Genomic DNA, 122,084 nt, shown 5'->3' with positions numbered 1-122,084 from the left:
TCAGTATATTCTCAAGGTGATCTCAAGCTTGCAGCAATCCTGCTTCAACCTCCTGAGTGATAAGGTTATGGGGAAGTATCATCATTATTTTTTTTAAAAGAACTTCAATTTCTGTCATCAGCATTTTCCATTCTAAGCATATAAGTCAGACTTATTTCTAATTTTTTCAGTGATTATAAATATTATTTTAAAACATTTCTGTTTTCTGTTACGGTACAGTTTTTTCCACAATTCTGGGGAATGTGGCCACATTTGTGTTCGTGGGGGGAAGATGGTTGTGGTTGTGTTGGTCTATTGATGTGGAATTTACAAAAGGAAGTAAAACTTTGCCAAATACTTTCGTTTGTGAACCCAATTGTTTGTGAATAGAAGTGTTGGTGACCCAAGGTATTAATATATTAAAACAATTGATTTATAAATGTTGCTTTTATATACTGTGACTTGTTCAAGTCATTTATTTGTCCTAGGAATTGTTTTACAGATTTCAAAATATAGATTTTGTTTTAAATTTAAATTGTGCATTATTTCTCTTTCCTTTTTATTTTTATCAAGATGGTCAAATCTACGGAAATCACTAAATAGGAACTAGGTCCCGGAGTAAATGTAAGTTATAGACAGACACAGGGTTCTAAGATCTTATCATTGAACATAAATAATGATCTTCATTGCACATAAATAATAATGTGAACTGTATGGTCAGATATTTCCCATACCTTAAGCATAATCCTCAAAAATGTGTAGACCTAATCAAATTCTCCCTCACCTTTTAAAATTGCTTTTGTTCTTTTATATGTAATAAATAGAGCATGAAAATCTGCTTTTATGTTTATATCTAAATAAAGATAAGTGATTCCATAGCAAATGGGATTATTGACAGTAAGCTGTGTTTTGCTCACTAAAATGGCCAACACTATACACCATATGATTTGTGGAACAGTCAGTGGGTATAAAAGACAAGGACATGAAATGGAATTCATATTTACAGTTAAAAAAATCAATGCACTGGAAAAAGTCTGAAATAAAGGAGAGCAGAGAAGCAGAGAGCTACAGAAGAGCAAAGAGAGATGATTGTAAGTAATATAGAGACTATGTTGAAAAATGTAATTATGTTATTTAGAGATAAGGAGAATTATGTAAGTCAGAGGTAGAGAGAAAGAGAAAATAGAGTGGGAGCAATATTTGAAAAGATAATGGCAATAATTATGCAAAAGGTTTGAAACAGATTAATCCACTCAGGAATCCAAGTTAGTCCCAAACAGAGAAAATATATACATGGAGAGACATACAACAAAAACAAAAAGCAAAAAACAGAAAAATCCAAACTTAGGTACAGAGAAAATCTCAGTTAATTACTGAATATTCTCTTAATTCAAATGAAGTCAAGAAAAAGAATGATATGAAAAAGGAGAACACAAATAATAGCAGTAACAATCAGCTACCTCTGTCAGTTACAAAAACTATGATACAATAAATATTTGAGTTGAAAAATTTTGGTAAATAGCTTTTTAAAAAAAGCTAGTGCCTGCTTTCCAGGTGGCATATAAATATAGCTTGGAAGCATTCCATCTTAACAACTAAGAGACTGAACAAACTTAAAAAATCAGTAGTTCTTTTTAGATCTGTCAGATAAATGAGATCATAGGACAGAACTCTGTCATCAAAATTGGAGAGACAGACAGATGAAAACAGAATATTGTTACTTACTGGAATGAAACTCACTAGCAGAAGCTTCCATGAAAATCAGTGCCAGGTCTTTTTATCCAGAACACCATGTCTGACTATCAAGGAAAAATTACAAGACACACTGGAAGTTAAACACACACACACACACACACACACACACGCACACGCACACGCACACGCACACGCACACGCACATGCACACGCACACGCTCACGCACACGCACATAGAGTTTAAAAAAGACAGAACAAACATCAAGTGTAGTTTCAATATGGCAGACACATTGCAATTCAAAAGTGAAGGATAAGGTAAATTAAAATTAAGGTAATTTGTTGCCACTGAAAAAATGCTAAAAGAAGTTATTCAGGAAGAGAAAAGTAGTATTGGTCAAATCTCATGCCTAATAAAGTAGAAATCAAAGAAGAAAAAAAAAATGAAGGTAAAATAAAAACTTTTATTTTTCTTTTTTTTTCAATTTTGTTTTTTTGTCATCAATTAGCTGATACTCATTAATTCAAATTTAGTAAAATGCATTTGATTAATGTATGCTTACATACAAGTGAAATGAATGACAGTGGACATAGAAGGGACAGCATGGGGAAGTTAGGAATATTTTGCTACTCTAAGGTACTTGTACTATCTGTCTATTAGGATAGTGTTGTAGTGTTATTTGCAAATTATGTGTTAGAAGAGGCAGTAAAATACAGTGAATTTTAAAATATTTTAAAGAATTTAGTATTTAAAATATTTTAAAGAATATAGTAAAAGGCATTGCTAGTTATAAATATAGAAAATTACAAATGTAGAAGGAATGCTTGTTATAAATGTAGAGAATGATAAAAATACAATGAATTTTCAAATAGTTTTAAAAAAATTTTTATTATAATAAGATCCATTGCCAAGAACAAAGGGATAAGTGTGTTCCAAGTAAGGTGAACCATTCTGAGTGGGATTAATAGCAATGCGTCATTTACTGTAACAAATTTTTTGTTTAAACATTCATCATATTTTTGAGCACCCCTCACATATTGCAAACTCTAGGGCAGTGAGTAAAACAGGAATAAGAAAGAAAAACAATAATAAAACTGATAGGAAAATAGAAAATGAAATCATGTTAAATATTTAATTAAAATCAGAGAAAGAATGGAATACAAAAACAAGAACAAAGGCAACAGATAGCAATAGCAAATATGATAGTTACTAACAAAAATACATCCATAATTACTTTTATTATCAATAGTTGTAAGTGCATCAATTCCAAGGCAGAGATTGTCAGAATCCAAATAATTCACCATATATTTTGTGTAAGAAGCCCACTTTAAATGCAAAAGCAGGAATATTAGAAGTAAATGAATGGAAAAATATATACCATGTTAACACTAATCAAAAGAAAGCAGGAGTGGCTATATTAATTTTAACCAAAGCAAACATCAGAGAAAGAAAAATTATCAAGGGATAGATAGAGAAGGGCGCTGCATAATGAGAAAGAGGTCAACTATCTAAGAAGACATAATAAATAATGGTAAATATTTAAGACAAAAGTTATTAGAACTGTAAGGGGAACTATATGAACCACTAATAACTGGAGACTTACAACTATATATCTATCAGAAATAGATTCAACAGCCAGAAAATAGTAAAGACATTGTGTAACTCAATGTCACCATCAGTCAATTGGATAAAACTGTCATTGGTAGGTTACTTAACTCAACAACATCATATTACACATGCTTCTTAAACTCACAGAAAACACAAAGACTATAGAAGGAGAGATGAAAGCACCTTGACAAAGTCTAAAGAAGAGAAATCGTATGATGTCTACACTTACTCTAGCACAGGGTTAAACAAAGTCAATAACAAATTGATAGATGGGATCCAGAATACTTGGAAATTAAACTATGCATAACTAAATAACAGATGGTCAAAGAAGAAATCTCAAGGCAAATTTAAAGATATTTGAACCATGTGTAAATGGAAGCATAACTTATCAAACTTATAGGATACAGAAAAAGTAATGCTTATAGGAAACATAACATTGGACACATATATTAGAAAAGAAGAAATATATAAAATAAATAACCTACCTTTGGAAACTAGATAAAGAAGACTAAATTAAGCCCATAACAAGCAAGAGGAAACAAATAATAAAATATAGATTAAAAATCAAATCAAAGATAGGAAATCCATAGATGAAATCAATGAAAACCAAAAGTAGGTCAATGAAAAGATCAATAAATGATAAAATACTAGCAAATTTAACTAGAAAGTAAAGTTAGTAAAATTAATAGTATTAGAAATTAAAGATGAGATAACCCTGCAGATCTCACATATGTCAAAAGGATAGTAAAGTGATTTTATAAACAACTCTCTGCCCACAAATTTGATAACCTATGATACAAACCAATTCAATGAAAGACACAATCTACCAAAACACACAATAAAGAATAAGTGTTCAGAATAGATTTATATGTATTAAGTAGGTCAGATAAAATAATTAACATCTTTCAAAACAGAGAACACAGGGTTCAGGTGGTTCACTGGTGAATTCTACCAAAAATGTAAGGATGATGGTCATGGTAGCACATGCATATAATCCCTGCATTCAGGATGACCAGGAAAAGAGGTCTGAAAATTCATGCCCAGTCTCAGCAGCTCAGTGACTTACAAGATTCTGTACCAAAATTAATTAAAAGGCTTGGGGATCTAGCTCTGTGCAAGGGCTTTGGTTTCAGTTCCCAATAATGCCAAAAAGAGAAGATGTTATGCCAATTATGTGTAATCTCTTCTAGAAGTAGAACTACTTCTTAACTAATTCTATGAGGTCATCAACAGTCTAGTACCAAAACAAGGACATTATAAGAAAAGAAACTATAAACCAGTATTTCTCATGAACACAGATACAAAATCTCCAACTATTAACAAATTCAATTCAATAATTTATAAAAAGAATTATACACCTACAGAAATATGTAGGATTTATTCCAGGTATACAAAGTTGGGTTACTATTTGAAAATCAATTAATATAATTAATTACATAAGCAAGCTAAAGAAGGAAAATTACATTGCATATTAATTGATACAGAAAAAGCATTTGACAAAATCCAATATATATTTATGACAAACATTCTCTGTAAACTAGAACTAGAGGGAAATTTCCCCACTTCGAAAAATTGTATCTCTAAAAATACTTACAGCTGACATTATATTTAGTGGTAAGAAACTAGAAATTTTCCTGTTGAGATCAGGAACAACTCCACGATGTCTCTTCTCACCATTGCCTATCAGTATAATAATAGAAGAGCTGGCTAATACAATAAGACAAGAAGAGAAAATTAAAGGTAAACAAATGGAGTGGAGAGAAAGGAAACTGAAATCGTTTACAGATCACATGATTGTCTATATAGAAAATCTGAATCGACAGAGTACTTACAAAAATAATTATTGTAAGGGGACAGATGCAAGGTAAAATACACACAAAACAATCACTTCCCTATATATTAGCAATGAAAAAGCAGAATTTAAAATTAAAAATACATCTGGGCATGGTGACGCACACCTGTAATCCCAGGGTTCAGGAGGCTGAAGCAGGGGGATTGCTGCAAGTGTGAGGCAAGCCTGAGCTACAAAGTGAGATCAGGGTAGCCTGAAATGCGTAGTGAAATCCTGTCTCAAAAAGACAAAAAAATAAATAAAATTAAGAACATGATACTATTTATAGTAACACTTTATAAAAGAAAAATTGATAAAAATCTTAACAAAATATGTACAGGAACTACTCAGAAAAATCACAAAAGTTTGATTAAAAAAGTACATAAATAGAAAGATGTTCCATATTTATTGGAAGGAAATGTCAATATTGTTAAGATACCTGTTCTCCCAACTTCATCCAAGAATTTGACACAATACAAATCAAAATCCCCATGGGTTATTTTCTGGTTATCAAGAAATTTATTTTATGAGTTTTTAAGAGGCAAAAGACCCAGAACAGCCAATATAACATGGAAGCAGAACAAAATGGAAGCACTGATGCTGCCAAACCTCAGGATTTATTACACAGCTACAATAATCAAGAGAGTGCAATATCAGCAAGAGTACACAAGGAGATCAATGAAGCAGGATGGAAAGACCAGAGATACATCCACATATACATACCGATCTGACAAAGGAGCAAAGTCAAGGCAATGGAGGAAAGATAGTCTTTAATAAATGATGCTGGAGCAATTGGACAGCCACATGTAATGAAGAATGAGGAAGAAGAGGAGGAGAAGGGGAAAGAGAAGGAGAATAAGGAGTAGGAGCAGGAGCAGAGTGGTGGGGTGGAGAGGAGGAGGAAAAAGAGGAAGGGAAGGGAAAGAATCTAAATGCAGACCTTACCTTCTTCAGAAAAATTAACTTATAATGGATCATAGAACTAAATGTAAACTGAAAAACTATAAAACTACTAAGATATACCACAGAAAACTATCTTGATGACTTTGAATATGTTGATGACTTTTTAGATACAATCCAAGATGTGATTCATGAAGAAATAACTGATAAACTAGATTTTACTACAATTAAAAAAGTCTGCTGTACAAGACAGTCAAGAGAATGGCGATGCAAGCCAAAGACTTGGGAAAAGATACTTACTAATGTCACATCTGAGGCCAGACATGATGGTGTACATCTGTAGGATCAGAACTCTAGTAGGTTGAGGCAGGAGAATTGCAAGTTCAAGCCCAGCCTGGGCAATTTAGTGACTTAGTGAAGTAGTGTTTGAAAATTTTTAAAAATAATAAAGAGGACTGAGAATGTGGCTTAGTGGGAGAGCCTTGAGTCAATCCTTAGTACAAAGAAAAGAAAAGAAAAGAAAAGGAAAAAATAATCTAATAAAGGAATAAAAAATGGATGAAAGACTTACATGCCTCAATAAAGACGATATACAGATGGCAAATAAGCATATGGAAAGATACTCAACATCGTATGTCATAGGGAGCACCACATTCAAAAACCAATGAGATTTCACTGTGTACCTACTAGAATGGACAAAACACGGAATCGTGGCAACACTGAGTCCTAACAGAGATGTGGAGCGACAAGCGCTCTCATTCATTGGTGCTGGGACTGCAAAATGGTGTAGCCATTTGGAAGGCAGTTTGGTAGAATTTTCTAAAACTACACATACTTTAACCTATGACCTAAAGCTTCTGTTTCTTGGTATTCACACAAATGCTAGAGCACAGATAGTTCATGGGTAGCCAGGCAAAAATGAGGCAACCATACTGTCCTTCAGTAGGTGAATGGGTGAACTGTGTTCTATCCAGATGATGGAACAGTATTCAGCATGGAAAAGAAATGAGCTACCATGCCACGAAAATACATGACAAATCTGCAAATATATATTACTAAGTGAAAGAAACCTGGATTCCAACTAGCGGGTGTTCTGGAGAGGGCAAAACTATGGAGACAGTAGAAGGATGAGTGACGGTCAGTTGCTAGAAGGGCCTTCCTTCTAGCACACACAGCACGGAGCATTTCTAGGGCAGTGAAAATGCTCTGTGTATTATCGTTCTGGATATGTGTCAGCACATTTGTTAAAACTTATAGCATTTATACAACATGAGTGAATTCCAGTGTAAACTACAGACTAGGTTACAATGATGTGTTAGCATAACTTCATCAGTTATCACAACTCTCTCACTCTGGTGAGACATACCAATAGTGGAAGAGGTCTCGTGTGTGCATGCGTGCGTGTGTGTGTGTGTGTGTGTGTGTGTGTGTGTAATGTATATGGAAAACCTCTGGCTTTCCTCTAGTTCTATTTTTTTAAAAACAGAATATTTACAGAAGTATAAAATATCAAATACCTAGAAATAAAGCTAAGAAAGATGTCCAAAATTAAAGACCCTAAGAGAAGACATGCCATATTCATTGATTATATACTTAATATTATGAAAATGATAATCATCCCCCCACGTCCTACAGATTTAATACAAACTTATGACTCCAAATTTCATATGAAATACAGGGGCTTCTGAATGGCCTGGACTCTGTTGAAGAACAAAAAGAGATGATTTGCTTTCCATGATACGATGACATATTTGTTCCAGTACTAAGGGCAACTTAATACTGAGTGAGGTAAGCTAGAATAGAAAATAGAAGAACAGATCATTCCAAAGCAAGTTCACACACAAATGAGTACATGATTTATGATAGGAATGATACTGTAGAAAAGGGGGAAGAAGATCTTCAATCTGATAAAAAAGTATGAAAGAACTAGAACTATGTTGAAAAACATAAAATTTGACTGCTGTTTTCTGTCCTATAAATGTCAGTTCTAGGAAATTCAGGACTAAATGCAAAAGGCAAACCAACAAAGCTTTTGAAAGATAATAGAGTTTAATATCTTCTTGCTCCCATGATAGAGAAATATTTCAAAAATATGACACAAAAGCTCAAATCATAAAAGAAAAGTATTTGATTCCAGTTAAGAGCCTCCATTCATCTAGAGACATAAAAAAATCAAACCACAACAAATCATATACTGTAACATGTGTAACTAGCAAAGTTTCTTAACCAGACTACACAAAGAACCATCAGGAATAATTAAGCAGATGCACCTTCGAAAATGGTCAATATTCTTAAACAAGTTATTCACAAAGGAGACTATCCAATAGCCAAGGAACTCAGGATAGATTGACTTCATTGCTAACTAGGAAAATGTACATTCAAACACCACAGAACATCGTTACTACAACTACCAGAAAATGACAAAATGAAAATGACAATGACAATATCCCATTTTGCAGACGATAAGGAGCAAAGAGAACTCACTCAGAGAGTGAAGGTTTCCTTGGGAAAACACTTGGGCATGATTTACCGAAGTTGAAGGTATGTGATGCCTACACATGCATCAATCACAAAGACGTGCACAACGGTTCAAAAGTCATACACGAGCAGGGCCGAGTTTACGTGCCTCCCTAATTGCTCAGGAGGTTGGGGAGTCCCGGAGCCTGCAAGGACTCGGGCTCCCCTGCACGTCGTGGGGAAGTCAGGCCTTAAAACAGCTTATTCTTCTCTCGTTCCAGGCTCGGTTCCCGGTCAAAGATGAGGTCATTTGCACTTCGAGCTATTTTCCCACAACCTAGCAGCTCTGGCTTTTTCAGTAATGTTTTTTCTTGACGGAGGACAGAGAGTCGCCCTCCAAAAGGGGGTTCACCAACCCTAACCGTCCCGATGCCCTTGGTCGTGCCTGCTAAGGACACTAGATGGAGCTGCTTCGTTTCCTTCCCTCCGTCTCTGGCGGCGCGGCCGCGGGGCTCAGCACCTCCTGGCACCCGGAGCGGCGCCCTGGCACTGCCCGCAGGACCAGGAATCATCGCCCGCCAACCAGGAGCCACCTCCAGGAGACGCGGTCCCCTGCCAGGGTGGAGCGCATCTTTCCCCGGACAGCTAGGGGGCTTCGGAGCCTTCTGGCCCATTCTGTTCTTCTTCTGTCCCTGGGAAGCCAGAGATCAAGTAATTCACTGCCTTTCCCTTAGGGACTCAACAGAAGCAGAATCCATACCTTGATTTTCTCCTTCTCAGCAGCAAATATATCCTGGTAGCATACAAAGAAGGGCTCAGTGCATGGGTATTGTCTGCTGAGAAACATTACATCATCACAGGGAGATGGGCTTAGCAGGATTCCTCTGCAAAGCCCCTACCTGTGTCCTGGGTCACTCTCCTCTCAGGCCTGGCTAGCTAGCCCCCAACAGGGGGATGGAGACTCAGACACCCTGGAGGGCTTCGCTGTGATCTCTGCCTGGCGACCAGCCGTTCCAATAGACCACAGCCACCATCACATCCTCCGCTGTTTTCTCTTCCGTTTATTTGTTCCCTTCTTTATTGCTTGTCACTGCACTAGACTGTGACTTCCCAGGGAACCTTGTCTATTCTAAGCATTGCCCTCGTGCCCTGGAATAGTGCCGGACACAGAGCGGGTACTCAGTGAACACTCTGTGGATTGGATATCCATCTGTGATTCTGAGCTCCACCTGGATCGATTCTGTTTATGGGTCCCCTCCTACCTGTACATGCTGTCCTTGTTCCACAGTTTTAGTCAACTCATTTGTGTAACTGTAGCCCTTCCTTGAACATCCCTGAAAAATTCCTGCAGAAGATGCCTCTGCTGTGAAAGCCTCCTCTCTGTGAACTACATGTAAACGGTTGGAGGGTTGGAGTTTCATGCATTAGTATTTCATGGATGTCACGGTTGCTTGCTGCCCTCTCACCTGACCAACACAAATATCCTCATCACACAAATCTCTGATATTTTAGGCCAGGATCTCACTGTCACTTCTTTTTTTACATCTACGTGTTTTGTTGATTTGTTTTGCTGGTATTGGGGATCAAACCCAGGACTTCATGAATGCTAGACCAGTGCCTTACCATCAGAAAACAATGTAACTTTCTTAGTGATATTTTTATGCAGGATAACTCAACTCTTCCTAGTTCCTAGTCCCAAACTGAACGCTATGTCCAGGACTGCCTACTTAGACCCCATCAACAAATTATCCAAACTGAAGAAACAAACCCAAAGGTCAGAGACAAAACAATGCTCTCTTACAGTACTGCCTCAACTCTTTCCCTTCTTTGCAACCAAGATTTTCTCCTGCTTATCTGAGTCTGTTGTTTGGCCTTTCTGTTTTCCCAAACACTAAAGACCCAGTCTCCTTCCTATCTCCCTATATTTTTTATCTAGAATAGAAATCATTTAAGAGATGATAGGTGGTAACCTTGAATAACATAAATAAGTCCTCTAAAAGTCTTGAGCCAGAAGCCTAGGCAGAGACTGGGGGTGGGATTCCTCACCTTGGCATTTGCCTAAAGAGATATTTGTGGTGTCTGTATTATCAGACACCTACACCTATCTGTAGGTTTCTTATTTGTAAGATGCAGAAGTTAAAATGAGTCATCACCTTCGTTTTTGAATTTCCTCAGCTCCCTGTGGGCCTCTTCTGACCTTTTAATGTGTTAAATAAAGTTAGCAGTGAAAAGCAACAAATGCTATAATCCCAGAGTCTTAACTACATCTATTAGGCTTCTTTTCCATTTGCTCAAGTCCAAGGCAGATTCTACACTTTCCCTATAATTATTCAAAGGTCCAGGCCCCTTTTGCCTGGTGAATCCTTCTTCATCTTAGTCCATTTGCAGCTGGCAGGTAGAGAAACAGACGGTAGAGGAAATATATCTGTTTTTGTACCACTTGCCCCTTGACAAGATTCTTCCGCTCATATTCCATGGGTGAGAGGCAATCCCATGGTCACCTAGGGGTAAGGCCCCCTGGCTGGCAATGCGGGGGGAGGGTGTAAGTCTTTTGTGGTCAACCATCTTTGTGATATCTCTGAAAACTCAAATCTGTATCTGAGAGTCACTTATAGTTGACCTCTCTACCTTCTTCTGGAATCATTTCTCAATTTTTAGGCCCAAGACTTCTACTGTTAATTTCTTATAATTCTTCCACTGTTTTCCCTTTTCTTAAACTTGTCCTCCAGCTTAACATTTTTCTATCTCTTGGGAACAAATAATTTGTTTGGGAGAATCTATATGTTGGTTTTTTTTCCCCAAGCCGTGTCTTCCTACTACTGAGTCCTCTCCATGAATGGGCTGTCATATTGTCTGGAGTCTTCTCTACCTGGAGAATCCTGATTTCCCCTGCATAGCCAGGGGCTACATTTCCCAGCATCTTCCACCTTCTACATATGCCTGGATGGCCCAAGTGTGTGGATTTCACCGATGGAACATGAGCAGAGGTTCCAAACAAAACATGGGTTCTGTAAAGACCAAGAATTTGCGAAGCAGAGGTATCTTCTCCATAGTCTTTTTTCTCACTTACCTGCTGTCAAGAGGTAAGACGATCCTCTGAGTGGAGGTGACCTGGGCTTGGAAAGGTCGTAAGATCATTCAAGGCTCATGGGCTGCTGGTCCACTTTCAAGATAGTAGGTTCTAGAAAATGGTGCCAGTATATGAAAGTTAGCCCCGATGGAACGCTCTTTTTTCTAATTTCTGCCCTTTCATCTAGCCACTGTCCCCTGTTTATATTTTTCTTTTTCCTAGGTTAACTATTAAAGGCTTAAGCCTTTTTAAATGATTTCTTTAATAAAAGAGACTTTAAACTGGGAAATAATTCAAAATCCAAAAAAGGAATTTGTCATGTAGAATTAAAACACTGTGGTAGGAAGGGAGAGAGAAATATTTTTGGAAAAAAAGTTACATTTCGCTAGTTAAACATTCTATATTTACTATTATGTATCATACACTGTGGTAAGTGCTACATGCATACTTTCATTGAACTTGTTTTTCTTTTACAAACTTACGAGTTAATTTAATTTTTGTCATGCTCAACCTTGTTTCCTTAGGGCCCCCAGCCTGTTGGATGGTGCTGCCTACATTCAGAGCTAGTCTTCCCTGTTTAGCTCAATAACACATGTGCCAGCTGTCTCTGGAACATCTCGCAGACTTGCCCAGAAGTATACTTTACCAACTGTCTCTTAATCTAGTCAAATTGACGAGATTAACCATCATAATATGTGCTCTATGTACTCATAAATCCTACATAACTGAGCTGAGCAAATTCTCAGAAGACGATGCTTAATAACCATAAATCTGAATAATGTATGCATTCTAATCTTTTAAATCTTACACATTAACTACCCCTTTAGTTCCTAAACCTAGTAGTATCAGTGTCAAGCAAGAGAATTTGATACTGTATCCAAATTTCTGGGAATAAGTTTTATAAATGTCTGTTTTTAACAAGCTTCCCCAGGGATTCTAAAGCAGTCAGCTTGTTCTCACCCTGCAGACTGGCATTTAAAAACCAATGGACCACTCTATCTTTATTCTTCTCGAGAGTCTCGTAATATCTTCCTTTCTTCATATCCACGCCTCCTTAACTGTTTTCCCTTAGTAGCCAAGTAACCAAGTTGGGCCATCCTGAGATTCTCACCACGAGACAAAGATATGCTCACAAAGATATGCTCACAGTCTTAGCAATGGGAAGCTCTACTAGACATCAGAACTTTTCCTGCCCACCACCCCTACTTGCAAATTGGTGACTATTTCTACAACTTAAACAAATATAGAGACATACTTGCTAGATTTGTTTCACCATGTCACATATTTTAGCTGGTGATAGACCTGGAGTTTGGCTTTTATGTCTACTTGGTGTTTGGCACTCTCTTGTTCTCAGATGATCTGAATTTGCTGTTTGATCATGCTGACCCCACCTGCAACATCCTCTTCTAGGAAGCATTTTTAAAGAGGCTGTTAAAGTAGAACAAGCAGACTCAAGAGAACTGCCATCTGCTTTCCACGCTGCAGATGCCCACATGAGCCTTGAAAAATCTAGCAGGAGAGGAGGTGGAAGATCCTGTGGGCTGGCTGATAAAGGAAGAAAGGAAAGAGGGCTTTTTCCCCTTAATGTTCCTACATTTGGACCTCATCATCATATTTTGAGAGAGAAAAAGCCAACTCTCACTGCTAGATGAAAAGTCTGAAACATCTAGAGTCTTAAGTAAGCAGCCTGAGTTTTACATTTCATATTCCAGGGACACACATTGTATGGCCACCTTCACAGCTCCTGAAGCTGCACAAGAAGCAGTTCTTATCTAATCACTCTGGGTTTTTCCTCTTGCTTTTGCTTTCAGTATGACAAACTCCTAGTATGACAAAAGGAACAAGAAGACTTTCAGGTAGAGTATGCATGTGTAATTTTAATCTTGACTATGTTACATGTCATATTTTTATATAAAACATGATTATTTCCTACTTTTGACAAAGTACAAGCTAGACTGTGAACATGGAATTTGATTTATGAAATTCAAGATTTTAGAGCTAAAAGAAATTTTGGAGATCTAAATAGTCCATTTGGGAGGGTTAAAACCCAGAGGCAAAAGTGATTTGAGCACGTAAGTAAGTTAAGATCAGATCTATAGTGATCTAAGTGGTGGGACCACAGATCTCTCTTAAAAGAAGAATTTTTTGCTAGCACATATGCAGCAGAAAGCCTTCAGGCATTGATCTGTTTAGGGTTTGCCTCAGATACCCGGAAACAAACTTGTCCTTAGTATCCCATACTCAATAACTGATTGAGATGGAAGTATAGGTTTCATGTGGACACGCTGGTGGGTTGTTTCATCGTCAAGACTCCTGGGACTGGCTGAGACTATCAGATCAACTTTGGACCTGCTTTGTATCTTGATTTTTTTCCCTTCTGAAAATGTTGACCCCAAGGGCACTGCAGAACAAACTTCCTGTACACTGCCCTTCATCTTGGAGAGTGCTTCCAAGAAAACTCAGTCTGGAATAAGAAATAAAACAAAATTTCTGTAGTTTGGTTCTTGCTAAAATTGCCATGCTGTGAGTACTTGTGTATGTGTGTGTGCACATGTAATATATATGGATATATGTCTGTGTGTACTCCTTTTCTCCTTGCTTCCTAAGAGCGTTCCCTTTGGGAGATGGAAAAATAGCTCCTAATTTTTTTCCAGCATGAGCTGCCAGCTTTTGCTTCTCTAGCAAGATAGTGGTCATTCAGACTCAATGAATAATGTATCTTGCACTGCCATGGGTTAGCCCAGTTTGTGAAAGATTAATACTGACTTCATATCCTCGTAGTGAATGTGTACCTCATCAAAAAGCAAAGAATGTTAAGAAAAAACTGTTAAGGAGCCTGCCGTCTTCTACCCTGTCTACTGCAGTGACCCCAGACACCCAATCTGAAGTGGCCCTCATAAAAGCCAGAGAAGTCTATCATACATCAGAAGCATTCTCTGTCTGTCGGTCTGTCTCTGTTTCTGTCTCTCTCTACATCTTCCTCACCTCGACTCTCTTCGTGGTTTTGACACTGCCTGTACTCTGTAGAACAAGACAGCAGTAGGAAAGTAGTCAGCCCTGGTACCATCTTAGCTGCCGGTCTCTCTCCTGGTTTCTTAGCTGTCCTCTGCCTCACTCCTAACAAGCCTGACCATGCATCAAAGACAATTACCCCCAACAAGCCTGGAGCAATAGTTCTTTGTTTTTTTCATTTCATTGGATATCATTTATGAGTGGAATCATATCAGATTATTTGCTTAAGTTCTCTGACATTCAGTATCCTTGTTAGAAAATGGAAATCATAGTGGCCAGCTTGAAGAGTTGTTAAGAGGACTGAATGAGATCCTGTTGTGAGAGAGGGCCAAGCCCAGGGTTTGACCATGGTGTACGTTCAGCTCCAATAGATCTTTCTTATTGGCAATGACCTTTTACCTCACACTGTTCTCCCCTCCCCATAGACTAGCTCAGCAAAGAGACTGCCTCAAACTTTTTTTTTTAATTTCAAAAGAAATGACTACGTTATATAACTATAGGATCTTCTCCATTCTCAGTCCAGATATGTATTAAATCACATATCTTTCCTAACATTCCTGTGAGCCTGGTATTTTACTCTGCAGTTATGTTACACCTTGTACTTTAGAATTGAAGAGACTGAGGTAGAGGAGACTGTGGAGGTGGCTCTAACTGCCTCTGGATTTGACTCTGCCGTACTGGTAACATGACTTGTGCATCCCATCTGCACTGTTGGCTTCTTATCTATAAAATTGAGACATTGCATCCTCTCAAAGGTCTTTTCTCCCTCTAAAATATGCTAATTCCATGTTTGTATGTTTTTCCATAAAATTGAATTTTGAATTTCTTAAAATATTTCTTTAACAAAAATCAAAAAGGACTATTACAATGAAGACCTCAGCATTTGTCTAAAGACACAGAGTTTGTCTTTGGAGTGATGAACTTATATTTCAAGCAAAAAAAAAGAGTAAGATATTTATGGTTACGCAAGTCACTATATTTCAAAAATAAAAATAAATGTAAAGGCTCAGAAGAAGGTAGAATGTGAAAAAGATTTCAAGGATAGGTAAGTGAAGGATCAGGCAAGGGAGTTGAATACCACAACACATTTTTCCCTTTTAGAGGACCATCTGCTGAGATTCTGAACATGAGAACACAGTGGGATTTGAAGGATCTGGAATAAATGAAGTGAAAGAAATGCTGAGAAATCTTTAGACAGAGCAATTTCCAGACAAAGTGAAAGGAAGTCATGTGATCTGGCCTTCTGGTCCAAGGAAAGAATATGGGTAGACTGTTGAAGGTTCTCTGGCTGGAAGGCATGATTCAAGGACCAGAGTGAGAGTGCCTCATGGCAGCGGGGAGAGGGAGAGGTCAGGGACACAGGAATGGGAGCGGTGGGGCTCCATCGTGGGAGCACAGAGTGTGTGCTGCATCACACAGAACGAAGCAGCAGCATTTTAAGTGAAAGAACTATGCAACACGAAACTTTGTGATCTCCAGATCATTTACTTCTCAGGAGCCTATTTATACATGAAGATGTTGAGGCTCCTGGAACTGGGGGACTTCACAAAGATCAGTGCTGTGGGAATCGCTGTGTTGAGGCTGAAACACAGTGTGATTTTTAAAACACAATTGCTCAGAAAATATTCTCTCTCTTTTTTAAATGTGAGATTAATAACAAGAAAAATTCTCCAAAACAATGACTAAATGGTAATTCTTGGACTTTCCAGCAATGCTTTGAAAGTTGTAGGATTAATTTGCCATTTCTTCTAACACTGACTTGATTTTTATGTGTATGAAATTAGAAATAAGCTAAATTAATAACTAAACCTATTTTGTTTTTATAAGTCTTATTTAGGCTGTAAGACTAATAACAAAAAGTATCTAAAATACAAGCGTTAAAATGATAAAAAGTATATATTTAAGAAACTTGTGAAATACAATCCCTCGCCTTAGAAAGAAGCAACAGTGGCACAAGAGCTTGAAAAATTGGAAGAAAAAAAAAGAAGGGAGAATAGAAAAACAACCAGTGGTTATTTCTGGTAGTTGTAATTTTTAAAATCTTATGTGTTATAACTGAAAAGGAATGAATCAGAATTGAAATTGATTCATCAGTGAGAAATAAAAAAGGGTATGAGTTTTCAGTGAATTAGTTTTATTTGTGTGCTACAAATTAATTATTATTTAACTGTACAAAGATATGGGGAACAGATGATAATTAGAAATAAAAAGTGTGTAAAGATTCAACAAGGTAGATAACATTGAAAAGGAAGATTTAATTTGGCTTCTAGGTCTACTGCAGTTCTTCACATCTCATTTTCAAAAATGCCAAAAATATGCAAAGAGAAAAGTAGCAAAATGCTTGGAAAACTATTTTTATAATTTGAAACAGGTTTATAGCCAGGCCTTGGTCTCTCTTTGTAGCCAGTAAGAATTCACTGAATGTGTCTAAGAGAAGGGGCTGTGTTATCATTTGTTTCCTTTTCTGTCTTAAATCAGATTGTCACTAACAGTCTCTGCTTTTCTGAGAGACCCGTCGTCTGTGAGACCTCCCGAAATGATGAACTCTGTGTACTTGAAGGAGGTCAGAAAGGGAGAAAGAGAAAGGGCCTTTGCTTTTGCCTTAATCTATTCCTGCTATTATAAGAATATAGACTAGATAGCCTATAAACAGAAAAGCAGAAAAAGTATTCCTCACACTTCTGGAGGCTTGAAATCCAAGATCAAGGTAATGGCAGTTCAGTGTCTAGTGAGGTTTCTAAGATGTTTCTAAGATGGGATCTTGTCACGTCCTCAGATGGCAGATGAGGCAGAAATGGATGAACACTGTATAAAGTGTCTTTCATAAAGGCCTCAATCCTGTTCACGAGGAAGGAGGCAGCATGACCTGATCGCCTTTTAAAGGTCCCACCTTTTATAGTATTGCATTGGGGATTAAGTTTTGACATAAATTTGGGAAGGAGCACAAACATTCAGATCATGACACCTTTCTTCCCCTGTGAATGAAGACATTAACCTGCCATTGGCCTCTGACATGTCAGGCCTTGTGAGTAGCTTTGTACTTACAGAGAACAGAAAAAGGTAAGTGGCTGAAGTTGACCTGCCTTCACTGTTTGGAATTTCTCCCAGCCAGGCCCAAAATACCCAAAAACTGACCATAGCCAGGTCAGTGAGCTATCTGCAGAAGGCAGAACTCTGGTGGCCCTGAGACCCTACTGAAATGAAAATCATGGTCAAAACAGTGAGGATTTGAGTCAACTCCAAAAGTCAGATATTCTTGCAAATAACCTTTCTGAGAGGGGCATTATGGTGATGGTACCCTTACACTATCTTGGCTCCTATGCACTCCTTTTTTCGTGGGTACCAGGAACTGAACTCATGACTTTGTGCTTGCCAGGGAGATGTTATGCCATGGAGCTATAGCTCCCGCCCTGCCATGCAGTTCTTGAACCCACCGAGGCACCAGCTGCTCCTACATTTGAACCATGTATCTATAGAGAAGTTCCAGATATACTGAAGAGTAGTTTTGAGTTACTCCTTTGTAGCACTTAGAGTTAAAGGTTGAATCATTTGGAAACTGGACTGATTTAAAGATAATACTTTTAGTAAAGACTACTCCCTCAAACTTATCTCTTCATCTCCACCATCACTTTGTTTAGACATCATTATTGCTCTTTTGGATTCCTATGACTGCTCTTAATTAGTTTTGTTGCTTCAAATCCCTCCTCTTACCTACCACCTCAAGAATCTTTATGCAGTAACAAGCTGCCTAAGGGCCTCTCACACTGTCAGCCCTGCACTAACTAACTGCCTTTTGTTCCTGTTGGGCATGAAGACCTGCTGTAGTTCTATTTCTGAGTTTTTTTTTTTTTTTGATTTTTCCTTTTTATTGGTACCAGGGATCGAACTCATGACTGCCTGCTTGCAAGGCAGGCGCTTATGCCGCTGAGCTAAATCCCCAGCCCTCAAAGATTTTGCTGAGTTTTTTTTTTTTTTTTTTTTTTTCCTTGTAGTTCTATTTCTTCTGACTAGTTCTCTTCTGATCACCCTCTCTTCCTACTTCTAGCCCTCAACTCCTAGTCAGCCATTTCCTGTATGACTTACTGACAGCCAGTGTGGACTTGTTTTAAAATGTCAGGCCCAACGTCACCCCTTACAGGATGACCTACCTCTCTGACCCCTCTCTCTAGGTGAAGCATCATTTCACCCTTGACTTTGCTGTGCACAACTCTACCTCCCTCTCTAGAAGATGAGCTCCTGGAAGCTGGGGACTGCCTGTCATTCTTGCATCCTAGGAGTCTGGTCCACAGGTTGACACTTGCAAGAGGTCAACCCATGTTTGGGGAGTGAAGGATCATCGATCTTCACACACAGATGGAACTGCCTGTCACAAGTAGCCAGATCTTGCTGCTTCTTCCATTTCCGTTACCTTACTGAGGCCAAGAGGGTGCCAGGACTCCCTAGGCTCCCCTTGGCACCCAGGAGGAGGGTGAGAGGGTAGTCTTTGTTCTTCCTCCAGATGGCTAGACCTGGGATGAAGCCCAACAGCTGTGTTTGGGTGGAAGGCTAGAGGGCAGATGGCCTGCTGTCTGTTTACAGACAGCCTGGGCAGTCACAGCCCTGGCACAAGGCATTCTCCGAGGTAACTCAACAGGACAGTGGTGGAGTGGGGAAAACGCCAGGACAGGCTACTATATTAGCATTCACTGCCACAACACTGGCCAGTGTTATGATTTTGAGGCTGTGAAGAGCAAATAATTTATGTATAAAGCTCTCATATTCCTGGTGTGGCTTTTAACACTGCAATCCAAACAAAGCCTTTCTTATATAAAAACTCCCTTAATTACTATCATTTAAAAATTGGTTTAACACGAGCAGGCCTCATTAGATTTCAATTTCGTTTTCTGGAAATGTTGGCAGTCACTGAATTATTCACCCAACCAATGCTGGCGGCAGGGGTGGTGATCAGGAGAGTGGGGGGCTTTCACATTGCCCAGAATATTTCGAATCAGAACATGACACAAAGCCCAGTGATTTGTGCCAGGGCAGAAGTCACATGCTTAGACTTAAATGTATTCACTGATATTTTCATATCAGAAAACTCTTTCATTTAAAGGTGTTTGTATATGTGTGTGTGTGTGGTGATCAGAATTCTTGGAGAACCAAGGGGAGAGCTAAGGGCAACATTAGCACCATCTTACTGACTGCTTTTCCTCTCTTGAGCCATGAGCAGTCAGTCCAAAAAGCAAAGTACTTGTGGATACCAATTTATGCACACACTTAGGAGACCGTCCCCTCCAGATCTATGATTCTCTGATCATCTTCTTGGATCTTCTTTTTCCTAATTCAACATTCAAACTCTGACTTGAAATCACCTTTCAATTTCTACAGGTAGTAAAACCAAGAATTTGAATAATAGACTATCACTGTGCTATGATACTATATCAATGTCCCTGCCCAGAATAATTTTCACACAATAACAAGGAATCAAAGTCTACTGAGAATCAATTGGCAGCATCCCAATGAGGAAGGTAGAATGGTCTTCTTTTCTCCCACCAACACTAAAATGCACATTTCTACTTACCAGGTAGAGGAGAACATCCAATGTCTGAGCACCCTGCTGTCCACATTCTTCAAGACACCTGCAAAGGAACACAGCTGTACCCAGAGGGACTCTCCAATTTCCTTCTTGTGGCTGATACCATGATGCCTGCTCAATAAGGTTTCCCAGCTGCCAGATAAGCTTTAGCCTCAGCTGTCCAACATGGTAGCCTCTAGCCACATGTGGCTACTACAAAAAAATTTTTTATATCAAGTAAAATTAAATATATGAAGTATTCAGTCCCTCAGCTACACTAGCTGCATTGTGTAGGCGCACAGCATTTCTACCAAGGCAGAAAATTCTATTTGAGAGCGAGAGTTGCTTAAGACTAACCAGGCAATTCCCTCCAGCGTCGGCTCATGCCTGCTTGATTTTATGACTGAATTGACCCATTGTTTGGATTTATTAATCGGTTCAGTTAGACTAACTGTGCACTTAGACAGCTGTGAGGACAAGACAGAAGACACTTGTTCCATAAAATGGTACTAGTAAAAGTGTGAACAATAGCAATAGCTGACATTTATTGATCACTTGCTCTAGGCACTGTGCTGATCACTTAACCTGTGTTATCTCATAATCTCCACAACAGTTCTGTTATTATCCCATTTAACAGAGAGAAAATTAATAGCGGAGTTAGAAAGGGTCACCCACACCCGCCTGTTACAGTCCTCTTAGTTCACAGAGCTTGGGGTCTGCAACTGGCCTGCCTGGATTCAGTTGTATGGCCTTGCGCAAGTAACTTACCCTCTTTGTGCCTCAGTTTCTTCACCTGTAAAATGGAGAAAATAGTAGACTCTATCTTATAATGATTATCAAGTTTCAACATGAGTAATTTGTGTAAATAATTAAGAAACTAGTAAATGTTTATTGCTTTGATTATTTATTGTAGGTGAGAAAATTTCAGAGAGATTAATGACTTGTCCAGGTTTGCAGGTAACATCAGCCTCCTAGTCTTTCCATCACATTAAACGAACGCCTCCTGCATATAACTCACACTGTGCCCTCTGTTTTGTTCCACAAGCTTTCATCACCTTGACTCTTTTTATCTTAATGACTCAGTAGCCAACAGCTTGTGTTACAAATGACATCTGCATTTTTGCTTTGGCAAGGTCTACAGTAACCGTCCCATGGAAACAACCAGTTTGTGGGGTTTTCTGGCTTGGTGACAATGCAGAATCACCTAGATGATCTCCAAGGTCTTGTTGCTTCCAGTTGTATAAGAGGATTAGAGCTAATCATCTGTAAGATAAGAGAGAATGGATCCTTTAACTCACTTGTTTGAATCTTAAGATTGGGATATAAAAATATTGATCCTACAGAAGCTGAGAGCACAATGATGGAGACCATAGAGAGGACAGAGAAGGGCGGAATGAAGAGACGTTGATCAATGGGCGCTAAGTTATAGTTACCTAAGCATAAGACGCTCTAGCGTGCTATCATAGAGAAGCATGGCTATGGCTAAAAATGTACTGGATATTTTAAAAAGTTAGAAAAAAGCATTTATTTTTGCCTTAAAGAAATGATAAATGAGGTGGTATATGTATCTTTAACATGATTTAAACATTACAATATATTCATGTCTGGAAACCATGTGGTGCCCTGTAAATATTTGTGAGTTTTACTATTTGCCAAAAATAAATTTAATTTTAGAAGATTGCAGATAGATAATAGCTGAGGAAGAAAAATAACACCACAAAGATGAGCTCATTAGACAACCCCATCCAAGCGGTTACCTAAGCAGAGCAGTTTGTCTACATGGTGTAAACCTTTGAGTACTATTTGTCTCTCTGAGTCAAGTGGGTATGATAGTGTGGTTTCCTGGTGTCAGGTCTTCCCTCAAAGGCTAGCACCCCTGTGCTAACCAGAGTGCTCATGCTGGAGTTCTTTGGTTTCTTAAGAGGTTGTCACCTCAGTGAGGTATGTGAATTTGACTCTGCTTTGGGACTGAAAAGGAAATTCCTTTTTAATCTCAACACTAAAAATGGCTGGGCAACTCCTGAGCAACCAGTTGGTCTCTATTTTATGGGCACTGAGTACATAACTCATAGTATTTTCTTCTTGTTGACTCTTAGGACGCTCAGCACCAGATTTGCAGCCCACTTCTAGAGAAGCCTGCATTTTAATATTGAAACAGCTATCACTGCACAAACCAGGTAAACCCTAGTTCACTGTCTCACAAAGTTGAAGAATGAATAGCAGACAAAAAGACTTATTGGAAATAATGGGGAACCCAGACAATGGGGTACCAGAATGGTTTTTTATCCTGGTCTTATAGGATAAGTAGAGCACAGGAAGCTTTGCAATGTAGATTTACTTTTTAAATTAAATACTCAGTTGCCTGAGTTTAAAGGAAACTGGTTATTTTGTATTTATAACATTCCTTAAAGTCCAGCCCAGAGGTAGAAAGTGGTTGTTAACTTGGTGTATTCTACATAAAAAGTATTTTCCTGAGAGTTGGAGCTCTTACCTTAACTCTTTACCTTTTATCTTGTGTTTTCCTTTAGATGTCTAAGCTTACCTAACTACACAGTTTAAATTAGCTCTCAACTCAGTGTGTTGTATTTTTTGCATCCACCTGGCTCTATCTTAAGCCTCAGCTGACTCTGTCTTAGGTCTGTCTGTTGCTGACAGACTACTTACCAGCTAACTTACTAAACTGCCATCATTTGGTATATAAACTTTACTCCTAGGGACATTTGCACACTTTTTCTCATTCTTATTTTTTCATTGTTTAACTCTTTTCTGTACCAGGCAGCATATAGGACATAAAAAAAGATGATCTCTGGTGTCATGTCCATACCAAGAAAAAGATCTGAACTCCCCAATTGATTTGATTTTCTCCAAAATACTTACGTCTTCTCATTTCATAGCTGAGCAAAACAAACAATTGTGGACTCCATTGTTCCCTGTGGTATAATGCCAATTGGAATGTTGTACAGAAAACATTGTGTTATAGGAAAGGGAGAAGTCATTGGCTGGTGTGTGTGTGTGTGTGTGTGTGTGAAGGTTCAAAATATTAAAAATAAAGATTTAGAATTCAGATGGTTGAAGCCCCTCTCCATCAGTCAGTACCATTTGCAGACTGTGGAAGGACACAACCAGGCCTCACCAGGAGGTGATTCCTGCTTGGAAACCAGCATCATGCACTGGTTGCTGCCAGTGTGGGGACAGCCAGACCCAAGCCTCTCTCCATGAGTCAGCACCATTTGTGGACTGAGGAGGGAGAGAACAAGGCCTCAACAGGAAGCAGTTCCCACCTGGAAACCATATAATTTTCATTGTTCTGTTGGGTTGGATTTTATTCTCTTTTGTTTTGTTCGATTAGGTTAAATCTGCCAGCATGAGCAGCTACTCAAAAGATCTCAAGACATTTATTACGGCAGCCATTTTGGGTTTCCTGTTGGCTTGTTTTGAAGTCCTTTATTGCATTCATTGTTTTGTTTTTATTCTATTCTGTTCTGTTTGATTTTCACTATGGCCAAAGGTATCTGCAGCTATTTTGAAGACATCAAAAGGCATTATGGTAACTATGGCTGATTTTGTAAGATTTTGAAGTCCTGTATCACATATACTGGTTTATTTTGATTGGTTTTATTATGTTTTGTTTTCTTTGGTTTTATTCTCTTTAAATTAAAAAAAGAAGAAAGCAAAATATAGAGTTTAATCAGTTCCATTTAGTGAAGTAAAGAAAAAATGGGTCCAGATAATATGTTAAGAAAGAAAAAAGATTAAACTTTGATAACAGAAAATAAAGAATTCAGATGGTTGGTTGACTTGACGACCCTGAAGATAAATTTGCCTGCCTGACTGTTTTTTCCTGAGCCATTCTTGAGCACCTGTCAACCCCATCTGGCATAGGTATGCAGGGAAGGCCTTCTGCAATGCAATGTGAAACCTACTTTAAGTGCTGAACAGCACTGATTGCCAGACTGTTATGTGCATGCAGATCACTGAAATCATTAAAATGATTCTGATCAAGTGAGTCTAAGGTGGAGACTGAGAATTTACATATCAACAAGCTCCTAGATGATGCAAATGCTTCTGATCTAAGGTATAAGCTTTAAATATCACATATCTGTAAGATTTATGTGTCGGCATTAGCAACTGAGGATCCTAGGCTTAGTGTTCCTGAGTCCATGCCATTGGTTCCAGTCTTGGTAGTCTAGATTTCTGAGGTTAACCTCAGTTTTTTTTTCAAGTAGTGGATTTTTATGCCTTGCTAATGGTAACATAAAATGCAACAGTCTATTTCGAAGAGTCTTGGAGTCTCAGAATGCTAAACACAGAGTTATTGTATGAGTCAGAAATTCTACTCCTAGGAATATACCCAAGAGAAATGAAAGTATATGTCAGCAAATTACCTGTTCACAAATGATCATAGCCACATTAATTTATAATAGCCCAAATGTGGGACTAACCCACACAAACTGATGAATGGATTAAAAAAATATTCAGGCAAGAGAATATTATTCAGCAATAAGTAGAAGATCCTGATGCATGCCACAACATGGATCAAATTGAAAATTTATCAAGTGAAAGAAACCAATCACAAAAGGCTATATATTGTATGATCGTATTTATATGAAATTCCCAGAATAAGTGAATACATACAGACAGAAAGTAGGTTAGTGGTTTCCAGGGGGTTCAGAAAGGTAGGGTGGGTAACAGCTGCTAATATTACCAGCCACTTACCTCTAGACAGGTTCATTTGCTAGCTGTTGACCAAATCAAAGTGGTAGTTTTTCTTGGTGAAAAGGGAAAAAAAAATTATTCAAAGATCTCTATGGAGCTAGTGGGGCCTCTTTTTCCTATAATCACCATCTCACTGTGTACAGGTGTGTGGGTCTCTGGAGCTGGGAACCGAACGGGGACAGAGAGGGATGATACACATGTCCAGCTCACACTGTCACTCCCAGACGTTTTCAGCTCTCATCCCAAACTGGGTTCTGAGCTGGAGCCAGCATCTCCATATTCTGTCACTTCTTCTGGGCTGAGGGGAGCACTCAGGTTTGGTTCTGCACTTAGCCGGAGAAAACTTGAAATGCTGCTTATCTCCGAAAGAAGAAAAAGCTGTTTCTCTCTTACAAAATAATCTGACTCTTAAGGTTCTATTTTGCCATGTTGGTTACAGTACTGGTAGATGTTTTATTGGGGGGGGGGGTGGAATGGGAAGGTTTTAAATTAGTAATTTTTTTACAACTCTGTGAGTATGCTACAATACACCGAATTACATACTTTAATACGTGTCATAACATGTGAACTATATATGAAAATTGATAAAAAGTCTTCTGCGTTAGACGGGTGAAGTTCTCAGGAGACCTTCTGGCCACCTTCCACCTGGGCAGTGGTTCTTTTATGCTTCCCTTCTCCTTTAGAGAAATTTTGCACCTCATGTTATGCTTCTGCCTATCTTGGCAATATATCTATGTTGAAAGTGATCTCATCCTAGATTTTTTGAGAATGCTAAAGTAATGTTTTTTTTCATTAATTGTGGAACCTTGGAAAATTTTCAAGACCGAATCTAATTAATGGAGCCTTCCATCTGATGTTGTGACAGAGGACATCACTACGTTAGTAGTGTCAGCAGTGTTGTGGCAACACGGCTGCTAGATTTGAGTTAAAGCAGGTATAGGAACTCAGGTCAACTGACTTTCAATTCCCACTGAGTCCCTGAACATCTGCTAAAACAAATCAGCAATAAAAAGCATTGGAAATTCGGATTAGTTCTAGATAGATAGCAAATATTATTAGCTTTAAGATGAATTTTCTGTCAGAAATATAAACATTTCGATGTAATTAGAACTAATGTTATGCTTGCAATTTAGTGGACATACCATAATATAAACAATCCTTATCTGGTGGTTTGTTTCAACAATGCTGGTGTTGCGTGTGAACCAAGAAGCTAGCTGGTTGCTTACAAAGTGTGGCTGGCAGCTGGCCTACTGTGCCTCCATGAACCAACCATCTCCTCCCCACCTTTCCACAATAATCTCTGTTAGGTGAAGCTGTACAGTTAAGGGCTTAATTATTGCTCTATTTGTCTTTTTAAAAATACCAACACCTGTGGGAGAAGTGTATTGAGCACTTTTGTGTCACCCACACCTTGGCTAACTATTCCTTACATTTGTTTATCAGATCCCTTTTGTCTCCCTGATAACACAAAACAGCACCCAACACAAAGAGAGTGAAAAGGCAGAGACTAGAATACAAAGGACCGGGTGTCAGAGTCCTGACTCATCCTGGAGGGTCATCAGTTATTTGGTTGGAGATTCAGTTTCCTCTTTTACAAAAAAGAGGATGATAGTGGTGGTGACACTTGTCCTGCCATTGCCAAGGTAGGATCATGGGCGGGTGGTGGGTCAGTGCAGCTGCGAATGTGAATGGGTTTTGAAACCCTAAACAGGCCTTTGCAAATGTAGACTCCTGCAGCATTTGATGAATTACCAAGATGAGCTAGATGCTGCTTAGAGATGCAAACAGATCATTTCATCACAACTGCATCAAGATCTGAGAGGACCTGTCTCCTACATACTTCCTGTGGAAAACACTAAGTGAGACTTTTTTCCTTACCTCTTGTTATAAAACTTTTCAATCCTATGTAAAAATTGAAAGGAGTGTGAGCACGCATATGCTTCTTTCTTTCTTTCTTTCTTTCTTTCTTTCTTTCTTTCTTTCTTTCTTCTTTGTTTCTTTCCTTTCTTTTTGCCTTGTTTGATGTTTCTTAAGATAATTTGTCTGGTAACCAAAATGTGCAAAGTAGAAACTGAGTGAGTTCCCTCCTTTGTGCTCTACTTGGGCCTATTATGTCTAATAAGAACCTCAAAGGTCAACTTTCCACGCCCTCTTCAAAACATTCACCTTGAAAAAGTAGTTCAGGAGACAAGGGAAATGTTTTTATTTGTGTGTAAATCTTGTTGGAGTCGGCAGAGAGGGTGAGTGTATTTTTTCAAAAAGAGAAAGGAAAAGAAAAAGACTTTTTTATTATTGAAAACACTAAAATAAAACAAACAAACACTATAAAAATGTTCAAACAGCTTTGAATATGGGTTTATTCTGTGTGCTCTGTACCTGAAGAAAAGCCAAGGAAAAAAGATAATATCTTTTATTTTTTGGTAACAGGAATCAAACTTATGACCTCATGCTTGACAGGCAGGCACTGTGCGGCTGAACTAGGCCCAGGAAAAAAAACATCTTAAAATCAAGTACAGATTTGTCTCTCTGGGAAACCAAAGATGTCTGCATTACAGGCAGAGAAGGCTTTGGAACACTGTAGTCTAGAGGAGAAGTTTTGAATAGAAAATGCTAAACACTTGGTAATAGTATTTGTGTGCCCACACTTAGTCCTTCTCTCCACCATTCCCTGTTGCTTTGCTTGCCACAACAAACTGCCTCCTGTATTATTATTTATTTCATAATTTCTCATAAAATGACTTGCTTTTTACTTACATATGTATATTTTCAAAAAAATCTTTGTATCGTCTCATAAGGGGAAGACCAGTATTATTTTCCACGTATAGAAAGTAATTTCAAAAGTCATTGGCATGAAAACCAGTGTTACTAATTTGCAGGTCAATTCTATTTGACAAAAGCTCTTTACTTGGCCTTGTTCTCTGGGGGAGACTGGAAAGGAGTCCTGCTTTCTTGACCAAGGCTCACCATGTCAGGGGACCTATGTCTCTGGCAAAACTGATTATCAAAAAAGGGACTCCAAATCCCTTTCTGCACCTCCTATAAGAAACCGTTTCCACCGCTTCCAACCCTTAAAACCCCCTGAGTCTGTAAAAATACACCTTCTTCTGCCCCTCAGGTTTGCCTACTTGAACCTACTTGAACGGTTGGGTTCACATCCTGCCTTTCTTCTTACTCTGTTTACAAAAGACAATCAACAAAATGGGTAATACAACCGTTAAAGCTTTCAAGTGAAAACTTTCTTCTTGATTTAACCAAAGGCTGAAGTCTATTTAAAATGGAAATATTCAAAAAGAATTGCTTAGCATGTAAGTCAATGTAACATGACATTATGTCCTGGAATTACTTTTATATGATTTTTAATTTTATTTATTTGTGGATTTTTTATTTTTGAAGAGTGAAAAAGATAGACAACCAATAAAACTGAGTTTCAAAACCGTTTAGTAGAATACTTACAGAGGTTGACACATTGCATATTGTTGTCTTCATAGTAGTTATTCAGAGTACAAGATATCTCATCTAAACAATATTAGTACAATACATTCTTTTCAAGGAATAAATTGACGCTAACTGTATAATTACATTAACTATCTTGTATGTGTACATATGCATAATTTTTCTTTTTCCCTTTCTTGTTGTGTACCATCATGGTATACACCCCATTCTGAGGACACATCTTCAAAGTGTGTGAAGCCATACCTTTGTGATCCTTGAAGGCTTACTTTCCTTTGGAATGGAGCTCATATATTTATCACCAGGTCTTCTCAATTGCCACCATGCCTTTCCCTATGACTGTGCCCTATGCTGCAACCCCAGACACTCAAAGCAAAGTCATAGCTTCACTCCCATTTTCCAAGCAGCCTGACAATATTTCCCAATGCTTGTTACCCTCCAACTGCTCTCCACCATCCCCCCATTCACCAACCTTCTTCAGCCTGTTCTCTGTCCTGGGGACACCTCACTCTCTAAGGATTAGTTTTCATTCAGTGGAAGACAAGCTATAGAGAAGACAGAAAGATGGGAGCAGAGTGCCCAGAACAGTTGTCCCCCTAATCTCCCTGCACTGGCTGCACCTGCACCCCTGACAGCTGCACCTACACAGCCCCATTCCCATGTCCTAACTGACACCAGCTTCCATCACTCTGCTTCTTCCCAGTGTCCCTTAAGACCTGGAGGTCATAAAGACATCCTATGATGATGACTCGCCTCCAGGCAATTTAACATCCCTTGTTTGAAGCTTTCAGTTCTGTTAATACTTCTGTAGCCATTCCTTATTGAAGTGTCTTTCCTTGAATCATCTAAATTGGAAAGTTTTTATTTCTTGACAGATTTAAGTGGGGCAGATGGAAAACTTACTTTTCACTGTATATGTATTTGTATCACTTAGAAGTTTTCCATGTGCTTACTTTATAAGCCAAGGAAGCACAAGCCAAACAATAAAAGATCAATAGAATATCAAGAAACAAAAATGCAATACATAAAAATTTATAGAACACAGCTAAAGCAGCACTTGAGGGGGCTGGGGATTTAGTTCAGCGGCATAAGCGCCTGCCTTGCAAGCAGGCAGTTGTGAGTTGGATCCCTGGTACCGATAAAAAGGAAAAAGACAAAAACAAAACAAAACAAAAAAAAGCAGCACTTGAGGAAAAATTTTTAGCTTTTAAAAAAACAAAGGTTGAAAATCAGTCACCTAACAATATTAGTAACTGAACTCAGGGATGAGTAAGAGGTTATATATTATAATCAAATAAAGTTTTATCAAATTGCAAAATTTGTCTCTCAAAACTCAGTGTAATTCACCAAATTAACAGTATATAGGATAAAAATCATAAGATCACCTCAATGTTTGTATAAAAAGCATTTGACAATATTAGTTATTTATGATAAAAGTCACAGCAAAATAATAAATTTGATAAAAAGTATATAGTAAAATATTTAATTTATCTTTGATACCAGGAAATCAGACAAATATGCCCACCTATTACCCCTTGAACTGGACATCATGCTTGATTAACTACAACTATGACTAGAAAAAATAAAAGATGAGAACTTTGAAAATGAAAATGTGACAGTTTTTTATCTCACACGATCTTGTAGTATATATAAAGACATATCTAGTATCCTTGCTAAACTGAGTTACACTATTCAATATTGTGAAATTGTCATTTCTTCCCGAATTAACCTACAGATTTAAAAGAATCAAAATTGAAATTCCAGTAAATTTTTCATGAACACTTACTGATAAGATTATATCCAAAAGATGAGAAGTATAAAACAAAAGAGGCCTTTATTCTGAGAACATGGAGAGAGAAAACCAAAACCCTCAACTGCTGGAGTCCGGCTTTTTCTCTGGTGGACACATGTCGTGGGGGGTATGTAAGTAGCCTCGATTTGGGGTGAAGCCTAAAGGGGCATCAGGGATGCGCGGGTAGCCCACTGGTCTTTGTTTGGCACCACAGGTAAATTCCTAGGGGGTGGGAAGATGGAGTCACAGGTAAATTCCTAGGCGTGGGGGAGAGAGGAGCTCCTTGGTTCCGCCTCTAAGGCTTTACTGGCTATAGCGTCCTGTCTGGGCCAAAACCCTTTCACTTATAATGTTTATGTAGAAATGCAAATGGACTAAAACAGAAAAATTCTGAAGAAAAAACACAACTGATGGGTTTACACTACCAAATTTTAGAATTTTCTGTAAAGTACAATGATTCATACAACATGGCATTTTCCTAAAGACAGGCAAGTAAACCAATAAAATGAAAATCTTAGAAACACTGTAAGTCTATGTATGCAAGATCACAACTTCCAGCCCAACCTGGACTTTTCACGTAAGAAGACCAGTCTCAAAATAAACTTTCTGAAAAAAAAGCTGCAGATGTAGCTCAGTAATTAGGCTGTAAATTTAGTCCCTGGTATAGTAGCATGTGCACACATATCAAAAACCAAAAAAGAAGAAGAAGGAAAGAGAGAGAGAGAAGGCTACTGATACAAATTATTGGTTAGGAGTTAAAGCAAGTAAAACTCACACATTGTGTAAGTGTACACATAAATGATAGGTGACATATAAATGATGAAAATATAACTTTCCTATGACTCAGCAATTGCTTTCCTAAGTACATACCCAGAAAAAAATAAAGGAAGCTTTGCATCTACTAGAAGATGTACACAAGAATGTTCATAGCAATTTTTTCATAATAAGAAATTGGGTAAATGTCCACCAACAGAAAAATAAATTCTGGTCTAAATATACAAAGGAATACTGCACAAGGATAAAAAATGCATACAATTGACTGATTGAATCTCATAAATTTTGAGCTCAGCAAAAGAATCTAGACACAATAGAGTATACACTGTATTTCCATTTATACGAAAGTCAAAAGGAAAATGGTTTACTTCCTTATACAGCAATTAATTTTAAAGGTACATAACAGCTGCACTTATATAACACATCAAGATGAACAATTTTTACCCTTGAAGTCGACAGATAGGATCAAATGATCAGTTATGCTGACCATTCTGAACCCAGTGCCTTGTAATCTAATCACCATTTCATTGAGTAAACTGTAGAAGCTCCATGTTCTTGAAAATTTATAACAAAAAAAAACAAGAATAAACTCTTGATAAAACATTACATATCAGACCCCTATAATAGAATAATATTTTAGGATATTAATTACTGGGCCCCCACCCAGGCCGGAGTATTTTCCTCTTGTCCCTTTTCCTGGTCAGTCATCTTTGGGAAGATTTAGAGGCACTTTGCCTCAGGGTAGGAAGGATACAGAAAAGAGGAAACCTTTTAGTTTTCAATGCCTATTCTGCAGCAGGGATCAGAAACACCATAGGACAAAAGAGTCCAAAGAATACATAATGACTCAGAATTGATGTTTCCCACACTCCACCGTAGCTTTACAAAAATCCCCGGATTGATGGGAGAACAGGACTAGTGGGAAATTTTGAAAAGCTGAAAAAATGTTCTGCGCCTTGGTCTCATGGATCTGTGGGAAGGGAATGGGGACAGGAGGGGGGAACGATTGAAATCCAGACAGGTTTGAGGGATCCAAGTGTAAAGGGAGGTATTCTTGTTTTCCAAGTGAAATCCGAAGGGCAAAACCTCCTTGATTTATCCCGCCCTGAGCAGGAACAGCAAATAAAAGTGCTTCTGTGGGGAATCTTGGATGATGGGCCTGGGGCGACCACCTAGAAATGTCACTTGTTCCCAAGAAGACATGAGACGTGTACCAAAAGTGGGCCAAAAGTGAGCTGACAAGCAAAATGAACCCCATTTGAGAGGACCAGAGGTCAGAAATGGGAGTGAGACAGACAGCACCGTGGGGACCAGAGTGGGGAAGAATACTGTGTACCCTGCCAGGTGCTGGCCTCCAAAACCAGATGTCCTTTTCGAAAGCTGTGACATAACACAAGCCTCCTGGAACTTAGATGAAAACTCAGAAAGAAACAGGAGGCCTGAGTAAGTTTTGCCACAAGGTACAATTAAGGCTAAACTATGAGCACAGTTATTAAAGACAAGGAACATCTCCTGCACAATTGGAGATGTGCAATGTGCTTTTCCAGAATGCAAGTTTTGGGGTTGTGGTGTGTTCCCATTCTTTGCTCATCATACTCTGGTAAGTAGCATAACAAAGCTATTTAGAGACACTGGTTTCCCTGTGCAAGAGTCCATTACTACTTTCAGCTAAAAAGCACTAAAGCAAGGAGAATTTCCTTAATTATTAGCAGAAGGCATCGCAGAGGGCCAGAAAGACTGCACTTGTTTACCACTGACAACAATTATGATAGATAAGCAGAAAAAAATGACAATTACATACACTTTTTCAAATCAGGCAAATGGCATGAACTTGGTTTCTCTGACACCTCCAGCCCCAACTGAAACCAAAATTAGTGCCTCTGGGCTCTTTGTTTTTCCTTCACTACCTTTGGCTCTGATCTGGAGCAGGAATATATGAAAGATAGAGCCCAGGTCATTTGCCTGACACATGGGAAAGTGTGCAACTGTCATTTTTTCACTTTTTATGATAAGTAGTGGGGTCTGTCTCACATGTTGGCTCAAAAAGAGGGCAAATTTCCCTAAATACTAGATTTAGAGTGTAATAGGGTATCATGAGCAGGGCAGCCAGAGAGATGGCACTGGTCTACTGCCACTGACATTAATTATCTACCAGTGACATGCATTACAACGTAAATTTATTCTTGAGTGCTTGTTAAAAATGAAGATTCAGTGTTCCTTCCTCTAAGCTACTAAATCAGAATCTATGTGAGTGGTTTCCTAGAAGTAGCATTTTAAACAAGCACCTCAAATGATACATGCTGTCTTCCTTACTTTTTCATTGCTGAGAAACAATATCTGACACTCACAACTTAGAGGAGAGAGGTTTCTATTTTGGCTCATAGTTAGAAGAGGTTTCAGTCCACATCACATTAATTATAAACTCATCAGTGACTAATTCACAGGTGAGTATCATGTCCCCATGATCAAGGCAACCTCCCAAAAGCCCCTTCTATGGCGTATGAGGCTTTTAGGAAGGCATCTAGGTATAACATATACCCACACCACTGTGAATATACCTGATAATCATGCTAAAAATCACGTTATGTTAAAAATATGATTGTCTTCCCATCCAGACACCTGGAAAATGAAGTATAAACCTCTATATATGATTATACTCTCTATGGATTTAGAGGGGAATTGGCTTAGTTCCAATTTTGTCTTAAATAGCTTTGCAACTTCAGAAACTGCTTCATCTGTAAAATGGAACACTAATAAGATGAACTTGCATTAGTTAAGGTACAACAAGCTATACTGCCATTGTAACAGATAGACTGAAGCCTTTATGACAACATAGTAAAGCTCTTTATGTCTCTGTTTCTGTGTCTCTCAATCTCTCTCTCCCCCTCTCCCTCTCCTTCTCCCTCTCCCACTCCATCCTTCCTCACTCCTCTTATGGACTATGTTAAAGAGCAGGTTCAGTTTATAGAAAAATTCAGAGTTGTAAATTTCCAACATAAGTCCTGCCCTTCAGGTGCATAGCTGGTACATAGTCATCCCTATCAACATCTTCCAGCAAAGTGGTACATTTGTTACAATGTTTTTCAGTTTTTTTATTTGTTATAATTGATTGGCCTACACTGATACATCATCATCACCCAGAGTCTATAATTTACATTAGATTACATTTTTGAAGTTGCACTTATGTATTCCAAGAATTTTCACAAATGTATAATGGCGTGTACCCACTACTATAACATTTTACAGAGTAGCTTCGCAGATCTGGGTACCCTCAGTGCTGTACGACTTGTCTCTTATGCATCCTTAACCACCAGCAACCACTGATCTTTTCACTTCTCCATAGTTTTAGCTTTTCCAGAACGGGATATATTTGGAATCATACAGCATGTAGGCTTTCCAAACTGACTTCTTTCACTTGGCAATATGTGCTTAGGACTACTCCATGTCTTTTGATGGTATGATCAGTCATATATTTTAATACCAAAAAATATGCCATCATTTGGATGCACCACGTTTTATTCATTTACATACAGAAGGACATCATGATTGTTTCCAAGTTTTGGCAATCAGGAACAAAGCCACTATAAACATTCAAGTACAGGGTTTTTGTATAGGTATAAATTTTCAACTTCCTTGAATAAATATAAAGAAGAGTAACACCTGGGTAATATGGGTTTTTGTTTGTTTTGTTTTTTGTTTTTGTTTTGGTACTGAGAATCGCATTCATGATCTCACACTTGCCAAACAGGCATTTATGCCGTTGAGCTAAACCCCCGGCCCAACCTGGATCATATGTTAAGATATTGATTAGTTTTCTAGGAATCTGCTAAACTGTCTTCCAAAGTGGATGTATGCTTATGCATTCCCACAAGGAATGAGTGAGAGTTCTTGTTGCTCTTAATTTTTGCCAGCATTTGACTACAATATTCTAGATTTTCATCAGCCCAATAGACACAGCTATGTCTCACTTTTGCTTCAGTTTGCATTCCTTGAGGACATATGATGTGGGACATCTTTTTATATACTTACTTAGCATCTGTATATCTTCTTTTGTGAGGTATCTGTTAAGGTTTTTGTCATGGGTCTAGATTGTCTTCCCCAAGACTCATGTGTCCAGAGGTGGGGCTTGGATTGGATCATATGCATCCATAGATAAATGCTACTAGAAGTTGAGGACTAGTTGGAAGAGGCAGTTCACTGAGGACATGACTTGGAAGGGTGTATCTTCTTTTCTGACTTCTTTCCCTCTGTGATTACTGGCCATTACGACATGAGCAATTTTCCTTTCTTATGCACCTCTACCATACTAATTTTGCTTTGTAACCAGGAAACCATGGACAGTAACTATAAGCCAAAACAAACTTCTCCTTTACATTGTAGATGTCAGGTATTTTGTCCCAACAAGGAAGTGACTAAGACAGATTTTGACACCAGAGAAGTGGAGTTGTTGCTATGATTTTACTTGACTATGTGGTTTTGGAATGGTTCATGAGAAAAATTTGGAAAGGTTTAGAGATGCTGGCTAGCAAAGCCCTAGAATACCGTAATCCAAATTTGATGAGATATTCGGGTTAGAGCTCAAAAGACCAGATTGCTGATAGAAATGCAGACAGTAAAGATCAGGTTAGGAGGTTTAGTTGGGAGAAAGGACTCCATTGGCTATTGACTTAGAGCAATATGTGTTGCCCTCTGGCAGAAAATTTATCTACATTTTGTCTTTGTCCTGAGATTTTGCAAGAGATTTAGATTAAGAATGTTGGACTAGGGGCTGGAGGTTTAGCTCAGCGGCATAAGCGCCTGCCTTGCAAGCAGGCAGTCGTGAGTTTGATCCCTGGTACCGATAAAAAGGAAAAAGACAAAAACAACAACAACAACAACAACAACAACAACAAAAAAAAACGAATGTTGGACTAAAAAACAGCATCTCAGCAATCAGCAGAACCCCATCTTTCACTGGCTCAAGAAGGAAAAGGGTAAATTCTTTTGAAAGGCCTTGTTTTGAGAATAGAGCTCCACAGAGACCTCTGTTAAGACATCTGTCTAGAGTATTGACTCCCTGGGATTTAGTTCACAGTGCTCAGGCATCTGGGAATTCAGAGGCCTCTGGAGCCATGATGCAAGGGGGCCCAGTTACTGCTTAGCAAATGGCAGAACTTGGCATCATCTACATGGTGCCAGTTTTACAATCATGTAGAATGTAAGCATTGTAGACTTTTTTCATCCAGATTTTAGAAGATCTGTAAGGCCATCCAGTGTGTCCCTGCAAAGGTAATGCATGAAGCTATAAGACTAAAAGCAAAAGTGCAGTAGAGACTCCAGGAAATTGATGATATCAAGAACATGGGATGTCTGATGAGGAAAGCTGCAGGCAATGCACACATAATAGGCTGCAGCCAGGGAGGCTACAAAGTTCAGACTGCCTAAGCCCTTTGGAGCTAATATCTTGCTCCAACTTGCTACCAGTATTGGACATGGAGTTACAGGATTTAATGTTTGACCTGTGAGGTTTCAGTCTTGCTTTTGTCTGAGTTTTTTATTCCTGACTTTTAGAATGTAACTGTTTACCTTTTGCTGTTGTATGTGGAAAGTATTAAACTTTCTTTTTGATTTTTATGTAGGCTCACATCTAAGAGTTTGCCTTGAGTCTCAGAGGAGATTTTTGAATTGCTTTTTAAGATTTTGGTGGCTCTTGGAGATATATTAGATGCATTTTTCATAATGAGATGGACATGAGTCTTTAATGAGCCAGTGGTGGTTTAAATACACAATCTACCTGCAAAGGCTCAGATGTTCAGAAGAGATTTTTGGAAGGTGCTTAGATCATTGGGGTACTTTACTCACCAGTGGATTAATCCACTGATAGCCAATTGCTGTTAGAAGTTGGAGCCTGGGCTAAGAGTCAGTTCATTGGGCCCATGACCTGGAAGGTTATATCTCTCTCTCTCTCTGGATCCTCCCTTCTCTTTCTGCTTCATAATCATCATGATGTGAGCAACTTTCCTCTGCTACACCCTTCTATCATGTTATTTCTATCTTGAAGCCAGCTTGTTATTGGGTACCTCTTTCTAGAAAGGGCTTGCCAAATAAATGTTTTGGTTTTTGGGGCTCATGTACAAGTTCTTTTCTTTTTGAACAAAGAATTAAATGAAATAAGCCACAGATGGTATAAAGTTTATTTGAAAATTAACAGTGAGGGAAAGGAGAAACTGGCTGTGTAGGTCAAAGGAGGAAGCAAAGGAGAGGAAAATTAAAACCAAAAATAAAAGTACACCCCGGGGAACACAGGGCAGGCTACAATGAGGTAAATCCATGATAGCGTGTTTTCAGTGGCATCTGATCTTTATTTTTTCTATGAATTGCAGAAACTCTCGAGCCTTGTAATTATTTGGAATCTGGTCATTCTTATTCTCCCAACTAGCTTTGCAAGCCCTACCTTCTTGACCCAAGCTGAATATGTACTGTTATTGTAAGTCAAAATAAACCTCTTCTCCTTTAAATTGAGAATGTGGGTATTGTGTCAGTGAAGGAGAAAATGACTAAGATTTTGCCCCATGTTTTAATTGATTGCATTCTTAAGTGGATTTTTTAGTGTTCTTTGTACATTTTGGGTAATAATACTTTATCTGATATATTTGAAGAATCCTTTATCCTTTATTTATAAATGCTTTCTCAAAGTCTGTGGCTAGTATTCTTATTCTTTTGTTTTGAATTTTTATTTTAAAAAGAAAAAAATAAAACTGTATTTAAAAACATAATAGGAGAGTAACAACAATTAATACATTGCAAACTGGTTTTTATTAATTTATTAACAATAATTAATGCATTTCAAACTGGTATTTACAATTTAATCTAACATATTTACTCATCTTGAGAATTGAGATGTAAACACCTTTGAAAGACCATAATCTTGCCTACCACAACCTATTTTTAAAAAATTAATGAGCAGTGATGCCTTTAGAGTTAAACTTTGATTTGAGTAAAACTTACTTTTATCTGACACAAACATAAAAGTTATACATATTTATAGGACATTATGTGATTTTTAGTACATATATTTATTATTTGTTTAAATGATAGCAAACATATCTCCCCACTTAAAAGACTTTAATTTTAATGTGATACAGTTTACCAAATTATTTTTTCATAGACCCTGTTTCTGGTGTTGCAAATAAAAAATCATCACCAAATCCAGATTTCTCTAGACTTTTGCTTATGTTATATTATTGGCATTTTATAGTTTTGTATGTAGGTCTATGACACATTTTAGGCTACTTTAGTCTTATAGTTTTATGAAGGGTATAAGATCTGTGTCTAATTACATTTTTACAGAAAATTTTGCCATGTAGATGTGCAGTTGTTCCAGTATCATTTATTGAGAGACTATGTCTTTTCTATTTTATTATCTTTACTCCTTTATCAAGTATCCTTTGAGTACATTTATGTGAATCTAGCAGGCAATGATCAGGTTAAGTTTAGTTGGGAGAAAGGACTCCATTGGCTGTTGACCTAGAGCAATATGTGTTGCCCTCTGGCAGAAAATTTATCTACATTTTGTCTCTGTTCTGAGACTTTGCAAGAGATTTAGATCTCTTCATTCTATTCCATTCTATTCTGATCTCTTTTTTAATCTTTTTTGCATTACTACACTGTCTTGATTACAATAGTTTGTTAGTAAGCTTTGATAACAGGTGATACCACTCTACTAACTTTGCTCTTTTCCATAAATATCAAATTGGCTGTTTTGGGATCTTTTGCCTTTCCATGTAATTTTTTAAAAATTTATTTTGTAACAGGGTCTTGTAGCATAGTTCAGATAGGTCTTGAATTAACAATGTTGTCCAGGCTGGCCTCAACTGTTAGCAACCCTCCTGTTTTAGGCTCCCAGTGCTGGAATTTTAGATGTGTGTCATCATAGCTACCTCTTTATATAAATTTTATAACTAACTTGTCAATATCTACAAAATTGTCCCAGCCTGCGGGTAAGTCCACAGAGACCCTAGAAGGGGAGTGGGGATGAAACGGGGACAAGAAACACAAAGAGCAGAGGCAAGACGAAGTCCTTCCATTCAAGTCTCGTTTATTCAAGGAAGGAGTAACAAATATATAGGGTATTGAGGAGGAGGGATTTGGGTTCTGAGATATCAGCAGGTAACTTAGTAACAGTGGCAAGACCGGGGGTTATAGGTCAATTCAAATTTCCCACACTTGGGCTCATAAGGTGGGCTGATTAGCATAATTTCTGAATAGGCCAAACAATCTAGGTAGGCAAGGTGCTGTTTAACTACCAAACTTAACTCCTAGAGGGAGTTACGGTGGTGCGGCCTGCAGATGTTAAGGTGGCAGCAATTACAGGGCTTCCCACACAAAATAATTTGTTAGAATATTTATTTGGATTGTGGTAAATACTTACAATGAGTTGGGAAGAACTTATACCAACATCTTAACAATATTGCGCTTTCCTATCCAGAAACATGAAACAGTTCTATTTTAAAATTTTATTTTGCACTGGGATTGGAAGTCCCATTTGTTCCAGCTATTCCACTTCTAGGCATATTACCAGAAGAACTGAAAGCATAATACCACAGTGATATATGTGCACCTATGTTTATAGCAGCACAATTTGTAATCGCCAGATCTTGGAAACAACCGAAGTGTCCATCAACCGAGGAATGGATAAAAAAGTTATAGTATTTCTATACAATGGAGTACTACTCAGCTATAAAGAAAGATCACATTGAGATATTTATAAATAAATGGGCGCAGCTTGAAACCATACTCATAAGTGAAATAAATCAAACTCGCATCTGTGAATACCGAATAGTTTCCCTAGTGTAGGAAATGATTCAAATATATAAAAGTATGTGGTAACTATGATTTCCCATTATGTGGCCTTGAAACCTTATAAAGTTTTCACTCATTAATTGGAATGGCTTTATTCTGGGCTGTTGGATATTATTGCCTGTGATGCAATGAACAGCTATTTTGAAGAAAACAAGACATCATAATAGCTAGTGCTGATTTAATGCCATCTTGTTTTAAAGCCCCACCAAACTATGGCTCTTCTGTCTCCATTGGTTTTATCATGTTGTACCTTTCTGGATTTTATTATATGTGATAGTATAAACAAAAATTGTTATAGGCAAAGAGATAATATAGAAATCATTGTTCATTTTTATGTTAGCTGGTTCTAAATACTCTACAATGCTTTCATCCACTTGAATGATTTTACACTGTCTTGATATGTTTCATGCTATAGTATACGAAGTTATATTCAAATATAACTTCAAATATAACACTATGGTAACTACTATTAAGTTGGGTTATTTGGTGGTGAAGCACTGGTTGCTGAAACTGTCATGCTTTAACCTGTATTGTTATGTTGTTATGCACTCTTTTATTTCAATCTCTCCCTTATTCATTAAAAAAATTGTTTAATTATTTTTTAAACTAAGGGGAAAAAAATAAAAAAAAACCTAGCAGGATATATTGTAGTAACTTTTTTGATTTCCTATTAACTTGATTTGAAGTCCTGTAATACTCCCACTATCTTGTTTTGACTGATTAGACTCTGTTCCATTCTGTATGATAGTATCAAGTATCAGAGTATAGGCAACTACTTTGAAGGCAATAAGATTCACTATGATGCCCATTCTGGTTTGACTATTATCCTCTTTTGAAGTTCTGTAATGTTTACAATGTTTAGGCTTTTTTGGTCTTGTTCTCTACTGTTTTGTTCAACTTTACAATACCTAATGAGATACACAATTCTTCTTAAAGAAGCAAGAGGCATTATGGTAACCATTGTTGATAACCTTGTACTCTGTTTTTACATCATGTGCTATGTCTATCCTTGGTTTTGACTGACAGCTTTCTTTTATCATGTTTGATTTTATTCTCTTCCAAAAGAAGGTAATAAGATCTATGGGAGCAATAAAACCCAAAATGTGTAAATTTTGTTGTAATAAAGAGAGGGAAAAAAAAGTGCCCTAAAGGATACAACAGCAAGTGTGTTTAGGTGTGTTAAATAGATGACCATATTAATGTTTTTGACTTAATCATTGAACACAACTGTTTCCAGTCTTACTGTTTGAATGTTCACTTTGTAAGCTTTGATCCTGTGACCCGAACCACTGTCTCTAAGATGATAGTGTGTAATCTATTAACTGGTGATATCTTACTGTTTTTTTTTTTTTGTAGTTCTGTATTACTTGTACCCTTACACTGTCTTGTTTTGTTCTGTTTTTTTTTTTTTTTCCTTTCAAATAAAAAAATTATTTTGGAAAGAACAAGACCAAATGAGAAAAAAAACAAAATGAGGTCATTCAAAACAAAAGTGTGGACATAGCACATAATTAAAACCACAATAAAAGGTGATCTATAATGGTTACTATGATGCCTCTTGTTAATTTCAATAGAATTATCTATATCATCAGGCATAGTAAAATTGAACATAGCAGTATTTCCTATATAGAGCATCTCAATAGACCCTTTCTCCTGATCTACTCTACCAGTGTTTCTTTTTTTAGTGTATCAAGGCCGTCTACATAGAGATTATAGCCAATCTTCTCTGCTATGCTCTATTTTTCTGCCATTGGTTGTCTGCTTTCCCCCTTCATTCCTCTGCCTGCTTGGTCATTGAGGCCTCTCTGTCACTGTTTCTGAAACCTGGTGGTTTTTTTTTCCCTCTCTCTCTAGAATGTCCTTCACAATTTTTTGTAGGGTTGGATTGGTGGTCACAAACTCCCCCAGTTCCTCTTTGTCATGAAAGCATTTTGTTTCTCCATTAACTTTGAGAGATAGTTTTTTAGGGTACATCAGTCTGATTTGGAGGTTATTTTCTTTCAGGGCTTGGAATACTTCACTCCAAGTTCTTCTTGATTTGATGGTTTGTGTCGGGAAGTCTGTTGTGATTTTGATGGGTTTTCCTTTATAGGTGATGTTTCCTGTCTCTGACAGCTTTTAATATTCTGTTCTTATGTTGAATTTCTAGGATCTTGAAGGGTGTAGCTCTGTTTTGGTTGTAGCTGGCTGGAGTTCTGTATGCCTCATACATCTGAATATCATTTCCTTTTCCTATGCTTGGGAAGTTTTCCTTAATTATTTCTCTGAATAGCCTTTGTATTTTGTTTGTGTTTACCCCTGCTTCTTTATTCACATTTTTTATTCTTGAGTTATAGATCCTCTTATCATCTTCTAGCTTTTGTATTGTTATTTTCTGGTTCCCTGTTATTTTTAAGAGATCTTTCCTTTCACAATCACAAATTGCAAACCTGTCTTCAAGTTTTGATAGTCTATCTTTAACTTCTTTCAAGCAGTTTTGTCAGCTGTCAATGGAGTTTTTAATCTTCTAGTAATCCCTTTGAATCTGTTTCATGTATTCTAGATTATTTTTATATTCTTTATCAAAGGTTTCCCTCCTTTTTCTCTGCTCCTCCATTCTTTTTTTTAAAATTTTATTTGAAGAGAAAAAAAAACTCAGAAAAAAGGTAGTAACAATACAGAATTCCCCGCCCCCCAAAAAAACCACTAAGAAATCACTAGTTGATAAATTACATACTGTTATCTTAGAAATAGTTGTTCAAGTTACAAAATTAAAGCATACAGAGTGGACATTCAAACAGTAAGATTGCAAACAGTTCTGCTCAATGATCCAACAAAAACTTAGTAATATGGTCATCTATTTTACACACTGCATGTTTATACATGCAGTTATATCCTTTCGAGCACTTTTTTTACCTCTCTTTTTTAAAATGCAATTACACATTTTGGCTTTTATTATTCCTACAGTTCTTATTACTTTTTACACTAGAGATACAATGTAACATTTATAAATATGATTCTTACTTATTTCACTTATGAGAATAGTCTCAACTTGCCTCCATTTCAATATGAAGGCCTCAGGATCATCCTTTTTATAGCCGAGTAACATTCCATTGTATAAAAATACCACATCTTTTTCATCTACTCTGTGATTGATGGGCATTTTGGCTGCTTCCAAGATTTAGCTATTAAAAATTGTGCTGCTATGAACATAGATGCACATATATCTCTGCAACATGACCTTTTCAGGTTTTCTGGGAAAATACCCTGGAGGGGAATAGCTGGGTTGAATGGAACTTCCAATCCTAGTCTTCTGAGAAATCTCCATAGTGATTTCTATAGTGGCTGCACCAGTCTACACTCCCACCAACAGTGGAGCTGTGTTCTCTTTTCCCAACAGCCTCACCAACATTTGTTATTGGTTATTTTCTTGATGGCAGCTATTTTTTCTGGAGTGAGATGAAATCTCAATGCTGTTTTAATTTGCATTTCTTGAATGACCAGTTATGGTGAATGTTTCTTCATGTATTTATTTGCCATTTGTATACCTTCATCTGAGAACTGTATGTCTATCTCAGATATCCATTTTTGAAGAAGGTCTTTGAATTTAGGGGAGTTGGTTGTTTTTCAATTCTTTATATGTTCTGGATACAAGTCCTTTGTCTGAGGGGTTGTTGGATATCATTGTTTCCCATTCTGTGGGTTTTCTTTTCACTCTCTTGGTGATTTCTTTTGAAGTGCAGAAACTTTTCAATAATATGAGATCCCAGTTATTGATACTTTGAAGCATTTCCCATGCAGTTTGCATTGTGTTCATCAATTCTCTGCCTACCACTATGTCTCCAAGACTTCTACCTACCTTGTCTTCCAGTAGATTTAGTGTTTTGTTTTAATATTTAGATCTTTGATCCATTTAGACTTCATGCATGAGTCTAGTTTCAATCTTTGGCATGTGGAAAGCCAGTTTTTCCAACACCATTTATTAAAGAGGCTATCCTTCTTCCAGTGAACGTGTTCAGCCTTTTGGTGAAATATCAGGTGGCTGAGTATCTTTGTAATTGTGTTTGCATCTTCTAATCTGTTCCACTGATCTTCAGGTCTGTTTCTTTGCCAGTACTATGCTGATTTTATCACTGTGGCTTTGTAGTATAGTTTCAAGTCAGGAATTGAGATGCCTCTTGTCTTGCCTTTGTTGCCCAGAATTGCCTTTGCAATTCTAGGTCTCTTTTATTTCTAAATGAATTTTAGGAGTGTTTTCTTTAGATCTTTGAGGTATGCCAATAGTATTTTGATTGGGGTTGCATTAAATCTGTATAAGAGTTTTCGGAATATGGCCATTTTCACAATGCTGGTTCTTCCTAGCCAAGAGCAAGGAATAATATCCTTCCATTTTCTAATATCCTCTTCAATCTCCTTTTCCAGCATAGCATAATTTTCAGAATCTGGGTCTTTTGCATTCTTGATGAGGTTGATTCCTAAGTATTTCATTTTTCAGATGCTATTGTGAAGGGTAATATTTCCATAACTTCCCTCTTGGTGAGTATTTTGTTTGTGTACAGGAGAACTATTTATTTTTGAATGTTGACTTTGTATCCAGGTACACTGCTGAATTTGTTTATTCACTCTAGTAGTCTTTTAATGGAGTTTTTTTTTTGGGGGGGGTCTTCTATATAGAATATCATGTCATCTGCAAATAGTGATAGTTTAACTTCTTCCTTTCCTATCTTTATTCCTTTTATTTCTCTCTGTTGTCCAATTTCCCTGGCTAGTATTTCCAGAACTGTATTGAATAGGAGTAGTGATAGTGGACATCCTTGTCTTGTTCCTTATTTTAGTGTGAAAGCTTTCAGTTTCTGTCCATTTAGTATAATGTTGGCTGTTGTTTTGTCATAGATGGCCTTTATGAGATTGAGGTAGACAGCATGTATTCTGAGTTTCTGAAGGGTTTTTTATCATGAACATGTGTTGGACTTTATCAAAATCTTTTTCTGCATCTACTGAGATGATTATGTAGTTTTTGTTTTGATTCTTGATCTGGTGTTATTACACTTATTGATTTGCATATGTTAAACCATCCCTGCATTCCTGGAATGAATCCCACTTCATTGTGATGTATAATCTTCTTGATGATTTGCCGCATTCTATTTGCCAGTATTTTATTTAGAATCTTTACAACAATGTTCATTAGTGAGATTGGCCTATAGTTCTCCTTTTTGGTTGGGTCTTTCTCTGGTTTTGGTATCAGAGTAATACTTCCCTCAGGAATGATTTAGGGAGGATTACTTCCTTTTCAATTTCATTGAAGAGTTTAAGAAGTATTTGCATCAAATTTTCTCTAAATTTCTTGTAGAATTCAGTCACGAATCCATCAGGACCTGGCCTTTTCTTTGTGGGTAAGTTTTTAATTTATTTTCAATTTCAATAGCTGATACTGGGTTTACAAAATTACTGTATCTTCTTGGTTGAGATTTGATAGTTCATATGTTTCTAGAAATCTGTCCATTTTCTCTGTGTTTTCCACTATATGTAAGTAGAGATTTTTGAAGTATGTATTCATGATCTTTTGAATTCCCATGGGATCTGTAGCAACTTCCCCCTTTTTAGTCCTTATTGTGTGAATTTAGTCTTTTTTCTTTCTTTTTCTTGAAAGGTTAGCTGGAGGTTTGTCAATTTTGTTTATTCTCTCAAAAAAACACAGCTTTTTGATTCATTAATTCTTTGCATTGTTTTTTTAGTTTCAATTGCATTAATTTCTTGCTTCTCCATTGTTCCATCTGTGTCTTCTTGAGAGTGCTTAGCACTTCTTTTATTAATCTTCTTGTATCTTGCTTTACTTGTATTAGTATGTTTGTTTTGAGTTCTTCTACAGTGTCACAAAGATATTGCTTCATGTCAGCTGATGCTGCTTCTGATACTGCAGGTTTGCTGCCCTCAATCTCTTCTGTTTACCTCTCCTGGACCCATATTGTTTGTGTCGGTGGCTGGAGACTTTTTTTGTTTCTTTCTCTTGTCATATTTCTCGTTTCTTCCAGACAAGTATATAGGAGAGGTCCCAGGCTCTTTCTGTACCGGTTATGATTACTCTGAAGCATGCTGGCTTGGGATTTCTATCCTCTCCAGTTTGCTGTTGATCACTGAGGTACAAGCAGGTGCAGTGCAGGCTGGCCCTTCCCCTCTGAGCCAGTCAACCTCCAGGGCTCTTCACCACATTAGGGCATTCTGTGTGGCCAGAACCAGTTTGAGACAGCTTCAGGAGAAACTTTGTCCCTAGCTATTGTCCCAACTTTTTCCCAGTCCAACCAGTTCCCACCAATCTGCTCTGTGCCAGGAACAACAAACTCAGGCCACTATGGTTCTGATGTTCAGGCCTGTCCTGCCTGATTCCAAAATTTCACCTATCAGAAGACCAAATTCTGAGCACTCACCGTGGGCCAGTGCAGATCTCCATGCCGCCTCCATTCTTTGCTGTGAGGCACCCTCCTGCTGAGGTCCTTGGGTTCACCAATCCCTGACTTCAGTGAAACCATGAGTCATTGGACTCCAGCGGCACCGAGCACACTGTGGGACCAGCTCCGGTAAGAGTGCATCTGGCTCCAGCCTTCCGTTCACATTTTTCTTTTCTTTTTCTTTAGCCTGGGTTGTGAGAATCCCTTTCTTTTCATCTGGTCTTCTTCATGCTGTTAAATTCTAGTGTCTGAGCTGTTTTTCTCAGAGAGGCTCTTTACCTTGTTACTTATCGATCCACTATCTTGGCAAGGTCTATGGAATAGTTCTCTATAGTTTATTTAATTTTCTTTGATTTCTTTCATCAGAGTTTGTTGTTTTCCTTTTATAGGTCTTGCATGTTATTTGGTTTATGCCTAAGCATTTCATTTTAGGGGACGAACATGAATAGTTTTTAGTTGTAAATTCCACTTATTCAAGTGCTGGTTTGTGGAAAAGTGACTGGCTTTTGTCTATTAAACTAGTGCTCTGCAAAAGTGCCATAATAACTAGTGTCAGGAGATTTTTGTGGATTCTTTCAGATTTTCTAAATAGATAATTACATTTTCTGTCAAAAATACAATTTCATGACTTCTTTCCTAATCTTTATTTCTTTATCTCCCTTTTGTGTCTTAGTGCATTAAGTAGGACTTGTAGGATGATGTTGAGCAAAGGTGAGCAAGTGTGTCCTATCATTGGCTTGTTCCTGATGTAAGATTTGCATTTCCTACCCATGATGATATTCACTGTAGGTTTTAATAGATAATCTTCATTATACTGAAAAAATTCTTTTCTATTTCTACTTTATTGAGGGTTTTTATGGCGAGTAGTGTTGCATTTTGTCAAATGCTTTTTCTGTATATATTCATATGATGGTGTGATTTTCTTCTCTATTTAATGAATTATACTAATTGCTGTTCAAATGTTGAACAAGTTTTGCATACCTGGAATAAATTTTACTTGTTTGTGGAATACAATTTGTTTCATATGCTATTGGATTTAATTTGCTAGTTTTTGAGAATTTTGTACACATGTTCATGAGAGACTTCAGCATGAATTTTTGTTTTCTTGAAATATCCTTGCTTTGAGTATTTGAGTAATAATTGGTTTCATAGAATCAGTTAGAAAATAATTCCTTCTGCTTCTATCTTCTGGAAAAAAATTTAGAAAATTAATGTGGATTTTTCTTCAAATGTCTTGAAGAATTTATCAGTAAAATCTAGGCCTGTTTCTTTCTGTATTGCATTCAATTATTGATTCAATTGGTAAATAGGCTTCTAAAAATGGCTGTTTGCTCTTATGTATGTCTGCTTCATAAGACTGAATCTTTCAAAGAGATAGTCCATTCATCTAGGATTTCAAAGTTATTTATTGTATTTTGTAAAATTATCCTTTTCATGTCTGTAGTAATTGCATCACTGTCCACTCTTGAATTTTATGTCTGTAATTTTGTCCTTCCTTTTTGCTTAGTTAGCTTGGCTAGAGGCTTCTCAATTTTACAGATTTTTTTTTTTAAAAAAGTTTTTGGCTTTGTTGATTTTCTCTATTGATTGCTGTTTTTAATTGGAATGACTTCTGCTATATTTTTTATCATTTCTTCTCTTTGTCTTACTGTGGACAAAGTAATTGCTTCATAAGGTGAAAACTTAGAGCACTGATTGTAGATATTAAGTCCCCCCCCCCCCTCTCTTTTCTGGTGGTACTAGGGATTGAACTTACGACCTCAGGCTTGCTAGGCAGGAGCTTAGGCTACTGAGCTAAATTCCTAGTCCCAGATATTAAGTCTCTTATGATATACTCATTCAATGTCATAAATTCTCCTCTTGGAACTGCTTTTGCTACACCCCACAAAATTTGATTTTCATGTAGCTCAAATTATGTTTAAATGTATCTTGTGATTTCGTTTTTGACCTTTGTGTTATTTAGAAATATGTTACTTAATCTATACATGTTTATGGAATTTTTTGGCTATTTTTTTTGTTGTCAATTTCTAGTTTAATTCCACTGTAATCTTAAAGTATATTCTATGATCTTAATTCTTTTAAGTTTATTAAAGTAGGAGCTGCCCTCTTACCACAGCCAGCAATGCATCAGTCTTATGAATTTAAGGGGTGTTTCACGCCTCAGAATATGGTTTCTCTTGGTGAATGTTCTGTATTACTTTAAGAAGCATGAGAGTAATCTGTTGTTGTTGGGTGAAGTAGTTTACAGATGTCAATTTTATTCCCTTGATGGATATTGTTGTTGAGTTCAAGTATGTCTTGACTGATTTTCTGGATCTGTCCATTTCCTTTCCTGAGGATCCATTACAAGCACATACAGATTCAGCTGATATGTGTGTGTGTATATTTTGATTCCTGCTATTTTGTTGAGCTCAACTATTAGTTCTAACAGGTTTTCTTTTTTGAATCTATAGAGATTGCTACATATGAGAAAATAATAGTTGTTAACAAAGATAATTTTACTTCTTCCTTTCCTGTTTGAATGACTTTTATTTCTGTTTCTTATCTGATGGCTCTTGCTAGAACTTCCAGTACTTTACTGAACAAATGATAAAAGCATGTATCCTTGCTTTGTTTTTTACCTTTAAAGCCTTCAGCTTTCACTATTGAGTGTGATATTTACTGAGGGTTTCATGTGATATACCTTTTATTATGTTCAAGAAGTTTTTCATGCCATATCTAGCTGTGTTTTTTCCTTTGGAAAGATGTTGAATTGTCAAATGCCTTTTTTTCATCAATCAAGGCAATTATGTGGGTTTTTTTCCTTCCATTTTGATAATATCCTATACTCCATTTCTCTAGAATACACTTTAGCCTGAGAAGAAGGGAATTATAACAATGGAGGAAAGGCAAAAACAATGGCTTACCATAATCACTTTATGACTGAGATAACAAAAGCACAGATCTCTCAAACGGAAAGATTTTTTCCACCCAGACTGGCTCCCACATGCTGTGTGCAGGCTGCTCCTGGAACATGTACAACATACCCTGCTGCCTGCCAAGGGGCTGGAAGGTGGGGATGGGTAGCTGCTATTGTGCTGAGAGATGAAATTGACTGAAATTAACTACAATTTGTCATCCAAGCCTTCTCCTGGAAGTTTTAAGCTTTCAGTAGAGCTTAGAGTTCCAAAACCATTACGGCAGACAGATCTGCCAATACAATTGCCGTTTAGCTGGGGAAGTACTGTTGGTGCTTTATGAACCCCCTATCTTTCCAGAAACACCCTCCACTGTTCTATCAGCTTTTCCTTGTGTATTTCATGTACTGTTGTTAGATGCATACACATTAAGGATTGCTATATCTTTTTTGGGAACTTGATGCCTTTATCATTATGTAATGCCTTTCTATCCCCTATAGTTTTCCTTTTTACATAGTCTACCAGGTTTAAAATTAATATAGTTACTCCTGCTTTCTTTTGATTAGGGTTAGTATGGTATATTTTCATCAAATTTCTTTTAGTCAGCATGTGGCTTTACATTTAAAGTGAGTTTCTGGTAGATAACATATACATAGTTAGGTCTCATTTTTATTCCTTCCAAATGATACCCTCTTTTAAATGGTATATGTTTGTGTCTACCCAAAGTTCTTAGGTTGAAATTCTAATTTTCAGTGTTAGAGTATTAGGCAATTGGGCCTTTAGGAGGTAAATAGTTCATAAGGGTAAACCTAGTGAATAAGAAATTATGCCCTTTTAAAATAAAGATTCTCCCAGTTCCCTGATTTGAAGATACAAGAACACAGAAGCCTACACCCTGCAAGGGAGCCGTGAATAAAACACAACCTTGCTGACATCCTGACTTTAGATTTCTAACCTTAAAAACTCTGAGAAGTAACTTTCTGTTGTTTATTAACTACCCAGTACGTGCTAATTTTTTACACCAGCCCAAACTTACCAAGTTAGTACATTTAAATAATTGATGTTTAAGAGATTGTTGATATAGTTGGTTTAATATTGAACATATTTCTTATATTGACCTTGTTCTTTGTTCCTACTTTTTTGCCTCTTGCACTTTTTCTGCCATTTGTAGTTATAAGTGAGTGCTTCTCCTTAATAGTGTGTCAATTATACTTCTTTTTAAAATTTGTTATGGTTGCCTTGTAGTTTGTAGGAGACATTTACGCCAATCAAAGTCCATCTTCAAATGACACTATGCTGTTTTGTAGGTGGTGTGCTCACTTTATACTAATAAAATATTTGCAATTCCTTCCTCTCATGCTTTTTACCATTTCTGTTATTCATTTCACTTATATACAGCTACAAGAATACACAGAGTTGTTAGTTTGAGCAAACTCTTCTAATAATTAATAAGTAAAATAATGGCTTTTGTTTTACCCATTTTCCTTCTCCAGTGTTCTTCTTTATTTAGATCTGTTTATGATCCATAATATTTTTATTCTATCTGAAATTTTTTACTACACTTCTTGCAAAGTATGTTTACTGACAATAAATTCCCTCAATTTTTCTTTGCTTTTAAAAGCCTTTAATTGTCTTTCACCTTTAGAGAGTAATTTCACAAGATATATATTTGTATGTTGGTATTTTTTCCTCTCAACACTTTAAATAATTCACTTTTATCTTTTCTTGCTTTCATGATTTCTGAGAACTCATATATAATTCTCACACTTGTACCTTCAATAGGTAAGGTATATTTTATCTTTCATTATCTTTGATTTTGTATAAAGCTTGAAAATGATAATTCTGAGTATAGTTTTTTGGCCTTTGTCCTACATGATGTTCTCTGAACTTCCTGGATCTATGGTTTGGTGTCTGACATTAATTTGGGCAATGTCATTTTTGCTTTACATATTTCTTCTATTTCTAGCCTTTTTTCTCCTTCTTATGGTCCCATTGTGGATTTTTATGCCGTTTGTAGTTGTGTAACAGGTTTTGGGTATGCTGTTCTGTTTTTTTATTTTCAGTTTTTTCTCTTTGATTTTCAGTTTTAGAAGTTTCTATTGGCATGCCCTGAAACTCAGAGATTTTTTCCTTAGCCATGCCTAGTCTATTAATGAGGTAATCAAAGGCATATTTGATATATAGTATTTCTTTTTTCATAGATTATCCATATCTCTTCTTATGCTATCTATTTATTATATATTGCTTATTTTTCCATTAGATCTTTTAGCATCTTAACCAGTTTTCAAAATATTCCAATATGATAATTTTAATAATCCTGCCATATCTGAGTCTGGTTTTGATGTTTACTCTATCTCCTTGATTCTTTTCATTTGCTTTTTGTTATTTCTTTGAGAGCCAAACCTAATGAACTAGCTAAAAAGAGCTGCTACAAGCAGTCCTTTAGTGAGCTGGTGGTAAGGTGTTGGTGGGACGGATGGTCTCCCGGCCTGTGATTAGGTTTCAGTATTAGTCTGAGAGTCTGGACTGCGGCCTTCTTAGAAGAATGGCTATAGCTGGTGGAGCTGGTATTTCCCTGCCCCAGGTCAGTTATGTTCTGATAAACACCCAGAAGTTTCCTTGTTAAGGAGTCTTTCTTGCAGGCACACCTTGTTAATAAGAACAGAATGCCCTGCCATATTTCAAAGTCATTCCTTTTTCTTTCCTCCTGACAGAAGCATGAGGTAATTTTTCCCTGACATCCACTGAGAAGTCTGGTAGATCTCTTAGGGATAAAACTACACATGATGGGGTCTTCCAGAGACTGAATCCTCTTAGTTTTTCTCTAAGACTTGTCCACATTGCAATCAGGTGTAGTTCAGGTTTTCATGCTCTGCCGCTGGTTGTGCAGTTTTTGTTCCTGAGTGTCTGACTTAGCAAAACCCACTTCTTTCTCTTCATTGACATGGTCTCTCCAGTTTGTAAGACTATGATTTGCACTGTGATCTCACTTCCCTGACAAATCCATAAAGAATTGGTTTTTCAGTTTTTTCAACATTTCATATGTTTTTAGCAATGAATGATGAGCAGGGGATTTAGCTCAGTGGCACAAGTGCCTGCCTGGCAAGTGCAAGGTTGTGAGTTTGATCCCCAGTAAAAATAAATAAATGCTAACTTTCAGCTTCCTGCCTGTTGGACTAGAACCTGTAAGTCTAAAAGAATATTCTTTTTTTCCATAAGGCGGGTACGGATGGGTGGCTATTCTGCATGGTTAATCTCTGAGCATCTGGAATACTTTTATTGAGTCACTGATTGGGGTCCAGGAAGGCTGGGAATTGCCAAGAAACACATGTATTATGTAAAACAGCAACGGCTTCAGGCATTTTACCTTGTAGGATTGTTGAGAGAACTGAACGAGCATCATGTATAAGGTACCTACTAATATGGTTTATTCTACTTTATTTAGGTATTTAGGTTTTATTTAACATAAATAAAGCATGCTCATGATCTGTCAGTTCCCTTTCCTCACTAAGAACCTGGCTCTGCTACTGACGATTCTGATGATAGGTAAAGCTGCTTTTTCCACAGAGGCCTTAGCTGTTCCAGGAGGAGATGTTCTGAGCCATTTTAGCACAGTTGGCACTTCCAGCTCTTGGACCACATGGAACAGGAACTTCTGAGAGCCTCTGGGAACCATGTGCTTTGTTCCTTGTGGTTCCCTTATCCACTGCTGGGCATCATGATCTGGCCCTTAGATCATCTCTGTGCCCAGTTGTGCCTCTAGGGTTTTGCTGGTCACATTTAACTTCATTATTCATTTTGACTAGTGATGGATCCAGAAGTTCAAGCCAGGATCTGATGGTGGGCACAATGCTGAATAAGAGGCTGCTTCTCCTTTGAGGGAGCTCCTTGGAAGGGAGGGAAAGTAATTCTCTTGTTTTTCTTTTAAGTAACTTTGATATATCATTAATAGACCTTCACTACAGAAAGATTCAATAGTATACATAAGTAAGACCACCCATAATTTCACCACCTAGAGGTAATAATTAAAATATGCATCCTTTTATCTTTTACAAAATCATGCTTACTTCTAAATACCATGTTAGTGGATTTTAAAAATAAAAATCATTAATATAATTCCCTCTGGTTATCATTATAGCCCCTTCTATATCATTTTCAATAACCATAAAGTGATGAATCTTGCAGATGTACTAAAACATTTTTAAATAATTTACCAACTGTTGAGCATTCTTACTATTAAAATCAGCAGTATAATTAACATTATATGCTAGATCTTGGCACACAGTTTTGGATTTCTCCCTATTAACTTGTGTTTTTCCATTTCCTTTAACTTTGTGTTTCTGAGCTGGTCACACATAGCAGAGAACACCTGGCTGCTCACGTTGGTCACTTAATCAGCCAAGTGGATTAGAACTGGTGGAACAGGTTGAGTTTACTGCTATAAAAACCAACCAACCCCAGCTTTACGTCTTAAAATTGTTTTTGTTCCCTGTAAATTATGCCCCAGCTCAAATCTCCCCTGGCATACATAGTGAAAGAACTGGCTCACGTATTACTTCATCTTCTTAAAAGAATATACTGTCATGTTTGTCTCAGTCAAGAGGAGTCTCTGGCAGCACGGGCTATTTACTATTTATAAAGCATGCTTTATACATGCCAGAGGGTGCCAAACGTATTAAGTCAATGAAAGCCATTTTCAAAATGGATATGGGATCAGGATAGAAAATGATTTGGATTCCGTTTTCAGCATGGAGGATATCTTTATATATAAAATATATAGATCACCTTGCAAACAGAATTTCAAAAAATCTGGCAAAAGAATGTTTTAATAAAGATCATTGCTATTCTCTTGGATCATCCCTTACTCTGATCTCTGGTTAAATAGGGTTCTGACAGAGGTTAAAGCCCCTAAATTATCGTGCCATCCTTTTTTTAAAGCCAGCATCTTGGTTGCCTACAAAGAACAAAGCACATGTGTATCTCTTGTCCTTCTAAGGCTTGTCTTAACCTCTTTTGCAGAATTATCTGTTGTCTGTTTGTCCTTTCTTATTAACTATGCCTTATCCTTCTTTTTGTCTATATTTAAGGACCTACTTCCTAAGTTATATAAGAGACATAAATATTTGTGTTGATATTAGCTAAAAGGGCTACCATTATTATATTCTAAGAACTTTATGTGTGTTATCTCATTTAATCCTCACAATAACCCTACGAGGCTAATACTATTGCTATCCCATTTTATACATGGGGCAACTAACACATGGAGGCTAAGCAACTTGCCCAAGATTATGATGATGAATTGGTAGCAAAACTGGCATTCAAAACTAGACAGTAAAGCTCCAAAATCTGGCTTTCAATCTACACTAAATAAAGTTCATCCTAAAAATGAAAGGTATTCAGCATGTCACTGAGACAGAATCTACACATTGGGAAGTGGGATAGTTTGCTTGGTAAATATACAGGTCCTGTAGACTGAACACTTCTATTTAAATTGTTTTAACAATTAGCTGTTTTGTGAGTTTGGAGAAATTATATAAACTACCTAAGCCTCTGATTTTTTATCCATTTGGATGTGGGTAATAGTGGCCTTAATCTGATAAAATTCTAGTGACCATTAATGATATAATGCTTTTTAAGCCCTCAGAAAAGTGCCTGGCAAATCATAATAGTCCAATAACTACTCTGTGCAAAGAGATATTATTACCAGATAATAAGACCTAGACTGACTGCCTACTATTTGCTGTCCAGGAGTGAATATTTCAAATATTTGTACCTTTGTAAACAAGTTGTTCTTTTTCCAGTCTCCTGTGCATGTGCATATACTATGCACATACACAAATCTATGACATGAATAGAAACCGCAACCCAACTAAATGACCTCCTTCAAACTGTAATGTACCAGCCATATTTGCTACGGTTTTCGGGGAATACCAAAAAGTTTTGGGGTCATTGCATGACAGATCTTGGAATCCTTTACTTCCAATACTACATGTGTCAGAAAGTAAGGTCTCTGCCAGCCCTGAGACAGTGTTGAGAACTTAGGAGGTAGCTCCTCCTAGAGCCCAGGACAAAACCCTTCTTTAATTCTTCCCCAGAACCCACCGCACAAGCCTGGTTGCACCCTACCTCCCCAAACACTAAATTCTCACCTGGCTCTTCTCCATTAGGAGAAATCTGGGTGTGATTTGTCCATGACCTCATGTCTCCTCCTGTTTTATTTCTAATGGATCTGGGCAGCTGTGTCCTGAAAATATAGCTCTGACTAGAGGAAATATGATCTCCTTTCTTTCATTACCAAAGCTATGAGCTAAAGCCAAAAGTAAACTGAAGTTCTGAAAAGGAAGGAGAAAAAACAGCCAACACAATTGAGAAGGGTGCAGGGAAAGACAGTGGCAAGATAAGCAGTGAAAAGTGTTCTTTAAGAATGAGATAGCAGTAGCCCACGGCAGCAAGGACAACCCAGGAATGCAGAGCCCCCAGCTCCCACAGGAGAAAGCTCACCTCTTGGACCCCAACTCCAAGCAGGACCATTGTTAAAAATCTCTAAATTCTGCTTGTTATCAGCCAGACTTTACTGGGAAGAAAGGCTTTGGAGATGTGAGCAGCTGCCAGGGATCCTGTGAGTCAGCAGAAGAAATGCAGCCTGAACTGTTGTCTTCTCAGAGAAGTATTCTGGGGAGGGGTGTATAGAGTCCTGGAATGTCAGTGTTGGAAGGAACCTGTCCTTTTATTTACTTGGGAGGAACTGATGATCAGGGTAAATTCACTTACCCAAGACCCCCACGCTAATTTGGGCCAGAATGCAATTGCTGGTCCATCTTGCCATTCTGCTCCCCTCCAAAGAACACTCTGGCCTCCTGCAGCTGACTCTTTCAGGGCCCTTCAGTCGCTTTCGCCTTTCTTGCCCGATACAGTGCAGGCTACATACAGGAGCCCTGATAGTGCTGGTGTGCTGCAAGTGGGAAGGGGTTTAAAGAAAGCCACACATAGAAAATGTCACAAGATGTTTTTCTATCTATGGAGATCAATTTCACTTTAGATCTCACAGATGTTAATTTTCCACCCAGAGAAGAAAGTGCATCACTTTCAGATCAGCAAGAGAGACAGAGGAAACTCCAGGGTTATACCACCCAGCGAGAAGCTTCTGGTAATCAAGCAGATAGAGGGGCCAATAAAGTTGCCAAACACTTGATACAGTTGTTCTTTTGCTATATATGACTAATGCATATCAATATTTTATTACCAAGAAAAGAAAATGAGTTGGTATCAGAATGTTCTTAGAGACGTTTATTGAACACTTACTGTGTAATATGCAGTTCAATTTCATCCTCAACAGTATAACTACTGAAAAGAAAAGGAAACTGAGGCACAGTGAGAATAGATAACTTTCCCAAAGTTATGCAGATAATTTGTAGTCTGTATTCTGAGCCTGGCCTTTCATTGTATTTTTATTAATTCTCTTATAAAACTGTCATTCACGTTTCATAGTTTGGATCAGTCATTCCCATCAAGTTTCGCCCAGTTCAAGCCTCTAGTTAAAGAATTCCCTTCTGGTACACTTGTCAATCAATATCTAAACCAAACTTGTTACAAAAGTTGCGATGCTAATATTACTTCAGTTAATTTGTAATTCTTAGAAAATTTTGCTTTGACAGACTCCTTTCCTTTCCTACCATTTTCCTTATAGCAGCACAATTCCTAATAGCTAAATCTTGAAAGTGACCTATGCATTCACCAGCAGATGAATGGATAAGGAAAACGTGATATTTACACACAAGGCAGTACTATTCTGGCATGAAGAAAGATAAACTTGAAGCATTTTCAGGAAAATAGATGCACCTTAAGACTGTAATATTAAGTGAAATAAATCAGATGCACATATTTAAATATTGCATGATTTCCCTTATAAGAGAAATTCAAAATAAAATAAAGAGCAAGATAAAAGAGAAACTTTAATAGAGTATTGGGCAATTCCTTTAGAAATGGCTCGCCAATTAATTTATAAAATAATTAATTAATTTATTAAATGAGACAAGCCAGAAATGGTACCAAAAGCTTAGTTGGAAACTGAGGGATGATGGGGTAAGGGAGAAATGGGCTCTTCAGGGCAAACTTGTGTCAAACAAAAGAGAAAAAGAGCAAAAATGAAAGTACACCCTGGTCTGGAAGATACAAGGGGGTTACTGTGAAGAGTCACAGTAGCAGGCTCCTCATGGCACCTGTGTCCCTTATATGTAGTCTATATCTCATGGGAACCCACAAGAATTTCTACATTTGGGGTGCTGGGAATTATTTGGTGCTGTCCTGGGACTTCATACCTGACTGGTCCTGTTTATTTACCCAGCCAGTTTTGCCACACCCTATCTCCTGCCTCATTTCCCCCTGGGAGACCTAAGTCTCATAATTCTTTAAGGGGTGCTGAGGGAGGGTGGTCTCTGTCTTTCACAGCATCTTCAAAGTGGAAGGGCTGTAGACCCTACCTACTAGCGATTAAGTGCTGTCCAACTACCTTGGAGTGCTGTGGTTTACTGGCTGGGTTGAAGGCGAAAACCTTGTTAGAAAACAATGAGAAAAGAGTTACTGACCATCCAGCTGTCTGGATGGGAGAAAGGAACTTCATGATTATCCAAATGTGAAGAGCAGCTCAGATTTGACACTTCCTGTAAAGAAGACTGTGTGGTAGAGGTTTGTCAGATAAATTATCAAGCATCTGAGAAGACATGGCCGTAGCAAAATCTTGTTTACTTATCTGTAGCAGCACTGGAGTTACTTATTGAAGAGAAATCTCAAGATTCCTTTTGGGTTGTTTTCTTCAGACAGTTCAGATGGGACTACTTTTAATCCAGAAAGATGAATGCAATTATCTATCTTTGCCCCCTTTACTGAAATAGGTGAAGCAGGGATTACTGAAATAGGGCCTTTTAATTTTGAGTTTAATTGGTCAGCAAGTGTCCTTTCTCTCCAAGTTTTCAAAAGTATTTGGTCTCCAGAACAGACACCAGGTGGTTCTCCCTGGCCAGGAACTGGCAGAACTCTTCTCATATACGTGAGTGGCCTGTTGTACGTGGCCCAGATGGATGAGATATTGTAAGAGTCTAGAAGCCTCTTGTATACCGTTATATCAGAGGATGGAAATGGCTTTCCACATAACATCTTAAGAGGGCTCAAACTCAGCCCAGTTTTGGGCATGTAAACCCTCATGAGTGTTACTGGCAGCATTTGGAGCAAGGGCTCGGGTGTCTCTTGACAAAGTTTTCCAGAGCTTGCTTTAGGGTCTGGATGGCTCACTCTACCTTTCCAGAAGATTGAAGCTGCCAAGTGGCATGAAGACAGTACTTTATTCCTAAGGCCTTTGTCACTCTCTGAGTTACTTGGGAGGTAAAAGAAGTTTCATGTCACACTTGAGAGCCTGGGATAGTCCAAATCTGGGGATGATTTCTTTAAGAGGCACATTGACTATCTCAGGAGCCTTTTCTGAACAGATAGGAAAGGTTTCAATCTATCTTGTAAAAGGTGTCTGTTAGAACCAGCATCTGTTTAAACCTTCCAGCTGGTAGCATAGGAGTAAAGTCTCTTTGCCAGTCCTCTCAGGGTGTGTCTGCCTCCTTGGTACAGGTTCTATAAAGGAGGTGGTTTGGAATTGGCCCTGGGTGCTGTAGGCACAGTGGGCGAGCACCACAGACCTGTCAGATGGTGGCTTTTAGTCCTAGTCCTGTGAAAACTCAAGTAGTCATTTCCATCTGGAAGGAGTCATGAAGGGTTTTTAGAGCCTTCCACTGTGTCCCCTGAGGAAGGACCAGTTTGTTTCTTAACACCGATGTCTCTTTTTAACTCTCCCTTGTCCTAATGCCCATTTATTGTCCTGAGAGGTATAGAGTGGTTCCTTGGGACCACGTTTAATGGTTCCTCAGGAACTGGAAACAAGGCTTACGGGGCTGCAGAGGTATCCTTTTTGCCTTCCTATGAGCCTTTTGATTTCCCAAGGAGACTTTAAACATATCTCTTCGGTGATCTTCACAGTGCAGGACTGCGACCTGTTTGGGATGATGGACTGATGTGTAGGAGTTGTGCATTTTCCTGCTTGTGCTTCATAGATGATTGTTTGATAGTAAGCCTCTTTCTTTCTAGATTGTCATTCCTCAGAAAAGAGGCTTGCTTTGGCCACTTGAAAATTATATTAAAATATTATATAACCTGACTTTCTATGTCCTCAGAGAAAGCTACTTCCTTCAGCAAACCATACCCCCTCAGGATCTATGTTCCGCTTGCATAGGTTCTGAGAAATTATTTGTTTACAAGAGTGGCTAACTTCTGGGCAGAAAAGAAACGAAGGATCTCTGAGTTGAAGTCCTCTCAATCCCAGATATGGCTATGGTTTTCTAAAGCAGACAAAACAAAAAGAAATCATTGAACTGGCTTATCCTCAACCTCCAGGGTACCTAGGGTTGCTCAGAGGAGATAGTGATGTCTGTGGATAGGAGCACTGAAGGTTTCCCTGGACATATTCAGGCATCAAAGTAGATATGCTAGCTTTGGCAGCATATATACTAAATTTGGAATGATACAGAGAAGATTAGCATGGTTCCTGTGTAAGGATGACACTCAAGTTTGTGAAACATTCCATATTTTTCCCTGCAGTCATCAGAGTAGCAACTGAGGATTCTGGCTAGCAGCTTATCTGGGAATAGAGAGAATCAAACTTCCAGTGCCACAAGTCAGGCGCATTAGCTGCCTCACACGTGAAGCTCCACCTGGTCCCCCACCAGGTGGAGACTTAGTGCAGTTTTGTGCCAGTGTCCAGGTCCTATACACTTGAAACAGGAACCTTTTCCTCAGTTGTCCTTGGGCTAGTCCTCAGACAATCTAGGTGGGTTTAAAGCATTAACACTTGCAACAAGTACTATCTTAGTCTTTCTCTTTTATCTTTCCTCTGAATCCTGATTGCTAAACACAGAAAAGATTGTGTCCAGCAATTGAGCCATAGGTGTCTGTGATCTCATCTGAAGACTTTGCAGCTCATAGTGGATATCTAAGGCTGACTGGTAGATGAAGTATTGTCTCATTACTGTCTCTCTTTCCCTGGAAGATGAGTTTGTACTGATATACTTTTGAGGGACTTCTGCTAATCAGTTATGAAACATAGCTGGATTTTCCCCTGTGCTCTGTATGACCCCACCCACTTAATCATAATTAGCTGACTTTTTAGTGCACCTATTCATCCTCATAGAGTAGCTAGAATATTTGACATCTTTTCTAGTCCACGCTGAGTATGATAGTCACAGTTTGGTTCTGTTGAAGGGGGAATAGCCATTCCAGAATGGTTTCCTTCTCTTTTTAAAGCCTATTGTTCATTTGCATAGTTTTTAGTCTTTTGTAGGATTCTCTTGGATCTGAGGTATAGAAATTGGCCAAGATAAATTGGACATCTTGCCTTAATAAGTCACAAGCAGGGGCTGGGGATTTAGCTCAGCAGCATAAGCACTTGCCTTGCAAGCAGGCAGTCGTGAGTTCGATCCCCGGTACCGATAAAAAGGAAAAAGACAAATAAAAATAAAAATAAAAATAAAATAAACAAGTCACAAGCAAGAGTCAAGTTTTGGAACCCATCTGCAACCTTACTAGGGTCTTCTCACAGCCTAGTCATTCCTTGCATTGTTAGCCATTGGGAACTGGAGAAGGCAACTGTGCTTGAGTACTCCCTTCCACCCCTGGGACTTCTCTTAGCGGCAGGGCAAGTTGTGAATCAGGGTAGTAGGAAACACCACTTTGGGTTCAACTTGTGGGAGTTAAGGCTGTCTGTGTGCAGCAGGGCGCCTTAAGGCTGAATAGGCTGCCAGGTGAGCTGAGGAATGCTGGGTTACTCTTGGGCACCGGCCTCTAAGGGAGTCTCCTGGCCACTTGGAGCAGATAAGCCTGATTCATTGGACTGAGGATTAAAAGGGGGAGGGGGAGGAGACTTTCCAGTGTGGTTATATTCCTTAAATAGATCAGTGAGACCAAAATCCTGCTGAGTGACAAGTAAGGGTCTCAGAAAAGGGTCATCCAGGAAACTTTTTTCTCCTTAGAGCTTGCACTAAGTACCGTAGTTCCCTTTGATAAAGAGTCACAAAAGCCTAAACATAAGGCATTTCATTCCATCTTTTATGTTTCAAGCAGAAATGCTGTAACTGGAGAATGATGTCATAAAGTACTATCCCGAACCCATCTTTTGCCACCTCCCAGTTCATGTTAAACCCCAACCATACTGCAACAGTAGATAAGCTGTTCTTGTTTTAAATTGTCAGGCTCAAACCTGTCCCATTCATCAAGAATACAGCCTGCTGGTGAAGTCAGTGGAATCTGCAAGGTGGCATGGCCCAAGAGCTTTCCCACTGACAGCATGAGGCATCTAAAGAGAAAGACACAGCTAAGTCTGAACTCCTCAAGGGTGTATTCTACCAGAAGAACAGAGTTCACAAAATGCCATTTCTGACCCTCACACAGACTAAACAGGTATCTCTGTCAGGAGCTTAGGGTAATGCTGGCATCATTCACCACAGATGAAATTCTTTGTCTCCATAGTGGGACCCATCTACTTCACAAGGACAAGGAAGCTGAGCTGTTTTTCTTGCTTGGTCCTTTATTTCCTATGAGGTGATGACAGAACTTTCCCAAGTGACTTGGTTACTTTTTTCTTGTTGAGACAAAATACCTGATGCCCAACATAAAGGAAGAAAAGGGTTATTTCTTACAATTTGTTGGAGGATTCAGTCTATATTCAGTTGGCTCCAAATGGCAGAATCGTATGGCAGGACCACCATTCATGAATGTGGCAAATAGCATGCACAAAAAGCAGAAGAGAAAGACACATCTTCTTCCTGCCATTGCACTATATACTGACTTCACCCCTGGGCTGGTGTAGCACTCATATCACCAATCCAAGTGCTAGACAATGAACCAATCCAAATGCTAGATTTAGTTGCATCCATAATTGCATGAGGCTTGGGAGGGCCACGGATACAAACTATGACATTCTACCCCTAGCCCGCAAAGACTCATGCACATCTTTTATGCAAAAGATACTTAGGGCTGCCAAAAGTCACAGTTTCAGGACTGCTGAAAAGTTCAAGTCCCAAGTCTCCTTGGAGATCTATGGCAAACTTAATTGTAACCTCTTGTACAAATGAAACAAGGTTAAACAATTCCAAAATGCAAAGGCACAAGATAAACATTACCATTCCAAAAGTTACAAACAGAGGAATACAAAACATTGGAACAAAAGCAAGTCCAACATACAGCAGGGCGAACACTAAGTCCTGTACTTCCATGCTCAGCATCTGAAGCAATCTGGTTGCAAGCTCCAAAAGGCTTGAGTGATTCCACCCCCACGGCACTTTCAGGGGTTCCAGTTCTCACAGCTTCTCTTCTAAGCCCATTCTGCTCAGTTTTGGTAGCTTTCCTTGGATGATCCACGTTTCTGGCTTTTCCAAACCCTTGGGGTCTCCACTGTATCTTTGGCCTTTCACTCACAGCTTTACCCACTGCCCTCTTAGGGCACATTGCTTGGCCTCCCAGGCCTTCCAAAATCAGGGTGGAAGTTGCCTTAACCTCAGAACTTGCGCATTTTCCTTGCATTTGAAACTAGTGTCACATGGATGCCACCAAGGTCCGTTACCAGCTGGAGCAGTATCCAGGCTTTCTTTTCTCTTGGCTGTAGGGGCCAAGTGCCTGGATTGCTTGGCTCTCTGACCCAAGTGGTTCAGAGGAAAAGCTTTTCTATGTCACTGCCATTGTGGAATTTGGTGTGGCCACTGCCATTTTGGAACCTCCTGTGGCCTCTGTCACCACTCTGGAACACAGCACTCTGTGGCTTTCTCTTCCAAGCAAAGTCTTTCACTTTTGAAGTTTTGAGGCTGCAAAAGGTGGAGACCAACTGCTTCCTGGGATGGTCCCAGGCCATTTTTTTTTATTTCTTTGTTCTTTCTCAGCAATCAAGGTCTCAGCTCTATCTTTATAGTCCACAGCTTTCTGGCCAAATTCACAATATTTTAAATCATGCTGCTGGGCTTTTTGCTCTTAGTTTGCAACATAAATCTGGCTAAAAGCCCCCAACGATAGCCATGCCAACAACTCAATATTTAACTACCTTGAAATTTCTTTTGCCAGATTAATTAGTCTGTTGCCCTTAATCTCAGTCTCAGGTAAAGTTTCTGGACATGAGCAAAATGCAGACAAGCTTTCTGCCAAGTCATAACACATATCGTGTGGAGTCCAACAACCAGTGCAGTCCTTTTTCCCAGCAGAAGCCTCCCAAGCCTGGTCTTTACTGGCAGGCTTTCTATCAGCCTTCTGTTCTCCTGAGTTCTGACCAGAATCTCCCCTACAAAACAGCCTAATCTGTTCCAGCTCTATGCATTCAGGTGACAACTCTGAGCCTTTCCCAAACTCTTCCTATAAGCTATTCCCAAAGGCTCTTGAACCATATGGTCAGGTCACAGCAAGGACCCCATTCCTTTGGTACCAAATTCTGTCTTAGTTACTTTTCTCTATTGTTGCTGAGACAAAATACATGATGCCCAAAATTAGGAAAGGAAAGGTTTATTTCTTACAGTTCTTGGAGGTTTCAATCCATACTCGGTGGGCTCTAAGTGGTAGGGTGGCATGGCCACTGCAAATATCAAGAAGTAAACTTGCAAGAGAAAGACATGGTTTCTTCCTGCCATTAAACTATATACTGCCTCCACCCCTGGATGGGTGTAGCACTCACACCACTAAATCAAGCACTAGACAAGTTACCAGTCACAAACTCTAGGTTCAGTCACATCCACAGTTGTATGAGACTTGGAGGGGGCACTGACATAAACCATGATAAGTTCTCTTGACCACTTAGTTGAACCCCTTGATGGCCCAACTTGGATTTATTTGAAACTCCTTGATGGCATAGCTGGTATTTCAAGTCCCTTAGTTGACTCTATCAGAGTAAAAACATGGGAACAGTATCTCCTACATTTATTGAAAAAAGGACTATGAACAGGATGGCTGTTTTTATACATTCACAGTTACTTTACTTTGGTTTCACCTGTTGTTAAATGCTATTCTGTTCAGCCATCAGGTCTTTAACTTATGTGCAGCTAAACAAGGAAACACAGAAGCCAGCAGGCAATGACCTCAGGCAAGCTCTTGGACCAGAGAGTAAAGCACTGGTAAGCTGCACAGGTGGGGACACAGTCAGCCCCAGCACCAGTTTGTGCACTTGCTGTTGCTTGGGAAGCACAAAACTGGCCACCTAAGCATTTGCTCCCACAGGGCCACTGTCATGCTTGTTGCTCTGAGTTTGGCACAGGTCCAACAAGGCACACAGCACCTTGGTGACTTTGGCCTTTAAGTAGGTATTATGGTTGATACATTGTCTCAATTTGAGAAGTTTAAAAGTTTGACTAAGAGGATCAGCAGGGAGTCAGGACCCTTACTTTGTAAATATCCTCTTTCTGTGCAAGAGATCACAGAGGTGGTATCATGCTAACTTTCCTTGGGTAGGAGGGGATGGGGCAGGAAGTTGCTTACACTATAAGGGGGAAAAGAGGCTTGTTCTCCCCACTTTTGCTCTGGCTGCTTTTGCTGGTTACTGCCTTGAAGTGTTGCCCCAGTGTCACGCCACCCTGCCTTGGAGCCAGGTGATTGTGGTCTGAAACCTCCACAAACAGTGAGCTAAATAAACATTTCCTTCCTTCATGTTGGGTGATTTGTCTCAGCAAAAATGGAAAAGTATAACCAAGACAGTAGGGCTAAGCCTTTTCCCAGGCTTTGTAGCTCAGTGCAAACATTCATGGGCAGCTGTGGCCTGCCAGTGCCCTTAAGCTTGTCTGGTACCCCACTCGGCTATCTGGGCCATGGCAAGGGGAAAAGGGGCAAGAAGGTTGCATGCTTATATACACCTGGCCAGGGTAAGTTAGGTCTGCCATGCACCCCCTTTCTTCTGCCTGGAGCTGCAGTAAGGTGGTATATCCCACAAGGTCAGGCGTGTGTTAGTGCCTGTGGGCCCACATCTGTCCTACTGTATGCTCCTGTGTTTGCCTGAGAGTGTAGCTATAGTCCTCCAGTTATAGCTTTGCACACACACATACACCCCACTCAAAGGATTCATACTGTCAAAAATCACATGAGTTCTTAAAGGAATATTATACAATTTTTTTTCTTTCATATGGAGAGGAAAAAGTTTTCTCTTTCTTGTTCTCCACAAGCCCATATATGCTTTAAATCTGAGGCTTGCTTGTAATAAAAGAAAAGAGAGAGAGAATAAAGTGTTCTCCACAAGCCCATATATACTTTAAATCTGAGGCTTGCTTGTAATAAAAGAAAAGAGAGAGAGAATAAAGGAAGGATGGTGGCTGGTGATACATACTGATATAATAATCAAACAAATAAAACAAGATGGCACTGGTCACATGGCAAGGTAACTTGGTGGCCCTCTGAACCAAAACACAAACCAAGAAAAAGCCATTTACAAGCAAGAGTAAGCAGAGACCAAGCTAATTCCGAAAAAAAGCACCAAAAAGCATAACAAACGAACATGCCGACCACAGGCATACCCACAGAGTGAGTATAAGCATCTAGAAAGAAAAACAAAATGCTTCTTCCTTCCCCACAGCTAGAAAAGCAGTGAACAATCCCTGAGTGCCTTGAGAAGAGTTCCTTGCATCCTAGTCTAGGGAGAGAGTGAGGGAGAGAAGGAGAAAGCAAAGCAATTACAACACTTTAGAACGAGGCAAAGTGTGCCCACCAAGGGCCTTACCTTGGTCTCCTGATAGCTTAGCTTCACTTTACATGCTGGATTACCAAAAATGTAATTGGTTAATTCTTTTATAAATGACTCACCAATTAAACTTATTCTAAGTCCTTTTCACCTTGAGCAAAGAATTGAGCGAGACAAGTCAAAAATGGTGCCAAAAGTTTATTTGGAAACAGGGGTGATGCAGTAAGGGAGAAATGGGCTCTGCAGGGCAAATTTGGGCCAAAGAAAAGAGAAAAAGAGCAAAAATAAAAGTGCACCCTGGTCTGGAAGACACAAAGTAGGCTACTGTGAAGGTCACAGTAGTAGGCTCCTCATGGCATCTGTGTCCTTATACACAGTCCACTTCTCATGTCCCACCTACAAGAAGTTCTACATATCGGGTCCTGGGAAGTATTTGGTCCTCTTCTTGTAACTAGCTAGTCCTGCTTATTTTCCCAGCTGGCTTTGCCACAGCCTATCTCCTAACTTAATAGGAAGTAGGTAGACAGATTTTGTGCAAATGTGAAGCAACTCAAAAGATGCAGTGAGGCGGAAAAGAAGAGAAAAAGGAAGAAAAAGAGAGTTAAGATGTGTTACGAACATTTACCAACTTCCCCAAGGAATGTAATCTTTATGTACTGCAAACATGTGCTAATAAAAAAATTGAAAAAATTATGATACAAAGCACATGGCATGTTTAATTTTTTGGTTGCTCATTTCTGCTTCTCTATATAATGTATTAGTTTGTGTGGCATGTAGTTACTATAACCACCATCTTGCAATGAATTAATAAGTAGCTCTATCTTTCTTTGCTCCTAATAATAAATAAACAGGACATATAAACCCTACTATAAGTTATTTAGGATGCTTCCAAGTTCCTCATGTTATCAGTTACTACAGTGCGCTTAACTGTGTGTTACCAGATAAATGTTATTCCATGTTAATAGAGGTTTTCTTTTCTTTTCTTTTCTTTTTTTTTTTTTTTTTTTTTTTGTCTTTTTAAGACAGTGTCTCTCTGTGCAGTTCAGGTTGGCCTTGGCCTCACTTTGTAGCCCAGGCTGGTCTCAAACTCACAGTGATCCTCCTGTCTCAGCCTTCCAAGAGCTGGGATTACAGGAGTGCACCACTATACTTGGCTAGCGGAGTTTTAATTCTCTTAAGGAGGTCTACAGCACAGTTTGTGTCTTTGTGATTTCAGGTGAGAAGAGATTAAGGAAATGTAATCGGATCACAAGCCAACAAGAAGTCTCGGAAATTCAGTGAGCAGCACGCAAAACCTGCCTAAATCAGGAGTAACAAGAAGAGCAGAAGCCATACTAACCAAGAGTATGTACAAGAGACTGAGGAAAGCTGGAAACAGCCAGGTTTAAATGATCCAAATAAAGAAAATTCTCATCACACTAGCACTGACCCAGTGCGTCCGCATAGACGCAGTAGACTAATCATGATAACCGAATTAGCAGGGACAGTTAGTTCTTTGGAATAATCAAAATGTGCAACATGTATGAACACATGCTCAATCCATGAATGACCGCTTTCCTCCTTCATGCAGCAGAGATGGAGACTTGCAGTTACAAGGTAGAAAGACCTGAATTAGGGTCTGAGCTACATCCTTTCCTGGCAATATGACAGTCACTGAGAATACCTGTTTCTCAATTTTACACATGTGAAATGGGAAACACATTAAGGGAATGATTAAAAGGATGGTTTTATTTTATTTTATTTTACTTTTTTTAGGTACCAGGAATTGAACTCAGGACTTCACACTTGCTAGGTGGGCACTGGGTCACTGAGCTAAATCCTCAGCCCAAATACTTTAAAAACTGTAAAAAAATTAGCTTTTATGTATTGCATAGACATGTGGAAACGTTGACTTTATAATTATTTCCTATCCGGGTGGCTTTGGGTAGAGTTGGTAACGTACCCTGAAATTTGTTTTCTTTGATAGAGTAGTTTGAAACTAAAAGTATGAGATAACTGCCTGATAAACATTTTATTTTCCCTGGTGTTGGAGTCTCAAAAGGAATTAGACTTTTTCCCAACTGTCCCAAATGGTGTTTTCTTAGATACCCAGAAAGATCTCTGGTTTTCTATCGGGGAGATAGGAGTTCATTTGTCCAATCACTTACCCACTGGGCTTTTGTAGATATTTGGGCCTGCACACCTCCATTCTAGGGAGACTTCACTGAATATTAGCTGGCTTTCATGCTCTTGCTCATCCACACAGTATATTTAGTTGCCAAATTTTTGGTTCCATTCCTTCAACTCAGTACCTTCTCTATAATCCTACTTCTGCTTCCTTATATTCTGCTCACATTACCTCTTGCTTTGTCTACTGCAATCTCCTATTTGGTCTCCTTGCTTTCAGGATTTCCTCATTGTAATCCATCCTATGCATCACTTCTAGATAGAGTGTGTCTCTGAAATAATGTCATATTTTGCCTCAAAGTAATGCACTATTTTCAAATTCCTTGGCGAATTAAATATGGGTATTCTAAGATGATACTCAAGGCCCTCTATTTAATGTCCATGTATTAGAGACCACTAGTTTGTTCAGTCCCTTCTCCATAATATTCTGTTTTCTGCTGAATAGTAGCCAGATGCATGTCTAAACAGAACTACATTTCCCAGCCTCCCTTTTAGTAAAGAGTGGTAATGTGACCTAATTCTGCCAATGATATGTGGAAGCACCATAGGAGGAAGTTCCAGGCCTTTTGTCTCCCTTTCCTCCCTCCTGCCAGTGGGGATGCAGAAGTGCTGGCTGCCATCTTGAACCATATAAGGTGGAAGCCAGGTGCTAAAGATGGCAGAGCAACAACGTACTTGTCCCCTGGTCATGCAGAGTCCACATCAGTCCTGCATAGACATCTTGTGGCTGTGCTAACCTTGAAAACTATCCCCCAAAGCTTATGTATTGGAAACATAATCTCCCAATTCATATGTTACTGGTATTTGTAGGTGAGGCCTTTGAAAGTAATTAGAATTGGGTGGAATCATAAGAGTGAGGCCACCATTATAATATTGGTAACTTTATAGGAGAAAGAAGAGATCCAAGCTAGCACATTTGCTCATGTGATGCTTCATTTGCTTATGATCTGATGTAGCAACAAGGTATCACCAGCTGATGATACCAACAGTGCCAAGCAGACGTTGGTGCCTCTGCTCCTTCCAGCCTTTCGAACCATGAGCCAAATAAACTTCTGTTTTTCATAAATTACCCTGTCTCAGGTACTTTGTTAGAGCAACAGAAAACAGACTCAGGTGATGCTTTTATACATGAAATAAACTTCTATCTTTTTGTTTTATAGTATTTCTCCAAATGTGCATTTTGAAAAATAGATTTATTGAGATATAATTCACATGCCATAATTTTCAGTCTTTAAAAAGGTATTATTTTTCTTATGACTTTACTCTTTGGTCCCACAATTTTTTGTTTCATTATAGTTAGCTGTGTTTTATAACTATTAAGTGCTGTCATAACCATAGTATCTGGTACATTTGGAAGACAAAATTTCATTTGTTAATTTAAGACTCTATACATTGATTAGATTTATGAATACATTCAAATATTGATTACATTGAAATTTCAGTGAGACAAATAATCAAATATTTTTGAGAAACTCATACATAGTTTAGCTTATTCCAAAAGAATGAACATTCTATTCAAGGTAGCACAATGAATGTAAGCAATTTACTAAAATTAATGATAGAATTAAAATTGAGACTTTAATAAATTTGTCATTTGTCACTCATTATGTATATTGTAATTGGGTTCCTGACAGGGGGAAAAAAGGAGAATCTCCTGAGATTAATATATTTTAACAATCGTATTTTGCAAATAATGAAACTGAAGCTCAGAACAACAGAATTGTTTCAGAAAATTGTGTTTCACTATTAGATATTATATAGATGTTCATCATAATAAATTTCCTGTAGGTTCTTACTACCTTTACACCAATCAACACTTATCAAAATGTGGCCTGCAAATGATGATGGGATGTGTGATTAAAACATGGATTCTAGGTTCTACTCTGGCCTATGAATTAGAACCGCTGATGATGGGATTCTGAAATTTACATTTTAAATAAGTGCTTCCGATGATTCTGATGCACACTAAATTTTGAGACCCTTGCCTCTACATAATTAAATGATACCTTAAGGTAGAGGACCTCAGACCCTGGCTGAGACTCAGAAACCTCCATAGATCTTGAATTAACCTTTTTGGTCCCATCCCTAGGGCTTCTGAGACAGCACTTTACAAAGATGCAACCACCCAGGTTTCAAATAATTGACAGTTTTGTGGTCTGAGTAAGTGACAAAACCAGTTTTCAAAAAGATTACTGAAGATTCTGAGTAGTACCTGGATAACTAAGATTGCATTAGGTGCTGCAAACTAAACTGTCTTGCTGTGGAAGAAAGTTGGCACACTATATTTTGGAAAGATTTTCAGTAGGATTGCATTTACTTCCCAAAAGATCTTTAGAAAAAATAGTTGCAGCTTCTCAGGCTTATGCAGTAGGGAGAACACTGTCTTAACAGTTTTCAATTGTGTCCTGGAACGGGAACATCACATAAAATATTCTCAGTGCCTTAGGACCTGGGTGGAGAATTTTAAGGCAAGGTTTGCAGGGTTTCCTACACACTAGTTCTGGGTTGTTGAGCACAGTGAGGAGATAGTGACGAGCCTATGGTACATACATTAACTTGTTTTTCTTTTAAGACAAATTATATTAATATATGAGTTGTTTTTTCTATGCTAAAACTTCAGTATTTGGGTTTAATTGCTGTGTTAGTACTTCTCAATCATTAGGTGGATTTTGGTTTGCAGTGTGGGCACTTTCCTCTAAAAGGTTTCCATTACTGGCCTAAAGATGTTAATGAATAAGCTGTTACTATTAGTCATTTAATTGGTTTTCAGTCTTATTTACAGAAGCAAGTATTTCCTGGAGCAAGTCAGCAAGTTATCTGGTCTGGTCCCAGGACTGTTGAATATAGAAAAAACTTTCTTTCTTTCCATTCCAATTGAAATAAAAATGTTTGCCCCAAAATCTCCATTATCCCTAAAAATGCATTTTTCAGAATTTTGCATTCTGTAAGCACAGTGATAGCAATAGTTAACACTTGTATTTTATTTTATTTAACTTTACAGAAAGCATTCATATGCATCACATCTTTTGATATAAAAGCATGTTCATGAAGAAGTTAAATCAAGTGATTTCAGATACCCACTTTACAGATGAAGTAATAAACCTCAGGGAACTTCTTTAATTTTTCCTCAAAGTGTTTTTACTAGGAATTGTATTCCAATATATGGACTTCAAATCCATACTCTTAAACTGCACAGGCAGAGGTTTTATTATAGTATATTACATTACATTATTGTGGAGCATTTTGGGGGGGGGGAGTACCAGGAATCGAACTCATGACCTTGCACTTAAGAGGCAGGCGTTTATGCCGCTGAGCTAAATCCCAGCCCCAGAGCTTTTTTTTTTTTTTTTTTTTTTAAAGCATGTTATAAAACCTAGAGTTGATTTTGGAGCTTGTTTAATGTAATCTGGTTATGGGTCATTATAACTTGATCACAACTATAAACTTCCAAAATCATGTACCCCAGAAAGAGAAAGGTATAACTGGCTAACAGGAGAACAGCAATTAGCTGAGTATAAATCAACTGAGAAATAGGAAATAATGACTTCATGAGTGCAAAAATCACTACACAGCTCTTAGCCCTGGTTGCTAATAGCTCCTTAACGTGGGCAACCTAGAAGCAAGTTCCATGGTTTCCAAACCGTAAGCTCCGTAAGGTGAGATATATTTTTCAAGTGTGTGAAACCCCCTTCCCCCCGACTGATCAGGAAGTTATAAAGCTTTTCAAGGGGAAACTGACTGGTGGGGCATAATGAGCCATGTTACTTCCATTAATGAAATGAAATATGCCACATTTCTAAATGTCCCTTTGAATGGAAAATCCATCTAAACAGGTCTTTCCAGATTAAAAAAAAAAAAAATGCCACGATATCCTTCTGAACTGGAAAAGCACATTCTCTGTTCATCTGGGGGTGGGGAATCACAAAGTCAGATGAGGGACTATACCACTAATATAACTGATGAACATACGTAATGCACTATCTCTTGGAAACTGACTGTCCAAATAGATTAAGTAAATATCCACGCTGCTCAAAGAAGAATAATTTGATTTTCATGTGCTTTTCTCAAGGGGAGCCACACTTTAAATCAGGGGCTCTCAACCCTCAGAGTCTATCATAATCACAGGGGGAGCTTTGAAAATTCCTGATAGTCCGGCCTCAACCCCAACCACAAGACTTTTAAAACTCCCCACATGGCTTTAGTGCTGGCAGAATTGAGATCCAAACCTCTACATTAGTGGCTCTCAAAGTGTGGTCTCCAGATCAGCAGCATAACCACTTCTCCAACCCCATACCAGCCTCTCTGAATCAAAAACTCGGCTTGGGACCTGGTGATCTATTCTTTAACAGGCCCCAAGTGATTCTGAATGTTAAAATACAATTGAGAAGCACGACTCTAAATAGAAGAGCAGTGTCCTTCCACCTGCAGCTAAAGGAAACAGAAGCCTGACCTCCTCAAACAATTCTTGGGACTTGTGGCTTTTGTCTGAGCACAGAAGCCACTATTGACACATCTCCTAAGCCTCTGGCTTTCAGGTGAACTGGGAAGTGCCATGTCACCAATAAACGGTGGCTCTTAAAGATCAATGGGGACAGAAGTTACCGGACTTCAGTTGCAGGACCAGTGCCACAAGAGAGGCTGGTCTCATATGGAGCATCTACTGGGGTATTTGGGGTTTGCTGCCAGCACACCTTCTTCTGACTACAGGCCCAGGTTTGTGTTGAGAGATCTATTCCTTCCCTACTTGCAGTCCCTTGGTGGATTTTGTAAGCCAGACCAACCACATGAAGGCTTTGGCACTGTGGGCTTCAGCCCAGCCTTCCTGTCTGTCTCATCTACCAGACAACATCGGCTTTACCCGGGATGACATCCATTTCATCTACCATGCACTTTGGGAGCTTCCTCATTTCCAGTGACCCAAACCTGGACCCACCCCACTTCCTGTCCTCATGTCTTCTGGGCTCACTAACTCAAGCACCCTGTATTCAGCCCTTAGTCTCTTCTTCCAGTGTCTTTCCTTGAACACTCCTATGTCAATCCTTTTCGAACTGCACTTGTCCTTGCCATCTACTGTCTGCTGACTTCTTTCTCTTACCCTTTCTAAAATAATGAATCCCTTAATCTATAGTATAGAATTTTTAAAAAATGCACGTTGTATAACTTAAAGGACCTTCATCACCAGATGAGGTGGCACATGCCTGTGAAGTCAGCTACTTAGGAGTCTAAGCCTGGTGGAATGCAGGTTTTAGGCCAGCCTGAAAATAAAACCAGATGGTTCCTGTTCAAAAAAGAAAAAAAAATTTGAAGCACTAGAGATGTTGTTGAGCAGTTGAGTGTTTGCCTAGTATGTAAGGCCCTGGGTGCTGGGTGCAAACCACAACATCAAAAAACAAAAGCATTATAGCCAGGTGGAGGGGTGCAGGCCTTTAATACAAGCTACTCCAGAGACTAAAGCTGGAGAACCTCAAGTTCAAGGTCAGCTTGGGTAATTTACTAAGATCTTCTCTCAAAATAAAATGAAAAGAGCTGGGATGTGGTCTATAGAGAAGTGTTTGCTTGGCGTGTGCAAACCACTGGGTTTAATACCCAGTACAATAAGGAAGGAAGGAATAAGAGGAAAAACAGAAGAAAAGGAAATAAAGGAGAGAAAGAAAGAGCAAAGAAAAGAAAAAAGTCCAGTATCATTTGCCCTTTAGTATGGCCAAATGTAAGGAAGGAGGAAATTTAACCACATAAAACTGCAGAAAGTCAATGTAAATGAAATCTAACTTTAATCAATATTATCCCTAATATGAAAAGAACACTAAAATGAATTTGTTTGGGCAGAAATATTGGAATCTGCTCTCAGGAGCTAACATAATGCACCTAGAGAGACATACCTGTAAGTGGCTAGACTTTGGCATGATGGCTCCCAGAAATGTCATGGCTTCCAGGGTCAGGATGCCTTTGCTGGTTCTTACATTCCTTCTCCCCATAGTGTTTCATGCCTCGTAGGAACCCAGCCATACTGGTATATAAATTTTAGCTAACCCAGCTCTCAGAGAGTGGTGTGTTGGTGTCAGTATGCAGTATGAATAACTTAATTCATGTTATTGAAAATATCATTTTAACACATAGTATTTTACAAAATCATTGAGCTCTCTCTCTCTCTCTCTCTCTCTCTCTCTGTGTGTGTGTGTGTAAATGTTAAGCCTTTGAACACTGCTGTTCATTGCACTCTTGCAGCACATGCCAATGGGAACTGGTTGCATTTCAGGTGCTTTCTGTGCTACTGAATTGGATTGCAGAACTCTTAAATCATTCATCCCCAAAGGGAAGTAAAAGATTATAACTAAACTTAAGTCAAAAATTAGTTATTTGAGCCATCCCCAAATAAAGCAATTTTCTTTTTGGTTTGTTTGCCAACAGGATTTGTACTGTTGAGCTAAGAAGATTCTTTTGCCTGCTGTGCATAAGCCTTGGGGCACTGAGCAGAACAGCCTGTCTGCCTGAAGGACCACTGAGTCAGCTGTGGAGTCTTAGGTATTTTCCTGTCCCAAGGCACCTAGGATTTTTCCTCATTTTACAGATTAAAACTTTATTTTTCTGATTTCCCACCTTCCCAGGTGGTGCCTAAGAGGTATCTTAGGAGCATCTTGGGAATCTCTGGAATTCTCACAGAATTCCATCTACGGCGTGATGATGGGAAGAGCAGAATGGACACCCATTCTGCAGGTGCTGCAGGGCAACGGAGTCTGATCCCAGCTACAAGGACTTTCTGCATCAATTGAGCATGAATTCAAATAATGTTCTTTCACCTCACGAAATGTTAACATCCTGGGGATCACAAGTGTGTTACCAAGATGATCTAATTTGTTCTCTCTCTATGACTACTTGCTTTGTTGGGTAAATATCCAATTTTATCCATGTCTACTTCATTCAGTAAGGTGGAGCTTCTTGCTCCTGATGGAGGTTTGACCAGGGGCAGCAGGTGGGGCGACTCTACTCCAGATCAGCAGGCTCCTCCGTCTGAAGACCACCTTCACATCCTGTGCTGTGTGATTCCCACTGTTCTGGGATAGGTCCAGGAGGCCTTCATGGGGCCTGAAACACACACACAAGCCCCATGTTTGACTCTCAGAGGAACAGCAATTTTTTTTTTTTTCCGTATGAAGGATAACACCTCAGAATTTTTCGGCCTGAGTCAACTTTGCAGAGAAATGATCACTTAGTTGTCAGATCACCAGCTCAGCCCAATACAGTGACTTATTGCACCTGACCCACCTCCAGCAGTCCTCTCCCACAAACCTGTCACACTTCTAAAAAGGTGACATTTTAAGAGTCTGTTTATATAACTGCCAGGAGAACATTTATCATGAGGTGTAAACAAAAGAGACACAAGAGGGCAATGTTTTTCACCAGGTTTTCCAGAACTCTGAATCATGCCTCCCAAATATGCAGGGGCATCTCTGGAGACCCTGAATACCCCTCATGTGGGTAGAACAGGGCCCCTGTAGGGTAGACATATGCCCAAATGAAGACAAGGAGGGAAGTCCAGTCTGGTTGGGGTGCCAGGAGCCTCACATAGGTACTAAAGGGATTTCTTAAGAAGTAGGTTCTGAGGACATGTTTCTGAGTACAGCAGATAGCCAGATGTCCAGAAGTCAAGGGATTGTGGAGTTAAAATACCTCTGACTAATCACATTGGCCTCTAACATTACATTAAAGTATGACAGGCTTACCATGATTGGAAAATAGACTCTTCCTTCAGCATGAACAAAACAGAGGCAGAAGTCAGCATACTGAAGAAGTTACCATTGAAATGTTACCCATTAACGAAAAACAGACAAATACAGGTCTGCTGTCTTATCCCCCTGGAGGTCACAAGCCAGGCCATCTCTGATTCATCTCACAAACCAGGGAGATAAACTGTGCTGGGCCAACCAGTCTTGTGTTAGACTGCTGGAGCTCAGAGAAGTGCCAAGGTGAGACAGGTTCTGAGCACCTCAGGATACTCCCAGCAGTGGGCTCAGTCAACTGTTTATGGCCAAGCATGGATCCAATTCACTACTGGCCAAAGCATCACCTCCCTCTCCCACCCCCTTTCCTCTCTCCCCTTCCTCCTTCCCGTCCCCTTTCTCTCTCTCCCACAAAATGGAAATAGAGAACAGCAGGCAGAGGAGAGAAGCAGACAAATTTCATGGTGCTCTGGAAGTGATGTCAGAATTTTGCTCTTATTAGCCAAAAGCTACTTTGAGGAGCCACTTTCTGGCTAGTGGGCAGGGGACTAAAGTAACCAAAGTCCCACAGTAACATATTTATTTAGGTGACTGCTTCTTCCCTAGACTATGGGAAATTTCTAAGGCAAGAATCACATTTTAAGTCTGTCTTTTAAGACAATATATATTTTTAGGGTTATGAAACATACACACTTGTAAAAAATACAGAATGTGGCAAAAAACTAGCTTTTAGAGTAATATTTGGAACATAATAAGCAGTCAATATAAGGTGAAGGGTGAAGAGAGGGGTGAAGGAAAGAAATAAGTGAGGAATATGGGTAGTTGTCACATTGGTCCCCTTGTTAAAACGTCCATAATTCATCAGGGCACATGGGTACTGTGAGCCATGAGGTGCTAAATCTGTGGGGATGCTCTGTGCAAAAGTCGCCTGCACCTCTGGCTGGCACCCTTGTGTCTGTACTCAGGAACTTATGGGAGGTGTAAAGGGAACTTGCTAGATAAGTGGGAAGTGAGATTACCTGGCTTAGAGAAAACAAGCCTAGGAAAGAATGTGAAAATTAGCAAGGTATTACTATATTCTTTGTAAAAGGTAAAATGTTTATTAGAGAAAAGCTAGAAAATAAGAATGAATCTCCTTGAGTCCTTGCCCTATTGATATTTTGGCATATCCTCTCCAAGCACATTTTCTAAATGTGCGTTTTTGTCATTTGTTCTTTTGCATCATTGACCTTGTGCTCAGTCCATGAGGGGGCATGGCCCACCAGCAGTGGGAAAACCCAGGAACCCATTAGTACTGAGATAGACAGAATGGGATGGCACACAAAATGCAGAAGTGTATCAGGCCCAGGGGAGGCAGGCATTGTTCCATGCAGGCTTTGTTTCAGTAATAAAATATATACATATTTTGTTACTAGGTCCTGGCCACACTTTAGAATAGTTTAGTGTAGGTTGTAGTCAAAAAGCTTGAGAAATATTGTATCTAATATTTATGTTTCATTAATTAGCTTATTGAGAAATTGCTTACACATTATTACATGTTAATGAAATATTATGATTAGTAGTTTAATGTGCCATCAAGTGGATATGCCATAGTTTTCCTAATTTTTCCCCTACTGCTAGAAATTTACTTTCATCATTAGAAATAATACAGAAAAATATCTTTCTGCATGGTTTTTTTCCACTTTAAATTCTAAAGAGTAGAGCGATTATATCAAAGGATATCATTTTCATGTGTAGCCAGGATGGAATTTAACAGGCTATGTAACTCGGAAATATAATTTATTTGTAACTGAACTTAACTAGCTCCCACTTCCTTAATTTCTCTTAATTTGCAGAAAACATAATCTCATAACTTCAAGATAAATTAGTCCCTCTGGTTTAAAATTCTATTTGTTCTTAGCAACTATTACATCAATTTAGGATTTTTGCTTCTCCTGGTGGCTTTCCCACAGTGGTGTCTAAGCTCAGGTGAAGCCCTCATAGGTACAAATCTGGTCCAAAGTTACCTACTGGCTTTGATAATCTCCTCTTAGGTGTAACAGGTCACTCCAGATCTTGGGCACCACTTTGTCCCCGCTGTATCCTGTATCCCTGCCTGTGGCCTTGAACAATCCTGTGCACACACTCTGCCTTCTCCCATCATCTGGAGGCCCCTCCCAGCGCTGCTACCCACTTTGAGCAAGCTCAGAAACAGCTCAGGATGTTGCAAAGCCACCTGCACATTCATCCTCCTCAACATCTTCCCAGTCACTGTTCCTCCAACGTCGGGGTGCCATTTACAAGCCTGGCTTCTCCACAGTTTTTGGTTACTCCCAGGGTTCTCCTCTGAGACTAAGCCATGATATCTCCCACTTTACGATCCTCCATTTATCTGGGTATTTCCATTCTCCAAGTTTGTGCTGGCCATGGAATTGTGCTGCATGGATCTTCTTTAAGAAAGTAACATGCCCTCCAGGTACAAGAACATCATTAGCTCTCTACTGTCATTTATCCTTCAGTCTTTTCCTCAGTGTTTGAGCTGATGCCATACTTTTCCCAGAAAAGGCACAAGACAGTGCCTGTCCCAAGACAGGCACAAGACTGAGCCATTGCTGCTCAACATGGTCTTCTTTTAGAAGGTACTCTTGCTCTAGACTTGCCACAAGTTGGCAGACTGTCAGACTGTCATTGTACTCTGAAGCTCTTGTTACCCAGGACTCCCCCTTTTATCTTTCTTAGGTGCTGTATTGCTTTTTCCCTCCCCTCAAAAACTTTATCTTGAGGTTCCAACAACCCCAAATCCTTTTTTCTTGGAGGGCTGGGCCTGAGGTCTCTTCTATTCCCCCTCCAGTTCTTTCTCTCCTGTCACTGTGGTGAACAAACGAATTTGACAGTATTCTCCTTTTTATGATATAAATATCCAGCTTACCTTACTCCAGAGCATTCACTCTATTGGGTACCACTGCATGCTGGGCAGAGCATGTGCTTTCTTTCACCTTGAATCACATTGTGTACTTTCTCTCATACTGAATCTTCAAAACCACCATTTCACTTTACGGAAAAAGAAAGTTAGGCTCAGTGAAGTACAGCAGGCCCAGCCAACAGACAGGAATTATGATTTCCTCCCTTTCTTCCTTTTTTCCTCTTCCTTCCTTCTCTCCTTTCTCTTTCCCCTTCTTTCTATTTTTCCTTCCTCTTCTTGTTTTTTCCTTTTTGCTTGAATTCACTTAGCCCTTTGCTGGCCATTGATATGTTGCTGATATGATTGGTGACTATGTTGAAAAAAATAAAGAAAAATTAATTTTCATATTTTCATTGAGTCAGAGCTCTTGACTGAATGCTCCTTCAAGTCAAATTAGAATTCACTGATTACAAAAGGCCTCAGGGAATTGTTAATCATCATAACTTTGACAAAATATCTGGGAAGATGTGGCTCACATATGACACAAAAGGAGTTTGTATTTGAGTTGAACTGATTTTACGATACAGAAACTTTAACAGCAAAGGTAAAACTCTAATGGGTTCATCTAGCCCGGAATCTATGAATTCTACAATGACAAGGCGAGGTGTCAGCGATGGATAGAGATACACTAGTGTTGAGTGAAACCCCGAGGAATTCTCAGAAACTGGTTCTTTTGTGAAAACGGCTTATCAGTTGTACAGGTAACTGGGGGAAACAAAGCAGATGGTTCAGGCTGGGCCGGTAGGGCATGGCTGCTGTTCCACAGTCCAGGTGAGTTTGACACTGAGCCCACATTCTGCACACGTGGGCTGCTAGTAGTCTAAGCAGCACTGCACCTGGGGTATGAATCTAGGAGTGTGTCTTGAACTTAGTGTGCACACAAACAGAGGGCATCTTGTTGCATGGATTCTAATCCTGTAGGTCTGGGTGGGGCCTAAGACTCTGCATTTCTCATAGGCCTCTATGCTTAATGCCAGAGACACAGACAATTTGTTGCCTCTATCTCCACCAACATTTTCAAAAATTCCAGAAGGTTCAATGATGCTAGCAACTTTGAAATTTCGCACTGAAGAAAATTATTAGGAAGCAAATCTCTACCCATTAGAGGCCATTAAAGGTTTGTTTCTGTGAAGCTATCATCTTTGTAACCTAAAGCAAATATTTCCTAATGAGAGGATTTTGGCTTTAAGATGATTTTATTTTACAGACAAACATGGCATTAAATGCTTTGAATCAATGAATGTATTACTTTCCAGTTTTCTTTTAATCCTCCTGAGTGTATCAAAGGGAAAGACTGTGCTAGGTGTCGAGGATTTTGCTAGGTTTTTGAACACTTACTTTGCTCCCTACATCAGGAAATGATTAGTGGCCAACAAAACAACAGACAAACCAACTCAGACCCCCACACTGACTGCCCTGGCCTAGCAGTCAGCAGGCGGTGTCTCACTGCTCTGCTCAGCAGCCTTAGGGAGGCTGGCCCTCCTGTTGGGCCTGAAACTGCTCTTCCGGATGGCTGGGGGCGGTAAGGCTTTGTGTCTGTACCCAACATAGGCCCCAGTCAACATTCAGAGGGAAAAATGCATTCTCTCCCAGGGACTCCAAAATCTTTTTCCCCAAAAGCCTCCACAAAAATGTCCCCCTCATGTTTCATCAGCATAGATTGGTTCATGTAGCCTGTCGTGAAATTTCAGTGGGCCACAGTGACCCCAAGCCTTAGCCCTGGTGCTTGGCAAATGGATGAAAGCAGGGTGGTTAAAACCAGAATTTTTCTGTCTCCTTGTCAACCAAAACACAGTAGGCCCCTGGCCATGTGTCTCCCAGCAGGCAGCGGGGACTGAGTTGAATCAAGTGAGGTTGTTGGTTTTATTTCTTTTCCCACTTGCCTTCCCTAGATGGTAAAGGGTACTGATTTCCTACTTACAGTTTGTAAAAGAATTTTTTAAATTTCTTAAGTTTTAGTTTTTATATGTAAATTAATATATAGAAAATACAAATTAAAGAACAGGGCCAGATGTGGTTGTGTAAACCCCTAAGCCCAGCTACTGGAGTGCCTGAGGTGGGGCAGTCACAAGTTTGAGGGTAACTGGGGCAACTTAGCAAGACACTTTCTCAAAATAAAACAAACAAGATGGTAGTGTGGTTCAGTGACAGTTTGTCTAGCATTTACAAGGCCCTGTGTTCCAACCCTAGTACCAAAACAAAACAACACATGATATGTGATTGTGGGAAATATTATGAAGGTCATGGCAAAATGAGAAATTTGCAACATTCACGTGTCTTCCTAGATAACAGAAGTTTGGGTCTTCTAAGGTTAGTCTGAGAGACATCTTCAGGGTCTCAGTTCCTGCGGTTATAGTCTGATGATCACGACACAATTGGTTTTAGAACAACCAGGTAGTTTTGATAAACACGAATGCCTGGATTCTGTCCTGCGCTGCCAACAGGTGGCCTCGCATAGTATCTGGTGGTGTTTGTTTCACACACTCTCTGCAGCCTATTCTGATGTAAAGCCAAGGTGAAACTGTAATTGAAAACTTTAGAGAATCCTTTTGAAGCTGAAAATTTAAGGACAACCTGAATCTGGTTTGGCCCCATCACTAGGTTGACTCCGTCCCAGAAAACATATCTTGCCTCATATTTGCATCTGCTCTCAGTCCAATCAAGAAGGTAAGTATAAGCACTGTGGCCAGAGATCCAAAGGTTCAAAAGCATCATTTAGGTGGATGAAATACATTTTGAAAATACTATTTCCCAATCCTTGCTCTCACATTAAATGTATAAAGACAGTTATAAATGCGAGAAGATAATGTGAGCTGTTTCTAATGTGTGTTTTGAAAGAATGAATTAGAGCTTGGCATACAGTTTTTAAGAGCTATTTTAAAAACCAGTGTTCATTTTGTTATTACATTCTTGTTGATATAAAAAGTATTAATCAGGGCTTGTCTAGCTTCCAACTTCAGCTGTTCATCAGCTCTAGATTTAGCTAAGTGCTTTAAAACAAGGGTAGCCTCTCAGATACCGGAGTGGCTGTGGTTTCTATGTGTAATTGTTGCCAAATTAACTTAAAAGGTCATATATTTATGTATGAGTGCTTTTATGGGTGTTGCTTATGGTATTCACAAAATTATATACCTTGGTCTTCACTAGTTAATAGTAAGATCAATCCAAGAGTAGCCTAGTACTTTGGAAGTGGTTCATCTTCCACTTCCAGAATTCCTCCTCTTAAAATTTCACTTGGAGTTTTAGTCTTTTTTCTGTGTCATGAGAGCATTAATGTTTTTAAATTCAGCAACCTTGCAGCTTAAATGAATGTTAAGATAGCTAATAAGATGGATAAAAGAGGTAACTTGAAACAGAGAGATAGATATTTGGCAAATGAGAAGATAACCAAGAGAGATGAAGGGAAGGAGGAAGCAGGGAAGGAAAAGGGTGCATAAAATGAATTAAAATGTGATATGTGTATGTACCAACTCCCTATGATGAATGTAATTACTGTGTACTGCAATTATGTACTAATAAAAATAAGATTTTTAAAAATTTGCCCCAGTTTCTGTGTAAAAGCCAAAGATGAAATGCCAACAAAAGCTCACAACATGGCAGAAACCCAAGGAAAGAATGAAATGAACTCTTTGCAGTTCTGAGAGGTGCAGTTTCACTAAGGATGCCCCTCTAAGGCTCTAGTCTTAGACCACAAATGACTGATTTGTTGCAGATGGATGAATTATCAGATGAAGACAATGTGTCATCAGCATTTCCCCATCAATACTCATTTACTCAAAAGCATCTATCAAGTACATATATGTGCCAGGCTTGGGCACTGAGATAGCAGATGCAAGCATAAATATCTCTCTGGGAAGTCCAGGTCAGGTCAAAAGGCAAAATATTTGACTCCAAAGAGCACTCCTAGGGGAATGAAGTTGACATCCAGTCTGACAAGAACTAAGCTTGCGATGAATGAATGTGGCTCCTCTAAGACAAAAAGCTACTGGAGATCACAACAAGCACAGAGACCTTAGCTTAGAAGGATAAATGTTCCCTGATGGCGTCAGAGGGCCTTTGTCCTTGCACACTGTCATGTATCTGCATTGCCTTTGGTCTGGCAGCAAGACCCTCACCTACAGTGTGTCTCTTGTCCTGCCCTCCTGCCCACCATCACTCCTTGCACCATCCCCTGCCCCAGCCTTACAAACTTCCATCAGCCTGCCTTCCTGATGCCTGTTTCAGGAGCCCACATCCTTACTCCTTATATCTTTCTTGTAAGCCATTAACAAGGAAGCTTACTTTAATGTTTCAGAATCATGCCCGAATTTTATTTTTATATACTAGAAAAAACTTTCACATAAAAATTTTTCTTTAAGAATAAAAAAAAAACCCCAAAGCATAAGTAATTTGAAGAGCAAAATAAAAGTTAGATGATAAGAAGTAGGGAATAGGTAGTATGTAAATGGTTAGAGGACTTAGGGATAGAGGGAGAGGGCAGGAAAGGGATTGGGCTGGGAAGTAAAAAGAATTAAGATGTATACCAATTCCTCACAGTGAATGTATTCATTGTGCACTGCAATGCATCCAAATAATTAAAATTTTAAAAAGATTTAAAGTACAAATAGGAAGATTAATAGTAACATATCACTAAGGTTATATTTCTTAATGTAACCATAAATTTATATATGACCTTAGACCATGATATACAAATATTTGGATATTGAAAAATACAAAAAATATGACTGCAGAGCATCAACAGTATTCCTATTACAGAAGTATCAGAAGAATGCATTGTATGACCCTACTTCAAGTAGGAGAGCAAAATCTAGCATCCTTTAAGTGTGATAGCAGGTAAACAGGATGCTTAATTCCAGGAAGAATCCATGTATTGGCACTTGTTAGCCAGGCAAATTGTGCGTGTGTGTGTGTGTGTGTAGATGGTCACATTTTTTATTTTAAAGAAAAAAAATGCAGAAAAGTTATAATGCAATCAATCAAGCATGCAAACAAACAAGAAACAGTAAAAGCCAAATGATGGCAACAAGAATCCTATAGTGATATAGGATTTCAAAATAAGATGATCGAATTTAACAATGGTTATTATAGTACATACTGTTATCTTCAAATAGTTGTTCAGCTGCAACAGCCTCCTTGCTACTGGCTGTGCTTGGCAGACTCTGGAGTTCTAAGTAAGCAAGCAGTCACTGGTTCCAGAGGCTGGGCGGCCTGGGGTGAGTTCCCCCTAGTCCAGCTAGTTTGGGATGCTTGCTTGGCCTTGGACAGGGAACTTCGTGGCTTTCGGGTGCACTGGACCGAAGGGGCCTGCAATGGTCTCCCCACTCCCAACCATGCTTGGTGGACTCTGGAGTTCTAAGCAAGTGGGCATCATCAGTTCCAGAGGCTGGGCTTGAGCCGGCCTGCCCCACCCCCAGTGACCCTCTCTTAATCCAAGGAACTGGGTGGCCAGAGTCCCAGGAGCTGAGGACATAAAAGAGGATTTCCAACAGGCCCTTGGGGAAACCTTGGAATAACACTTGAAACACAGAAATATAGGAAAATGACAAAATTAAAGACCAAATTACAATCTCAAACTTCCAGTCCATCCCAAGAAACCTTAGGAGCTATGTACGTAGAAGAAAATAAATGCCACACACCTGAAATATTGGACATAATAGCAACTGAAATAAAGAAGCAGCTCTGGGAAGCTTTAAAGGAATTCAAACTAGAAATAATATTCCAGGTAAAAGAAGAAATGATAAAAGAAATGAAAGAGATGCTGAACATATCTAAAGAAGACACAGTTAAAACATTGGACAAACTAAACAAAAAGGTAGAATCCCTGGATGAACAATATAAGAAACAAACATAGTACATAAAGCTGATGCAAAGAGATATACAGGAAATCAAAAATGCCATTGAAAGCTGTAAAAACTACCTCAATGAAAGTGAAGATAGAATTTCAGAACTTGAAGACAAGATTGCAGCTAGTGAACAGGAAAGGAAAGATCTTTTAAAAATAACAAGGAATCAGGAAATAACAATTCAACAGCTGCAATATAATGCAAAGAAAAACAACATAAGATTGATAGAGATAAATGAAAAAGAAGGAGACAACCTAAAGAATGTCAAGAGGATATTTAGAGAAGTAATAGCTGAAAATTTCCCCAACATGAGATCGGAAACTGATATCAGGATCAGTGAAGCATATAGAACTCCAAATAGCCATAACCAAAATAAAACTACACCCAGAGACATATAATAATCACCATCCCAGAAATCCAACAAAAGAATAGAATATTAAAAGCTATCAGAGAGAAAAGACAGATCACCTATAAAGGAAAACCTATCAAAATTACAGCAGACTTCTCAGCATAAACAATAAAGTCAAGAAGAGCATGGAGTGAAGTATTTCAGATCCTAAAGGAAAATGATTTCCAACCTAGACTGATGTACCCTGAAAAACTGTCCTTCAAAATGGATGGATAAGATACTTCATGACAAACAACAGCTGAAGAACTTCATGATCACCAAGCCTACCCTGCAAAGAATACTGAAAGACAGTTTAGATACACTTAGGAAAAAAGCTCTAAGCAAAGCAGACAGTTAAACAGAACAGAAAGATAAAGATACAACAGCAGAAAAATAACATGTCAATAATATACCAGCATGTAACAGTTATAACCATTAATGTAAATGGTCTCAATGCACCAATTAAAAGAAATAGACTGGCAGAATGGATCAAGAAACAAAATCCATCCATATGCTGTCTACAAGAAACCCAGCTAATCCAAAAGGGTACTCATAGACTGAAAGTCAAAGGATGGAAAACAATACTTCATGCAACAGGAACCCCTGCCCCCCCCCAAAAAAAAGCGGGAGTAGCTATTCTGTTTGCAGACAAGGTGAACTTTAAACCGATAATAATCCTAAGAGATAAAGAAGGTCACTACATATTGGTTAGGGGAAAACTTCAAGAGGAAGAGATAACTATCTTAAATATATATGCACCAAATCCCAGAGCACCCAGTTACATAAAACAAGTATTAACAGAAATGAAAAACCAAATTAGCAGTAACACAATTATAACAGGAGATCTTAACACACCATTGACACCAAGGGACAGATCAACCAGACAGAAAATCAGGGAAAATTATAATACACTGAAAAAAGAAATTGAAGAAGATCTCAGAAAGTGGAAAGACATCCCTTGCTCATGGATAGGAAGAATAAATATTGTGAAAATGGTCATTCTCCCAAAACTGTTATACAGATTCAATGCAATCCCAATAAAAATACCACCAACATACCTCATAGATCTAGAGAAAGTAGATGTACTACTCCTAAAGTACATCTGGAGTGAGAAGAGACCTAGAATAGCAAAGACAGTTCTAAGCAGCAAAGGCAAGGCAGAAGGCATCACAATCCCTGACTTGAAGTTACACTACAAAGCAACAGTAGTAAAATCAACATGGTACTGGAATCAAAACAGAGCCAAATATCAGTGTAATAGATTAGAAGATACAATCACAACTACAAACACACTCAACCACCTTATCTTTGATAAAGGGGCCAAGCAGGTTCACTGGAACAACGACAGTCTCTTTAATAAATGGTGCTGGAAAAGCTGGCTCTCCATTTGCCGAAAACTAAAACTAGACCCGTGCCTACCACCATGTACTAAATTAAAATCTAAATGGATCAAAGATCTGAATATTAAAACAGAAACACTAAATCTATTGAAAGACAAATTGGATAAAAACCTTAAGACATAGGGGCAGGTAGAGAATTCATGAACAGGACTCAAACTGCACAGGAAATACTTCCCAGAATCAATAACTGGGATCACCTCTTATTAAAAAGTTTCTGCATGCCAAAAGAAATCTCCAGCACAGTGAAAAGAAAACCCACAAATTGGGAAAAAATCTTTGTGAACTGTCTCTCAGACCAAGGACTTCTGTCTAAAACATATAAAGAATTTTAAAAAATCAGACCTCCAAAATTCAAAGATCCAATCCAAAAATGGGCATCTGAGATAAATACACAATTCTCAGATGAAGAAATACAATTGGCAAATAAATACATGAAAAAATGTTCATCATCATTACTCATTAGAGAAATGCAAATTAAAACCATACTGAGATTCGATCTTACTCCTGAAAGAATGGCCAGGAACAAGAAAACCACCAACACCAAATGCTGGAGAGGCTGTGGGGAAAAAGGAACTCTCCTATACTGTTGGTGGGAATGTAGACTGGTGCAACCATTGTGGAGGTCAGTCTGGAGATTTCTCAAAAAGCTGGGGTTGGAAGTCCCATTTGTTCCAGCTATTCCACTTCTAGATATATTACCAGAAGAACTGAAAAAGCACCACGGTGATATATGTGCACCCATGTTTATAACAGCAAAATTTGTAATAGCCAGATCTTGGAAACAACCCAAGTGTCCATCAACTGAGGAATGGATAAAAAAAGTTGTGGTATTTCTATACAATGGAGTACTACTCAGCTATAAAGAAGGATCACATTGAAATATTTATAAATAAATGGGCACAGCTTGAGACCTTACTCATAAGTGAAATAAATCAAACTCACGTGTATGAATACCAAATAGTTTCCCTATTGTAAGAAATGATTCAAATATATAAAACTATGTGGTAATCATGATTCCCCATTATATGACTTTGAAGCCTTATAAAGTTTTCACTCATCAATTGGAATGGTTTTATTCTGGGCTGTTTGATTTTATTACCTGTGATGATATGAACAGTTATTTTGAAGAAAACAAGACATTATAGTAGCTAGGGCAGATTTAATATCATCTTGTTTTGAAGTCCCATCAAACTTGTTCTTCTGTCTCCATTGGTTTTATCATGTTGTATCTTATTGGATTTTAATTATATGTGATAGTATAAACAAACTTTTTATAGGCAAAGAGATAATATAGAAACCATCGTTCATTTTCTGTTAGCTGGTTCTAAATATCCTGTAATATTTTCATCCTCCTGAATGGTTTTACACTGTCTTCATATGTTTGATGCTATAGTATACAAAGTTATACTCAAATGTTTCAAGGAAAGAAACACTATGGTATCTACTATTAAGTGGATTATCTTGTGGTGAAACACTATGTTACTTAAATTGTTCTATTCTGACCTGTATTGTTATGTCCTCTTTTATCTCAATCCCCCCTTTTAAAAATTTATTTATTTATTTTTATTATTTTTTTGATTAAGGGAAATTTTTTTTTTAATTAGCAGGATATATTATAGTAACTTTTTTTGATTTCCTATTAACTTGATTTGAAGCCCTACATTGTTCTCACCTTCTTGTTTTGACTGATTTTACTCTATTCTGATCTGTTTGATAGTATCAAGTTTGAGGGTATAGGCAACTACTTTGAAGGCAATAAGATTCACTATGATGCCCATTCTGGTTTGACTATTATCTTCTTTTGAAGTCCTGTAATGTCACAATGTTTAGGTTTTATCGGTTTTGTTCTGTACTATTTTGTTCAATTTTATTATAACTGATGATATAGGCAATTCTTTTTAAAGGTAGCAAGAGGCATTATGGTAACCATTGTTGATCACCTTGTATTCTGTTTTTACATCCTGTGCTATGTCCATCCTTTGTTTTGACTGACTCTGCTTTGCTTTGTCACATTTGGTTTTATTCTCTTCCCAAAAAAAAAGTAATAACAACTGTGGGAATAATAAAACCCAAAATGTGTAATTGTTATTGTAAAAAAGAGAGGAAAAGAAAATGCTCTAAAGGACACAACTGCAAGTGAGTTTGGGTGTGTAAGATAGATGACCATATTACTGTTTTTGTTGGATTATTGAACACAAATATTTGCAGTCTCACTGTTTGAATGTCCACTTTGTATGCTTTAATTTTGTAACTTGAACAACTATTTCTGAGATGGAAATATGTAATCTATTAACTAGTGACTTCTTACTGTTTATTTTTTTGAAATTCTGAAATTCTAGTACCCTTTTACTGTTTTGGTTTTTTTTCTTTAAGTAAAATTTTTAAAAAAATAGTTGCTCAGATTACCAGATACAGGAATATAAAACTGATCAAACAATATGATTTCCCTCTGAGCAGTTTCTCTTTTACCATATTTATTGTAACTTTTGGATCTTACTTAGTTTCAGTTTCTTATGCTATTAAGACAATACTATGTGCATTGTAGTCTGATTTATTTCACTTATGAGCAGGTCTTTAGTTGCATCTCTTTACCTATAAAACCTCAATTTCACCCTTCTTTGTAGCTAAATTGTATGCCATTGTAAAAAATACATCTTTTTTTATCCATTTCCCAGCTGACGGGCATTTGGGTTGTTTCTAAGATTTAGTGACTACAAATTGTGCAACTATAAAATAGATGCACATATACCACTGTGACATGACTTTTTCAATTTTTTTCTGGGAAAATACCCAGGAGGAGAATAGCTGAGTTGCATGGAACTTACAATCCTAGTTTTTTTGAGGAATCTTCATGCTGATTTCCACAGTGGTTGCACCGGTCTGCACTCCCACCAACAGTGGAGAAATGTTTCTTTTTCCCTGCATCCTCGCCAACATTTGTTATCAGTTGTTTTCTTGATGGCAGCCATTCTTTCTGGGGTAAGATGAAATCTCAATGCTGTTTTAATTTGCATTTCTCAAATGACCATTGATGGTGAACATTTCTTCATATATTTATTTACCACTTATATATCTTTATCCAAGAAATGTGTGTTCATCTCAGATGCCCATTTTCAGAGAGGTTCTTTGAATTTGGGGGGTTTGATGTTTTTCAATTATTTGTATGTTCTGGATATAGGTCCTTTGTCTGAGGGATTGTTAAAATTCTAAAATTCTTTCCCATTCTGTGGATTAAAATTCTTTCCCATTCTGTGGGTTTTCTTTTCACTTTGTTGATGATTTCTTTTGAATTGGAAAAACTTTTTAGTAACGTGAGATCCCAGTTGTTGATTCTTTGAAGTATTTCCTGTGCAGTTTGCATTTTATTCATGAATTCTCTCCTTACCCCTGAGTCTCCAAGATTTTTACTTACCTTGTCTTCCAGTAGATTTAGTGTTTCTGTTTTAATATTTAGATCCTTGATCCATTTTGAATTTAGTGATTTTAGTGTATTGTGATAGGCATGAGTCTATTTTCAGTCTTTGGCATGTGGAAAGCCATTTTTTTCCAACACCATTTATTAAAGAGGCTATCTCTTTTCCAGAACATGTTTAGACCCTTTGTCAAATTATAAGGTCATTGAGTGTCTTTGTAGTAGTGTTTGCATCTTCTAATCTCATTCCATCGATCCTCAGGTCTATTTCTTTGTCAGTACCATGCTGATTTTATTACTGTGGCTTTGTAGGATAGTTTCAAGTCAGGAATTGAGACACCTCCTGTGTTGGCTTTGTAGCCCAGAATTGCCTTTGGTATTCTAGGTTTCTTCTGTTTCCAGATAAATTTTAGGAATATTTTCTCTAGATCTGTAAGGTATGTTAATGGTATTTTGTTTGGGATTGTATTGAATCTGTATAGTGGTTCTGAGAGTATGGCCATTTTCACAATGTTGGTTTCTGTCTAGCCAAGAGCAAGGAATATTCTTCCATTTTGTAATATTTTCTTTAATCTTATTTTTAAGAGTAGTATAGTTTTCAGCATATAGGTCTTTTACAGTCTTGATTAGGTTGATTCCTAGTTATTTCATTATTTTAGATGGTATTGTGAAGGGTGATATTTCCATAATTTCTCTCTCAGTGAGTTTTTTGTTTGTGTACAGGAATGCTATTGATTTTTGAGTGTTGACTTTGTATCCAGCTATGTAACTGAATTTGTTTATTACCTCTAGGAGTCCTTTAGTGGAGTTTTTGGGATCTTCTGTGTAGAGTATTATGTCATCTGAAATGATAATTTAATTCCTTCTTTTCCTATTTTTATTCATTTTATTTCTCTCTCTTGTCTGATTGCTCTGGCTAATATTTCCAGAACTATATGGAGTAAGAATGGTGATAGTGGACATCCTTGTCTTGCTCCTGATTTTAGAGTGAATGTTTTCAGTTTTTGTCCATTTATCATAATGTTGGCTGTTGGATTGTCACAAATGGCCTTTGTGAGACTGAGGTACATACCATCTATTCTGAGTTTCTGTAGGGTTTTTATCATGAGAACATGTTGGACTTTATCGAAAGCTTTTTCTGCTCTATTGAGATGATCATTGTGATTTTTATTTTCGGCTCTGTTCATGTGGTATATCACATTTATTGATTTGTGTGTGTTGAACCATCCCTGCATGCCTGGGTTATACACCACTTAGTTGTGGTGTATAATCTTGATCATTTGCTGCATTCTATTTGCCAATAATTTATTGAGAATCTTTGCATCAAAATTCATTAGTAAGATTGGCTTATAGTTCTCCTTTTTGGTTGGGTCTTTCTCTGGTTTTAGATTCAGAGTGGTACTTGCCTCCAAGAATGAGCTAGGGAGGACTGCTTCTTTTTCAATTTCATTGAAGAGTTTAAGGAGTATTGGCATTAAATATTTTCTACATTTTTTTTATAGAATTCAACTGTGAATCCATCAGGACCTGGGCTTTTCGTTGTTGGTAAGTTTTTAATCACATTTTTGATTTCAGTAGCTGGTATTGGGTTATGCAAAATTGTTAAATCTTCTTGATTGAGCTTTGATAGTTCATATGTTCCTCGAAGTCTTCCCATTTTCTCTATGTTTTCCACCCTGTGTGAGTAGAGATTTTCAAAGTAGGTGTTCATGATCTTTTGAATTTCCATGGCTCTATAGCAATTTCTTTCTTTTTAGTCCTTATTGCATGGTTTTGAGCTTTTTCCTTTCTTTTTCTTGATAAGGTTGGCCAGAGGTTTATCAATTTTATTTATTCTTTCAAGATAATAGCTGTTTGATTCATTAATTCTTTGTATTTTTTTTTTAGTTTCAATTGCATTAATTTCTGCTCTGATCTTTATAATTTCCTGTCTTCTATGAGCTTTGGGTTTGACTTGCTCTTCTTTTTCTAGAATCTTGAGATGCAGTAATAGGTTATTTATTTGTGTTCATTTCATTTTCTTGGTACGACTACTTATTGCTATGTATTTCCCTCTTAGGACTTCTTTCATTGAGTCCCATAGGTTACGGTATGTTGTATCCGCATTTTCGTTGTATTGTAGGTATTGTTTTATTTCTTCTTTAATTTCATCTGTAACCTACTGGTTGTTTAGAAGGTTGTTATTTAATTTCCATGTATTTATGCAGGTTTTGCAGGTTTTTTTGCCATTGATTTCCAATTTGAGTGCCCTATGATCAGATATTATGCATGGGATAATTTTGCCCCCTTTGCATTAAGTTAAGAATGTTTTATGGGTTAATATATGGTCTATTTTGGAGAATGCCCCATGTGCAGCTGAGGAGAATGTATACTCTGATGTGGTTGGGTGGAATACTCTGTAAACATCCACTAAGTCCACGCGCTCACCAGTATGATTCAGTTCTGTTATTTGCTGACTTTTTGTCTGGTTGATCTATCTCTTTATGACAATGGAGTGTTAAGGCCTCCTATTACAATTGTGTTCTTCTGCATTTGGTTTTTCATGTCCATTAGTATTTGTCTTACATAGTTGGGTGCTCCTGTATTTGGTGTATATATATTAATAACTGGTAGTTCTTCCTCTTGTAGTTTTCCACTTACAAGTGTGCAGTGCCTTCTTTATCTCTTTTAATCCTTTTAGGTATGAAAATTACTTTTGTCTGTAAACAGAATAGCTACCCCTCCTTTTTTCTGGGTTCCTGTTTGCATGGAATATTGTTTCCCATCCCTTGACTTTTAATCAATGAGTTTCTTTTTAAGTCAGATGTGTTTCTTGTATATAGTATATTATGAGATCATGTTTCTTGATCCATTCTGTCAACTTGTTTCTTTTAATAGGTGAATTGAACCCATTTACATTCATGGATATCACTGATATGTACTGGCTTGATTTTGCCATGTTCTGCTCCTATTGTTGCTTTCCTGTTTTTCTCCCTTGTTTAATTTCCTGTCCAATGTGGTGGTTTCCTTCTGTTGTTGTTTTGGAGATTGTGGTCATTTTTATCTCTATCTAGCATGTCTTTCAGTACTTTTTCTAGGGTTGGTTTGGTGGACATGCATTTTATCAGTTGTTCTTTGTCATGAAAGTATGTTGTTTCTCCATTAAATTCAAAAGACAGTTTTTCTGGGTACATCAGTCTGTGTTGAAAGTTGTCTTTTAGGGCTTGAAATGCTTCACTCCAAGCTCATCTTAACCTGAAGGTTTGTGCTGGTTCTAATAGGCTCTAATAGTCTGCCATGGTTCTAATAGGCTCTCCTTGATAGGTGAGTTGTGACTTTTCTCTAACAGCTTTTAGTATCATGTTTTTGTGCTGTATGTCTGGGACTTTAATTATTATATGCCTGTTTGTAGATTTATGTTGGTTGTGCCTGTTTGGCATTCTGTATGCCTCACTTATTTGTGTATCAGATTTCTTCCCATGTTTGGGAAATTTTCTGCTATTACATCTGTGAATAGATTAGTTATGTCATTTGCATTGACTCCTGCATTTTCACTGATGCCTATTAGTGTTATATTGTTACTCTTGGCATCATCTTGAAGCTGCTGGATCGTCATTTCATTCTGCTCTGTTGTTTTTATAAGTTCTACCCGTTCATGACTGCTATCTGTGATCCTGCCCTCAAGGCCTGAAATTCTATTCTCAGCTTCATTTAAGTGGTTTTGCCAGCTTTCAATACAATTTTTTGTTTCTTGGATATCTCTTTGAATTTGTTTCATGAGTTCTGCTTGTTTTCTGCATTGTTTATTCAAAGTTTCAATCAGTTTCCCATGTTCCTTTTTTTTTTTATCTATTTCTTTTCTCACTCTGTTGAGCAACTCATTTGTGAAGGTTGCTATTTCTGTCTTTAGGTCATTATTTCTAATTTGATTTGCTCTATAGCCTCATGGGTTTGTTTCTTTACTTCATTTGCTATCTTTTCAGAGATTTCTGTGTATGACTTTTTAAGTCCTTTATTTTCATGTTGCCTATACTTGCTCCTGATGGACTAGATATTTGAGATTGCATTTTGCCTTTTTGTTTTGTTATTTTCACCATTTGGGTAAGTATTTGTTCTTTCAATCCTAACAGTCTCAACTGTCAGTAGTATGAATTTTAGGGTCCTACTGTGTAGTTGATGTTTGCCCAGTTGCTGTATTCCACAATGAAGAGGAGATCCAGTCACCTGAATTCCTCCTACAGTGCCTTCTGGGTGAGTCCTATATTCTTTCTGGGATAACTAGCCCAGAAGTATTGATGTAGGTCAACTTGTTGTTGCTATATCTTCAAGTTTTTGCAGGTCACCAGATCTCCCAATCTATAGTGTTTGTGTCAGCAGAAGCCCTACTGTGTCACTGAGGGTCTCATAACCTCTTTTAATTTTCTCCAAGTTCAGAGGTTCCTTATTGGTGCACTTCTCAACCTGATATTCTCTGAGTGGAGGAGGGGATTACCCATTCTCTTGCCAGGTTTGCCAAGATCTTACAGTTGGAGGGAGTTTCACTTCTGCTCCTATTTACCCACTGCAGACTTCTATTTTAGGGGCAAACTCACCACACTGACTGGAGCCTGCTGATGTCTTCTATTTGGGTGGGGTTCCTGAATCTCCCATCCAGCCAGCATGGTAATCCATTATAGTCCAAGGTTCTGGGGTAGGGGCTTGAATCCAAGTACCAACTGTAGTACTAGGTCCAGAAGGTGGGTGGTTTACCATGGTGGCAGTCCAAGGCAGCCCAGGTGGGTTGGGGGGCTTGCCAGGTGTTTTCAGCCAAGGGGCAGGCTGAACAGCAGCCCCATTTGTAGTTCTTCAACTGAGAATTTGTATTCATCTCAGATGTCCATTTTTGGATTGGGTTTTTGAATTTAGGAGACCTGATTTTTTTTCAGTTCTTTACACGTTCTAGATAGAAGTCCTTTTTCAGCATGACAGTTGGGAAAAAAAATCTTTTCCCAGTCTATGAGTTTTATTTTCACTCTTGTTATGGTTGATATATTGTGTCAATTTGAGAAGTTTAACTGAGAGACTCAGCAGGGATCCAGAATCCTTACTTTGCACAGGATCTTCATCCTGTGCAAGAGGAGGGTATAGAGACTTTGTGAGTGCTACATCCACCCTGGAGAGGAGGGGTGGGCGTGGCCTGTGTACAGTATAAGGGAGGAAAAGAGGCTTGCTCTTACCACTTTTGCTCTGACTGCTGCCTCAAAATGTTGCTCCAGTGCATTGCCACCCTGCTTTGCAGCCAGCTGACTGTGGACTGAAATCTTCCAAAACTATAAGCTAAGTAAACCTTTCCTTCCTTCATTTTAGGTGTTGGATATTTTGTCCCAGCAACGAGAAAAGTAGCAGAGACAATTCTGTTGGAGATTTCTTTGGTTGTGCAAAAACTGTTTAATAAAATGAGATCTAATTTGTTGACTCTTTGAAGTATTTCCTGTGCAGTTTGGTTTTTGTTCATGCCCCCTATGTCCTCGAGATTTCTACCTACATTGTCTTCCAGTACATTTAGTGTTTCTGTCATAATATTTAGATCTTTGATCAGTTTTGACTTTAGTTTAGTGCATGGTGCTATCACGGGTCTGGATTAAGTATCCAGCATGTGGAGAGCCGATTTTTTTTCAACACCATTTTATTAAAGTGGCTATGTTTCTTCCAGTGAAAGTGTTTGGTCCTTTTGTCAAAAATACGGTGCATGAGTGTGCTTGTAGGTATGTTCATATCTTCTATTTTGTTCTGTTGATCTTTAGGTCTGCTTATCTTCCAGTACCATGCTGATTTTATTATAGTAATTTTGTAGTAAAATTTCAGGTCATGGATCGTGATGCCTCTAACCTGTCTTTGTTGCCCAGGATTGCCTTTGCTCTTCTAGGTCTCTTTTAGTTCCAAATGAATTTTTGGAATGTTTTATCTGGATCTGCAACATATGCTAATGATATTTTGATTGAGATAGTATTAAACCTGTATAACAGTTTTGAGGGTATGGTCATTTTCACTATGTTGGTTCTTCCTATCCATGACCAAGGTCTAACATTCCACTTTCTGATTTCCCCTTCAATATCTTTTATCAGAGTACTATAATTTTCAATGTATAAATCTGTTACTACTTTCATTAGATTGATTCCTAAGTATTTCATTTTTTGGCTGTTATTATGAAGGGTGTGGTTTTCTTAATTTTTCTCTCGATGAGTTTGTTGTGTGTGTACAGGAATGCTATTGACTTCTGAGTGTTGATTTTGTTCGCAGCTACATTGCTGAGTTTGTTTTTTAAGTCTAAAAGTCTGTTGGTGGAGTTTTTGGGGTCTTCTATGTAGAGTATCATGCCATCTGCAAATAATGATAATTTAACTTCTTCTTTCCCTATTCATATTCTTTTTATTTCTATCTCTTGTCTATTCCTCTGCCTAATGTTTCCAGAACTATATTGAATAGGAGTGGTGATAGTGGACATCCTTGCCTTGTTCCTGATTTTAGAGTGAAAGCTTTCAGTTTTTGTCCATCTAATACGATACTGGCTGTTGGTTTGTCATTAAGGGCTTTTATCAGATTGAGGTAAAGACCATCTATTCTGATTTTCTCAAGAGTTTTTAACATAAATGAGTGTTGGATTTTATCAAAAGTTTTTTCTCCATCTACTAGCTGATCATGTGATTTTTGTCTTTGGCTCTGTTAATGTCATATATTACCTTTATTGATTTGCATACATTGAACCATCTCTGTATTCCTGAGATGAATCCCACTTAGTTATGGTGTACAGTCTTCTTGATGATTTGCTGTATTTAGTTTACTAGTATTTTATTGAGGATTTTTGTCTATATTCATTTGGGAGATTGGCCTACAATTTCTTTTTTTGATGGATTTTTCTCTGGTTTTGGTATAAGGGTAATATATACCTCCAGGTATGAGTTGAGGAGAATTGTTTCCCTTTCAATTTCCATAAAGAATTTAAGGAATATTGATGTTAAATCTTCTCTAAATCTCTTATAGAATTCAGCTATGATCCATCAGGACCTGAGCTTTTTGTTGTTGGTGGTGGTGGTGGTGGTAAGTTTTTAATTACATTTTCAATTTCCTTAACTGATATTAGCTTATTCAGGATTTTTATATCTTCTTAATCCAGTTTTGGTAATTCATGTTTCCAGTAATCTGTCCATTTCTTCTGTTTTTCATCCTCTGAGAGCATAGATTTTTGAAATAGATATTGATGATCTGAATTTCCACAGGATCTCTATTGATTTCACCCTTTTAGCTTCCTATTTCATAGATTTGAATTTTTTCTTTTCTCTTTTTGATAAGATTGGTGAGAGGTTTATCAATTTTATTTATTCTTTCAAAGGCCCAACTCTTTGATTCATTAATTCTTTCTATTATTTTCTTATTCTCAAGTGCATTAATCTTTGCTTTAATTTTTATAATTTTTGTCCCATCTTTGGCCTTTGGGCTTGACTTGCTCTTCTTTTTCAAGAAGTTTGAGGTGTAGCATTTGATTGTTTATTTGTGGTCTTTCACATTTTCCTGATGTGAGAATTCACTACTATAAATTTTCCTCTGAGGACTGCTTTCATTGTCACAGAGGTTTCAGTGAGTTACATCTGCATTTTCATTCAATTGTAGATATTGTATAATTTCTTTATTTATTGCTCCTGTAACTCATTAGTTATTTAGGAGAGTTTTATTTAATTTCCAAGTGTTTATGGAGCTTTTGTGGCTTCACTTGTTATTAACTTCCAGTTTCATTGCACTATGTTCAGATAATATGCATGGGATAATTTCAATTCCTTTGCATTTACTTAAGCACGTTCTGTGGGCTAGTATATGGTCTATTTTAGAGAATGACCCATGTGCAGCAGAGAAGAATGTGTATTCTGATGCTGTTGGGTGGAAAACTCTGTACACATCTACTAAACCCATTTGTTTATAAGGTTGGTTCAGTCCTTTTTTTTTTTATCTAGTTGATCTATCTCTTTTTGACAATGGAGTATTGAGGTCTCCCATTGCAATTGTGTAATTTCTTATTTGATTTTTCATGTCTATTAATATTTGGATGATGATATAGTTGGGTACTCCCATATTTGCTGCATAGATATTTATGAATTTTATCTCTTCCTCTTGAAGTTTTCCCCTGACAAGTATGTAGTGATCTTATCTATTGTGATCATTCTTGGTTTGAAGTTCACATTCTCTGCAAGTAGAGTAGCTACTCCCTGCTTTTTTCTGTGTTCCTGTCACATGGAGTATTGGTTTCCACCCTTTGACTTTCAGTCTATGAACTTCCTTTGAGTTAAATGTGTTTCCTATGTACAGCATATTGTCGGATTTTGTTTCTTAATTCATTCTGCCAGTCATTGTTTTTTTTTTTTTTTTTTGGATTGGTGAATTGAGACCATTTACATTGGTGGTTATAACTGATATGTATTGAATTATCTTTGTTATGTTATCTTCCTGTTGTTGGTTCTCTCTCTCTCTCTCTCTCTCTCTCTCTCTCTCTCTCTCTTGTGCTTGCTATGCTTGGTGGTTTCTTTCTGTTGTTCTTGTAATTGTGGTCATCTTTGTCTCCTTCTAGATTATCTTTTGATGTCATTTGTAATGTTGATTTAGTAGTCACGAGTTTTTGCAGTTGTTCTTTGTCATGGAAGTATCTTATTTCTCCATTGATTCTGAAAGATAGTTTTCCAGAGTGCCTTAATCTGGGTTGGAAGTTGTTTTCTTTCAGGACTTGAAATACTTCACCCCATTGTTCTTCTTGACTTAATGATTTGTATTAAGAAGTCTGTCATGTTTCTGATGGGCTTTCCTTGACAGGTGATCGGTTTCTTTTCTCTGACAAGTTTTAGTATTTAGTTCTTGTGCTGAATTTCTGGAATCTTAATTATTATATGTCTGGGTGTAGATTTATTTTGCCTATGGCTAATTGGAGTTCTATATGCCCCATTTACCTGTTTGCCATGTTCTTTTCCCATGGTTGGAAAATTTGCTGCTATTACTTCTGCAAATATTATTTTTATGTCATTTGTGTTGACTCTTGATTTTTCATTGACACCTATCTTTATTATATAATTTTTCTTCACATCATCTTGCAGCTGTTGAATTGTTCTTTCTTGGTTCTGTGTTATTTTTAGGCATCTTATCTTTCATGATCATTAGCTTTCATGCTGACTTCAAGATCTGAGAGTCTGTCTTCAGCTTCATTCAAGCAGTTTTGCCAGTTTTCAATGGAAGTTTTAATTTTCTGAATATCTCTTTGAATCTGTTTCATGCATTCTAATTCTTTTCTGTATTATTCTTTGAAGGTTTCCATCATTTTCTTAATTCCTCTATTTTTTAAATCTATATCTTCCTCAGATATACACAACATTTCTTTAATTATGTTTGTTATTTCTTTTTTGAGCGATTATTTCTGATCTAATTTCCTCTATAGCCTCATAGAGTGTTTTTTATTTTTTTACTTTAGTTGCTATCATTTCAGAAATTTCAGCTACGCAGTTCCTAGTATCCTCCATGCCAGTGTCTCCTGGTTTCTCAGTTGCTGGAGATCTGAGACTGAATTTTGCTCTCTTGTTTTGTCATTTTCCTATGTCTTTCCAGATGAGCTGGTTAAGTCCAAGGCACTTCCCTTGCTGACTGACTGTCCCATGGTATAAAGGAGTGAGCCACACATCTGGGTTCCTCTGAGCTGAAATTCCTGGGGTGACAGAAAAATGACAGGTGGGTTTCTGCTGTCCCTCTGCTCACTGTGTGTCCTCTCAGATGGCAGAGGGTCTCTGAGAAGGTCTCTTCTGGAACACACTTCTCCCTGGGATACTTCATGGCTGGTGCCTGGGTGTTATGCTGGGTGGGGCTCCGCTCCAAATCCTAGGAGTGTGCTGGAGTTTTCCCCCCGAATGATGGCACTGAGGCAGTGTGCTGGGCTGGGTAGGCCTCAGCTCTTCCAGGACCTGTGTGGCTATCTGAGGCCTTAAACTGGGCTGGATGGGACTCGGTTCCTCAGGGAATGGCAGGGTGGAACTGAGAACATGTGGAATCCACATGACTGGCTGGGCACACCCACAGAATATGGCACTGGGGCTTTGATCTGGGCTGGGTAGGACATGGCTCCTCTGGGACCTACATGCTTACTTTTATTCCAGTCTCAGTATCCACTTAAATATCTTAACTAATTTTTTTTGCTACTCACCAATGATGATACCTTTGAAAATCAAAAAAGAAAGTGACAATTTATAGTGACTGAGTTCTGACATGTTCTCCCTTTAATTTGTCAGCACTGATAATTGTACAATTAAACTTATATTCAGAGAAAAGAAAACAAAGTCATGTAAAACAAACTATTCCTTGTTGAGTTCTTTTTTCTTTTTGCTTTAACATCACAGATTGCAGCCCCAACAAAATGCATTTTCCCTCTCTACTTAAAAGTACTCTTCCCTGATTGATATTTAAAGCTGAGCACAAGGGACACATTTTGTTTGCATCCATCTAAGATGCCTTCATTTACAAGGTTCAAAGTTACAGCCTCAGAGGGCAGTTCATTTATTTAGTTGTGGTTGATCAAAACTGTAACAGTTTCTGGGCACTATGCAGGAATATTGCTCATTCATCCACTATGCTATTTGCAAAAAGGCAGATGAAACTACTGTATTTCATAAAGCCATTTCAGTTAGAGTTGAAAGAGCTTTTCTTACACCTGCCAATGCTGTCTTTTATATTTCTGTTTTTCTCTTTGCACCATATATCTTTGCTCAATCATTTAAAGATAGCAGGTCACAGTGACTAATGGTAAAACTCATAAGATATGGGGCTCCAACAGGGATGTTTCAGTTTGTTTTTGAGATGGTCCCTATGTCATTCCTTCCAGCTCTGTGGCATCATGCACATCCCCATCCAGAGGACACTGGGAATGGCCATTGGACTTGCTCTGCTGGAGCAAAGGAGCAGAAGTTCTGTGGAGCCAGAGAGTTTAGTGCTGCTGAGGTCCATCCCTTTTGGTCAAAAGAGCCAGAATCCCTTTAGTTTCATTTTAGAATCCTCAGGCTATAACACAGACAACTTGGAGAATCTCTTAGAAGCAGTTTATGAAGCAGCATTGTTATGACAAAGCAGGAAGTCAGCAAAGATGGTAGAGGCTTAGAATCAAAATACTTTCTTTAGTCTTACCATTCAAAATTAAAGGGATCTTGTAAACAAACACAGTATGTCAAATAACTAAATAAGACTTGCATTAAAATTCATAAGTGAAAGGGGAAGTGAACAATTATAAACTTAACCAATTCCAGTTTCTTTCTTTTTTCTTTTCTTCTCTTTTTTCAATTTTTTTTTTTTACACAGGGTATTCTCCTGCCCAGGCTGGTCAGTAACTCATTATCCTTATGTCTAGGTGCATCACAGGAACATGACTCTTGTACTATTACGGAGTGTTCTCTACTAACCTGCTTAAGAGTTTCTTAATCAAATGAAGTTGTCAGGACATGTCAGGATTAATGATCACAGACCCCCCACCTTCAAATACCATGATTGGGAAGTAGGTCTTCAAGTGATGAACACAAACTTTCAGGTAATAGTTTTTTTCTGAGATATTACATGGAAGTTATTAAGAACACAGGCTCTAGGACCAGGCTGGTTCTGCCACCTACCAGTCATGCGACCTTGATTGAGTTACTTAGCTTTTCTGTCTCTAGTCTTCTCATATACAAAAGGAATTACAAACAATACTGTCTTGTAAGGTTGTACAAGGGTAAATTAGTTTATGCATATAATGTGTGAACGGAGCAATTCCTTAGACATACAAGGAGTTCAGTAAATGTCACTACCATAATGTTCTTCTAGATTCAGGTGCATCAAAAAATATTCAGTCTGCAAATATACTGTCAGATTTCTTTCTTTGCCAGTCTTTGGTGGAATCCCTCAGTTTAAAAACAAAACAAAGCTGTATTTACTACACAAACAGTATTACAGTAATAGGAGTGTCTCAAAGGACATGAATGAAATTCCTAAGGGTTGGACAGGTAGGGAAGAATTTTAGAAATTCACCTCAGCCATCTCAATTTTGGGAGCATTTGGAAAGCACTCTCCCCAATGTTCAAGTTTCAAGCGTTCAATTTTGAAATGTTCTGTACTGGAAATGTTGCTATTTTCCATTTTCAAAAGCTGTATTTAACCATAGTAATTTGTGGCTCTATCCAAGGCTAAGTATAGAGCAAAACATAATAATGCAAACCAGCTCGTGCTGAGCTGAAATGAGCAGTGTTCTCTCACTGAATTCCCTCGCAAGCTTTCGTAACTTCTTTAATTTCTCTGTTATTTTCCAATATTGTATACCTGTTTCCAGATGTATTCATTTCATCTTTCCTACTCCAGCTTTCTTCTGCTGGGAAAATGATAGAATTATTCTACTCTTGTCCTCCTGCCATACCTCTAGGTTTTGGTTTTCAGCTCTCAATCTGGATTTACAACCAATTTAGTGTTATTGACCATATACTAAGAGGCTATAATTGAGACAGTGCTGGAGATAGAATGACTTGTCAGAATGTTTCATTAGAAGGAAACCATCTCCAGGACAAGGGGACAGAGAATGAGCAAGACTACAAGCATGCATCATCTTTGCCTGTGAATTACTGGAGTGAAAACCAAAGTAGATTTCGCTTAGATCATTTTCTTTGATAACCCCTGACACAGTATTTATTCCTTTCTTTAAAAAAAAAAAGTCAAAGGTTAGCCTCTATCAAAAGGCAGTAAATATCTTTGCCTGAATTGAGGCCTGAATAGTACATTTAGACTGTAAGCTTTTAGAAATAGTGAAATATTGATTTATATTATAAGAATTTAGAAGAGTGAATTAAAATCTAGAGCTGGAAAGGAAAAGCCGCACTTGAAAAAGACAGTGAGCTGCTCTATGATTACCAAATGGGTGCCTTTATGTGTGGCCTGTCCTTTCATATATTTGGATTTTTCTGCCAAAAGAAGACTGTCTAGACACTGTATTATAAAGAGCTGCCTCTCTTCTGGAAAATAGGGGTTCTCACAAGTGCTTCCCAGTAAAGTGTGGGAGGCCCCTCTGCGCACCTGCCCACTAGACACCGTTGTGGTAGTTCCTTGAACACTTCATTCTTTAGTACCTGTGTGCTTTGATTTTCTCTACTGGAACAATTTCTTCCTACACAAGCACCCACTGCCTCTACCTGGATGCATTTCAAATATGGCAAGTCTCCCAGTAGACTTAATCCTCCCGTCTTCTGCCTTCCCAGACACTGCTTATGCCTCTGTTGTTTATCATGCTCTCATTTCCATGATGCTCCTACAAACAGACTTTACTGAAAGGATTTGTGTATGAGAATTTACTTAGGAGATACCAGGAGATGCTGTAAGGGAGTAGGCCCTGAGACCAGGAAAAGAAAAAACAAAAAGAGTGCTTCAGAGAGACCTGAGAGGATCAGGTTCAGCCACACTGGAGGCTCTCAAGGAACCAGGGTAGAACATAGTCAGTGTCCTACCGAAGGTGACCCTGTTGGGTGTGAGCTGCCCTGGAAGTTAATTCTCTGGCACTTCCCACATGACTCATGGCTCTGAGCTGCTCCAAGGCTAAACATGTCTTTAGGAGAGAAATGCTGGAAGCCATAACCCCCAGAAGAGGATCTTCAGGAAGAGAAGGGAGAGGTAGAGTGGATTTGGTCTTAACAAAGATAGACTATTATGATGACTGACAGTTGGGTAAACTTTGAAAGCAGGGAGTGAACTTTTCCAAGCTGTATAGACCCAGAGTACCCAATAGATAAACATATGATCAAAATATACAGTGAACATTTAAATTAAGACACACACACACACACACACACACACACACACACACACACACACACATATATATATATATATATATATATATATATATATATATATGAAGGCATACTGCCATTAATTTCCCTCAAAATAATTCCTCTTGCTTTGAGCATATTTAGCCCATCATACTTACCACTTTCTGAAGCAGTTTAGGAAGTTTTCTTTCATAGTGTTTTTCAGGCCAGGGATTTAGTTCAGTGGCACAGTGCCTTGCTGGCAAGCATAAGGTTGTGAGTTCAATTCCTGGTACCAAAACAAACAAACAAAAAAAATCATGAATATTTTTCAAAATGTGTTCAAAAATACACAAATGCTGTTGCTGTGTATCATTCTAAGGAAAGGCAGGCTTGTGAAAACATCATAGTGTGTCCTCTTCATCTTGTTCATAAGATCTGCAATTTCTGGCTCCTCTTCAAAGTCAAAATGACTATGAAGTAAGGTTTGAATCAGACCTGATTCTTCCAGCCCTCAACTTTCTTGCCAAAAGAGGCACTGCTCTCTGCAGGGAACTCAGCTCAATACCCAAGTTGTCATCAGCAAACAAGTTACTGTGAAGTAGATAAGCTAGCAAGAGGAATTTTGCAGGTCCTGAGGACATCCAGGAATACCTGGAGACACCTGAGAATTTACACAGGTCACTTGGAGGGCTCTGCCTACTGAGGTGCGAGACTTCCAGAGAACTTTGATCACAAATATTTAATAAAATCTGATGTTCCCTGATGTTAGCAGCCACCTGATGTTCCCTGCCTTCTCTCCATCCCTATAAGAGGGACACACTTCTCTTTGTTTGGGGTAGATAGTCTTATCACTCTCTGCCTTCCTGCACCTGGGCACAATAAATTCCACACCATGCTGCCTTTACAGAAGCCTGGTAGTCTTTGCTGCCCCTCCATATATTATGTATGTTATACAAGAAATATCATTTTAAATCAGTTCAAGGCATCGAGGTAGCCACAATCATAAAATTAAAGACAGTAAAGAGGATTTCCAAACTGCTTCAGAAGGAAGCAAGAATAATGGGATAAGTCTGATTGAATTCAGGTGGGGTACTTTGAGGGGGGAGTCAATAACAATGTATATTTTCTTATAATAAACTTTTAAAAATTTAAACACAATCATTATTAAATAAATGAGTTTGATTCATAATACATCTTTTGAACCAATGATGTGTCCAACAAACACATATTGAAATACCTACTGTGTGCCAGCCACTTATGAAACTGGCTGGGTCCTGTCACTGTGTCCCAGAGAAGACAGGTGTCTTAGTTACTTTCTTGTTGCTAAGACAAAATACACAATACCAAAAGTTAAGGTTTATTTTAGCTCATGATTTGGAGGAGTTTCAGTCCATAGTCAGTTGCCACCCAAGTGCAAGGCAGCATGGCAGATGAGAAACAGTTCATGGCACGGCAAGAAGGCAGCCAAACATCAGCAGTGAGTGTTTTTTTTTCCTTTTACTCCATTCAGATTAGAAACCTATTGGTTGGTGCCACCCACACCAGGGTGGACCTTGCCATCATCCACCCTCAGAACTATGCTAAGCCAGTGCTCTAATTAAGTTATCACATACCCATGATCCAACCACCTCTCAAAAGCCCCACCCATGAGCATATGAGGTTTTGGGGGATATTAGATATAAGCCATAACAATAGGCAACAAAACAAATAATTATAATGAGAAAAAAAATGAATATATTGACCTTGTCACTGTATGTATCACCTTGGGTTATGAGTATGAAACTGATATAAAACCTATTATTAGGTTTTCAACAGGCTAGATTTTTGTTCTTTGAGGAATATAAACTCATTTTTCTTGCAGATAATAGGGAAAAGGGAAAATGTTGATGATATTTTCTTTAACGTGATTTCATATTCTGGATTGGTAGACCTTGATTTGAAATAGACATAAAAGAAAACTATAAATGGAAATAAATAAACGTCCTAGTTTCTTTTCACTTTAAAAATAATCTATTATAATAACTAGGTTCTTGACTCAAGAAACTATAATGGTATATACTCTTTCTTGTCTTGTTTGATAAATAACATTCAATGAGTGCTAAAAAGAAGAGTCAAGGAAGGAAAAAGTGACTCTTCATTAAAATGGACTTGTCCATCGTTAGTCTGATATGAGACAAAAAAAGTTGATCAGCGTAACCAACGGAACCTTTGACAATGGCACTTTAGTTTCCTAGAACTTTTTAAAAAAATCTTTTTTATTTAAAGAATAAAAAACCAAACAGAAAAAGGATGGAAATAATACATAATGTAAAAAAAAAACCAGTAAGAAATCACTAGTTGATAATTACATGTAGTCCTCTTACAAATAGTTGTTCAAGTTACAAAAGTGAAACATACAAAGTGGACATTCTAACAGTGAGACTGCAAACAGTTGTGTTCAACTATCCAACAAAAACTTAGTAGTATGGCTATCAACCTCCTAGAACTTTTTAAACAATGTTTGCGAGGACTTTCAGTTTCTGGTCTGGCATGTAAGGAGTTGATAGTTGTCAGTCCCTTCTAACAAGAAGTAAAAGTTGAATAAACTTACAATTAACAACTCTTTTTACATCTGTCGTAGAAGTGAACCCACAGAGCAAACTGCTGCCTCTAAAACTGGAGAGAAAATCACAGCGTCTCATAGTTGAAGACTCCACAGGAATCCATGCTGAAAAAAGAAAACCTGAACTATAGCTGATGAATTGTTAGCAGTTCAATCGGGATAAGACCAGCACATAAAAATCTTTAGGAGGACCCAGTCACTGGTTGGGGAAACAAGCATCCCACACTTAGCAAGCATTCCACGCTTGTGAGTTTTACGTCTAAGAAGGCTACAAGGTTCTTTTTTGTTCTTTTATTTTAATTTTTTTAAATCCGTACCAGGGTTCGAGCTCACGATCGCGCACTTGCAAGGCAAGTGCTTATGCCACTGAACTAAATCCCCAGTCCCGGCTACAAGGTTCTCACAGCGTATCCTCAAGAAATATACTCTCATCCTTCCAGCAGAAAAAGGAGTAACCATTTCTGAAATATCCTACATCATCATCCTTGGTAGCAAAGCGTATGTCTAGGAAGAACTGCTTCACCATAATTTAACCAGCTGCATTTTTATCAAAGCATAACCTACCTGAGGGCCAGTAAACACCCAACTCTAGCTCACGTATCACTCCCCAAAAGATGAAATTCCCAGATCAGCCTCCTTCATCCATCCTGTACCACTAAAAAGAAGAAAAACTGACAAACTGGTTAGCCTCACAGTCAAAGTCATCGGCTGTGCTTGGGTTTAGGTAAGCATCCTTCAAAAGTCCATATGAAGTCTTGGTTCTTAGCCTGTGCTGCCAGGTTGTGTGAGGCAGTGGGAACTTTAAAGATGAGGAATCTTCTACTCACTGCAGGGTATCGTTGAAGGGGCTGTCAGGACCCCAGGACACTCCTTTTTGTTTTTGCAACCTGCTCATGAGGTGCATGGTTTACGTCCATGTTATTACCTCAGCACAGGCCCAAAAGCAATGGGGTCAACCAATCGCGGACTGAAAACTTCAAATCTATAAGCCAAAGCTGGTCCTTCCTCTTTATCACTGATTGTAACAGGTTGCTAGAGTAATATAATGGAGACTAACGGCTCATCAAAAGACTGAGACCTGGGCCGGGGGTTTAGCCAGGGGCAAGCACTTAGTTGGCAAGCATGAGGTCCTGGGGTTGATTCCTGGTACAAAAAGAAAAAAATACTGAGACCTACTCCTAATGATATAGGAGAACAAAACGCTCAACCTACTAGATGTCAGTATAAATTTGTGTTCTCTAAAATTGAAGAGTGAATTTTGGGAACAATGGAGGTTAACAATGGAGCAGAATATATTTATTGTGAGAAAGAAACTTCTGTTTGAGACAGAAGAGGTCCTAAGTGGATTGCCAAAGACTCTGTCTTTTCTAGGGCCTTTTCTAGAGTAAAACCACAAACTGAGGCAGGTCTTAGATGGGGAAAACATGGGAACTCTCAAGGAGGGCATAAGGTGGGACACAACTATGGTTAACCAATAAGATTAATTGTTCAGATAAAATTGATTAAATTTTTGGGGACAAATGGGAAAGTTAGTCATATAGCAAGGGGAAAAGTTTAAAGAACAGTGACGCTTCTTATAGGTGATTGGGATGGTGATTCCTGGCTTTCTCAGAGTGATTAAAAACCTATTTAGAATATCAGTCTTTACGATATGGGTGTATTTGTTTGATTTTTTTTTTTTTTAATCTTGAGACTTGGCCCATAGTGGGAGGTATCTGTTTCTCTCACAGTAGCAAGCTCTCTGGTCTTCTGCACTGGCTCTTTCAAGGATCTGGACCTGTCTGACTGCCTATATTTCTAACTCAATTGCCTGTAACAAGAAGACTATAGAATATTACCCCTTTGCATTATCATTACACTGTGAAAAGGCTATTTATAGGAGTATATTTTACCTAGAGTATCCTGTTCCTAGTGCAACAAAAACTTACAAGGCATAATAAAAGGCAAACACACACACACACACACACACACACACACACACTTTGAAGATACTCATAAGCATCAAGAGCAACTCAAGCATAGGAAGAGATGTTGAAATTAGTAGAACAGAACTTTAAAATGGCTATGATAAATATGCTAAAAGTTCTAATAGAAAAAAAACAGCAAACAAGAAAAGATACATAATATTAAGCTGAAAAATGAAACCAAAAGCAATGTTAGAAATAAAGAACTTTGTAACAGAAATGAACACTGCCTTGAATGATCCCATGAAGAGAATAAGCATTGCTAAGGAGAAAATTTTCAGCTTTGAAGGTACTTAAATGGAAACGGCTAAAACTGAAAATCAAAGAGAAAAAAGAATGGGGGAAAACTAGAGAAACCAGTGGAGCAAGAAAAAAGCTGTAACAAGATTAGTGGGAACATCAACAGGAGAAGAAAAAGAAAACAATAGAAGAATTATTTGAAGCAATAATGACTGAGAATTTCTACAAATTCCATTAGAAATGAAATTTCTAATTGCATTAGGTATAAACTACAGACCCAGGAAGCTCATAAAAGATCAAGTAGGATAAATGTCAAAATATCCTACACATAGATATATCATATGCAAACTGCAGAAAAAAAATAAAGATGAAATCTCAAAAGAGACCAGAAGGAAAAAAATTCTTTTCTATAAAGGAACAAAAATAAAAATTAAATATTTTTTTCTTAGAAGCCATGTAGCAAGAAGTGGAATGAAGTATTGGATGTGTTCAGAGAAAAAAAAAACTACCAACCTAGGATTTTGTACTGTACAAGACTGTCCTTCAAAAACAAAGAGAGAGAAAGAGAGAGAGAGAGAGAGAGACAGAGACAGAGACAGAGAGACAGAGACAGAGAGACAGAGAAATAAAAGAAAGATTGTTCTTTAAAAGACTGTCCCTTAAAAGAGTAGACATATCAAAATTAAGGGTATTAGTTGCCAAAGGATCTGCTTTGCAAGAAATATTCTATTAAAAATTTCTTCAGCAAGAAGAAAAATGACAGAGGTCAGAAATCTGGATCTACATAAAGAAAGAACATCAGAGATGGGATGAGGGACAATAATATAAAACTTTCCTTTTTCAATTCTTAATTGGTCTAAGAAGTAAATTACTTCAAAATAATAGAAGCAATATATTCAACTATATTTAAGTGAAATGAAAGACAGAAGTGATACAAGGACTGTAGGGAAGAATGATAAAAATACTGTAAGGTACTTACTACTTTTAATTAGGAGAGTGTGCTGTTTAAAAAGAGGTTGGTTGTAAAGGTTTAGTTAAAACTCTAGAATCTCAGGACTTGGGAGACTGAGGCAGGAGGATTATGGCAACTTTGAGACCAGTCTGGGTTACAAAGTGAACTTAAAGCCAGCCTGAACTGTGTAGCAAGATCCCTTCTCAAAAAAGACAAAACAAAGCAAAGCAACTCTAGAGCAATCATTAAAACCATAAAAAGTTGAAGAAGAGAGGAAGACAAAATATAAACAAAGCACAAAGGCAATAACAAGAGAACATTAACAAATATGGTAAATGTTAAACTATTCAAATAATCACTTTAAATGTCAATAGTCTAAATATATTCATTACGAGACAAAGATTGTCAGGATGGAACCAAAAACCAAGACCCAACTGTATGTTGCCTTTAAGAAACCCAATTGAAATATAAACATATATCTGGACTTGAAATAAGAGAGTGGAAAAAATATATCAGGCTAGTATTAATCAAAGGAAAGTAAGTTTCTGTATTGATTTCAGAAATACTTACTTCAGAGTCAACAAAAGCATCAGGATAATAAAGGGGTAGAACATAATAAAGTGGTCCATGAAACAAAAGACATGATTAAGGTGCATGTGTATTATAACTGATCATCAAAATAACAGAAGTAAAAGATGATTAAATTACATAGTGAAATAGATGAATCTATAGTACAAATTCAGGACTTTCAACTGATATCATTTATCATAATAGGACATATTTAACGTGTAGAAAATCAGTAAGAATATAGTTGAACTCAACTGTCCCATCTATATACTGAATATTACTACTATATCGAAGATCAGAAAATGCATGCTTCTCAAGCTTACATGGAACATTCACCAAAGGAGAACACATTCCAGGACACAAAACACACCCTAACAAATTTAAAGATTGAGAAAACATACAACTACTTTTAGAACACAATGGAATTAAAATAGAAATCAATAATAGGATGATAGCTTGAATGTCCAAAGTACTAAGGATCAAGAAATTCAAGAAAAATTTTAAAATATTTTGAATTAAATGAAAATAATGACACACTCTCTCAAATTTGTAGGATGTGGCAAATACAGCATTTAGTAAGAAATTTGTAGAATTGTAGACATATAGTAGAAAAAAAGAAAGATCCAACAAAAGGATGATTACACAAAAGAACTCTTAAAACCCAACAACAGGAAAACAAACAGCCCAATTAAAAGTAAAACCTGAACAAATGCTTTGCCAAGGAACACACACACACACACACACACACACACACACACACACACACACACAGAGGAAGAGAGGCAGAGAGGGAGGGAGAGGGAGAGGGAGGAAGTTTGTAAATAGATGCTCTTCATCATATTTTATTAGGACATGAAAATGGAAGCAATAATGAGCATTATTAAAATGACCAAAATCCAGATCACTGGCAAAACCAAAGATTAGCAAGAATGGGGAGCACCAAGAACACTCATTTAATGCTGATAGAAATGCAAAATCGCACAGCTACACTGTGTTTTGCAGTTTGTTACAAAAGTAAATATATTTTCCCTTAAGATAATGTTACACAATAACATGCACATAGATGTTTATAGTAACTTTGTTTATAATGACCAAAAGTAGAAACAACCAATAAGTTTTTCAATAGATGAATATTTATAAATGGCAGTATTTCCTAGAAAGGAAATATTATTCAGTACTAAAAATATGAATTTGCAAGCTATGAGAAGGTATAGAAGAAATTTAAGTGCATATTACTATGTGAAACAAGTTAACTGGAAAAGACTACATTATGTATCGTTCCAAGGATATGTTATTATGGGAAGGGCAAAACTATGGATACACTATGGGTCAGTAGAAAGATCAGTGGTGGCCACAAGTTAGGGAGGAATGAACAGGTGAGCACAGAAGATTTTTAGGGCAGTAAAATATTCTGTATTATACATTTTAAGGATAGGTAATGATAAATACCATTATGCATTTGTCAAAACACACAGAGTGTGCGATTTCACAAGTGAACAGTAACTATGAACTTAGGGTAATGATAATGTGTCAGCACATGTTCCCTGACTATAGCAAGAGTACCACTCTCGTCTAGAATGGCAGTACCAGGGGAGGCTCTGTGTGTGTGGGGACCAGGAGTGTACAGAAACTGTATTTTGCACTCAATTTTGATGTGAATCTGTAACTGTTCTGAAAAAACAAATTTCATTACTTAAGAAAACTCTTTGATTGAATTGTTAGAAACACAAACCTGCATTTTCTCAAATTAAAAGGAATTCTTTTTTGAATCGTGGTACAACTAATTAACTTTAGGGTGACATAATTTGACATAAGAATTCATTGTGCCTTTTTACATTTATATTTAAACTAAATATAATTCAATAAAGTACTTATTATGGATTCTACTGCCACTCACCTTGACAAGTTCTATTGAGAAATATTAATCTTAAAATACATAGTTCAGAGATGCTGGATCATCTTTATTCATGAAATTATGTTCCCAGAAACAGTCTAGATTCCATTTACACAGTCTGTGCTGCCCTACATTTCATCTCTACGTTTGTTTGGGGTTTTTTTTTTTCTGTTTTGCTTCTGAAGCATGAGAGGCTCCACTTCATGATATATGATTTGTAGTATACATAGAACAGTTCTAAATTGCTTTGATTATAAACTCAGAGTATATATTGGTGGGTAACTATTATACTATTTCAAATACAGATGATAATTGTTTTACTTATCTATTGAAAAAGAAATTTTCACCCAAAGAGAGAGATGAGGGAACTGGGCTATCATCTTATGTTCTATATGAACAGGAGAATACAGCAAACTTTTTGCTAGTTCTTGCTTAACTTTCCCTTAGATTAAAAGACACTAAGTCTTTTCCTGTAGCTTAGCCTGAACAACAGATTTCTAAAGTAAACTAGAATAATAACATTTCACTTTTATCTTTCTTCTTCCTACTTCTAAAAACATGTATTATTAATGTAATAAAACATCTTTAAGGAGTCAGGATGTCTGTTGACTTGTTTGAAAAGCTTCTAGATAATAAGCCTAATTCTTAACCATTATTTTTCCTAGCTCTGTCACAGCAGGCTAGAAACCCCACAGATCCTTCCTCAGAAATAGAAAAGCTTGCTAATTTAAATAGTTTTGGCCTGAGTCATACCTGAAGTAAGGTGAAAATATGAATGAATGAAGAAATGAACACACACACACACACACACACACACACACACACACACACACACACACACAAGGACCTCTGAAGACTTTTCACGAAGCCCATGAAAAGCTTTTGGTGGAGTACTTGCTGCCTTAAGAGAAGGAATGCTCGCTCCTTCAGGGGACCAGGTCTATCATTTCCATCATGGGTATTTCACTTAGGGAATCTTAAACTTCTCCTTTTTCCACAAGACTGGTTTACTGGGTAGACCCTGTCAGATGTCATTATTCGTGATCTCTGCCCCTTGGAGGCTGCACAGGACTTCAGGCCAAGCATCATGAAAGGGCTGCCAGAGGCTTATGGCTTATGCACACCAGAATGACCTGGTCCTGCCATTTGGCAGGGCCTTGGGGCTGTCAGGGGCCAAACAGGAATTCACAATCAGTATATGCCATGTGGCTTGTGTAGGAAAGCCTTTCAATGAAAGCTTTCAGCATTTTTCAAAAGCAGCCCCCAGGGCTTCACTCTCACCATCACTGTGATGGATGGTAGGCTGACACAGCCAGTGACTCACCCAGCTCACTGCAAACACCAGCAAAACCCAGATGCTTCTCCTTGTCCGGGGGCTCCTAAAGCTCCTGACAAGGACATGGATCAAAGAGCTCAAAGAAAAGCTGCCCTTGTCTAAATAAATGTGTAAGTGCTCTTTTCAGCAGAGGTTGCTCCAATTGCTTGCAAGTTTCTGTTTTTTAATTATTAAAAATAACAACAAAATCTTGGGGTCTCGTCACAGACTGAAAGGCAAACTGGTATTTGGAAATGCAATGGGTAATTTAAATTTAAGTCTTGTTACTTAATATCTGGCTCTGGAAAAGTTTTCTGACTTATCCAAAAATCCATCCCGTTATCTCTTAAAGGTGAATAATAAAATCTACTTCATAATTTTTCTTCAGATTCAAAGGAGAGACCCAGCCAATAACTAAGACAGACTCTTTAATTCATGAGTATGAACATAAAGGGAAAATGCATGATTGATGTACCTATATACACACATTTATTTGTATAAATATATGACTAAAATTTAAGAATTGTAAAATTGGAGGCTGAGCTATAGGTCAGTGTAAAGTGCTTACCTAGTATATACTAAACCTTGGGTTCAATCCCCAGTAGTGAAAAAAAAAAAGATCATACTGTTAAAAATTGCAAAGAAAATTTCAGATTTCCAGTTTCTCTTGAAAACAAATCATGATACCTATCAACACTGAGCTGAGTTTGGCTAGCAGCTGACCCTTAAGTCACGGTAAATGCTCACAATCTCAGCACTTCTAGGACTGCCTACCTCACTTATTTCACCATTAGCTTGTCCCTTTTAGTCATTTGACTGTGCCATTTTCTGGGCACACTACTTTTGCCCCCACCCACATCCTACCTTATACCGTGGTCTTATGGCCAGAACTCTTCAGAAAATAAAAAACAAATTGCTGTTCAAATAGCCTGGGTATGGGTAGGAGGGTGGCCTCATTCAATAATGGACCTTCATTTTTCTCATTCTGTTGGGGATTTAGACTTGGAAGAAAGAGATTTAGATGACATGAGTGATTTCTCCAAGGTATATATGTGTTTGGCATAGCCCTGCCTTACAGTTGCCTGGCTGAGCAGATGGAGTTGCTGGGGGTGGGGAAGATGCAATGGGAGCATACTTCAGCTATGACAGTGTGACAGTGCTGCTCCACGAAGGACTTCACTTCCAGAGACTTAGCTTGTGAAATATTTTTTCTGGTCATCACAATGATTGAGTTGTGGATAGGGATCATTTACATTTGGTGGTAAAGATCAGGATGGCGTATCCTCTGCAACATGCAGGAACATTTATCATCATAAAGGATTTGTTGTATTCTAAATAAATTTTACATATCCTGCCAGATATTACATTATCAGACAAGCTTTTTATAGTTATCTTCACTTGGGACCCAACTCTGTTATACACACGAACTGTTTTCAAATAATTTTAATAAGCATTAAAGATTCCACAAGTTTAAGCATGATATACAAAACCAGTTTACTTTCTTTGTTCAGAAATTTACCAAGACCAATGTATTAGTCAGCTTTCTTGTTTTTGAGACAAAACCCCTGACACTCACAATGTGTAGTGGAAGAAATTTGATTGGCTCACAATTTCAGAGGTTCAGTCATGATTGGCTGGCTCCAAGGCAAGACTACTATAATGAAAAGGCTGGACCAAAGAAGACTACTCAACTTATGGCAGCCAGGAAGAAGGGAATGGGAAGTGCCCAAAAGTGAGAAAGAGATTTGGCGATAACCCAGTCTTCCTAATCATATCCACCAGTGACCCATCTCCCCCAAGCAGGCCCATCTCATCACAACAATTCAGCTAGATAATCCACATTCCGTGGATTAATACACTGGTAAATAGAGCACCCCTCATGATAAACTTATGCAACACCCGGGTGTCTCTGGGCACAAGAGATGTTTGAAGGACATGTTACTAACTGTAATGGGTTAGCCTTCATTTGAGAAACTGAGGCATCACTGCTCAATATACCAGAGGTGACAGTTCAATCTGTTTCCAGTCAGTCTGTGTGGATGCCTCATTCTGGATGTTTTTATTTATAGTTGGAAATGTCTAATTACTAAAGTCTGTGCCTCAATAGCAACTACTCTGTGCATAATATTCTCCTTTGGGTTGTGATTCTGATTCCATGGGGACTATTCTTCAACATTGTTATATGTAAATGACTGAAAGCAGTGCAAAATAACTTTTGCTTGTATATATGCAAATTTTGCCCTGTATAGTCAAGGTTCAATAAGCTTCTCTTCCTCACTGTTAGAGAGGTTCATTTTTTCGTTATTTGTACTTTGATTTCGATATTCCTGAACTATCAATGGGTCCATTCTGTGGTTTTTCTCTTGAACACGTTCTATAACATTGCCTGGTTTTTCATTTGAATTAATTAAGATATGTAAAATGTGCTCATTTTTATATCTGGGTGAGAGTTATGATTTTATCTTTTTTAAAAATCATTTTTAACAATAGTTTTATCTGGACATTAGCAAATTGAGATACATATCTTACTGCGAATTTCTTTCTTTGTAGTTTTCTTTTTAGAAAAGGATTTTTGAAAATGTGTCATATATAGATTTCATTTCAGGTTAGCAAAAGGGGTGTTCAATGTTTGTTATAAAAGGGAGTATGAGGTTTGATAGGGTTCAGTATCACAGATTCTATCAGAAACTCTCTGAATACACCCACATATGTTACTGATGAGCTGGATCATTATTTTTCTCAGTCAGAAAGAAAAGTTTCAGAGCTCCAGGCTATTTTGAGACACCACTAAGCTGTGAATTGTTTTTTGGAATCCACTCCCTTTCCTCTCAACTCCAGCATAGTTCAACCAGAACAATTACAAAATAGCTCTTTATGAGAACCACTGACCCAAAGTTCTTTTTTCAATATGTTATCCCAGATCACCAAAAGCCAAGAGTATTGTAGACAAACTGTACTCAGTGTCTGGTTAGGTAGTATCTGAAAAGATTAAATGAAGACATTCTCCCTTAATTCCCTGCTTTGACTCATAGGTTTTAGCCCAAGATGACAGTACCCCACAGAATGTTCATTTTCCACATCATGTCAGAGAATCCTGACCTGGCTTGCAGCCCTTAGTGAGTCTTAGGACCAACTATTATAGTACGTATATGATGCCATGTTTCAGAGATCAGAAAGGATGGGGTTTCAATCTCAAATTTATTTAGGCTCAGAAAGAAATAAGTGCTTCACCCATCTTGACGCCACTTCACCCCTAGCTGCTGGCTGGGAATGTCCTTGGCTGACAGTGATGAATGAAAGAGAAAAAAAGATCCACTCCTGGTTGCCTGGCTGTGTACTACTAAAATATCCTTATTTCAAGATATCACTTTGCTTTTTATTTAATAAACACATTCACCCCTCCCAAAGTACAGAAAAACTTGGCAAATAAAAATAAACTTAAGAAAATTTATAAGCCTGCCTTATATATTGCTTTATTTAAAAGATAATTCTGACACATTTTTTTCTTCCACCCACCAAAAGGAACATGCATAATAAATGAAACTAAGCTTGGCAGGAAATCCATCAATAAGGTTAATTTAAAGTGTAGGCAGAATAGCAAATCTCCATATGGCTATCAAGGGAGTTGTTCATGTTTCAAAACCAATTGACTTCCATGTAACTGAATAAGGAACCAGATAGAAAGAAATCTCAGAAATGTGGACAAAAATATCCCATTCCTGATCATTCATCGTCTGGAAATTCATTTTTAGGGTCACTTGCAACAAAAGAGCCAGGTTGTCTGCCTCTGTCACTCACAAATTCTTTGACTTTGGCTGAGATACAAATGTTCCACCAGCCTTGGCTTTCTTTCTCGTTTACAGAATATGGCAACTTATGGTGTTACAAAAAAGTACATGTGGTATATATGGTATATTGGATGATCTATAAAATAGTTTAGCATTATTCCTGGTGTTCTGAAATATTTCAGGTTGATTTTTAATACCATAAGATGGTGAGGGGACATGTGCAGTAACAGGGGTAATGTTTCTTTAAGCATCAGTGACTTCCAAAGAGTAGCTGCTTCAAAGACAAGACAAGGAGATACATAAGGGATTGGGAAAAGATGAGCAATTTGTTGTTTTACAACACAAACAAACTTGGTCTCTCCCTGGGTGGTCCTCTTTCTTGGCCAAAGTCTTTCTCCAGAGACAGTATTGGGAAAGGATTCTAAGCCACACTGGATAAAGGGACTTTTCCTGTGTATTCTTTTGGGAATTAAGTGTGCACATAAAGTAGGAATCTTGGAAAATGAAGGTTTGGTTGTCTTTGGTAGTGGGGTGCTAATATTTGGTTTCTAACAACTGGTTATATTATAGATTGCCATATAATTTCAGTTGTTACAGAGTAATTGGCATCTGAAAATGTAAGTTGAATCTAGGGCTATCTTCTCAATAAATGATAATTATACAGGTCACACAGAGAATTTGTACTTTTCAGAGTAGACTGAGCTCAAGTTGCAGACTCCTAGATACAGTATGGTTCCACTTCTTTGCTGATGATTTGTTTAGGGGGGACAAAAATAATGCATATTTATGTAAATGAATATTAACAAAGTTTTAAGTGTTGTTTTTACCTCTGTTCCCAGGAAAATGACTGGTACAAGTGGAGCAGAGAGGAAACAGTTCCTCCTTTAAATTATATGGCTTTCTAAACATCTAGCAAGCAGTTGCATTGTGTCTCCACGAAAGCAAAGAAGGAAGAAAGGAAAGGAGAATGGTAGGGAAAAAGAAAAGAATTATTTAACTTCCTCTTTATTCTCCCTCCTATTTCCTCTCTAAGGTCTCTCTAGGCTCTAAAAGTTTCACTCTTAAGTGTTTTTTTTCCTTAAAGAAGAAATCCTCAAATTTATGAGAACACAAATGACTATTAAGGATATAATTGCAAAGGCATCTTTTACAGTATGTTCATTTTTGGCACCAATTTATTCCAGTTAATGCTGCTGTTTGACTTACTAGTGGAAATATTGTCTTCAAAACAACTACAACAATGAAAACCAAAACATGAAAGAATACCCAGCATACTTTTGCTTTAGGCATATTTGGGTGTAGTGATTTGGGATGTGGCAATCTCTAAACAACATAGTGAAAAATTTAAAAAGTTGGAACTTATCTCCCCAGAGTACTCCAATCCTTTCTATCTCAACCAGGTAAAATCCTACTCAATATAACTGATTAAATTCTTGCCTGAAGAGTTCAAAAGTCATGAAGTTTTACTCTGCCTCTGTCACTTAGCTGTATTGCCTCAAGCAAGTTAACACTCTAAGACTTTCCTAATCTTAAAATGAGGAGAATTAAAGCCAGACAATTAGGAAAGAAAACAAAATAAAAACTATCCAAATTGGAAAGAAGAAGTAAAATTATGTTTCTAGATGTAATCTTATCTCCACAAATCTTAATGACTACCCAAAAAGTCCACACTAATAATCTAATTCAGCAAAATTGCAAGATACAAAGTCAACACACAAAAACTGGCTGCATCTCCATATACTAGCAATGAACTATCTGAAAGTAAACTAACAAAAACAATTCCTTTTATAGCAGTATCAAAATGATTAAGTACTTAGGAATAAAACTAACCATGGAGGTGGAAAAACTGGACACTGAGAGCTACAAAATATTGCTGAAATAAAGACACAAAATAATGGCAAAACATCCATGTTCGTGAATTGGAACACTTACCACTAAGATGCCATATTACTCAAACCAATCTACAGATTTAATACAGTCTCTATCAAAATCCCAATGGCGATTTCCAGCCTATTAGAAAGTGGGCAGAGAGCTTGAAAAGACTTTTCTTCAATATAACACAGATGGATAATGCATAAAAACATTTACCATCACAAACGGTAAAAGAAATGAAAATCAAAATCACTATGAGATAACAGAGCCTTTAGGATAGCTATTATTAAAAAAATAGAAAACAAATGTTGATAAGTATGTATTATTGGTGGAAATATAAAATAATATAATTACCAATGGAAAACAACATGGAAGTTGTAAAAAAGTTAAAAATAAAACTTCCATATGATTATATGAATTGGTATTGTCATTTCTAACTTTTGTAGATGAGCGATATATGGTTCAGAAAGGTCATTTCCCCAAGGTTATATGGGTGATAAAGTGGCTGGTTCAGGCTGACCTATCGGCCAGTCCTAATCCAAACTGAAGTCTACACGTGGAATCTGGTCTCTTCAAGAGTAATGTGAGCTGGCTGAGAATTTCTGTCCCGGCTAGACTGCTTACTGAGACTTCTACGGCCTGTGGGACGGGAGCCGGGGAAGGGATGGGGTCGGGCTGAGGTCTGAGAGGAGGTGGCAGAACGAGCTCTGGGAGCTGCAGCCTCCCACCCAGCTCCAGACCCCGAGGTCCTCATGGCTTTTCCCTCGGTGGGGTCAGGTCACCTGTTAATGTTACCGCGGGTGCCTCAGGGTCTTAGGTCTCCAGACGCGCCCACATTGGGCTTGTCTATCTCTAACGTAGAAAAGAGGAAGACCAGCACTAAGAAATACTGTATTGCAGATCTTTTAATATATTATGGAGGATGTCAAAGATGTAAGATCTAGCCAATTGCTCAGTACACACAATTAAGTTGCCATTTGACTCTTCCGGGAGAACATGGTGGACAGATAACAGCAACTACCGGCGGCTCTCTGAAAGACTCGGCTCAGAAGCCAGGAATGGTGCGGACTAAGGAGACATAAGCAGGTGGAGATATGCTCTGCTGACTCAGGAACGAACTGGGCTGAGAGAAGCCAACTTGGAATGCAGTCCTGGTGCTAAAACAGGAACAGAAAAGACTCGGTGTGGAGGCTGGAACCGCGCCATTGTAAGCTGCGATTTGGGTTTCCCGCCGCGCAGCGGCTGGCTGCCTCTACAGCGGCTCGGCAAGGGGAGAGACGCGCAGAAGCTCTGAGAACGGCAATCTGCGAACGGCAGGGAGGCGTGCACTGACTTGTGGCGAGGTGAGTGAGAGAAACTGACACTCTACCACAGTTTGACTCCAGCAGAGGACTTTCTGGGCCCGAGCAGTCCTGCGGGAGCAGGGCACGGTGGCGACTCCAGCCACACATCCCCCTCTCGGGCTGGATTGGTGAAAAGTGCCTGGCCTGCGTGACGCTGCCGGCGGACCTGGTAGGCTGTCCCAACCCAGATCCCAGAGCCTGACAGTGGCCGGGAGGGGAGACGCGTAGGCTGCCTGGTCCGTAACTCCCTGGTGCGCAGCTGTGAGCGGGAACACCTAACTGGTGCAATTCGATCAGGCTGTGGCTGACTGGGAGAGAAGCTGGGCCTCTTATATAAGCTTGCATATATAAGGAACAGAGAAGAAGAGGCAGCATGGGAAGAGGCAGCAACAAGAAAGGCTCCTCGGCCCCCAATTCTGAGAAACAGGCAATAGCAGACACCGCACCAATACACATAAGGCACCATATAGAGAGCCTCATAGACCAATTCAGGAATGAAGTTATCAACGACCTGAAGCTAGAAGTATGCAGAATAGTTAGAGAAATGCTAAGCACCACCCAAGAAAAAACAGGTGGTGGAATGGAAGAACAGAAAAAAAGGAGAGAATTGTTTGATGGAGAAAACAGAGAAAGCATAGAATACGTGAAGCAGGTTCAAAGGGACTACCAAGATACTAAGAAGTCTATCGAAGACTGGCATAACAGCTTGAAAGAAACTAAGGACAGACTATCTGAACTGGAGGGCAGACTTGTAATATGGGAGAATGAAATGAAAAACTTCTTAAAAATAACAAAGAAACAAACAGCAATAATACAAAGACAAGAAGATGATAAGAGGATCCATAAATTAAGGATTAAGAACATAAAAGAAGAAGTAGGGACACAAACAAATGAACTACAAAAGCTACTCACAGAAATAATCCAGGAGAATTTTCCTAATTTAGCAAAAGGTAAAGATACTCAGATGTATGAGGCATACAGGACCCCAGCTACCTACAACCCAAACAGAGCAACACCCAGGCATATAATAATAAAAATTCCAGAAATTCAATACAAGAACAGAATATTAAAAGCTGTAAGAGACAAGAAACAGACCACTTACAAGGGAACACCCATCAGAATTACAGCAGATTTCTCTGCACAAACCATCAAATCACGAAGAGCGTGGGGGGAAATAATTCAAGCATTGAAAGATAATAATCTCCAGCCAAGATTGAGATATCCTGCACAACTGTCCCTGGAAATTGATGGAAAAACAAGGTGCTTCCAGGATAAAGAGGAACTGGGGGAATTTGCAACCACCAATTCAACTCTACAGAAAGTATTGCAGGATATTCTAAAAAAAGAAAAATACAAAGAACCCAGAAATAGTGGCGGGGAGGCCACAACAAATGGAGCAGAGAACAAAATGAAGAAGACAAACTGACAGCTACTGACAGAAAAAGAGCTTAACAGAAATGAGGCAGAGAAGATTGGATGATAGGAACAGCTATTTTGGAGAAAATGACATCTTAATAGGTAATACTGATTTAGTATCATCTTGTTTTGAAGTCTCATCTAGCTTTTGTCCTTCTGTCTCCAATGGTCTAAATAGGCTGTATCTTATTGGATTTTATTATGTACGATAGTATAAGCAAAAACCTTTTAAAGACAAGGAGATTATACAGAAACCATTGTTCATTTTCTGTTAGTCGATTCTAAATACTCTGTAATGCTGTCATTCTCTTGAATGGTTTTACATTGTTTTGATATACTTAATGCTACAGTATACGAAGTTGTACTCAAGGATTTCAAAGAAAGAAACAATATGGTAACTACTTTTAGGTTAGGATTATCTGGTGGTGAAACACTATTCTGCTTAAATGGTTATGTTTTGATCTGCGCTGTTTCGTTGTTATGCCCTCTTTTATCTCAATCTCCACTCCATTATTTACTTTTTTATCTTTATCCTTTTAATTAAAGGAAAAAAATAGCAGGATATATTATAGTAACCCATTTTGACTTTTCATTACCTTGATTTAAAGCCCTGTATTACTCTCACCATCTGGTTTTTAACTGATGTTCCCCTATTCTGTTTTGCTGGATAGTATCAGGTTCGAAAGTTTAGGCATCAGCTGTGAAGATAATGAGATTCATTATGACGCCCATT

The 122,084-nt window shown here is 38.1% G+C and overlaps 1 long non-coding RNA gene and 1 other non-coding gene across 2 annotated transcripts; both read left to right on the top strand.

Moving 5' to 3' along the window:
• Positions 1 to 13,253: 13,253 nt before the first annotated feature.
• On the top strand, positions 13,254 to 68,778 carry LOC134475896 (uncharacterized). Its single transcript, XR_010047222.1, has 3 exons — positions 13,254 to 13,394; positions 22,204 to 22,284; positions 66,951 to 68,778. It is a non-coding gene; the product is annotated as an uncharacterized LOC134475896 (long non-coding RNA).
• LOC111753519 (U6 spliceosomal RNA) lies at positions 59,526 to 59,632 on the top strand. The gene has a single exon (XR_002788300.1). It is a non-coding gene; the product is annotated as a U6 spliceosomal RNA (small nuclear RNA).
• Positions 68,779 to 122,084: the final 53,306 nt, after the last annotated feature.

The sequence above is a fragment of the Cavia porcellus genome, unplaced genomic scaffold, assembly GCF_034190915.1.
Source record: "Cavia porcellus strain 051 isolate PalLab524CR breed Dunkin Hartley unplaced genomic scaffold, mCavPor4.1 scaffold_5, whole genome shotgun sequence".
NCBI lineage: Eukaryota > Metazoa > Chordata > Mammalia > Rodentia > Caviidae > Cavia > Cavia porcellus.
Note: the sequence above shows the minus strand (reverse complement) of the source record. Positions and strands in the feature narration are given on the sequence as shown.